The sequence below is a fragment of the Pygocentrus nattereri genome, chromosome 7 (assembly GCF_015220715.1).
Source record: "Pygocentrus nattereri isolate fPygNat1 chromosome 7, fPygNat1.pri, whole genome shotgun sequence".
Lineage (NCBI taxonomy): Eukaryota > Metazoa > Chordata > Actinopteri > Characiformes > Serrasalmidae > Pygocentrus > Pygocentrus nattereri.
Window position 1 is genome coordinate 35,540,323 of NC_051217.1, and position 116,532 is coordinate 35,656,854.

Genomic DNA, 116,532 nt, shown 5'->3' on the forward strand with positions numbered 1-116,532 from the left:
GAATTCGAGACCTACTTTAAAAGAGAGTGGACATCTTTTATGGAAATTAATGATCTACAATAAACCTCTCCCATATTATTATGGGAAACATCAAAAGCAGTGATGAGAGGGAAAATCATATCATATTCAGTACATAAAAAGAAGAATCAGGAAAAGCTAAGCAGCCTAGAACGACATTTAAATGTTCAGAACATCCAGCAGAAAATGTTCTTAAAAATATTAACAAATATTAACTGCTAGATACTCTTATAAATCAAAAAACACAATTTTTACTCTGACAACTCCGACAAAACCACTTTGAACATAACAACAAATCAGGAAAATTCTTAGCAAACCAACTAAAGCAAAACAAAGATAAACACAATAACCACGATAGAAGACTCACTAGGGAACAATACTCAAAACCCAAAAGTAATAAACAAAACTTTAAAAAATTACTACAAGATCTTATACTCAAGAAATACAAAACAATCTGATATTGATGCCTTTCTAGATGATATCACTCTTCCCAGGTTGAATAATGACCAAAGACACTCCTTAGAAGCACCACTGACCGAAGAAGAATTCAAGAAAGCAGTTCAACTAATGCCAAACAATAAATCTCCAGGTATGGATGGATTTCCTGCTGAGTTCTATAAACATTCCTGGACAACCATCTCCCCCCTGTTTGTAAAGATGGTAAATGAAATAAAAAGAACCTCGTCTGTTCCATCCCAAATGAATACGGCACTAATTTCAGTATTACTCAAACCAAATAAAGATCCAACACTATGCTCAAGTTACCGTCCAATATCACTTATAAAATTATAAGTATTAAAAGAGACAGACTTAAAAATTATAAGTAAAGCACTCTCAACAGGACTGGAAAAAGGTATATCTAATCTTATCCACCCAGATCAAACAGGCTTTATAAAATGAAGGCAGTTACCACATAACACACAATGCCTTGTCAACCTTATTGACTTTACACAGAAAATTAATAGGAAAACAAATATCTTATCTTTAGATGCTGAAAAAGCCTTTGATGAAGTAAACTGGGATTTTCTCTTTGGTACATTACATAAATTTGGCTTTGGTACATCATTTATAGTCTGGATCCAAATACTGTATTCATCACCCATGGCTTCCGTTATAACGAATGACATCATCTCACCAAGTTTTACACTTTCTTGTGGTACCCGACAAGGACCCGCTCTCGCCACTGTTATTCATGATCTTCATAGAACCGCTGGCCGCAGAAAATACGTCAGAATGATAAAATAACAGGCATTCCAACCCACAGTATTGCTCATAAAATAAGCCTCTATGCAGATGATGTGCTATTATTTCTCCAAGATCCCACTTCATCAATAAAGGAGACCATTAAACTGATTAATAGTTTCTCACATATACAACCCCAACACATTCCCCTGCAACACATTCCAAAGAAGTTGGGACAGGGGCATGTTTACCACTGTGTTACATCACCTTTCCTTTTAACAACACTCAGTAAGCGTTTGGGAACTGAGGACTTTCCCATTCTTGCTTGATGTACAACTTCAGTTGCTCAACAGTCCGGGGGTCTCCCCAGTCATATTTTGCGCTTCATTATGCACCACACATTTTCAATGGGAGACAGGTCTGGACTGCAGGCAGGCCAGTCTAGTACCCGCACTCTTTTACTATGAAGCCACGCTGTTGTAACGTGCAGAATGTGGCTTGGCATTGTCTTGCTGAAATAAGCAGGGACATCCTTGAAAAAGACGTTGCTTGGATGGCAGCATATGTTGTTCCAGAACCTGTATGTACCTTTCAGCATTAATGGTGCCTTCACAAATGTGCAAGTTACCCATGCCATGGGCACTAACACACCCCCACAATATCAGAGATGCTGGCTTTTGAACTTTGTGCTGATAACAATCCAGACAGACCTTTTCCTCTTTGGCCCAGAGGACACGACGTCCATGATTTCCAAAAACAATTTGAAATGTGGACTCGTCAGACCACAGGACACTTAGATGAGCTCGGTCCCAGAGAAGCCGGCAGTGTTTCTGGGTGTTGTTGATCTATGGCTTTCGCTTTGCATGGCAGAGTTTTAACTTGCACTTGTAGATGGAGCGACGAACTGTGTTCACTGACAGTGGTTTTCTGAAGTGTTCCTGAGCCCATGTGGTAATATCCATTACAGAATGATGTGGGTTTGTAATGCAGTGCTGCCTGAGGGATCAAAGGTCACAGGCATTCAATGTTGGTTTTCTGCCTTGCTGCTTACTTACAGAGATTTCTCCAGATTCTCTGAATCTTTTGATGATATTATGGACTGTAGATGATGAAATCCCTAAATTCCTTGCAATTGCACGTTGAGAAACATTGTTCTTAAACTGTTGGACTATTTGCTCACGCAGTTGTTCACAAAGTGGTGAACCTCGCCGCATCCTTGCTTGTGAACGACTGAGCCTTTCAGGGATGCTCCCTTTATACCCAATCATGACACTCACCTGTTTCCAGTTCACCTGTGGAATGTTCCAAACAGGTGTTTTTTGAGCATTCCTCAACTTTCCCAGTCTTTTCTTGCCCCTGTCCCAACTTCTTTGGAACGTGTTGCAAGCATCAAATTCAAAATGAGTGAATATTTATAAAAAACAATAAAGTTTATCTGTTTGAACATTAAATATCTTGTCTTTGTAGTGTATTCAATTGAATATAGGTTCAAAAGGATTTGCAAATCATCATATTCTGTTTTTATGTTTTACACAACGTCACAACTTCATTGGAATTGGGGTTGTATCAGATTACTCTGCTAATTGGAACAAATCAAAAGTGATACCAATAGGTGACTGGACTGGAATGCTGCTCTTCAAAATTACCCTTTACAAATTACCACAGGAAGTATTACATATCTAGGTATAAAAGTAACCACAAAGCTTTCAGAGTTATCCCATTATTAAACCACTATTAAAAACAATAGAAGATTGCTGGATGAATTTACCAATTTCTCTTATAGGCCGTATTGCAACAATAAAAATGACAGTTTTGCCAAAAGTCAATTATCTATTTGCAATGTTGCCAATAGAACCAACAGAAAAATGGTTCCACAGTTTAGATGTATTAACATCAAAATTATATTGGAGAAATGAGAAACCTACGATAAAACTCACAACTTTACAAAAAGACAAAAATAAGTTTCCAGTTTTATTACTTAGCAAATCACCTTCACTATTTAGTAAAATGGAGACAACCAGATGATGACTGTAACCCCTGGCTTGATCTAGAGCAGTCATACTGCAACGAAATTGATCTTTTCTTAGCAAATCCATAAAATATGAATGTTTTAAAAGCATAACAACCTCAACAACATTAAAAATGAATAAATTAACAAATTTTGAAATGACACCTAACATATACACACCCATATGGCACAATCCAGACTTTATAATGAACAAATGACCTCTTATATACAAGAAGTGGAAAGAAAAAGGCGTAACACATTTACATCTCTTTACGAATAACACAGTTAAAAGCTTCCAAGAACTAACTGAAACATTTGACTTAGAGGAAAATCAATATCTAAAATGCTATCAATCAAAAAGTATACTCATAGGTACTTTAAATTTAACCATATCAATGCCAACTAATCAATGGGAAAAGGATTTAGATATTAGCACTGATACACAATTCTGGACACAAATCTGTAAAAATGTCTTCATTATGAGTAAAAACACAAACATCCTATTAATTCTATATAAAAGTATTCATAGGAAACACATTACATTGTGTATGTATATGTGTATACATATATCTTACTTATATCGCTAAGTATTTACTTAGCATACTGCCTGTCTGTCATTATTATAATTATTAATAATTTTCTCTTTTTGTCTCACTTTATTTGTTTGCCTAATGTACTGTCTGTTCATTTCTTTTCTTGTTATGATTTGAAGATTGATGATTTGATCACATTTTAGGCCACATTTATGTAGAAATGGAAAATGATAAATAGATGAATGAAAATAAACATCTGTTCTTTAATTTTATTTGGTTTGTTTTTATTTATTCATTACTAGTAACTGTGTGGTTCTAAAATATAAAATGGTTCATAGAATAGTTTTTCAATGTTTTACAGTGTTTTCCCAGCACCTTTACTAGCTGTTTCACATTATTAGCTCTTTGTCGAGTCTTTTTCAAGCTTAATCAGGGGTATTAGAGCAGGAAACCCTCAGTACAGGTTAACTACAGTCAGGGGCTTGAGAAAAGGTTGATTACCTGGAGCAGGTGTGACAAACTGTGGTTGGAACCAGGCTCTGCAGGAAGGTAGCTCAACTGGACTAAAGTTGGCGACCACTGGTTTAAGCACTTGAAGGCCAATTTTCTACGTTCCATGTTGTAGCCATACCACTATTAACCACAAGATGTCAGTATATACCAGTGCATGTTTTAATAGAGCCTGGGTTTGAGCATATGGTCTCATACAATACAAAATAATATTTATCATAGCACAACCCAGTACCTACTGTTTACATGCCGCACAGAAACCCTTTAAAAACCTTCTTGACCAGGCAGTGCCACAAATAATTCCTCAAGCCAAACTGAGAGCGCAGTTATGATTCTGATAGAGTCTGTCAAAGCAGTTGTATCTCTGCCAGTCTCATGCATACATACACAAGTAAATATCTAATGAAATATATATATGATTCTATAATGCAATGTTTGGGCACCCCTGGTCTATTTATTTATTTATTTATTTTATTTACTAATTTTTTTTAAACGGTAATAAGTTAACACACCCTATACTGAGAACACGCTTCTGCACATCTTAATACACTATTATTGTTATTGTGTGTTGGCTGAATTAATGTAATGTAAGTTTTAAACTGTATTTTTAATGTTATGTATTTTAAATAATTCATGCAATTGAAATAAATAAATAAATACAATCATATTGTGCAGTACAAATGGCAGAAAAATGCCACATTTAAGTTCATCTGTAGAGGATGTGTTGACATGTTTTCATTTAGAAAATCAACAAAACGTCATGGTCTTGATGTATTTAAACTTTTGTATACAACTCACAGAACACTGTCCATGTTATTAGGTCCACTTACTACAACCCCAATTCCAATGAAGTTGGGATGTTGTGTAAAACATAAATAAAAACAGAAACGATGATTTGCAAATCCTTGTATTCTGTTTTTATTTATGTTTTACACAACGTCCCAACTTCATTGGAATTGGGGTTGTATATAGGTGCGCTTTGTAGTTCTACAGTTACAGACTGTAGTCCATCTGTTTCTCTGATACTTTGTTAGCCCCCTTTACCCTGTTCTTCAGTGTTCAGGACCCCCATGGAGCCTCACAGAGCACACGTTCTTTGGGTGGTGGGTCATTCTCAGCACTGCAGTGACGCTGATGTGGTGGTGGTGCAGAAAGATAAGCCTGTAACCTTAGTGCAATGATGATGTTGGTGTACTCAAAAGTAGTTACCAGTGTCTGAGCCTTGTACAAATGCAGTTGAATGAATATTTTTAAGGCATTTGAAAAGTCCCTTATTCTGCCAATATTTATGTGCAGAAGTTCCGAATGACATTTTATTTTCTAAGAGGAAATAAGTGACACTTCCTCCACAGAGAACACACTTCTGCACATTTCACTGCATAATAACTGCTTATTTGCTGAATATGACAAATATTGAAACATATTGAAGAAAAAAAACACTCAAAATATGGCCTGTGCAAAATTTAAGGCACATTCGGTATTTTGTTTTATTTTTTACAGTATGTTAAACCTCTAAGATTGATGAATAAAATAAAACAGGCAAAAATGTCATATTTAAGTGTGTTAGTGTGTGAGGATGTGTTAAATTAACAAACATTTCAGATGACTGAATGACACTCAAACTCAAGTTTTGTCCAGTCAGTTTAAGTCCATCATTCAACTACAAGCCCAGGACTCAGTTCTACTCTTTATCTTACGTAATGTTTGATTAAAAAAAAAAAGAAAGAAAGAAAAAAGTTGGACTCGTAGAGCAAAATCACATGCAAATGACTGATCTGTCCAGGTCAGATAAGACAGTGGACCTGGCTCCTGGAAGTGGAGAGCATCGGTCCCGTGTCCAGGAAAAGGCCGGTTCAGATGGTCACCCGTTTTTGCCCGAGAGCACAATGCACTTAATGAGGGGAGGGGCAGACATCCTGAGAGCCGCAGCAGGTGCGCAGGGAGGGGGTCCAGCCACAATCTTCTGTGTCTGTACATATGTGTGAGTGTGCCTTTTAGGAGAACTTCCCACGTTTCCTCACGGACGGGTGGTAACGGGAAGGTAACAGTCATTTCCGCCCATTTCCGGCCTGTAAAGGATCAAAGGTCACGTCTGCCATACACACGAGTCTGAGCACTCTCACTCTCAACTGTCCTCGGACTCACGTTCTCCGGCCCTCAGACACGTTTGGGTAGACAGACACAGTGGTACACAAAACAGACCCACTTACTAATGTACCTAATGTAACTGAATGTATATCTTCATGCTGAGTCAGTCGAATAGTGAATGCAGTTCAGATCAGATAGTCATCACATATATGAACCTTCAGAGCGGTGACCGTGTGAGTGACCATGACCCACTAACCCAAGACTGGAGACAATCCTGCAGCTATTTTTTTTAACTCACTGGGATCTGTGCAATTGGAAATGCTTTGTGGAAAACTGTTCCAAATATAGGCCTGCAATTATTAGTGACACAAAACTGAAAACCCAAATATGTCATTCAGACTGTTCCAGTTACCCCCCCCCAAAAAAACACAATTTTTTATAACTCAGGATGTGAGATCATATGTATGATATACATGCAACTATCTATGTGTAATAACAATGTGTTCCATATGTAAATGCCAATATGTCATAATATTTTACCCTATATATGCATCTGTTACCTATAAGTAATTTATGTGACATGGATTTCCTGTAGGAAACGCAGAATGGTTGTGCAGCTTTAATGGTTCTCATTTCCTGCGGAGGTGGTTGCTTTGGTATCCAATGTGGTAACACAGGTGGTTGCTAAGATATTGCTAGGCAGTTGCTATGGTAGCACAGATGGTAGCTATAGTGTTGCAAAGACTTTGGTATTGTATCCCAGTTGGTTGCTAGGTGGTTGCTATGGTGTCCGAGGTCATCGCTATAGTGTTGCTAGGCGGTTGCTGTGGTATTCCAGGTGGTTACCACATGACTGCTAGGTGGTTCTCATGGTATTCCACGTGGCTGCTAAGATGTTGCCACGCAGTTGCTATGATAGCACAGATGGTTGCTCTGGTGCTGCTAGGGGATTGATGTTGCATCCCAGATGGTTGCTAAGGTGCCCCAGGTAGTTGCTGATGTGTTGCAAGGTGGTTGCCATGGTATCCAAGGTGGTTGCTATGGTGTTGCTAGGAGGTTGCTATGGTATCCCATGTGGCTGCTAAACTGCTGCTAGGCAGGTGCTGTGGTGTATGGTGTGTTTAGTTGTTTGTAAATGGTAGCTACACACACACACTCACACACATACATCTTCTAAGCCGCTTATCCTTCTGGGTCACAGGGGGAGCTGGAGCCTATCCCAGCTTAGAGCTTGAGGACCTACATTGAGTGAGTACATGCATTTTGGTGGCTGTCAATCAAAGGAAAGTCTGTCTTATTTGTGGGTGTCCTATATGTTATTATATTTAGCACATGGGACATAAATATGTAAAAATGTTCCATATTTATTATATGTCAGTGTCTACATGTAATAATTATGTGTCTGTAGGTAAATGGCTATATATTGGAGCAGCTCACTACTGGCTGGCGTTGGTCCTAACAAGCTCAGGAAGTGAGCTCCTGAGTTGGTGTTCTGTATTTGGCTTTTCTATGGAAGTCCAGAGAGCCCATGAGGTAGTTGTCATTTTCTAGATTGTTATCTTGCGATAACAAGTTAACTTTCATGTGACTGCAATGTAACAAAGTTGTGGCCACTCCTGTGTCTTACTCTCTGTCACAATATTATTATTAAGATTATGTGACCCTTATTAGTCCCACAATGGAGAAATTCCACCTCTGCATTTAACACCCTCCATGAACTGAGCACACACACACTAGGGGGCAGTGAGCACACTTGCCCGGAGCAGTGGGCAGCCCAATCCGCAGCTCCCGGGGAGCGGTTGGGGGTTAGGTGTCTTGCTCAAGGACACCTCAGTCATGTGCTCTCGGTTCTGGGGATCGAACCGGCAACCTTCCGGTCACGAGGTTGGTTCCCTAACCTCCAGCCCATGACTGCCCAAACACAGCTTCACTAAAGAAGCGCCCGGACCGAGGTTCGAACCGTTGCTGTTATGGGTGATGGTCTGCGGCGCTACCCATGCACAATAACAACAACAATAATGTTTTGTGTCCCACATCTACCACAATATATGCAAGTATCCATATGTAATGATAAAGTGTAAGGTAAGTACCTGAATATAATACTGTTTTCCACATTTAAGTGTCTATGTGTAATCCTTTCCTTATGTATCACGCTGTTGTCGGAATAAAACCTTGTATCTCCAAAATGGTAACTTTACGGAATGGAACCAGAATTTTTTCCAAGTCATTTTGGGTTGTTTCTTTTAGTTCATTCATCATGAAATTTACACACAATGTAAAGAGCAACAGGCATTTTCAAATTATGTTAAAAACTGAAAAACGATACAAGATTTTGTTCCCAAAGCCATGACATGTAAATATCTTTATGAAATAATAATGTGGCCTATATATATATATATATATATATATAATACATATAGGCCACATTATTATTTCATATATATATATATATATATATATATATATATATATAATACATATAGGCCACATTATTATTTCATATATATATATATATATATATATATATATATATAATACATATAGGCCACATTATTATTTCATATATATATATATATATATATATATATATATACTATATAATAATATATACACTATTGCATATATAGTACTTGCATATATATATATATATATATATATATATATATATATATATATATATATATATAAGTACTTGTATGCAATAGTATGACAGACGTGTTACATCTCTGTAAGCAGCAAAGACAGGAGACTTCTGAATATCATACAATGTATGAAAACACACACACACACACACACACACACACACAGATCAGGCTGTAACATTTGGTTGGTAAATGCACCTTTAATTACAATCCCTGCCTCCAAATACCAGCAGAGAGGAAGGAGAGGCGACGCAAAGATGACGAGTGTTAACAGGGTGACGTTCTGAACGAAAACCACCGTACAAAAGAAAGATCCAAATCAATATATACAGCGTATTTACACGGGTGCTATTTACATCCGAGTATAAAAACAAAAAATCATACATCTCTTACAGCTGCAACATGACACAGGCAACGTGAAATACAACAAATATCAGCTCTTGAGAACTCGTGGCGCTTTTTCAGCTGCGCTCCTTCGCTTTTTGCTCGTTTAGTGTTGTGTGTAGTTCCTGCCTAGCATTCTTCAGATGAAGGCAACGTGAAGTCGTTCCAAAGGAGATTTAGAGTTTAAAACTCTACATACACATCCATGCATGTGCACAAACACACACAAACTCACACAAACAGAGGGCACATGTGTAAACACACACCATATACACTTAAATAAAGGATGTCAGGCCTAAAAAAATGTTCGGTCCCTTTTGACGATTCTTTGACTTTTAAAGCAACAGTTTGGTAAAAGATAATTTCATTTCCACAATTTTCCTCACCCTGAATGTAGTCGGTCAGCAAAGAGATGGTCAGCAATGTGCAAACTGGAAGCATACACCAATCAGGCATAACTTTTCTATAATCTGTAACTGTAGAACTGCAGAGTGCATCTGTATAGTAAGTGGAGCTGATAAAATGGACAATGAGCGCAGAAAGGTGGTCATAATGTTATGCCTGATCGGTGTAAATCATCACATACTTGTATCAAATCATGTCCAATTGTTCTGTAATCTCAAGCAGATTTGCTTATGTGGAACCACTCTTTGAAACTTCAGTGTGAGTGTATTTATGTAATATTAATAAATAACAGTATGCTATTGTACTGTGAGAAGGACAATATTTGGGCGAAGGAGAAAACTGTTTCAATCTGATTTTTAGCCAAACTATCGCTTTAAACACATTAACTTGGCCTGAGGTCCACAGCTCACGCCTGGAGTGCTGTCTCTTCTGGTGCCCTCGCAAAGATCCAGCTCTGACCTTCCTGGCAGGAGGCTGCTCGAGAAAGGGTCAGTCAAGGTGAGCCGTTCTTTTCTTAGGGCATCGCAGTCCTTCCTAAAGGTCAGTGCAAGGTCATGCCTCCAGCTCTTGGCTGTCTGCATAATGGAAGCGGTTCAGCTTCTCCCGCTCACGGTTGCAGATGTCCAGTTTGGGCCCTTGGACTGGTTTGAAGGCAGGGGATGGCGCCGGAGAGGGTGGCATGGTCAGTTCGATCTCCTCCGGGTGGAGCACAGATGGGACGGCCTGAGCCTGGCCATGGCAGCCAGGGGCCAGCAGCACCTCACTGTGGTCCAGGTTGCGAATGAGGGTGCAGAAGTGGCGCTGGTTGTTGATGGCTGTGTCTGTGGTCGGCTGCTTGGTGCTGCGGCGCCGGTGCAGGCGGGACAGGAGGAGAGCGCAGATCGAGCAGCCGCCGGCCACTAGCACGGCCAGCACCCCGAGCAGAACCATGTACAGGCTGAACTCTCCACTGCTTGGGTTTGAAACTGAGAGAGGGGGACATGGAGAAAGAGATGCAGAACAGAACTGTAAATATACAGAAGAAATAAATGTCCACCTGTAATGTTTGCGTGGGTGTATAGTTTATAGTATGCAGATTACAGATTAGATTTTATTTTAGAAGGAAAAAGTAAAGGAATAATATTTGCTGCAAATGCTAATGCCTGGTTGATTTACATTTGATCAACTAAAATAGTAACTGTGACATGCAAAAAAGACTGGACAGCCTACTAAGTCAGTACTTTGACAGTTATCACAGCTGGGGAAACACTTCCTAATAGCCAGCTAGGAGTCTTTCTGTGTTTGGTCTGGGAACTGTCAGTCACTCCAGAATGCTTTTAGTTTAATATTTAGTGCAACCCAGTCTTCTGTCAACCCATGCTATATTCCTGTGCCACTGGTCCCCACACAACCCCAAAGGATAATAGATCCACCCCATACTCAACAGTTGGCAAGGTGTTTTTTTCATCAGTTGTTGCTCCTTTTTTTCCCTTCAGACACACCTTTGGTTGCTGTAGCCAAAGAGTTCCCTTTTTACCCCAGTGCACAGCACTTTTCCAAATCTTCATCTGGCTAATCTAGTTGTTGTCTAGATGTTGACCTTTGGGATCAGATTGCAGGTAGGTTTTCCCTCTGATGACTATTCTTTGCAGATCACATTTGTGCAAGTAACACCATTACTCCTGTGTCAGCCAAGCCCCATTGCTGTCATATGGCGGTTTTGCTTTGCCTTTCTTGTGATTCTTGATCTGCCTAACCAAGTTCTGAGACTTTACTACTGGAAAGGTGTCCAAACGTTTAAACAAGCTAATGTTCTATTTTTTTCTATTATCTCTACTTCTATTTTATTATGAACACCTGTACACCTTCTCAGTCCTATATCAGCCAATCATGTGTGGTACAGTGTATGGTGTGAAAAACCAAAAACATTCATTGAGGAGTTGTTCTATGGCCGGAAATGCTTTATTAAAGAAATTGATCAGAGGAAAATGGTCAGTTTTAAGCAGACAGAAAGGTTATAGTAACTCCAATAACCACTCTTTACGACAGTGGTGCTCAGAAAAGCATCTCTGAATAGGCAGAATTTTGAGGTGGATGGGCTACAACAGCAGAGCCCACATCAAGTTCCACTCCAGACAACAAAGACTAGAAATCTGAGGCTACAGCGGCCACAATCTCTCTAGTGAAACTAGACATGCAGGTAGTCGAGTCAGAAATTGGCATAAATAGCTTGAATGCACCCAACCTGTCTTAGGTTGGTGGTGGTCAATTTGTGGTGGCCAGATTGTTGTTAAGCATCCTTTTATGCACACAACTGACTTTTCTTAATTGAATCATCTAATAGCCACTTCCAGCAAGATAATGTGCCTTGTCACAAAAAACAAATTACCTCCAACTGGTTCCATGATCATGTCATTGAGTTCAGAGTACTTCAGCGACCTCCTTCAGTCAACACTGTTTGCAATTTGTTTATTAAATAAAACTGTTTAATTAATTTCCTCATGTCTTCCACTCCATTAAATCTGTTAGAAACTGTCTGCTATAATAGCATCAATTTAGCAAGTGGCAAGCTAAATTGCTGTAGGCAGAGTGAACAGACATACAGTATGTTGATGTAAAATTACAGCTGTAATGATTTCAAAACAGGCTGTTTCTGCAGTTTTCATGGACTGTATGGACTATGGAGGCTTTTATTGTTAGATCAGTGTATTCTTGTTAACCTTTTAAAATCACCACCTCATCCCAGTGTTAGACTCTTACCTTGGCAATGCGGCCCATGGCACAAGTCCTTCAGGCTCATGCACTCTTTTCCAAAATAACCATCAGGGCAGGCACACATGTAGCCACCTTCTGTTCTCTGACACGGCACCCCCTTCTGGCAGGGGTTGGGATTACACATATCTACCACCACCTGTGGAAGAACAGGAGAACATATCAGTCGGCACCATCCTGAGTTATTGTGGTACAATGTCAGTCTGTAATAATTATACATACAGTACTGAGCAAAAGTCAAAGACCACCCCTTTGCTTACTTCATTTTTAATCAAAATATGAGACACATTTAATTTGTCCACTCTTTCCTTCAAACCTATAAATATATATCCCTGCAGATTTCTTTGAAAAACTGAAAGCAAGTCTCCAAAAAAGTGGACAGTAATTTCTTTGTAATTTTCTGTTAAATATTTATTTTCTGCCTTTTTTCTGATGCAGAAAAATGGATAACTGCTATTTAATGACCATGCTGCCTGGAAGTGAAATAAATGAGAAGGTGATCTGCATCTTTTAATATTTGCTCATGCACACATTCTCATATGTGATAAGGATTTTTAAATTATGGTATGGAACCCAAGCTCATCTGAGATGGAAACGTATACTGGGGTCTGATGCGTCAACCATTTAGATCATTTATGAAAAATAATGGATATGGTGTTCTCTGGGCCAAGGCTGAAAAAGACCATCCATTGTTACCAGTATAAAGTTAAAAATCCAGTGTTGATCATATAGATATATTTACATATACTGGAGCAACACATACAGCATCTAGACAACAACACCAAAAAGCTTTCTACAAATCGCTGTTGTTGGAAGAAAACCTTGTACCTCCAAAATGGTAACTTTAAAGGAGAAGGAAAAAAAACTACTTTACTTTTAATGTAAATCAATGGAACCAGAATTTTTTCCAAGTAATTTTGGGTCATTTCCATTTTCAAATTATGTCGAAAACTAAAAAAATGTCAAAAATGGAGATACATGTTTTTTTTCCAACAACAGCAAAGTGTAACAACAGCATGGCTGCAATGCGCGGGGGGTGTCTGGTGCATTATGATGGGCAAAATATGAAAAAGAATGCTCCATACGATTGCACAGCTGAAGACCTGTATAACAGAAGGATGGCAAAAAATACCACTTCCAAAAGTAGTCATCAGTAATCAGTTGGTGCCTTCATTCGCCAACAGACTATTTTGTATTGTATTCATTTAACGCAGGTTAATCAGAATGTACTACTCACTTTTCTGAAAGAACTTTTGTTTCTGTTTTTATTAGCATTTCACATACTGCCCCAAATTTTTCTGTAACTTAAGTTTGCACTACATCAACAAGGCTCAGTAATCACTTGATGAGCTGGATTAGGAGTGCTGGAGGCAGTGGTGGATGAAGTACTTGAGTTTAAGTAGAGATACCCAAGGTAAAATATTACTCCAGTAAAAACCTCCACTTTACCTTTAAATGGACTTAAGTATCAAAAGTAAAAGTACTAAAAGATTAATTATGGCTCTAATGTCCTGTTATCATTTTTGTAACAAGACTCTTGCATCAGTAACATCAGTAATTTTAGGTGAAAATACTCCAGTGTCTCTCTTGGTAAACCAGTCTTTTAATAGAACGTCATTAATTAGTGACGCTGACGTCTATTAAAATGATCATAAGCACAAAACACTGAAGGCAAACAGTTTCCATCAGGGAGAACCGAGTGGCTCTGAAATCACTTTTTACAAACAAGTAAAGTTTCAGTTTTATTTGAAACTTTATTACAAGTTTAATTTTAAGTTTAATAAAAACTTTAAACTCAGGATCCCAAATGAGTTTCCTTTACTGTGTTGATCTGTAGGCCTCTGTTCATAAACATAAACTAGCAAAAACTAATTTACTATAAAATGAAAGTGTTTGTATAAATTCAGAAAAAAGACGCGTCAGTCACGACTGCATATGTGTACATATTTCTGTATTGTGGTCTATTTACACAAAGTTAGGTTAGTTCATCATTTATGTTGAACAGACACTCCCAAAATTTTATGCTGCTGCACTGATGTTGAACCGTGTGCTGCACTGGGTCGATATGACCAACAGGTCAAAACCAGCTAAAAACAAAGTGACCGCTGTGCCCTGATTGGTGCTCTTTCTTCACGCTTCTTTTGTTCTGACATGTTACGTTTTTACACACACATAAACCAAAAGTAATGTAGTAGATAAATATATAGCAAATATATAGTAGATAATGTAGTGGAGTAAAAAGTAAGATATCTGACTGTATATCTGAATGTATTGGAGTGAAAGTAAAAACTCAACCAAAGTGGAAAAACTTCAATAAAGATACACAAAAAAAACTACTAAGTGAATTACACTTGCTTCTTTACTGCTCACCACTGGCTGGAGGAGGGAATAATTAAATAAAAATGTTAGAAGTATCCTATGTACAGCAGGCCTTACCTCACAGTAAGTTCCAGTGTACCCTGTTGGACAGTTACAGAGTAGGCCCTTGCCATCCTTCTGCTCCACACACTCTCCTCCATTCAGACAGGGGGCACTGTCACAGGGTCCCACCACTGTCTGGCAGTGTTCACCAGTAAAACCCGACAAGCACACACACTTTGAGTCCTGCAATTCACAGATTACACCTCATGAGATACACAGAAAGAAAGAGCTCAAGGCAACTTCATGTGTACTTCAAAGACAGTTCTGCCAGATGTTAGCAGTGCTCAGCATTCAGCATTGCTCAAGCGATTTATGATCATTTTAAATAGTGAAAAGTGAATGTCATACCTCGCAGCGTCCTCCGTTGAGACACGAACCCTGGCAGCTACTGTTCCCTGTTGAGTTGGTGATATTTAACACAATCAATAGCCAGGACTGCTTGTCCAGCACAGCAAAGGGCTACAGCTGCACAGTGGATTACAAATGATACAAAGGGGCTAGCTAACAAATGTCTTCATTACAAAGATGTGCAGCTGGCATTTTTAAATAACACAGGATTGTCTAAGCAGGCACAGGTGATCACTCTCAGTCAGGGATAACCAGCAAGAGACACAGCGGCTAAAATGAAAAATGAAATCATCGCTACTTCTGTTGTAAACATTATCACTCAGATCCTGCGGTAGTGTCGATTTATTGATATATTGATGACGGCAGGAACTTTTGAGAAATGACACCAATTTAGAGGTCGATTTCTGGGGGGGTTGGGCTGTTTTGAAGTTATCATTTTTATTTTACACACAGAAGGAAGGGAGGTAAGTTACGGCTAGTATGCCAAATACACTCCCATATACAGACTGAGGACTGTAGAGGTGAGGAGGTTAAGAAGCTAAACGCCAAAGTTAGCCAGGCGGCTATCTGACAGTTTGGTTATGTCCTCTGAATGAAAAGGTAAAAAACTGGTCTCTGGTGTACATTTTGTGCATATATATATATATATATATAGTACTGTGCGGAAGTCTTAGGCACCCAAGACACATTTTCAAATTCTATTTATTAATTAATATTCTATAAATTTTGTTTATTCAAATATTAACACTTTTCTAGGAAATAAACACATACTACACAAATAATGATTATATATATATATATATATAATAAATAGTGATTAACCATTTTCAAAGCTCTCCTCGAGCCCGGTATTATATGTTGTGAAAAAGCAACTCCTGGTTTGACCAATCAGTGCTTCAGTAAATTGAGCTCATTGATGATATTAACAAGTCTCTGCGGCGGCTGTGAGGGGTCAAGGAAACATATATACCAAGAAATTCTTGTTACTTTTTATTGTTTTTCTGTTTATTTGAATTGTGAATGTGACTTTATTCTAATGTATATTGTGATAAACTCACTGCTGAAGTAAATTGTTTAAAAATTTGCTTAGATGCCTAAAACTTTTGCACAGTACTGTATATATGCATATATATATATATATATATATATATATATATATATATATATATATATATATATATATATATATAAATAAATCCAAAGCTTTAGCTTTACACCGTGTTTGTGTTGGATTAGTTTTAGTGTTTGCTGATGAGACTTGCCCTTTTAATTCTGCACAAATCTTCAACGTCCATATTTTTTTTCCAAATCTGTCAAGTGATAATTCCTGAGCTAATTACCTTCTGTAACTAGCTGAACTCCCTCTGTAAGCAGTCCGCTTTAAACTGATCTAGCACTAATGCAATGAGAAAACCTGCTAATAGACACTCTGAGTGCCGTGTAATGTGTGTGGTGTGTAAGGCCGTGATATTTCAGTATGTCTATCAGTCATAATTTAGGGAACACATTTTAGCCTGTATAAATGAACGAGTCAAATGTCTTACAAATTACATTAAAGTTGATGAACAATGATAATAACAATAATGAAAGCTGTACTTTATTTTTATATATATATATATATATATATATATATATATATATATATATATATATATATATATATATATATATATATATGTGTGTGTGTGTGTGTGTGTGTGTATAGTCATAATTGCTGTTGGGACAAAACGTCATATCATGTTTTAGACGGTTTTCATTGTTTGACATCCAAAATCTCTGTGTCAAAATGTTGATTATCCTGCATTGAAATTCCTTCAAATCTTTAGCAACATGCTTTTAACAAAAGTGTGGTTATGAAAGCTGCATGTATCAAAGTGCATCCCTCCCATACTCACTTATATCACAGTCTGGCCCCACCCATCCAGACAGACAGTCACAGAGGTATCCACCAATCAGGTTTCGGCAGGAGTGAGCATTGACACAGACTCCCACCTCGCACTCGTTCATATCTGCAAACAGAGTTTATTACTACTCAGATAATCCAGCACAGTTTGGTGATTTTCCTGCTCGAACACAGAGTGAACTTGATAACTAACACTCAGTCGGGCGTGTCACCCCAAACTAACTACATCATGTCCCTGCATCAGCTGCATCATCTGAGTGACTGTTTTTGCGTCACAGGACTGCATCTGGCCTACAAACGTGCAATTTGTGTTAGCAACTGTGTCTGAACATCTGACTATTTAAACGCTTTGCTTCTTATTTGTCCCCTTTATAAAGAAATGCATACTAATGGAAGTTTAATATGAGAGTTTAATATGTTATTTGTCATTTTGCATTTCATCACTTGGCTTTTTAATATATTTATATACACCAATCAGGCATAACATTATGACCACCTGCTTGTTTCTATGCTCATTGTCCATTTTATCAGCTCCACTTACTGTATAGGTGCACTTTTACCCTGTTCTTCAGTGGTCAGGACCCCCCAGGACCTTCACAGAGCAGGTACTATTTGGGTGGTGTGTCATTCTCAGTACTGCAGTAACACTGGCATGGTGGTGGTATGTTAGTGTGTGTTGCACTGGTATGAGTGGATCAGACACAGCAGTGCTGCTGGAGTTTTTAAACACCTCACTGTCATTGCTGGACTGAGAATAGTCCACCAACCAAAAATATCCAGCCAGCAGTGTCCTGTGGGCAGCAACCTGTGACTGTTGATGAAGGTCTAGACTCTAGAGGATGACCAACAGCAGCAGATGGGCTATTGACACTGACTTTACATCTACAAGGTGGTGTCTAATAGAGTGGACAGTCAGTGGACACAGTGTTTAAAAAACTCCAGCAGCACTGCTGTGTCTAATCCACTCGTACCAGCAAGTCAGTGCTACTGCAGTCCTGAGAATAATCCACCACCCAAATAGTACCTGCTCTGTGAGGGTCCCTGGGGGTCCTGACCACTGAAGAACAGGGTAAAAGGGGGCTAACAAAGTATCAGAAAAACAGATGGACTGCAGTCTGTAACTGTAGAACTACAAAGTGACCCTATATAGTAAGTGGAGCAGAGCAGAGAAACAAGAAGGTGTTCATAATGTTATGCCTGATGGGTGTAGTGTCACAATCACAAATTTCACATATACATCATACATCCACTGGGAATCCCTGTGCTGTCAACCAGTCCTGACTGCTAGGCTACCCACTGATCCACAGGCTAATAAATACAACCAAGCTAGATTTAGAGCAATAAATATGTTATCTTGCTATCCTGCTAATTTTAGCTTCTAGCTTATTGTCCCGCTTATCTGACCAGTCATTTCTGTCAAACAAACCATTCCTATCGTCATCATAACGATTTGACGACAATGTTAAGTGGGGTGTTCCGAATTCGGCTGCAAAGCGAAGCTGAGCAACGCATTGGCCGATAAACTTGAAGACGTTCAGAAAACATTGATTACACTTCAGATAAAATAACAAATGTCACTGTCACCAAGTCTGATCAAAATTTGCTCGCCCTTTCAGAGACAAAGCACTCTCAGAGTGCTGATGCTAGGGGGGGTGTTCTGAGGTGTCAGTTTGACACATGACCCCAACTGAGAGTGCGATATACTCTGGGGAACGAGTGCTGAGGTGGGCCACGAGGGGCAACCAAGTGTGAAAAAGATTCTTCCATTAGTGAACATGCCCTGGCCTGCCTCACAGTCTGCTCTGTCCAAACACTGATTCCTCCCGCTTTAATCATTAAACAAACAGTCAGCGCACCGTCTGATCCGGGTTAATAGATAGCGAAGGCTGGCAAAGAAACACCAGTGTCGTGGGAAAATGATGCTCAATGCATCTTGGGTTGAAATAAAGTCATTAAATCAATGGATAATTAATAGACCCATTTATAAATGTAGGTATCTTGTGGACATTTTATGTATGTTTTGATAGACGATGATGGGGAAAGAGCTGTGAACTGTGATATATCTTTACTTTACTTACGTTTATGTTTACTTATGCACATATGTATTTATCTGTATAGTGTTGCATGTATAGGTTTATGTGTATGTATGAGAGTGCGAAGCCCTCAGGACTTCTAGAGGAAACTTATTTCTGTCAGTTTTACTTCATTTCTATTTAATATAACATGCTTGTATTGAAACTCTCCAAGTATTGTAGTGTTTTTTTTTCTAAATGCTTTGGTTGGAAACCAAAGAGTAAAAATCCTGATGACCACAATGGAAAATTGTTCAATCTAGACTTATTTTTCCCTGTGGTCTCTAGAAAGATACAGCTTAGCTAGTTCTCTCATTGGTTAGGACTTCAGGAGCTGAACAGAAGAACTTACACATTAAATTAACCACCAAAATATTTAGGAAGTGACAACATTTTGTGGGAAATGGGTCACTGTGGGTCTTCTAGAAGTCCTAGTGATGTCACTGACGTGCTACTACTATTCCTTTATTAGGGGGCTTATTCCTTTATTAGTGGGCCTATTCCTTTACTAGTGGGCTTATTCACAGCGCAGGCCTGTCCTTCTATACTGTGAACTGAGAGGCAGAGATGAACAGGTGCGGACAGGTACAGACAGGTAAGGACAGGCTCAGGCAAGCATCAGCAGGTCCAGGAGAGTGCAGACTGGTAGAGACAAGATCAGAGAGGCACGGGCGTGTGCGGGCAGACGGCTAATTACAGAGACTAGGACAGTCGGGGGAGGATACGCACATATATGTATGTGAGTGTGTGTTTGTGTGTGTATACCTATTTGGCAGGTCTTGCCGGTCCAGCCCGGAGGACAGAGACACTGGAAGCCCTGCGGCGTCTCTTGGCACGTGGCCCCACGCCCGCACGGGGCCGAGTCACACTGCAGCACTGCTACACAATATGAGACAGGCAAATACATGTAAGTCAAATAAATGCAAACAATCCATACAATTCACTGCTGTAACCCCTTGAACTTTCAATGCTAAACCAAAAAGTTGCACTATTTCTTTCTTAATTTACTCGTATCCATTAATAACCTGATTTCTCTGTCATCTTGTCTTATTTTACTCATCTAATTATGTTCTGATTCATACTAGCATTATATTAAATCACTCTATTAAAGCACTAGGCAGCCTAAATCTGTGATTGCTTTCTAATTACGTTTAATTTTGTCTCGTGGGCAAGTAATATGCATATGCAAAGTAGGCCCTATGAATATCTTTGTCATCTTTACATGTGTGTCTTTCCTTTTCATATAATTTGGACAGATCTAAGTTTGGTAAAGCTTGTATACAACATGTAGTGCTATGTAAAATGCAGAGGGGTCATTCTCCAGTTGGAGGGGAAACCGTGTCACAAAGGCTGCAGATGCTTAGAATATAAGGCACAGCTCCAGAAGTTGGTAAGTACATTTACAGTTGAGCTAAGATTAAACAACACTTTTCCTTTGAGATTTCTCAGATTTTTCTTTATTTATCCTGTTTCATTTATCCTGTCATTCTGCATCTGTGAAACAGCTTGTCTTAACTTAGGAATTTGTATAAAACAGATTTGTGTTTACCTTTTATATCATTAACATCGCACTACATTAAAAATATGCATTTTATTTAAAAGAATGAATTTGTCACAGAGATTTTGGTCACTGGTGTTATCAGGACTCTCATTTTATACAACCCCAATTCCAATGAAGTTGGGACGTTGTGTAAAACATAAATAAAAACAGAATACGATGATTTGCAAAACCTTTTCAACCTATATTCAATTGAATACACTACAAAGACAAGATATTTAATGTTCAAACGCATAAACTTTATTATTTTTTACAAATATTCACTCATTTTGAATTTGATGCCTGCAACACGTTCCAAAGAAGTTGGGACAGGGGCATGTTTACCACTGTGTTACATCCCCTTTCCTTTTAACAACACTCAGTAAGCGTTTGGGAACTGAGGACACTAATTGTTGAAGCTTTGTAGGTGGAATTCTTTCCCATTCTTGCTTGATGGACAGCTTCAGTTGCTCAACAGTCCGGGGGTCTCTGTTGTCGTATTTTGCGCTTCATAATGCGCCACACATTTTCAATGGGAGACAGGTCTGGACTGCAGGCAGGCCAGTCTAGTACCCGCACTCTTTTACTACGAAGCCACGCTGTTGTAACACGTGCAGAAAGTGGCTTGGCAACAATACCTAGTATTGTTGATGCATTTACTGTGATATGTGATTGTGAATTTCTTTACTCTTGTAACTCCACTGTTAAATAGGAGTTATATACAGTATGTAACTGAATAAGCCTGAGCTTTAAGTGGTTAATCATCTAATCATCATAAGCAAATCAGTATGCATGAGCCGGGTTTATGAACTCTCTAATAGCTGCGTCTTATTCAACCAAAGTTGAATTACAGCCAGTCAGCTGCAGCGTCCTTCTGTGTGATAATGATATTAATGCATGCTTATGATAATGCCCATCTCTGTCTGAACAGACTAAGCACTTGTGGATTGTGTGTGTGTGAGAGAGAGATGTGCATGTGTGTAATAACTGGAGGCAGACTCATTACACGGATCAGTGCTGTGATGGACTGTTACTTTGAATGTGGTAACGAGAGAGAGAGTGTTGTGTGTGGTAAAAGCTGGAGGTGGAGTTATAGAAGAGTGAAACTGGGTGCCCTTGGATGCTGCTCTGTTTTTGCTCTCGGTGGATTCTGAACAAATACAGATAAATCAATCACAGAGAGAGAGAGAGGGAGAGAGAGAGAGAGAGAGAGAGAGAGAGGAAGAGAGAGAGAGAGATAGAGAGAGAGAGAGAAAGACAGAGAGAGACAGAGACAGAGAAAGAAAAAGAAAGCGAGAGGAAAAGAACAGAAGATAGAAGAGAAAAAAGAATGACAGAAAAAGACAAAGAGAAGGAGAAAGCAAATCAGAAAGACAGACAAAATAGCCTTTACTCTAAAGATTGAAAGAGAGAGAGAAGGAGAGACAGAGAGAGAGAGAGAGAGAGAAATAGAGGTGATAGACAGAAAGTATGAGACTGAAAGAGAAAAAACTACAGAAAGAAAGAAGCCTCTTTCTCAGAAGAGTGAGAGAAAAAGAACATTAAAGATAGAAAAGGGGAGAGAGAGAGCAACAGAGAGGGATAGGGAGAAAGTATGAGACTCAGAAGGGCGAGAGGCAAAGAACATAGAAGATAGAAAAGGAAAAAGAAAGGCAGAAAAAGAGAAAGCAAATCAGAGATGGATAGAAAAAAAGGAGCGTGAGAGAGAGAGAGAGAAAGGACCAGGCCTTTTTACCCAAGCACTTCATCACCCATTTAAGATGTTTTTAAACATTTCACAAAATTTCTAGCCTTAAATTGTTCCAGGCAATTTCAAAATGAATGTATATTTACAAAAACAATGAAGCTGATAAAGATGAAACCGTATATATCTGGTCTTTGCACTGTTCAAACACAAATCAATGTATATTCAGAAATCACTGCTTTCTGCTTTAATTTGCATTTTATGAACTGTCTGAGCTCTTTGTGTTTGGACTGGATTAACTGTGGTTACTGATATTATCTGATCATTTTTGTATAGTATGTGATTGTTGGCTGGTTATATTCTGCAAGAAAGATCTAAAGACACACATACACGTACATAATTAACCTTCTTCTCAGGCTGAAACTAGTTCACACACCCACTTTTTCCACTGATGACAGTAACATTACATCAGAGCCCTTGCATATCCTGCCTGTGAGTTTGTGTGATTGTTGATTGTTTGTGTTCCACTTTAATCAGTGTTATTTTGGGGCAGTCTTGATTGGAATCTAGAGTCAGCAGTGGAAATGCTTCAGACTGCTGATTACACTGTACACACCAGAGGCGTGCGTGTGTGTGTGTGTGTACCATCTGCACAGGTGGGTCCGGTCCAGCCATCTGCACACACACAACTGAAGCCAGTCTGGTCTTCTACACACGTCGCTCCGTTCATGCATGGGGACGAGAGACACGCGTGCTCCACTGTAAGAGAGAGAAATAGAGAGAGAGTAATGAAATGAATGTTGGGAATAAGCATTAAGGCATTCAAGCAGTTCATTTTTGTACTGTTATTATACAAGAGTTAGCTCTGGCCACGCAAGCTGATTGGTTGAGAAGCGTTCTAACCGCGCTGTTATCTCACCATAACATCACATTTTTCTCACAAACACTGTATCACTCCACCGAGACGACGTTGCTAAGCGACAACTTTGACAGCTGTAGGAGACGCTCAAGCCATCTTGAGCGTCTTACTTTGCCACGAACAGAAAATGGACACTTTTAAGATCACATTTGACCGATAGCCCATTTGGTCAGACTCTAAAGATGAAACTACACTAAATTCCCAAACTGTCATCATCCCTGAGCAGCTTTTCAGTCAGCAGCTGTGACAGAAGACCAGCTAAACAACCTGGAATCAGCCAGAAATGAACCGAATACCGTTCGCCAAACACAATGGGCTGTTTTACAGACTGGATGCTTTACAGACTGCCTGGAACAAGCAACATTAATACTGATCTGCCAAAAAAATGACAAAATTGAGCTCAACTTGATATTGCTGCAGTTTTATGAGTGCAATTTGGTCAGACTCTGAAGATGAGACCACATGTTTGGCGATTGGTATTCGGGTGAATATCAGGAAATCCCTTTCAGTTCTGCTACTGTAGCTGAACGTCAAACTAGCTGAAACTGGCTGACTTTCTGTTTAGGCTATCAAACAGATGTTTATTCTACCTGATCTGTCAAACGTGTCCAGCCTCGCAGCAGTGGCTATGGAAGAATGCATTGCATGAACAGGTTCTCCGGGTGAATTCAGGCGTTACATTAGTAACAGATCCTGTGGGAGTTGAAGGGGTTCTCAACAATAGTGCTCATCAGGGCACAAATCAAATTTACCACTCCACTCACCAATGTCGCAGTTGCGGCCAAGAAAACCGTCCTGACACATGCAGTTGTACTCGTTGGGTTCTGTGTTGATACAAGTGCCGCCGTTCTTGCATGGCTGATGATTTCCACAGTAATTCAGATCTGAGAGAGGGAGAAAGAGAGAGAGAGAGATAGGGAGGGAGAGAGAGAGAGAGAGAGAGAGAGAGAGAGAGATTCAGCATAGGATGCTGATAAGGAGCTGTCACATAAAAGCTCCAAATAAAGGGAGCTCTAAATGATACAGCAACACAGTTTTTTAATAAATTCTCATTAAACTCCACATGAGTTTCCCATTATGTATCACTTTAATCTTTTTTTAATTAGACAAAATGATTATTGTTTTCATGCTCAATAATTTGCATAATAAGATTTCTGCAAACTGTTTACAACCATTACAACCATTCATTGGTCACTTTCACATAACAGATCTCCAATTCTACTAATATAGGTAATAATGAATAAAGCTTAAAGCATAGTGAATAAACCACGCGGAATATACTGAACAAATAACAAGACAATAAATCCTCAATATGTGTTCCTTACAATTAAGTCAATTGAAGCATTTTCATATTTACTAACACGTCTATAAAAAGCACAGAGAAGCTGTTCTCCATATGTACTCATTATGTAATTAATTCCTCACAAACACAAAGAAATTAATTATGCAATAGTTTGGAATGTTTAGAAGACCTCCATGAAAGAAGCCTTTCTGAGAGAAAGCCACAAAACGCAGTGCCTGAACTTTGCAAAATGTTATTGGGACTACAACTGGAATCGTGTGATGTGGTCAGATTCATAATGAATACCACAAAAAAAAAAAAAAGATTTGAGCCCAAAACGTGGGCCTCTCCCAGAATGCTAAAAATTGCCCATGACTTTTTTTGCAAGATAATGACCCCAAACACACACCAAAATCCACACAGAAAGAGTTGCCAGACGTTTTTAAACAGCTCTCTCTCAGTCTCCAGATTTGAACCCAACTAAAAACCTGTGGTATATACTGACCCGGGCAGTCCACAAGCAAAGACCCAACAATATCAAGGAACTGGATAGCTTCTGTATGGGAGACAGATCCCTGAATTGTTCTCTAATATTGTTAAAGCATTACAGAAAGTGGCTCAGTGCTGTTATTCTCACCAGGGAAGGCTAAATTCGTTGCCAATAGTTTTGAAAACTAGGTTTTGCCTGCAATATTACTAAATGCATGTGAGATTTATTTAACATATTGCTTTTCATTTAGTTTCAGTGCCAATAATTTTGTTGAATTCTGTTGAGTTGACTGTAAAAAACCTACTTTACTTTTAATGTAAATCAATAGAACCAGACTTTTTTTTCCAAGTGTATATTATATATATATATATATATATATATATACATACATACACACACACACACACATACATATATACACATACATGGTATGTCCCTATAGATTTGTTTGCATGCTCAAAATGAAAACACAATGAGCATCTGGAAATCTGGAGAAGAACAGATTTTAAGGCAGAAATCTGTATATTTGTCTCATAGTTATTGGGCTAAACAGAGAGTTGAACGCATTGAAAGTGTATTGAATTGTTTACTATGTAGCAGTGTTGAAAAAGCAATGCAACACTACACAGGATCCTGTTTCAATCCGCATCTCTAAAGCAGCATCTCACATTCTGTTTACCCAAGACTATCAGCTTACAGCCTCTTAAAGCTCTTTCAGGGCCACGCGTGGAATAAAATGCAATGGCCTTCGCTGGAATGTTGTGGAAAAGCCTGTGTTGTTGTTAAGGGCGTTGTAGGTAGCTGTCTGTTGGAGTGAACTTATCTGATCATGACAGGTCAGAGATATAAGGCTAACATTATACACAATAGATACAATTCTTATTTTTTAAGATCAAGCGTTTTTATTCTGCTTTCAGATATACGGACTGGAAAGGCCATCCAGACTGTTAACAATATAAAGTTCAAAAGATCCAGGCCGAGAGTCTGTTATGCCTTGGGGGTCCATGGCATTGGCAAAAGTGGGGCTGTAGGCAAAATACCTGAATGACACCCAATCGATGCACAAATTATCAGTTCACTTATAATATTTATTTGGTTTTATGTAGCAAAAACAGTCATTATTCTACATGGCCATTTTCTAACCTCTCTTTATCACTTTAAATTAAATAGGGTGTTTTTGTTACTGTGGCTAAGCTGTCATATGCCAAATGGGCAGGTACATGTAAATGAGTTGGGCTTTTCATGACATCACAAAAAATAACTTCAAAACAGTTTGTGTTTGCAGTTCAGTTATGTTTTGAAACCTTAACAATTTCTAGATATTAAATAAATCTCTTTCATTAAAAAAAAAAAAAAAAAACATGGAAAATTTGGCTTTACCAATAACGAATGCTCTGAGTTGTTGGAGGTTGACTGCCAGACTAACTCTATGACCCCCTCTTACAATTGGATTGTGATTGGTTCCCCTGCGCCTCACGGTTATAAAAATATGGCACTTTGAAATCGGATGAAGCTTTTTCAATCACCCTGTATTTCAGAATGGGCTGTTTAACATCAGGACATGCAGTATTTATATATTTATATATATATATATATATATATATATCTGTGTTTTCATAGGGGCCCTAAGCAACTGCAAAGACCACCCCTGGGCATTGGTAACTTACACAGCTGTGCAAATTTAATGCTGAAAGATAAATAGACATTTTGGAGCAACATATGCTGTTTTTAGATGTCATCTGTTTCAGGCACTTCCACACTTGTTACATTCACATGTTACAACAGCATGGCTGCATAATTAGAGATTGCAGATGCTAGACTGGCCTGCCTGTAGTGCAAAACTCTCTCAGAAAATTTGGTGCATTTATTGCAAAATAAGACAATGAAGCTTTTGAAAAATGGATCAAATGGTCTTCAATCTCCAAATGATTATTAAGTGCTGTTTAAAGGAAAGGTGACAGGATAACATACTCCTGTCTGATGGTGTTGTAGGCATCAAATTTGGTATGAGCCTATATTTACCACAAAACAATACCACAATTATTGTGTTTTTGCACTCTTTGTAATTTAATACAGGTGAAAAAATGACCAATTTCTGCTGTGCCAAATCTTAGGAAATGAAGACTGTAACATTAATAATAATTAACGATGCACCAAAACTTCCGCCACTCAAATACAGTCAAAAGTGACACTTTTGGACATTTTGCAAATATTAAAACATGAAACAGGGCTACAACAAAGTAGTAACACTTCATTTGAGCGATAATGAAAGTGAGAAACAGTGATTAAACACTGTTACATTGTTTCTGGTCAGCTAATACGTTTAAACACGTTCAAACAGTTTGAGCAGCAGTAGATCAACAGTGGAACTGTTCTCGGGTTTCTTTGAGAGATATTAGACAAGAGATTTTTAATCACTGTTCATCTCAAGTATCTAAAGTTGGAATAACACTTAAGAACTGCTCCTCTACAGGTTTAAAACCACCCAAAAACCACCCACAGAATACTGCAAAAGAGCAGAGGCAGAAACGAAAACTGCTAACATGTCTAAGCCTTTCGTTTTTGAATTGAGGAAAAAAAAAAACACAAAAGAGTAAAAGTGCAAAGTGTACCTGAAAAGTAGTCAGCTCGGGTTTGTCCTACTGAAATCAGAATTTGTCAATAATAATAATGTATTTTATTTATTATTATTTCTTTTTTTTATTATTTATTACCTTTTATTTATTACCTAATTTTTTAGAAATAAAAAATTGTCTAAATTGTCTAATTTGGTGCCTAATTGAAGTTACATGAGAGAGAGACCCAATACAGCATGGCAGCTGACAAACCGTCAAACTGTCCAATATTCATATAACATACAAAGTTGAGACACAACGTCATTTCTGATCCCACCTTTATCACAGAGCAGACCACCCCAGTTGGTGTCACATACACACTTCCATGGTTCGTTGCAGGTGCCGTGAACACAACCTGGAAATGTCTCACACTCATCACACAGACTCCCAGTCCAGCCATAGTGACACCTACAGAGAGAGAGAGAGAGAGAGAGAGAGAGAGAGAGAGAGAGAGAGAGAGAGAGAGAGCGAGAGAGAGCGTGAGAGAGAGAGAGAGAGCCAGAGCGAGTGAGAGAGAGCGAGAGAGTGTGTGAGAGAGAGAGAGAGAGAGAGAGAGAGAGAGAGAGCATGAGAGAGAGAGAGAGAGCCAGAGTGAGTGAGAGAGAGAGAGAGCGAGAGAGAGCGTGAGAGAGAGAGAGAGAGAGAGAGCGAGAGAGCGAGAGAGAGCGTGAGAGCGAGAGAGAGAGAGAAAGAGCCAGAGTGAGTGAGAGAGAGAGAGAGAGCGAGAGAGAGCGTGAGAGAGAGAGCATGAGAGCGAGAGAGAGCGAGAGAGAGAGAGAGAGATCGAGAGAGAGAGAGAGAGAGAGAGATACAGATGAGGGTGTATAAGTTTACTGAGAGAATAGACCATATATGATCTGAGGGCAGTGTGGGATGGTGTTTTTTAGCTGTGACTCACTTGCATTCTCCTGGAAGGCTGCAGGAAGCGTGAGCCAGGTTACATCCCTGCTTACACACCGCTGCAACGACACATACACACCCACACACACACATACACATACAATTTGGTATCAACTCAGATTAGCAATACTGTAAACAGTACAGGCGCCACCTCGCACAAGAGAATCAGACATGCTATAGCAAACACAAACAAGAAAAAACACTTCCGATAGCCTCATGACCTTTAGAAGTTTACTATATCAAAGTTACAGAAGGAATTACATTGTTTGATTTATACTGATTGACTCTGTACATACAACTTTTTCCTGTTTGTTTTGGAGAAAAACTTTAGGGAATCATTTTCTTTCTGCAAAACAATAATTCAAATTCAAATCACAAAAAAATCCCTTTTCTAACTGCAAACACAAATGTGACATTGATTACAACAATTTCAATGAAAGTTTAGACCTTCTGCAGTAATTATACCGGTTGCTTCACTGAGTACATTTACATGCATCCGACAACGGCAGAAAATCAGATTTTGTCAGTAATCTGATCAACACGTTTACATGCACTTGAGTAATGAGATAATAGGAGACTTTTGGTCTGTATGAATCTTTTGGGGTATTTTGGGCTGCTATGCAACCAGCCAATAAACTCACAGAAGAAGTAATTTAGTTTCATCTTTGCTCCAACAGTTTTGTTGCGTCTCACAGATATTTGTCGCATATTTATGGTTGTTTTCATGCATGAGCAGACTGAGAAATCTGAAAGAAATCAGTGTAAGAGTTTGCATGCGCTGAAAAATCTAATTACCGAGATAAAATATAGGTCTCTTTATAAGATTTCTTTATTAGATTTCTAGATCAGAGTATGCTGTTTACATTTGAATAATCAGATAACTGCAAAAATCTGATTATGTACAGGTTACTAAGTGCATGTAAATGCATTTACTGAGCAGTGGAGTAACCAGACCCACCTACTAGTCTACCTCTCCGTAGTTACCATAACTAGAGAGGCAAAATTCTCTAGTTAATTCACTGCAGGCCTGTCTTTTACAGAACTAGGTGCTAGAGGTGAGTACTCCTGGTCCTAAAGGTACAAATCCTACCCATGATTTGGTTCCAACTGCCTAGCCTCTCTATTTTGCTTAAACTACCAGCAAAGGTGCCCGGGACTACTGCCCACCTCTGTGAGATGCCTGCAGCGAAAGATTTTTCCGTTTTTTCACAATAACTTTTTTCTTTACCACAGAGAGAGAGCAAGTTCAACTAAGTTCCTACAGTCTGCAGAAACAACTGAGCATACAGCTGTATAAATGTTGCATTGTGATGGTGGCAGTTGAAAATTATTGATGACTAAAGGAAAGCCCCCCCGGCCCCCCTGTAGCTACGTAAATGAGAACCGATGTAAATTCACAACACACTTTTGATCTCAGCGGCAACTTCTAACGGTTAACATTAGTCAGTGTTTTAGTGTCAATGTTGACTGACCAAACATCCCAACGGAAGTGGACCTGCATACCATCAAAACACGTTTTCAACAAGGAACATGCCAACAAGTTAGATGACCGAGTGTCCGAATATGGGCACCGCAGTGACTCACACAATTTAACCTTTGTCAGCCATCATAATTGTGCCTAAGGTCATGTTCTGTATGACCCATGTGTGACGTTACTGCAGTGGCAATGAAGGACATGGCACTAACGCTGGCTCCTCTCAGGCCTGCTGACTTCAGTCATCACAGACAGGATAAGGGATGAACTGATAAGTGAGGCTGGAGGAGAGATCAGTGAGAGTGAGGGGCAGCTAGAGTGACGTCATGATCCTCAACTTTCCACAATCATTAACCCATAAAGGGGAATTCCATCCATTGTTGTAAACAAAGTCATTCAGAGAGGGTTGATGTGAAACGCTCCATTCCAGAGAAACTTACTGAGTCAGAAACGTTCACAATGGCGGTGATAGGAACCAGATGTTGTAAGATACCCTCTAAAAGCTTCCTCACTGGAAGTTATTACACAAAATGATTACAAATATAGCGGCTGATTGCTGAGACACTGAATGCATTTACATATGCTCAATAATACGATCATAATCGGATTTCTGCAGTTGTCTGATACAAATAGTCATATTAACAGCACACTCTGAGATCAGAGTAAGGCCTAGAAATCTGATTAAGAAATCCGAAAAAGAGGCTGAATTTTAGCTCAGTAATCAGATTTCTCAGTGCATGAAACTCTTACTCTGATTTCTTTTGGATTTCTAAGTCTGAGCATGTGCGAAAAAAGCCATGGTACAAGAAATAAGTGAGCAGCGTCGCCACGACACTCACCAAAAGTTTTGGAGCGATGCTGAAACCGAATACATGCTTAACGAAATGAAAGATTTAAATATTCTTCATCTTCTAGACGATGTATGTTCATATTTTCATGTAAAATGATACGTTTTAAAAAAAACTGCATGAAGTTTGAGTTTTACATTACGTTTATATTACGTCTTCTTCTGTGAGCTTATTGGCTGATTGTAAAGCAGAAATCTGGTTACTGTCTGACTCACATAGACCTGGAGTTTCCCATTATCTGATTACTCAAGTGCATGTAAATGTCTTGATTGGGGCAGTTGTGGGCTGGAGGTTAGGGAGCTGGCCCTGTGACCGGTAGGTTGCTGGTTTGATTCCCAGGGCCGACAGTCCATGACTGAGGTGTCCTTGAGCAAGACACCTAACCCCCAACTGCTCCCCGGGTGCCGTGGATAGGGCTGCCCACCGCTCCGGGCAAGTGTGCTCACTGCCCCCTAGTGTGTGTGTTCACTAGTGTGTATGTGGTCTTTCACTTCACAGATGGGTTAAATGTGGAGGTGGAATTTCCCCGGTTGTGGGATTAAAAAAGTATCTATATTAAAAAAAAAAAAAAAGTATCTATATATATATTTAAAATCTGATTTTATCGGTTATCAGATTATTAAGTGCATGTAAATGCATTAATTGATGTAGATTTTTTTTGGCCCAATATGTATTTCTGGGAAATTCTTTTATGATGGAGAGCTATGTGCAGGCCATTGTTAAGCAAAGTAGTCAGTTCAGTTTTATACTATTTTATCACCATCAACATTATATTTAAAGCTCAGAAGACATGTGTAGGTTCGGTGGTCATTTTGGATAGTAAAAATGGCTATATTTGTGTTGTAGACATCATGATCACTGCAGAGTTAGAGGCTGGTATATATACTTGATGTCCACTAAAAATACCTACTTTATAGTCCACATTTACAGGCTGTAGCCCATCTGTTGTCATGCACTATTTGCCAGCCAACCTTTCCCATTTATCATTGGTCAGATTGACCAGATATTATCTAGGTGGTGGGCCATTCTTAGACCAAACAGAGTTCACTGACATGGCACAGTGGTGTTGCTGGCACACATTAATACCACTGCTATGGCTAGAGTGGTGGAGAGTGGTCCACCATAAAGCCAAGAGCAGTTCTATTGTCAGAAACTGACCACTGATCAAGAGCTAGAGGATGGCTAACAAACTCTATGCAGCTTTAACAAGGGAGTGGTCAATAAAGTGGCCTGTTACAAAACAAACAATACACTGCACAGCTAAGAGCCCCCTGACGTAATTCTGATCAGCATTCAAGAAAACGCCCTGAATCTCAAGCAGTGGTTCAGTGATGTATCAGCTAATGTTCATTATGGACGCTAAAGAAACCCTGCAGTACTCCTTCACAGCTAAGTGCGTTTGCTGTAATGGCCACTTGAGATGGGATTAGTGAAAAGGAGCTACTTCAGGCTGCTGTTGTGTAACTAAACAGTCCCTTCACATTGTATCTCACTATCCACCCTTGAAAATGAAGGTTCCTAAATGTTTTTTTTACCCAAATTTTAGCCAACACGTTCCAAAGAAGTTGGGACAGGGGCATGTTTACCACTGTGTTACATCACCTTTCCTTTTACTCAGTAAGCGTTTGGGAACTAAGGACACTAATTGTTGAAGCTTTGTAGGTGGAAATTTTATCCCATTCTTGCTTGATGTACAGCTTCAGTTGCTCAACAGTCCGGGGGTCTCCGTTGTCGTATTTTGTGCTTCATAATGCGCCACACATTTTCAATGGGAGACAGGTCTGGACTGCAGGCAGGCCAGTCTAGTACCCGCACTCTTTTACTATGAAGCCACGCTGTTGTAACGTGCAGAATGTGGCTTGGCATCGTCTTGCTGAAATAAGCAGGACGTCCCTGAAAAAGACGTTGCTTGGATGGCAGCATATGTTGCTCCAAAACCTGTATATACCTTTCAGCATTAATGGTGCCTTCACAGATGTGCAATTTACCCATGCCATGGGCACTAACACACCCCCAGACCATCAGAGATGCTGGCTTTTGAACAATGCTTTTCTGAAGCGTCCCTGACCCCATGTGGTAATATCCGTTACAGAATGATGCCGGTTTTTAATGCAGTGCCGCCTGAGGGATCGAAGGTCACGGGCATTCAATGTTGGTTTTCTGCCTTGCTGCTTACTTGCAGAGATTTCTCCAGATTCTCTGAATCTTTTGATGATATTATGGACTGTAGCTGATGAAATCCCTAAATTCCTTGCAATGTTGAGAAATGTTGTTCTTAAACTGTTGGACTATTTGCTCAGGCAGTTGTTCACAAAGTGGTGAACCTCGCCCGGTCCTTGCTTGTGAACGACTGAGCCTTTCAGGGATGCTCCCTTTATACCCAATCATGACACTCACCTTTTTACAATTAACATGTTCACCTGTGGAATGTTCCAAACAGGTGTTTTTTAAGCATTCCTCAACTTTCCCAGTCTTTTGTTGCCCCTGTCCCAACTTCTTTGGAACGTGTTGCAGGCATCAAATTCAAAATGAGTGAATTTTTGCAAAAAACAATAAAGTTTATCCGTCTGAACATTAAATATTTTGTCTTTGTAGTGTATTCAATTTAATATAGGTTGAAAAAGATTTGCAAATCATCGCATTTACACAACGTCCCAACTTCATTGGAATTGGGGTTGTAAAGTCAGAGACGGTAGCTCATCTGCTGCTGCACAGTTTGTGTTGGTCATCCTCTAGTCCTTCACCAGTCGTCACAGGACGCTGCCCACAGGATGCTGTTGGCTGGATATTTTTGCTTGGTGGACTGTTCTCAGTCCAGCAGTGACACAGAGGTGTTTAAACACTCCAGCAGCACTGCTGTGTCTGATCAACTCAGACCAGCGCAACACACAAAACACCACCACCACATCAGTGTTACTGCAGTACTGAGAATAATCCACCACCCATACAGTACCTGCTCTGTGAGGGTCAATGGGGGTCCTGACCACTGACCTGACCTGACCACCACCAATAAATTGAACTTACTGTCATTTATTTATTATTACAACAGAGTGAATGAAGTGTTGGAATGACAGAAATGACCTCTCCAACCACCCTTACATGGCTATCTAGATGCCTCAGCTCAGTTTGGCTTCCTTTCTCTGGCATTTCATTTCTATTTTGTGGTAAATAGAAAAACTCCCTGTTTTCTTTATGATTTTGTTTGACAACTAAAGTAAGAGCTTGGTTGTGTTTATTAACCTATAGATCAGTGACTTGCAGTCATGACTGGTTGACACTACAGGGATTCCTAATGGCATACACTACACATCTCCTGAATGCGCCACATTGATGTACAAAAACATGAGCATGATATAAAATCAAACTGACGAGGCTGATGGATGTAATGTTGTGCTGCAGAATTCTGCATAACAAAACAAATAACATATTAAACTCTAGTTTAAGGTCTGCTGGGGAACCAAAAGTGGTTCTCCTAAGGCATCACTTAAAAGAATCCTTGGGTCCACTCTCAGAGTTAGGCTTCCTGACATTACAAGGAGGCCATAAAAAGGCCGGCTCACCCTGCTTGCACTCTGGTCCAGTCCAGCCATCTTTGCAGACCTTGCTGCCCGCAGCATCACAGTCGAAGTGGCCGAAGAAGTCGTCGCGCACGCGGCAGAACTTGTTGCACTGCGGGCCGTAGTAGTTGGTGTCACAGCGGAAGCGCAGGCGGTATTCCAGACTCAGCTGGCGGCCGTGGTGCCGGTACGCCTGCCACTGCTCCCCGGGGTTCAGCATGGACGACAGCAGCACACGCTCGATCAGCTCCTCCTGACCTGCAGGGATGATGGAGAAAATCAGCTTTGTTGTTAGAGATGTGTAGTACATGTATACTCAGTATATGACCACTAGGAAACCTGTAGGTGTTGATTGTGAACAATAGCGATGCACTGATTGTGGGCTGGTGCTGACATCCGATATTGTTCATGTATATATGTATCTGCAAATGTTGATACATAAATATTTATAATATTGTGGCGTCTGCGGTGAAGAAGAACCAGATCTGCATACCAGGCTCCTAAAGCCATTTCTGAAACATGGAGCAAGTGACAAATGGCAAAATACGTAGAAATTAAGACAACATATACATGCAGCTCAAGTACTATGTGTTATGTATATATATATATATATATATATATATATATATATATATATATATATATATATATATCAGAGGTGGATGAAGTACACAAATCATGTACTTGAGTTAAAGTAGAGCTACCCAAGGTAAAATATTACTCCAGTAACATTAGAAGTCCTTACTCTAGACCTCAACTTGAGTAAAAGTACAAAAGTATTTACCTTCAAATGTACTTAAGTATTGAAAGTAAAAGTACTAAAAGAGTCATTCTGGCTCTGATGTCCTGTTATCATTTTTATAACAAGTCTCGCTTCATGAACTAATTTTAGGAGAAAATCCTCCAGTGTCTCTCTCGGTAAACCCGTCTTTTAATAGAACGTCATTAATTAGTGATGCTGACGTCTATTAAAATGATCATAAGCACAAAACACTGAAGGCAAACAGTTTCCATCAGGGAGAACCGAGTGGCTCTGAAATCACTTTTACAAACAAGCAAAGTTTCAGTTTAAGATTACTTTGTAAATTAGTTACAAGTTGAATAAAAACTGGCTTTAAACTCAGGATCACAAAGTTTTCCCTGTATTGATCTTGGTCTCTATTCATAAACATTAATTAAGCGAAACTAATTTACTATAAAATGAAAGTGTTTGTATGAATTCAGAAAAAAGAAACGTGTCAGTCACGACTGCATATGTGGACATATTTCTATATTGTGGTCTATTTACACAAAGTTAGGTTAGTTCATCATTTAGGTGACGCAGATGGTTCAACATCAGTGCAGCAGTGCATAATTTTGGGAGTGTCTATTCAACATAAACGATGAACTAACCTAACTTTGTGTAAATAGAGCACAATATAGAAATATGTCCACACATGCAGTCGTGACTGACGCGGCGTTGTTCTGAATTTATGGACTGAATCCTGCTCCGGAACAGAAACTTATTGACTAACTCAGCACCCGCTGAGAAATGTCCTGCCATTCACACACAAGACAGAGAGCAGAACAGAACAACATGACCACCAAGGAAAGACAGCAGAACCAGTGGAGAGCTCTTTACCTCTTTGTGTCTGAGAGAAAGGACAGATTCTCAGATATCTTCAATATAAAAAGTCTTTTTTTTTTATTTTTCCACACTATTTAAAAATGTCAGCTTGTCTTCATGAAGAATGTCCCAATAGAAATGCTCCAAAATGACACATAGAGGACTTTTGTTATAACAGAGACAAGATTTACTGTCTTACATTTTCATTTCTCTCCCTGCTGCTGTTTATGTTTCCTTTTGATTTTTAGTTTTAATTATCAATTACTTTCCAGCCAAATATACTTTTATTTTGTAAAGCATTTTGTAAATATGCTTTGCTAGCCTACATACCTGAAATATATTAATATATATTTATTATAAACTATGTATTAAAAATCGGTTCTTCAAGGCTATGGACAAAGATGCATACTTTGACCATTTTACAGAATTAGGCCAAACTAATGAATAAACATTAACAAAAATATTTTTAAAAACATTAACATTAAAAAACAATATTAAAAACCATAAAGTAGAAGTAGAAAAAGAAATTCCCAAGGCTTGTATTACAATCTATGTAAAACTAAGGTATTAATAGGGATAGCAATAAGGTAAATATACACATAAGCATAAATTATAGGGCCTTTTCTTTTGGGAGCTTTCTTTTTTGTCACCAGTCCATCACAGGCAAGTGTAAAAATAATGATAATAATAAAAACTTTTTTTACATTTATTTTCTAAAGATATTTTTGATTCCTTTTGAAGTGAAGTTGGAAGATTTTGACTTATCAAGAGGTTAAATCAACAACAACAACAACAACAACAACAACAACAACAACAACAAAAATGCTGATCCACATTTTAATGTCAAAACACAGTGGGCCAGATTCATAAAACTCGGTGTTAACAGCCACACAAAATGAGAGGCATGGTAAATTAATACTAGCACACCGGCATCTTTATAACACTGCAGTATTTTCACCTGTGCTAGGCTAGAGCCAATCAACATGCACTTGTAAATGAGGTCAAACATACTGATGACCCAGGCCAAGTGAAGCTCTGGTTGGCTGGCAAAAGAAACAAATACAAAGAATCAAAGAAAACCAAATTACTCAGAAACATAGCTACAGATTATGCTGGCAAATAATAATAAATTGTTCAATAAAGATAAATTTATTTACTTTGCATTGTAGGTTAGTGTAGTGTAGTGTAGTGTAATGGGCAAAACCTCTGCCTTCTCTGCTGCAGACTGGGGTTCAATGCTCTGAAAAACGTTCAAACTTCATCACAGCGTATCGTCTAGGCCCCACCCGAAAATGTGGGTGGAGCTCAATTTTCAAACATCATGTATGTACAGCTCTAAGTCAGAAACACTTTGACTAATTGTTACGAAACTTCATAGGCGTGTATGACATAGCTATGGTGCAACTGCATCGCTAGGAAGCAATAAAGTGTTACGCAACCAAAGGTTGTGCGATTGACATGAAAATTGGCCTGTTGCTACAATGTGCTGTCTTGGATCAGGATCTATGATGTCCTATTTGAAAAAAACATAGCCGTCGTTGGCCAATCAGATTACCAATGTCGGGCAAACGTGCGAAGCACGCTTGGACCCCGCAAATTGCCGCTCACAGCTATATTTCTGATTATTATTAGTAATATCTCACTGCTGACCCACTATAATATTCTTTTCTTACAAAATACAGTGCATGTGTGTGTGTGTGTGAAAGGGAGACAGAGAGAGAGGGAGAAAGAGAGAGAGTATAACAAAAAGCAGATGAGTGAGAGAATAAACAAAGAAAGAAGCTTGTTGTGGCTGATGAGATCACTGAGGCTGAACACCAAAAAAAATGAAAACAGGGAAAGATCAAGGTGTTCAAACACAGACACGCTATCATATTAAACACGCACTCGCACTCGCACACACACACACACACACACACACACACACACACACACGCACATTAACGCTAATTACGCACACTCAGTGCTCACACCCAGCTAACATGATCCACACAGACTACTGCTAATTCATGGAGTGCAGCTGCTTTATTCTGCATTAGCTCAGCGGTTGTAATTAGAGCTCTGGACCATTTAAGGGCCTCTTTAACACAGCCAGTGAAGTGAGGGTCACCAGGCACTTTTAATGGAATAGAGGGATAATAACTCTCTGCACAGGAACAGCATTTAAAACAGTGCCTGAAATTGAAACACAGCAGCAGTCAGAAGTTTGGACACTTAAAAAAAAAATAAATTATTATTTTCATCATCTTGAGAGCACTCAAGGGTTTGGCAAATAGGGGTGAGTGCCTTGATTTAAAGAGAAGTTTCATTGATTTATTGAATGGTTTTTATGGTCTTTATGGTGTGAACAAAGTAACCAGACATCCAGACAACAACAATGCCTCTAAAAGTTACCTCAACAAAAACTAAACAGTTAGTACACAAAGTGGTTACAAACACGTTGCTTGATGCTGTTTCACGATAGTTCTGAGATAAGATTTTGGCCAAAAGCAAAAAAAGGTCACCAAAGAAAACATGTTTCTCTTGGTTTTACTCATATCTTAACATGATTGACATTGCAGATGAACTCAGACGACACCAGCAGGTTCACCAGTTGCTTTGGAAGGAAATCCAGATTTTCCACTAACCCTGTCAGGGCAGCATTAAGGCTAATATAGGCCTGAGCCTCCATCACTAAAGCATCCTTGTTTGTCGCTACATTATAATCGTTTAATACACTGCACCCAAAACAGAAATTGAAACCAACTAGGCTGCTATTGTCAGCTGCATTTTTTGCAGATTGCAGCCTTGCTAGGGTTGCTGGCTCAGCTCTGTACATTTCCTGGACACTTAATCAGTGGCTTCATTTTTATTAAATTCAGTAGACATTCATGCGCACAATGCAGTTGACTGTAGATAGATGTTAGTTGTGTTGGCGTGCTGCCTGGCCCAAACCAATTGTCCCAACGTTGAGGGTGATCTGAACTCATCAAAGCCTTTCTTTTAGTACAAATGTTTTGGCTGGCTAAAAAGAAATGCCAAAACATGAACATGCTTGGATAGGAATGGATGTCCAGGAATGGAAGTAACTTGTTTTTTTGGACAGGCAACCCAAAAACCTGGACAATCCAAGGAAACTCTGGGCCAGGAGCAATCCTACTAGCCGTACTAGCTAGGTAATGCTAGCTTGCCTACTGTCAGGTGGTAGGTTTATTCTCTCTAGTTAGCTCTCTTGCTAAAGTAAGTCACACAAAACACAAACAATTGTTCACAATCAAAAAACAGAATAAAAAGGATATCCACTGGTCTGGAGTCCAAGAAAGCATTACTGGACTTGCTCTCTCTGTATGGTAGGTGGGTGGCCCTTATCTTTCCCATCAACAGGGTAATGCTAGCTAATGCAGGCATCTGTTAGCTGATGTAACAGAATTGGCGGTTAGCATTCTCCTCCAAGCGTGTTGAGCTGTCCAGTAATGTTACATTAGCAGCAGTTCGAAAAGATGTGGTAGCTTCACATGACTTGGAAGAAGCATGTGGTAACCTTCACTCGCCCAGCTTCGTAGCATAGTGATACTGGGGGAGGTCAAGGCTAGTGGTTGGAATTGGCAAAGACTAATGATGTAAATTAAAGATTCCCAAAGTTAAAATGTTTTGTATTTTGTATTATGCAGGATAAAACATAAATAAAGTACAATTATGGCCTAGCACATTGGAGCAAGTGCCCTAAAACAAGCTTCCTCAGTAGGGTGTAAGAGAGAAGAAAAACACTTTTTAGGAAGCGAGTGAACTTATGAACTTCTCAAGGCCAAACGGCCAAGATGGAAAAATACCAGCGATCATGACGGAATGTGTTAGGATGTGCCTGGTACAAATTCTTTTTAAAAAAATGATTCAGGCCAGGCTTGGAGATAATCCACATGATCCCATAGGATAGACTTATGGATGTCAATTTGGATATAATGGTGGTGTCATGAGATCAGGAGATAACAAAAAGAGGTGGGGCGATATCACCCCACCCTTACTGAGGGTATAAAATATGTGTACAAACCCAGTATATGTGTGAGTGTTGTCCGTTGGCCCTTTGGGAAAACATTCTCCATGCTCAAAAGGAATAAAGGACCTGCACTTCTGAATTCTGAAGAGTCTTCTCGTATTTTTCAGTTTGTTCGATTCCTTTATTTTCTTACAACAAACTATTGAATCGGTTTTATTTTACCACCCATGAATAATATCTAGGCTTGGTAGTCAAATAAGTGGCGACCCACGACACTACATTGGGTAGAAAATTTTGTATAAACAATTTTAAAGGATTTATTTCCCATATATAACAAAAAGAGGCACCACTTTATTTTGATGGTCCACTGTAGATTCTTTGTAAATGTTCAGTATATCGCTGTTGTTGGAAGAAAACCTTGTATCTCCATTTTTCACGTTTTTTGAGAATGCCTGTTGTCCTTTACATTCTTTGTAAATTTCATAATGAATGGCCCAAAAGAAACGACACAAAATAAAAGAAAAGAAAAAAGGCTGGTTCCACTGACTTACCATACAAGGTTTTCTTCTGACAACAGCCAGATATTTAAGTAACATTCAACTGAACAGTCATTAAATGCCACTGAATTTGAACTTGAATGTCACTTGTCACTCAAGGCTCCGTCTGCCTTTCAATAACATTCAACTAAATATCCATTAAATTCATCTGTACTTGAAGTTCAGTGTGGAAGAGCTGGAAAGCCCAGAAAAGGCTGATAATGACCCTTTGTGGGCTTAATCAGGTCATGCAATGGTCATCGTTTGATCTGAAAAAGCCTATGAGTGAAACACTGTCAACGTTTTGTGAGCTAAACAGATGTTTTTGTTATCTTTGGGAAATTAATCATAGAAGTTTGTGATCCATTAGTGCGTAGTTCCCTTTATTGATTGAAGTCTAGACATTTCTTGCTGTCTTGCTCCAGCCACAGTAGAATCCTGTTAACCTCATGCATTAAAACAGCCCTGGGCACTGCATTACACTCACTTATACAAGGATATATATACTCACCAGCCACTTTATTAGGTTTGCTTGCTAACACAAATAGCTAATCAGCCAATCACATGGCTGCAACTCAATGCATTTAGACAGGTAGAGGTGGTCAAGACAACTTGCTGAAGTGCAGACCGAGCATCAGAACGGGGAAGAAAGGGGATTTAAGTGACTTTGAACGTGGCGTGGTTGTTGGTGCCAGACAGGCTGATCTGAGTATTTCAGAAACTGCTGATCTACTGGGATTTTCACACACAACCATCTCTAGGGTTTACAGAGAACGGTCCGAAAAAGAGAAAATATCCAGTAAGCGGCAGTCGTGTGGACGAAAATGCCTTGTTGATGTGAGAGGTCAGAGGAGAATGGGCAGACTGGTTTGAGATGATAGAAAGGCAACAGTAACTCAAATAAGCAACCAGAATCTCTGAGGAATGTTTTCAACACCTTGTTGAAAGTATGACACGAAGAATTAAGGCAGTTCTGAAGGTAAAAGGGGTCCAACCTTTTACTACCTAATAAAGTGGCCGGTGAGTGTACATGAAAATTACAGCAAAGTTTGCACACACACACACACACACACACACACACACACACACATACGATTTATTGCTGAATCCATCTATCCAAGGAGAAAAGAGGTTAACTATCATTGCCCTCACTCCAAAGCTAATCTTCTTTCACACTGGACGATGAGACATGGCCCACGGTGACTTGCTGTTAAGGCTATCCAAATCATTTACACACCAAGCGAATGATGACATATTCATAAGAATTCTGGCGCAGTGGCTGAGCACGGGCAGGAGATAATGGAAAGGGTCGAGAGAGTAACATTGTGTCCCCGAGCCTTGCTACTGTCATGGTTTGCTTGTCCTTGAGAACGTGCAAAAGAATGCGAAGGGTTTGTTTTTGCACCTCCATGAGCTTCTGGAGAAGCTAAGAGACAGATGTCGATGGATCAATGAGACAGCAGGTTAGAAAGTGGTGGTGTTATGTAGCTGGAAGCATGTGTTAAATGAAAACACAGCAGGAGCGACACAGCTATGTGTTAACCCAGTTAGACACATAGCAATAGCTAACTCTTAAAGGAACAGCTACACACACACACACACACATATACATACATATATATATATATATATATATATATATATATATATATATATATATATATATACAGATCAGGCATAACATTATGAGCATCTCCTTGTTTCTACGCTCATTGTCCATTTTATCAGCTCCACTTACTATATAGGAGCCCTTTGTAGTTCTACAGTTACAGACTGTAGTCCATCTGATTCTCTGATACTTTATTAGCCCCCTTTTACCCTGTTCTTCAGTGGTCAGGACCCCAATGGACCCTCACAGAGCAGGTATTATTTGGGTGGTGGATCATTCTCAGCAATGCAGTAACACTGATGTGGCGGTGGTGTGTTAGTGTGTGTTGTGCTTATCCGAGTGGATCAGACACAGCAGAGCTGCTGGAGATTTTAAACGCTATGTCCACTCACTGTTAGACACTCCTACCTTGTCAGTCCACCTTGTAGATGTAGAGTCAGAGACGATAGCTCATCTGCTGCTGCACAGTTTGTGTTGGTCATCCTCTAGTCCTTCGTCAGTGGTCACAGGACGCTGTCCACAGGATACTGTTGGCTGGATGTTGGTTGGTGGACTATTCTTAGTCCAGCAGTGACACTGAGGTGTTTAAAAACTCCAGCAACACTGCTTTGCCTGATCCACTCGTACCAGCGCAACACACACTAACACAGTGTTACCGTAGCACTGAGAATGATCCACCACCCAAATAAATTTACACACAACGTGAAGAACAACAGGCAAAATGACAAAAATATGAGATACGGAAGGTCGCCGGTTCGATCCCCAGAGCTGAAAGTACATAACTGAGGTGCTCTTGAGCAAGTGCTCAACCCCCAGTGCTCCCCAGGCGCTGTGGATAGGGCTGCCCACCGCTCCGGGCAAGTTTTTGAGCAGGTAAAACACCAAACTGTGCCCTCCAGGATCAACCCCTGGGTTGGAGCGTGCATACAGGCTGTACAAGCTGCACTGCAGTGCGTTACAAAGTGTTCTTTGTGTCCAAAGAACAGCTGTAGAGTCACTAACCCTATAAAATCATCATAAAAGCATGGGACGTTTTGAAGGTATGAGTAAATCTAACAGAACTTTCAGCAACACTTTACTATGAGTCGAGTTCTTAAAGGTACACAACAAATACATGAGCCATTTATTACAGCTGATATAAACCTACATAAACATTTCTAAAGGCTTATTCCAGTAAATGGCAGTTGCCATAAAGGCTGCTTTGTGACAACTTCAATGTCAACCTGTCATAACACCTATGTCAAGTGACAGGTTTTGTTGACATTAGGTTGTCATAACACTTTCTGGGGTGAGATGACAGCATGTTATGACAGCTGACTTTGTAGTTCAGTGTATTTTTTGTATGTCAAACACACAATAGTGATTAAGTTACACAGCTTGTCATGTGAGACTGGTTACGAAATCAAACAATAGTGAGTAAATCTAAAAAGATGCTTTGACACTGATACTCTGTTATGACAGTTATGCATATTTTCTCTGCCCCTTGAGTATCATATGCACTACATTTCCAAAAGTATTCACTCACTCATCCAAATAATTGAATTCAGGTGTTCCAATCTCTTCCATGGCCACAAGTGTATAAAGCCAAGCATCTAAGCATGCAGACTGCTTCTACAAACATTTGTGAAAGAATGAGTCGCTCTCAGGAGCTCAATGAATTCCAGCGTGGTACCATGATAGGATGCCACCAGTCATGAAATTTTCTTGCTACTGTTGAGTGAATTTGGTGTGGAAGAACTTGACTGGCCTGACCTCAACCCAATAGAACACCTTTGGGATGAATCAGAACGAAAACTGCCATGGCCAGCCAGGCCTTGTCATCTGACATCAGTGTCTGACCTCACACTTCTGGAATAATGGTCAAAAATTCCCATAAACACACTCCTAAACCTTGAGGAAAGCCTTCCTAGAAGAGTTGAAGCTGTTATAGCTGCAAAGGGTGGGCAGACATCATATTAAACCCTATAAATTAAGAATGGGATGTCACTCATGTGCGTGTGAAGGCAGATAACCAAATATTTTTGGCAATATAGTGTGTATATGCTTATAATGCCTTATGAACCATTACGGCAATGCCATGACAATTGCCTCTTATGAAAAGTCAGCATTGTGTGCACTCGTTTTGCCTTGCTGAATGTTCTGGCACTCAAACGCTGCTTCATGATTTCATGTCCTTCCTTTCCTTCTGTGTCTCAGGCCTCATTGAAAAAGTACCTTGATGAAGGACAGTTTCAGGCCATTTTGTGCCATCAAGAACGACTTGAGCTCGAAATTTTGTTGGGATTAAAATGTCCAATATAGTATTTTTATTACGATTACAAACAGAAGATGAACTCCAAAAAGAACACAAAGCCACTAACGGAAATGGACACGTCAGTTAGGTCATAATGTGCTGTCATTTCACCCCATGAAGTGTTATGACAACCTAATGTCAACAAAACCTGTAGGTGTTATGACAGATTGACTTTGAACTTATTGGAATAAGCCTTTAGAAATGTTGGTAATGACACATGACACATTCATAATACCTTACATAAAGACTTCATAACACATTCATGAATATTTAAATCAACATTCATAAAGCATACATATTTTACATGACATTAATATGGACCACCATATACTACCAAATAAAGTAAAATCCTGTCACTTAACATACGTGTTATGCCAACTTGACTTTGACGTTTGCTGCTTACTGGAATGAGCCTTTATAAATGTTTTTGCAGGTTTATGTCAGTTGTTATGAAAGCTTTATGTAACTGTCATGTAGCCTTAAGAACTTGACCTGCAGTTAAGTGTTACCAGACTTTCACTAAGAGATGTGAGATGTGCGTAAACACACTTTGACAGACAAGACAATAGACAAAAGAATCTATGCTGATTAGGTTTTCTTTCTCTTCACTCTCTCTCTCTCTCTCTCTCTCTCTCTCTCTCTCTCTCCCTCTCTTTGACTCCCTCTCTCTCTCTTACTCTTTTTCACTCCCCCTCTCACCTTAAGCAAACACACACACACACACACACACACACACATTCTGAAGGGTATAATGGGTCATGGCAGTGTGAGTTAAAGATTCCATGGTATGCAATCAGACCTGCAGCTGTGCTATAATCTCTATATGACTGTGAGGATGGGGCTTTAATTCTGAAATCACTTCATTAAACTCTCCATCCACCTTGAATGCGACAGGAGAGAGGAATAGAAACCAGGAGGAAAGAATGAAGGTGGAGGACTGACGAATAGAGGGATTAAGAAAGAAGGGAACTGTGCAGAGAAAGTAATAGACAGAGAGAACATGGTAGGAAATTAGGGAAGAGAGCAGGGAATGGTGTATATATACACAACCCCATTTCCAAAAAGTTGGGACACTGTGTAAAATGTAACTAAAAACAAAATGCAATGATGTGCAAATCATTTAAACCCTAAATGTAATTGAAAATAGTACAAAGACAACATATGTTGAAACTGTGTAATTGTATTGTTTTTTGAAAAATATATGCCTATTTTGAATTTGATGCCGGCGACACGTTCCAAAAAAGTCTTTCAGAAGAAAAGAAGAAGAGGGGTTCACCACTTTGTGAATGACTGCATGATCAAATGGTCAAGAATAACGTTTCTCAACATAAAATAGAACTTTTGCTTTTCATCATCTACAGCACATAACTGAATCTGGAGAAATCTGGAGGGACAAGGCCAAAAGCCAGTATTTGCTGGCCATGATCTTTGGACTCTCAGGCAGCACTACAATAAAAACAGACATGATTCTGTAGTGGAAATCACTACATGGGCTCAGAAACACTTCGGAAAACCACTGTCTGTGAAAACGGTTCAACACTGCATCCAGAAACGCAAGTCAAAACTCTAGAATGCAACAAAGAAACCGGATATAAACAGGATAGAGAAACACTGCCACCTTCTCTGGGCCTGAGCTCATTTAAAAGGGACTGAGGGGAAGTGGAAAAGTGCCCTGTGAATGTTGATATGAATCAACATGTGAAATTGTTTTTGGACATCATGGACGCTGTGTCATCCTGTCTGCAGTCCTGACCTGTCACCACTGTGAACATTCGGCACATTATGAAATGAAAAATATGACAAATGAGCCTCTGAACTGATGAGCACCTGAAATCCTGTATCAAACAAGGACAGGAAAACATTTAATTTTCAAAACTACAGCAGTGTCTCCTCAGTTCCCAAATGCTTACAGAGTGCTGTTAAAAGAAGAGGTGATGAAATACAGGGGCAAACATGCCCCCATCACAACGTTTTTGGACCATGTTGTTGGCACCAAATACCAAAATATTTCAACATTCGATTCGTTGTCTTTGTAGTATTTTCCTTTAAAAATATGGTTTACATGATTTGCACATCATTGCATTATGTTTTTGTTAACATTCTGCACAGCGTCCCAAATTATATGGAAATAAAACCTTCTATCTCCTATAATTATAACAGAGGAGAAAACTGTCTTTACTTTTAATGTAAATCAATGGAATGAGACGCTGTGTGTGTGTGACCAGCAGTTTGGTTCCCATCCCCTCATTATCTCCCTTCTCATCTTCAGCCATTACATACAGGGGCAGCGAGGGCATGGAGTGAGGGAGCGAGCAAATGAGGGGAAGACAGACCGAGTGAATGAGAAGAATGCTGTGGCAGTGCGTGTCTGCATATTTGTGTAATGGTTTCTTGTCTTATTTGTTTGCTGTTCTGAGTGATAACAGCTGAACATGGACAGCTCAGGGTTCTGCGGCCTGAGTGTGCGTATGATTTATACACTCATTACTATTCACATCTGTTTTCACATCAAACATCAGCGTGAGAGAATGTGTGTGCGTCTGCATGTGTGTGTGTGTGTGTGTGTGTGTGATGTGAACGCAGCAGAGCATTTTCTGTCACAGAGCTTTGCCCTAATTATAAAGGAAAACAATCAGAACGGAGCAGGAAATGAAAGAGTCTCAAAGAATGACCTCAAGATCTGTGGCATCTCTCTCTCTCTCTCTCTCTCTCTCTCTCCCTATCTCTCTCTCTCTCTCTCTCTGTCTCTCTCTCTCTGTCCCTATCTCTCTCTCTCTCTCTCTCTCTCTCTCTCTGTGTCTCTCTCTCTCTGTCCCTATCTCTTTCTCTCTCTCTCTTTCCCTATCTCTCTCTCTCTCTCTCTGTCCCTATCTCTCTCTGTGTCTCTCTCTCTCTCTCTCTTTGTGTCCCTATCTCTCTCTGCCTCTCTCTCTCTGTCCCTATCTCTCTCTCTCTCTCTCTCTCTCTCTCAGTGTCTCTCTCTCTGTCCCTATCTCTCTCTCTGTGTCCCTATCTCTCTCTGTCACCCTCTGTTTCCCTATCTCTCTCTCTCTCTGTACCTATCTCTCTCTTGCTCTCTCTCTCTCTCTGTGCCCCCTCTCTCTTTCTCTCTCTGTCTCTTTCTCCATCTTTCTCTGTCACCCTCTGTTTCCCTATCTCTCTCTCTCTCTCTCTCTATCACTGTTCCTACCTCTCTCTCTCTCTCTCTGTGTCTCTCTCTCTCTCTCTCTCTCTCTCTCTCTCTCTCTCTGTGTCCCTATCTCTCTCTCTCTCTGTTCCTATCTTTTTCTCTGTGTGTCCCTATATCTCTGTCTGTCACTTTATCTTTCTATTCCTTTCTTTGTCACTATCCTTCTCTCCTTTACTTGAGGAGCAAAGATCATCTTTTCTCTTTCTTTTTCTATATTGACTAGTTCCTTCGTTTTCTCTCTTCGTTTCCCTCTTATTTTCTATTTCTTCCCCATCTCTCTTCTTCCATCTTCCACTCTCTCACACTATTCTCTCTGTCCTTCTCTTCCCCTTTCTCCCTTTCTCTCCCTCTCTTTTTCCATGTCTTTCTCCCTCTTTCTGTTATTCTCATCTGCATTTCCCTTCCTCCCATTCATCCCCCCCTCTCTTTTCCTCCCTTTCTGTTTCATGACCTTTCACCCTCTCTCTCTCTGTTTTCATCCCTTTTTGATTCATGTTCTCTCACTTCTTTTACTCATTCTTTATATCTCCCTTCTCTCTCTCTCTTTCTGTCTTCAGTTCTCTCTTCATCTTTAACTTCTCACTCTCTTCTGTCTTTCTATCTCCTCCTCTTTCATCTTTCCTTTGTCATCTCTCTCTCTTATTCTCATCTGTCTTTACCTTCCTCTCCTTCACTGTTTCTCTCTCTCTCTCTTTCTGTCATCAGTTCTCTTCTCATCTTTACTTTCTCACTCTCTCTTCTGTCTTTCTCTTCCTATCTCCTCCTCTTTCATCTTTCCTTTGTCTTCTCTCTCTCTCTCTCTCTCTCTCTCTCATCACAGAAGGCACTGATGGTGTAAATAAGCTCAGTCTTTCTGTTTGATTTAACTCTGCGTCTGCCTTTACGTTCACTAATCCGTATCTGTGCTGATATGAGGGTGTGATGCTGCACGAGCCTCACAGATTTCTGTCTCTTATCTCTTTCACACACAGGTGTACAAATCGTATCATACCGAGCTCCGACGTTTCATTGTCATAGTCCAGCACCTCGATCACCAGGGAAAAGGATTTCTAGAAAGAAGAACAAAAAGAAACAGAGATAAAGACGCACTGTGGGTAATTATGAACACTTAGGCTTGAAGGGGAAATTCACAGAATTTTCAAATGATGTCAACCCAACACAGCCATTTTATTAACTATCCACAACCATTACTGAGCCTAAACATATCTCAACCATAAACTGTGCCAAAACTGATAAACCTGAAAAAATAGGTTTTCTTTTGGGACAGTTTTGCTCTAGAACACATTGCCTGTATCTCTCCACCATGAATGCATTTTGAAAAATACATATTAGTCCTAAAACTTACTTTAAATGTATTGTACAACAGCATCTCAGGCATCAGGCAGCGCATTCACAACCATTTCATGTAGTAACTTTCTGTGAGGTGGTTTCTGGAGGCATTAAATCCAGGTGTCTGTTTCCTATCTGGTTCCTATCACCACCACTTATGAACTGTGAAACTTGGTAAGTATCTCTAAAATGGTGGATTTCAAATGAAACCACTATGAATGACTTTGTTTACATCTTAATTATTTATTTAATTATACAGAAATTTTCATAAGCACCATATTTGAAAAGAAAGAAAGTGGCATACAGAGTCAATATAACAGTGGCAATATAATGTCCTGTAGTTTTGGTGGCAAATGCAACTTCCTGCTGAAGATAAGATTGTTGAGGCTGGCATACATCAGCAACAGATAGGAATCAAGTGCTCAGTAAGCAGTTTAGTAATAACAACACTAAGGATATATATATATATATAATTTACACTGGATATTTTCTCTTTTTCAGACCATTCTCTGTAAACCCTAGAGATGACAACCATGCCACATTCAAAGTCACTTAAATCACCTTTCTTCCCCATTCTGATGCTCAGTCTGCACCAAATATAACAAATATAACTCCAAGTAGATCAAACTTCTGTGAAATCAAACTGTCCACTTAGGAAGCAACACTGATTGACAATCAATTTCACAGCTGTTGTGCAAATGAAACAGACAACAGGTGGACATTATTGGCAATTAGCAAGACACACTCAATAAAGGAGTGGTTCTGCAGGTGGGGACCACAGACCACCATTTTGGAAATACAAGGTTTTCAATAAACAAGGCCAGTTAATTAGGCTAATAAATTAAATAAACACATTTTTTCTCTGACCCACAGGTTTGATAAGATTCATTAATATGGCCCTTTTACTGGCTGACTTTGACACCCCGGGTTTACATGTTCAAATTTTCTTTTTTCTCTTTTCTCAATGAGGCTTCTTGACATCCTTTCAGTCCCATTGCACTGAGACGTCTTCTCACAGTGGAAGGATGGACAGAAACACCTGTGGATGTTTTTTCAGATCTGAAGCAGCTTGATTTCCTCCTCTCTCTCACAGATGAAAGCTTTAAGTGCTGTTTATCTGATGGGGCAGTTTTGGTGTCTACCAGGTCTTGCATGGTCGTTAGGGGTCCCATCTGTTAATCATTTTCCAACTTTGGAAACTCCTATGTTTTACACTCACTGTCCTTTGACTTTCTCCTTTACACAAGTAGGTTATCTTATATATAATCTCTCCACAGAGAACCTCCTGAAGAATGAATAACATATTAAATGGCTGTTTTGAGTGGAAATTAGATTTTGGTAGATAGCAGATTTTTCGCCAAACTAGGCCCATTACTTTACAGTGTGACAGTCCGATGACTGTGACCAGTTAAGACAGCACCATTTATAAAGCTTATTTCCATGAAGGCGAGCAGTGGAATTTTCCATAAGGACACTACAAGAGACTTTTTCACAAACACGCTTCCGGCCTCCGAAGCATTTCAGATGGAAAATCACCAGCATGTAGAACAAGTAGCAGGCCATGTCGAAAAAAAATAGCTTTGATTTAATGACAGACACAGAGAGAGCGGGAGAGAGAGGGAGAGAGAGCATCCAAGATGAATAATTCAGGCCCATGTCCTCCTTCACCAGTGAGAGAAAGCCTGTCATGCAAATGACCCAGCAGAGCCACTTTAGGCAGGGAAGCGCTAACTGGCAGCATGGATGTGCAGTCACGGATGGGCAGGAGAGCCTGCTGTGGATGAGAAGATGGAGGGATGATGGGGGGGAAGAGAACAGACTGCAGAGTAAGTCATAGAAAGCAAATGACTGATTCAGGAATGGATGAAGAAGGTGAACAATAATCCATCCGTAGTAATTCCATTAGCAGCAATGACAATAAGTTCATTTGACACCTGTTGAAATCCAAACATGTGAAGAAATGCAGTCGGTCACTGTGTGATTAGTTTAAACCATAGGAAAACATCACACTGACTGACTGAGACACACTATATGGACAAAAGTATTGGGACACCCCTCCTAATCAGTTGAGTTCAGGTGTTTCAGCCACACTCATTGCTAACAGGTGGATCAAATTAAGCTCATAGCCTTGCAGTCTCGATTGACAAATACTGGGTTGTACTAGAGCTCAGTGCCTTTAAACATGGCACTGTCATAGGACGCCACCTCTGAGACATGTTAGTTTCTGAAGTTTCTGTCCTGCTAGATCTGCCCCAGACAACTGTAAGTGCTATTACTGTGAAATGGAAGCATATAGGAACAACAACAGCTCAGCCACGGAGTGGTAGACCATGCACACTCACAGAGTGGGACCTCTAAATGCTGAGGCACACAGTGTCTACCCTCTGTTGAATCTCTCACTGAAGAGTTCCAAACTGTCTCTGGAAGCAACATCAGCAAAAGAACTACAAGATAAGAGCTTCATGAAATGGGTTTCCATGGCTGAGCAGCTTCACACAACACGCCTAAGATCAAAATGCACAATGCTAAGCATCGGACGGAGTGGTGTAAAGCGCAGACACTGGACTCTGAAGCAATGGAAACTGAATCACCCTTCACTATCTGGCAGCCTGATGGAAAAATCTGGCTTTGATGGATGCCAGGGGAACACTACCTTCTGGAATGCATAGTAAAGTTTGGTGGGGGAGGGATAATGGGCTGGGGCTGTTATTTACCCTTGCAATCTTTTGGCAAGCCTTCCCAGAAGAGTGGAGGCTCTTACAGCTACAATATGGGGCCAATTGCATATTAATCCCCTTAATTTTAGAAAGGTATGTCCAACAAACTCACATAAGAGTGAGGGTTAGGTAACCACATACGTTTGGTTAATTAGTACGTACATAAAAACAATCCATCCCCCAAAACACACACACTTACTTATACATCTAAATGCCATAAAAAAAACTCTTTACTATTCACCTACACAGCACTGAGGTACCCTCACCCACAGTCACAGCATGGCCTCACTACCCCATTACCCCATCAAAATATTCACAGTATCCACACCCTTAAATAAACAACTCAAAAGAACAAAGATGAATATCTCACTTTGTCCCTCGCACGCACATACACACACACACACACACACACACACACACACAAACATGTATGGCCACCTGTGGAGCCCTTCTCCAGCCCCAACACTCACCACGCATATTAAAAACTGTACCAGACCACTTCTAGTTATTATTTAAGTGAAGCAGGTACAAGTATACAGTTATAGGATAAACTGCTGTTTAGCTTCCTGTTGCATTTTAAATGTGTTAAATTTCAAACTTTAAAAGTAGAATATCTATAAAATGCATGTAAAGTAGTAGAAGCAAAATAAACTTGTTTTATCTACATTTTATTACGCATGAGTTTTCTAAATTATTAAAATCCTACCTTGTACTTCCTCTAACTGGCCACTTTATTAGAAACCCCAACCTGTACTTCCTCTAACTGGCCACTGTATTAGAAACTTCATTAGAAACATTTGTGCTTGTACTTTTCAATCATTTGCCACTTTAAGTGCCCAGTCTACTTCACAGGTCCACTATAAAGGTGTATAATTGCAGACAGTAGCCCATGTGTTACTACAGTCTTAGAGGGGAGGAGATATAAGGTAGGAGATTCCAATAAAGTGGTAAATTAGTAAGCACATTTAGTCTAGACATTCTTCAAGTACTTTCTATTAACACTAATAGGAATGTTTCGAATTAGATGCCGCATTTGAAGCTTTGCCTCAGGTACTTGAACAGCCCAGCTAATGAGTGCAAAGCATAACGAAGCTAGCTTTGCATGTCCATACTTGCATGCTTCTTACTCTCATAACTACTTTAAATATAAGTTTCATGATACTGTTCATATTACTGAATAAAAGGCAGACATGGGGACTCAAGTCAGTAAACTGACCTTCACTGACTCACGACATTACTTGGACTATAATTGATCATTTCAGCCTGAAGAAAAAAGGGCAAGTTAAATGGATTAAATTAGAACTGCCAACCTTAATGTTATTAAGCAATGTTTCATTTACAATTTTACAAGTTTGCCTGTCAGTTTTGTTATCTACTGCAATGTCCCTCTCCCAGAGCTCACAGTGGCCTCAGCTTCAATGCAGCTTCAAATAGCAGGACTTTCATTATAGAAAAACCTTTAGTCTGATGAACAGAGCAAAGTGCTACATGCAGAAAATGAAGTATTTACAAGAAAGAGGCAAAACAACTGGAATTGGTTGACTAACATGTACTTTATCAGGTGTAACAAGCATACTAGCTAGCACAGTAGCTAATTTAGCTGGTTATTAGCTGATATAACTGAAGTTTTAATAAGCTATAGATCACATTCTTTTATTGTCCCTTTCCTTTAAACACTGTATTTGCTGCGTGTAGCATTTCAGTTCTTGAAGGTTTACTCTATAATGAAAGGCTTGTTATTTGAAGCCACATCACACTTGACAGGATTTTAGTAAGAATTTACTTTTGGACGATGCAATACCTGCATCTAAGGGCTCCCAGTGAATCAAGACTCGACTTGGATTCACACCATAGAGACTCGAGACCCCACTCACACTCCAGAGACTCAACTCAGACCCTCAGTCCAGGAACTCCATTCATACTCACCCCACAGATACTTGTCTTGACTTGACTTGGTCACACCCCAGAGATTGGAGAGTTCACTCACAACCCATGGGCTCAAGACTCAACACAAAACTGCACCCCGGATACTCGCACCCCAAAGAACTCCTACTCAGAAACAGAGACTCACATTCAGAAACTTGACTTGGCCTTGCACCTCAGAGACTTGAGACTTGATTTGGACTAGCAGTTCTGAGGCTCAAGACTTGATTCAAGTTTCAACTTGAACTTAGATGCCAGATACTCAAAACTTGACTCGCACCTCAGAGAACTGATTTCCACTGACACCCCAAAGACTCCACACTCAACTTGCACTCCCAGGGACTCCAGATTTGATTCAGACACTTATACCCCAGAGATTTACACGTCGACTCAAACCTCTGCGACTTGAGGTTCGACTTGCACTCATACTCCAGAGACTCAAGGTTCAATCCAGAATCTTGAGACTTAATTCGCATCTAAGACTAAACTCAGTCTTGCACCCGAAAGTCTTAGTTCGACTTACTTGAACCTCAAAGATTTGACTCACACTTAAGGGACTTAACAGTCAGCCTCTCGTTCAAATGACTCAAGGCTCAACTCAGAATTGCACCCAAGAGACTGGACTCACACTGTGAGTCTAGAGAATTTAAATTCGTCTCAGACCCCAGAGACTTGACTCACACTTGCATCCAGAGACTCAACTCAGACTCACACCAGGAACTTGATTCACACTCACAGTCCATATACTTAGCTTGACTTGACTTGGACTCACACCCCAGAGATTGGAGAGCTGACACAGACTCGCATTCAAAAACCTTGCCCCTCAGAGACTTCAGACTTGATTTGGACTCGCAGCTCTGAGGCTCAAGACTTGACTCAGTCTCACAAACCATGGACTCAAGATTCAACTCGAACTTGCATGCCAGATACTCAAAACTTGATGCGCACCCCAGAGAACTGATTTCCACTCTCACCCCAAAGACTTCACACTAAACTTGCACCCCAGGGACTCCAGATTTGACTCAGACACTTACACACCAGAGACTAAAGTGTCGACTCAAACCTCTGAGACTCAAGATTCAACTTGCACTCACACTCCAGAGACTCAAGGTTCAATCCAGAGTCTTGACACTTAATTCGCAATTAAGACTCAACTTAATTGCACCTCAGAGACTTGTGACTCAACTTGCACCCCAGTGATTTGACTCACACTTCAGGGACTTGACAGTCAAATGACTCAAGACTCGACTCAGAATTGCACCCAAGAGACATAACTCACAATCTGAGCCTGGAGAATTGAGACTCGTCTCGGACCCCAGAGACTTAACTTGGACTGATACCCAAAAACCTCAAGACTACTTGGACACCAGCTACTAGACTCACACTTCCACTTGGACTATGCAATAAAAAATGTGATTTATGAAAATTCATTAAAATGGAGATATGTTTTTGCAAATGAACTCTGGACTAGAGCAGATCAATTCATTCAAATTCATAAAAGACCAGAGTAGCTTAAGCTTTTAGGTGCACATTTAATTAAGTGTGTGCATATTTTAGCCTCCAGGATTGTGAGGAGTAAGCAGGTCAGTCCTGTCAGAATAAGCCCTGAGCCCTTCTGCCTGTATTTTGGCTCAGGGACATCCCGGCAGAAGCGATGAGGAAGTGAGTCTCTCTAAAGCACAGACACCCACCCACCCCCCCACCCACCCACCCCCCCCCCCCCCCCCCCCCCACACACACACACACACACTTACGATTACATCAGTGATGGCCTATCTCCAGACCCTCATCTTCCACCTTTCCGTTCCTCTATTTTCTCTCACTCGCTAACGCCAGGTCAGCATGCATAAGCAGATGAACCGTGAGTGCTAAAAAGGGTGTGTGTAGGACACTCATACACACACACACACAGACACACACACAGGATGGGTGTATTGTTGGATACTCTCACGTCATGGGTCAAATGTATAAACCTGCACAATCACTGTAACCCTTAACAACCACAGGAGGACTGTAGATAGACTACTTTTCTTCATATTTAAAAGATAAATGGCCTTTTTTGCTGAAGTAAAAAGTTCCAACTGGTCCTGTGTGACAAAGTAACTGCCCTCTTTGTCACTTATTCAATCAATTAACCAAATTTAGTTGATAATTGGGATCAATTAAACTAGACATACCTAAGCTTACCTAGGATTACCGCCAGCCCTGCTTAACCTAAATATCACTTACACTGAATCTTTCCAAGGATGTGAATGAGGTTAAAGGGTTTCAACAAGCAGCACACTATGCTGCATTCAAATGAAATTCCAGATAAGATGAGAAAGAAAGTTAAATAAGTCAAATATATGAGTCTGGAAAGAGTTACAAAGTCATTTCTAAGGCTCTGGGACTCCAGCAAACCACAGTGTGAGCTTTTATCTTGAAATGGAGAAAACTTGAAACGGTTGTGAATCTTCAGAGAAGTGTCTGGCCTAGCAAAATTCCTCCAAGAGCACAGTGACAACTCATCTAGGAAGTCATGAAACAAGTCAGGCCTCACACACCTCAAGGTTAGACACTGAGTGATACATGAGGGAATTGCTAGGCACAAATCCCTGCTAACTGGTAAAAGAACATAAATGCTCATCTCACATGTGTAGTTACATCTGCTGTAAAGCTAACACAGCATTCCATAATCACAGCATCAAACCAAAAGCGAAACATGGCGGTGGTAGTATGATGCTGTGAGGATGCTTTGCTGCTTCAGGCCTTGGGTGACTTGCCATAATTAGACATTTTCTCCAGCAGAAAATCCTCTCTAACTTACAGGCACATCACTCAAATTATAAATCAACCTCCAACCAATATGTTCCCAATCACTGGGCCGTTGACCAGGATCGGGCGGGCTGTGGATTGTTTGATACCAGGTCACAACAATGCAGCAGTGAGTGGGGGTGAGTAGTGCAGCTGCTGAAATCCACTGTTACATCGTTAAAATTATTAATGTACTTAATATTATTGCAGTATTTTTTATTTAAGGCCTAATGTTTGCAAGTAAAATATTCATAAAGCATTTTTATGTGATTTTAAACACACCGTGTCTCTCTATTGCCTTGTGCATGCAGGTTGCTACACTGACTGCTTTAAGTTGATGGCTAGCTTATGTAAAGAAGCCAAAAAGTAAGAAACAGAAAACATTAATAAACTTTATATTGAGGCTGCAAACCCAGTATAAAGTATATTAGACAAAAACTAAACCAAATAAAATATGATGACAGCTATATAAAATATGATGACAGCTATATGAAATATGGATTCACAGCCACTGGGGATGCTAATGGTCCAAATGTACTGTGCGTGGTATCCAGAGAGAAGCTAGTGAATGAGGCTATGAAGCCATCTGATTCAGAGACAAAGCATTCGTCAGCAATGGCAAAACAGGCTAAACATGTGCATTGCAGCACCACCCCTACCCCCCAGCTCCCCTACCAATCTATTAAAACTGTTGTGGGCTGCGGTTTAGTCAGCACTGTTAAAGATGTTACTCTACCTCATCCACACTGGTCAGTGTTTGACCACAGTACCCCCAGATCTGGGCAGTGAGCCCAGAGTGGTTATAGTCTCTAACTGTACATCAGCAAAGTATAGCTACAAGCTAACCCCTTCTAATAAAATGTCCAGCGGTTGTGCTTTATCATGGTAGATCAAATAAACAAGTAAGCCCGGATTCTCATTTATTTTAATGTGACCCCGGCTAAAACGGCTACACACCAGAGTGAAACAGATTCCGGGCAAACACAGATGGGACAGATAAAGCAGTGCATGTGTATGTCTGGCAAGCCTAGCAAGTGACCTAGCACAGGCTGACCTTCCAGACTCTAAAAACACTGTACACTCAGTCCATCGCTCTGATAACACCAGTAGCTTCTTTGTTCGATTTGCAGATGTTCCTCTTTTTTTTTGTCTATTGTCATTTCACACCAAGCGCTTCTTGAACAGCTACCTATCCTTGTATCCTCTTGCTATCTGGCAAAGACATGTACATTGACCAGGGTGCCCAAACTTTTGCATGTTACTGCATCTTTGAATCTTTTTTTTTTTTTTTTTTTTTGGGAACAAGAACTTTTTTCCTTTGACTTTTCCCTCATAGAACTTCCACACCATGCTTAATGGCTGTTTTGACTGGATATTCAATAAATGAGGGGTATGCGTGTGTGTGTTTGTGTGTATGTGTATGTCTGATCCAGTCCTGTCTGGAGTTCTTTCCCACAGGGATCAGGAAGGGTTCTGTGACTGACCGTCCCAGACACACATATGCCAGAACATACCCAAATTAATGAGAAGGACACACATTCTCAGATGCAGGAAGATCAGACTGTAAACATCAGAAACACTAAAAACACCGCAGCACTGATAAGATCACAGAGTCAAAGCTGCGATGTTTTTTACCATTCAGGACAATGATATCAGCGGTGATGATAAAGCACCAGCCTATGTCATGCGTTAACGTCTCCAAAACGTATGTGCATAAAGATGCTTCTGTTGCGCTAGAGATGATAAACGTGTCATCGTTTGAAAAATGGTGATGAGTTCCCTGGATGGCTGAAAACAGCAACACACCGTGTCGGAGAGCGCATTAGCAAGTCTATTTGAGATCACCTAACAAGTAAATGCTGTAAGAGGCAAGTGCGTGATAAGACATGCAGTTAGCGTAATGCTAATTAGTGCTCCTAAGCTTTCATAGGTTTTGTGACTGAGATTTCCTTTCTTTTAGCTCTGCAATGGAGCTACGAGGCGAATGTGGCTAACAAACAATGAAAGCTCATACACCTCAAGCATCGTTCAGACTACAAACTTGCCTTAAACCATGTCGAGCTGTCAAGTCAACTCAAGTCAAAGAAAGACTTGCTGTATGACCGTTATCTATAAAAAGGGACACAAGTGTGGACAAACTTCACACTTCAGGGTGGCTAATTAGTGTTTCTATGCATGCAAGTGTGACGTGCAGTTAGCACAATGATAATTAGTGGTGATAGCCTTCCACTGCGTGTTAGCTACCCCTTATAGACAAAACAGCATAGACCAGTATGGCTAGTCGCCAGCTAAACCAGCATGTGTTGTGTTTTGGATGCTGATAATCAACAACAGACCAGCACAAGACCAGTACTAGACCAGAATAAACTAGCATACACCAGACTCACCACAGTTTAAGGCATGTGTGATGATCTAGGCATGCAGTTAGCACAATGCAAACTAGAGGTCATAAGCTTCCATTACTTTTTATCTACCCGGCCAGACAAAACAGCAATGACCAGCATGGCTAGTCGCCAGCAAAACCAGCATATCGTCAGAACTAAAACCTTGTAACTCCATTTTTGTTTCAGTTTTTGGCATAATTTGAAAACGCCCGTTGTCCTTTACATTACGAGTGAAGTTCATGATGAAAGGACCAAAAGAAATGGCCCAAAATTTCTGAGAAAAGAATCTGGTTCCATTGACGTACATTAAAAAGTAAAATCGATTTTTCCCTTCTCCTGTAAAGTTACCAGTTTGGAGATATTAGGTTTGTTTCCGACAACAGTGATATGTTGTTTTAGATGCTGGTAACCAACAACAGACCAGCACAAGACCAGTACTAGACGTGCATGCACCATCTCAGATCAGCATGGAATACATACTGGTCTGAGCTATTTATTCTTATTTTACCAAAGGCTTAGGCATCATAGCTCCAGCGACACCTAACATGTCTACATTTGGGCTAAAAGGAAATCTGATTTTCCACTGAACACATCGCTGTTCAGTGAGAAGGAGAAGTAGTACTGCAGTGTTTCTTTAGCATCCAAGATAAACACTCGCTACATCAAGCATTACTGAGGCAGCCTGTGATCTCCCTGCTTGAGATTCAGAGCCTTCTCTTGAAAACTGATTACAACTGCATGCTTTAAAAAGCACCACATGGACTCTTAATAGTGAAATGCATGTTCTAAACATCAAATATGAATGTATTCCTCAATCTTCAGTGGATTCTGTTATTGATGACATATCTCAGGATGAGGTTTTGTAGAAGCATGCCTTAAACCTTTAATTGCATGTCTTAAGCCCTTAATGCCTACTTTAGTTTTGGTAGCACTTAACTTGAACCCAGATGTATAACATACACATTACCAGGCCAAAACATGTCATGGCTGTCACACGCTGTCATAAATTGTTGTTATATCCAGTAACATCCATTGCTCGCCATGTAGTTTCCATAGACAAACACTGTCAGTGTAATGCATGGATGTCTAATGTCCAGCGCCAGGGCCAAATGCAGCCCACAGATAGATTTTATATGGCCCTTGGCTTGTTTTATAAGTATGTTATAAGTGACTGTTTTGGTGAGATTAAAAAAACTTCTTATAGAGCAAATTCAACAATTTAATTATTTATTATAAGCACTTATCGATCCAAACTGCTCTGAATGAACAATCCAGATACAGAAGACACAGAAACAGTGATAGGAAACACAGAAGCTCACAGAAAGCTCAGATTATATGTGCTGACATTTTGAAAATATGTAATATTTTGCATCATTTGTGAATAATATGTCATCTCTCGGGTATTTTAACATAGTACAATCTGGCCCTCTTTGAAAACCTTTTGGGCACCCCTGGTGTATTGGGTCATATTGAAGCCCTCTGTGACTTTAAATATGTCATTGTAACAGGATTCCACCTCTGCCAGAAGTCAGTTGGTGAAAATTTCTGCCCTGCTAGATCTGCCCCAGTCAACTGTAAGTGTTATTATTGTGAAATGGAAGCGTCTAGGAGCAACAACAGCTCAGCCGGGAAATGGTAGACGACGCGAACATATAGCCAGGGCCCGCTAAGCGCTGAAGCACATAGCACGCAAATGTGTTGTTACATCGCGAACTACAGAGTTTAAAACGGCCTCTAGAAGCAACATCAGTACATGAACTGAGCATCAGGAGTTTCATGAAGTGAGTTTCCATGGCAGAGCAGCTACACACAAGCCTAAGATCACCATGTGCAATACCAAGCGTCAGCTGGAATGGTATAAAAAAATGCTGGATGTTGGAGCAGTGGAAACATGATTTCTAGGGTGATGAATGCCACCTCACTATCTGGCAGTCTGATGAATCTGGATCTGGGTTTGGTGAATAAAAGAACACTACCTACCGGGAGTTTGGTGGGGCTATTTATCAGGGTTTGGGCTCGACCTCATAGTTCCAGTGAAGGGTAATGCTAATGCTACAGAATACAAAGATATTTTAGATAATTATATGCTTCCAACTTTGTAGCAACATGACTGTGCCCCTGGGCACAAAGTGAGGTCCACAAAGACCAGTGGCCTGCACAGAGCCCTGGCCTCAACCACTGAAGACCTGTGGGGTGAATCTGACTCCACAAATGCTCTTTTGAATGAATTTCTCACCATATTCAAGCTTCAGTACAGTTATATCTACAGTGGTCTCAGCTTTACCACAGAGAAGGCCAAAGCTTATTTTTCTGCAATGTTTTTTACCAAATTACAGAACAAACTCTCCAAAATCTTGTGGAAAGCCTTCCCAGAAGAGTGGGTGCTGTTACAGCCATAAAGGGCACACAACGGGGGGGATGTCCAACAACATACAGATGTTCACATATTTTTGTCTATATAGTGTGACAGTGCTATGCTATTATTACTTAATTGTCATACATTTTATGTTCTACTGGCTAAAGAGAGTACATACAGCAAAGATTTACAAAAATAACATTAAACTACATTACATGTAGTGGTATCATGACACTGTTATTGTAGTGAACAAAATCTGCCAGGACAGCTCTTGACAGCATATCAGCATCTGCCACGACATATTATGACATGGCTATGTCGATGTTATACAGCAGCAAACGTCGACAGTTAGTTTTATAGCATGCATTTACATGCCACTTTATTACAAACGGCAGCCTTGTAGCTTCACCTTGCCAAATGATATCTGGTCAGCAGAGGTCCTGTGGTCAAAATTAGACCCATAATGCATGAGGCAGGGGTGGCTGACACAATAAATGAGCCACAGTCTGTAATTGTCTCCCTATATAGCGGACCTGTAAAGTAAGTGAACCTCATAATGTGGCCAATGTGTGGAAGCAAAAGGTAGGTGTGTTTGTTAATGAGGATGCTAACAGTAGGCATGCCTATCAGAGCACACTACATTCATTAAGTAGTAGATGGTGTCGGTGGGTAGTGGTTCCTTGCTGTAAGCTGGATTGAATGCGGGCTGAAGATCAGAGGGCCCCCCCCCACCCCGCTTCCTTTGTGGGAAGTTGTTTGCCTGGAAAAAACGAGCGGCTGAAAACCAAAGGAATATTAAAACAGCCATGAATCATACAAACGAGTTTCCCATTCTGCCCCCTCCCTCCACCCGCCATGCTTTCATTACATGAACAAAACCTCTATTTACATCACAGCTTTGGTTGAGGGAACTCTTCCTTTGTTTCCTACACTTTTTCTCTCTTCCTCTAGAGAAGGGTTGCCAAACTCAAACAGTGAAAGGGCTGCATAAAAAAAATCTCTTCAAATTTTTATTTCATATTTAATTAATGTCGTGCTGTAACCCAAACTGGCCATTGTTTATTCAAAATATGCAAAATGTCAACAGTAAAACACAGACACTTGTAGTAGATCTTGAAATATTACAGTAATTATGGCTCTAATGTCCTATTATCATTTTTGTAATAAGACTCTCGCTTCATGAACTCATTTTAGGTGAAAGTCCTCCAGCGTCTCTCTTGGTAAACCAGTCTTTTAATAGGACGTCATTAATTAGTGACGCTGACGTCTATTAAAATGATCATAAGCACCAAACACTGAAGGTAAACAGTTTCCATCAGGGAGAACCGAGTGGCTCTGAAATCACTTTTTACAAACAAGCAAAGTTTCAGTTTAAGATTTATTTACAACTTAGTTCCAAGTTTAATAAGAACCTGCTTTAAACTCAGATTCACAAATCAGTTTCCTTTACTATATTGATCTGTAGGTCTCTGTTCATAAACATAAACCAGCCCAAACTAATTTACTATAAAATGAAAGTGTTTGTATGAATTCAGAAAAAGACGCGTCAGTCACGACTGCATATGTGGACATATTTCTATATTGTGGTCTATTTACACAAAATTAGGTTAGTTCATTATTTATGTTGAATAGATACTCCCAAAATTTTACGCCGCTGCACTGACGTTGAACCGTGTGCTTGCACTGGGTTGGTATGACCAACAGGTCAAAACAAAGTGTGTGGTGTGCCCTGATTGGTGTTCTTGCTTTGCGCTTCTTTCTTTTTGACATGTTACGTTTTTACACACACACAAACCAAAAGGAACGTCAGATTTCGCAAAGTAGTGGAGCAAAAAGTAAGATATTTGACTTTGAAATGTAGTGGAATGAAAGGAAAAAGTCACCCAAAATGGAAATACGTCGGTAAAGTACAGATACACAAAAAACTACTTAAGTACAGTAACGAATTACATTTACTTAGCTACTGTCCACCACTTGTTATTTGGGGAAATTTTGGAGTGTTGAACTGTCATAGAAAAGTCATGAAATTACCACAAGCATTGAAAGAGCTGATAAAGTCATAAACAGTAGTAGTAAACTTGGGCAAACTCGGCTCCACAAGCACAACATGATTATACGTCTTCATATACACGAGTGTTAATAAATCAACTCTTGCTATCCAAGCCACTCATGTAAGTCATGGCCACGCCTATGGATCTCATTCCTAAGTCATGGCCCCACTTAATTATCTTCTCCTCACCAAGTCATGACCATGCATCATTATTATTTATACAGGATGTCACCAGCTGAGCTCCGTGATCTAGATATCTAGATCCTGGAGGGCAGTCGCGGGCTGGAGGTTAGGGAACTAGCCCTGTGACCAGAAGGTCGCTGGTTTGATCCCCTGAGCCGACAGTATGTGACTAAAGTGCCCTTGAGCAAGAAACCTAACCCCAACTGCTCCCTGGGTGACATGGATAGGGCTACCCAATGCTCTGGGTAAGTGTGCTCACTGCCCCCTAGTGTGTATGTGGTGCACAAATGGGTGAAAATGCAAAACTGTGTGACTAATAAGGGTCTCTTAATCTAATCTAGGGAGATATTTCTGCTGTTTGAATAACAATAACTTTCTATTGAAATGATGAATTGGATACGATTACTATTTTTATATGGCTGCAACTTCAACTTTTGGCCAATGAAAAAAAACATTCAAAACAGCCCCCAAAAATTCTTAAAGCAGCTGCAATTTTTCACTAGTTCCTCCCAACTTCAAGATACATCATCAGATGAGAGGGTTTCCAAGTCTTTAGACTAGAAAATGGCACTTTATAGACTTCAGCATCACCATAGGAAGACAGTTTGCATGTTAACAACAGATGTAGTGATGTTATGATTTGGTCACGTAAACACATACATTACAGAATTTCAGGTAAAATTTATGTATGGGATAAAGTTTCCACAAAATTCCACAGGGAGACTTCATGTTCATAACAGCATTATTAAGGAGCAGGTACTCAATGACAATAACAATACGGAGCGAAACTGTGCATTAGCATTAACTGAAAGCAGATTGAACAGGACTACTATTACTGAGGGAGCTCCAGGTTTAGCCAATTACAGGATTCCACAACTTTTTACAGTTGATCATTGAAGACTCCTACTTTATTCCAATCACAGGTCTTGTCAGTAATCCTTTAAATGATAGCTGGCTTCAATGGGTCTTCAACAGTGTTTAGATCCATTTTGACCAGTTAGTCAAAACAGTCATGCGAACAATGACTATTTAGGGTAAATGCTGCATCTTTTGATATGTGCTTGTTCAGTTTTTGACTCATTTCTCTGTGTGGTGTGTCTGGTGGGGGTACTGGGTGGAGGATATCCCGACTCAGCCAGGCTGTACAAACAGCTCATTCCAACAGGAAGGACTCCCTGCCCACAAAGAGGAATTTCCCTCTGTCTCTTTCTCTCTCTCTCTTACACACACACACACACACACACACACACACACACACACACACACATTCTCCGACACCCACTAGCTCACACTGTCTCATACATACACACGGTCTCTGTCTCTGACACTCAGTGTCGCTCTCATAACCACCCACACACACATTTACACTCACATAGGATTAGTTAATTATCTCCTCTCACACACTACAGATAAAAGAGATTCTCAGCTTTGTTCAACAGGAGAAAATTCAATGCATTATAAAAACCTCCAACAAGAGATTTCATACAATGTCGGTGTCTATTCTATAAGCCTTCAAGGTAGACACCGTTCTGTAGGCCCCTCGGTTGAACTATAGACTTTTTTCTTGAAAAAAGTTGATAAGTGAATAGATTTTCATCTTTGATGGTGAGTGAGCAAGTCAGCATTTATAGATTATCATGCTTAAATGTTAATTTTTTACTGTGGCAGGTACACATACATTTTTATAAGGATATATGTGGAGAGATGTGAACTGTTTTTACCCCACTTTCACCCCTCACTGCTCCCTAGTAGCTCTACACAGAGTCACAGCATTCCACACACTGAGAGATTAAAGTGTGCTAGTTAATCTAGTAATAGAATTACGGGGAAGGGACCACAACTAGGCCTGCAGAAAGAGGCTACTCCTTAGGAGTTACAGATATCGGCTGTGATAGCAAAAAGCATGTAGTAATTAATACTTAGCCAAAGCTCATTGAAGCAAGCAACGTTTTTCGCAGAAAGAAAGACCACCTTGGCACTGTTGGCATCTTTTTCTAACACATAATTTTTAACACTGAAATAAGCAGAATAAAGAAAGAGCAGACTGTCAATACAGAATGTAAATGTAATTCTTTGCATAAATAACTATGATATTAAATATATATAAGTAGTATAATGACAGGAAAATAATAACTCTCAACTTCTAAGGGTTATATTTATTAATCTACATTGACAAGACTGTTTTGCCAACAACTCTTAAGTGATAATGACATACAAACATATTACTTGATTGAGTGTCTTGATCACACAAAAGGCTGAATGATCTCACATAACCCTTTAGGTAACCATGTGGGAAAAGTACTGTGGTAAATTGTTAAATCGGGGTGGGATGAAGGGGTGGAGGGGTTTGGTGTCCGTCTTTGTTGTGCCTTCCATGTGTTGTCACCTTCAATTTGACCACAAAACTGTACTTAAGCTTCAAATCCAATTCCAAACTGAAACCAAATTCAAAACACCCAAATTAAATACAAATATACAATATTTGCTGTTTTCTCTTCATATATTTTGTTAATATGCACTTCAAATTTCATGAAGGCAACACATTTCTAAAAGGCTGGGACAGGAGTATGTTTACCACTGTGTTACATCACCTTACCTTTTAACTACATTTAGTAACTGAAGAACTACTTGTTCCACTTGGAAAGGCAATTTTTTTGCCATTCTTCACTTAAGTTTTCAGCTACATAGGGCCTTTGTTGTTGTATTTGCATAAGGTCAGTCTGGTACCTATTCTTTGATGAAACAGCTGTGCTGCAGCATGTGCAGAACATATCCTAGTGCTGTCCTGTTAACATATGCATGGATGTCTCTGGAAAAGATGGTGTCTAAAAGGCAACACATAAGGCTCCAAAATGTGTCTAATGTTTATGGAGCTTTCAAAGATGTGCATGTTACCCTCTAACACCCCCCACACCATGGCAGTCACAGGCTTTGGAACTTTATGCTGGTAACAGTCTGGATGTTCCTTTTCTTGCCCCTGTCCCAACTTTATTTTTGAACGTGTTGCAGGCGTCATTTTCAGAATAAGTACTATTTACAAAAAGCAATGAAGTTGATAAAGTAAAACATTAATTATCTTGTCTTTGTTTTCATTCAAGTACCGGTCATGATAAATTTACAAATCGCCAATGTTACACAAACTTTACCCTCTGAGGGTGTTTTGTTGAAGGCCATGATGTCTGGAACAGCTTAGCCTAATGAGCTTTTATCATAGGCTTTTTTGCTTGACGTACTGTTGTACGAGAGCTGAGACACAATGGTGTTTTCCTGACCCAAGCCATCTTGTCCGATGTCTAAAGCTGGACACAGCAGTAAATTAGTTTTCACCATTACTGGGGGCTGCTGGCTGCCATGCACAGTCCTACTATTGTTATACATGCGTCGTTGTTTTGTTTTAGTGATCTGTATGTTTTGCCTTCTACACTCTGCCTTTCCTCTCACTTTGGTTGTGTCACAGCAGCACCGCCACCAACATTCACAGTTTCATCTGTGCAACAGCGATTTCCACTTTCAAGGTGCAACAAAATATTACTTCATGTAGTCTATATCGATCTGAATTAATAAATATTTAAATGTTTTCTGAGTTGAGCATTCGCCATAACCAGGAGATTGTGAGTCTGAACTCCAGTGATGCCACAGCCATCCGTAAGTGTGAGCTCAAAAGGAAAGAATGTGTGGTGGGATTGTGAAATATAGTTTACCTAACTGAGATGCAAAACTAAAAAATGTGAGTAAGGATAACATTTGATTAAGCTTTGGGTGAACCCTAGGTGTTATCTCAATAATAGCAGTGGAATCAGTTCTCTTATCATTTTAATTTGAGCTTACTTACTTTAACAGGTTGCACCATGAACATTACTACAGAGCCCCTAAGGTGACATGGTGATTATTTCTGGTATGGCCACAGTATGTTGATTAATTACACCAGTTGTAGCCTCAAGTATATTACTTCATGGCTATGCCTTATTAAAAAACAATCACCATGAGACCTCAGGAGCCCCCATACATTACAGAGCATTACAGACGTTGTTGACTGACTGCTGCAGTTGTGATTATTACTTTAATTGAAAGCTCCAATAAACAGATCTTGCCATGTGTCTAAGCCCTATATTTAAAGCTGCTGACTGTTAAATAAAAGCACAGCATGCCAAACTCCATTCACACTCAATACATGACCATCCCTTCATCATTCCCTCAGCAAACATACTGGCAGGAGGAAGATACTCACTCCAGGCACGTAGCTGCCATTACAGCAACAGATGTGCGATTAACACTGGCCTAACTCGCGTCTGTCCAGGTGTACTGAGTAAGCCTCTGTCCACCGGAACATCAATATGGTCATTACATGTGCGAGCGCACACAATTTAATCAGAAGCGTAATAATTACAGTTCCCCATTCGGTCTCACACACACAAACATACACTGTCTGAGAGTAGTTGTTGCCATAGCAGCAGCAGCATTCCACCTAATCCTAACGGACTGATTACAAAAAAAACCTGCCGTTAAGACTGAAGTTTCCACACTAAGCCCTGCTATATACATACAGTTTACAATTATATGATGAAACAATTGTAAAGCGTATGAAGAGCCTGGAATAGCGTGTGTTTGGATCTAATTGGAGGTTTTAGTGTGTTTCCTTGCAGTGCGGTCTGATTGAAAATGAACAGTGTGTTACAATTAAAACAAAATGAATCAAATAAAAAATGTAATGGAACAGACCTACAGCTTAGTCCAGGGGCTGCAACACAAATGTTAAGACGAGCCATTTTGTCCTTCAACAAAAATCAAACCACATTGGGAGCCACAACATTTTATGTCAATTTTACCATCTTGGCTGTAAATATGTCTAAGTATGTACTAGTATAGGATAAAAACTATAATATAAATAAATATAAATTTCTCGCATCTCCAGCAGGAAACTTTCCCACAAAAGTAGAACAGTTTCTCGGAAAAAATGTCTCTCAACGTTCGATTTTTATGAGGCGTAACTCAGCTTTTCATTCACCAACGTTCCACCTTTAGTGGTGCCTGAGGCGCCAGAATTATGACTGCTGCACTATTTAAGGTGGAACGGGAGAATTTGACCAAGAAGCTGGTGACTTCAGGTTTGCAACTGTTACAACTGTCAACTGTTTAGCGTCTCATTGCAGATTAAACATTTTAAAATCTTCGTTAGCTACTAGCCAGGTGAGATTGTTGTCTGCAGCCACCGTGCCAATCTTCAGGGTTAAAACTGTGTTAGAACTAACTATCAGCAAAGCTTTATTTTCCTGCAAAGGAAAGGATTATTTTATGTTTATCTACAAATCTATTTCTTCTTTGGAGCAGCAACAGGCTTGACATCATAACAGCAGAACCTCTTTTTAAAAAACGGTTCTACATCAAACCGTTTACAACACAGAAGAACAATTTACCCAGGCAAAGAGCCATTTAACCATGAAACGGTTCTACTTGGAACTTGCCTTTACTAAATATGCATGATCACCAACAACCGCTGACCTGTCCTCCAGCCCTGAGTCATTAACATATCTTTTCATTCTTTTATTCCCTGTATTCTCTGCTTCCATGATTACAGACAGTACCCCCCTCCCCCCCATCCTTTTATCTCATCCCCCTCACTCCCACCAGCCCTTTCTCAAAGTCAAATTCTTCCTGGGTTAATTGGCTTGACAAAGGTATGTGATTCCAGGGCACTAAAAACAACAGGCCCCCTCGCGCAGCTCCGTGACGGGCCCACAGCAGGGGAGGGGGGACCGGCCCCGGCCGCCTTCCGCAGGAAATTACCCCCGTCTGGCACGTTCAGACACCGAAAAGCCCGGCTTATGTGTTTAGTGTGCTGGAGATGTGTCTGTGTTGGTGTTATAGCTGAATAAATGCCTCAGCTGGAATGCACTCTGTGTGTTTTTGAGGCCAGGGTCAAATATTCATGTAACGCAAAGTGTTTCCAGGCACAAACTTTGCAATTTTGTGATACGTTTACATTCAAAAGTGCTTGTCTCATCACCACATGCTGCCCACAGCTTGACATCCGCCAGAAAAGTGCAGGAAAAGAAGACCTTTGGACAGACATTGGGCTGATGTTTGGTGGCCAACATATACAGTGCGCTGCTTTGACTGATAAAAGTCTAAAGCTGTTGTTTTGCCATTTAAGGGTCACTGACACAACCTGCAACTTCTGTGTCCAAATATATTATTTTCCCAAAATATAATTTCATAAATACAGGGTTATTCAGCACTATCTCTTTTATGTGAAACAATTTTCAGTGCATATAAAACTCATATTATTTTATCTTTGCCTCAAAAAGCCAGAAATATATGATGGTTAGGTAAGTTATCAAAAACGAATTTATTTATAGAAAATTCTAAATAAAATTATTTAGCATGATTTTATGTTTGAAATCTTTAAGCCGTGAAATGGTATAAAAACCATGGCACAAATAAAAACATGTTCTATTTTGACATGCTTTTATGAAAAAAGAGAACTTTGTGGTCAGAAAGGTCAGAAGGCCTTTCAAAATTTTGGGAAAATGCCATTTTTGAGTATGATTAGAACGGTTTCGCCGTCAGGTGGGGTGACCTCAGGACAGCCATGAAAACGTGTAATTATTGTAATAATGATTTTTTTATTTGAAAAATGGAATTACAAACTCCAGTTTAAGGACAAAAAAGTGTCTAAGTAGATGCCTGTTTAATAAGACTACTTTTAAAGGTCATAATAATAAGTAATAGGTAATAAGTTACTTTAAAAGGTCAGGTGGCAGAACTAGTTAGTCAAATGGTGTAAAGCTTTGATAAAACTAACTATATTGAAGATATAAAATGCACATTAAAATTGTCATTTTGAAAACTGGATGGATGGATGGATGGATGGATGGATGGATGGATGGATGTTTTAAACACCTCAGTGTCACTGCTGGACTGAGAATAATCCACCAACCAAAAATATCCAGCCAACAGCGTCCTGTGGGCAGCGTCCTGTGACCACTGATGAAGGACTAGAGGATGACCAACACAAACTGAGCAGCAGCAAATGAGCTATCGTGTCTGACTTTACATCTACAAAGTGGACTGACAAGGTAGGAGTGTCAAATAGAGTGGACAGTGAGTGGACACAGTGTTTAAAAACTCTAGCAGCACTGCTGTATCTGATCCATTCGTACCAGCACAGCAGACACTAACACACCACCACCACGTCAGCGCTACTACAGTGCTGAGAATGATCCACCACCCAAATAGTACCTGCCCTGTGAGGATCCATGGGGGTCCTGACCACTAAAGAACAGGGTAAAAGGGGGCTAACAAAGTATCAGAGAAACAGATGGTCTGTAACTGTAGAACTACAAAGTGCTCCTATATAGTAAGTGGAGCTGATAAAATAGACAATGAGTGTAGAAACAAGGAGGTGCTCATAAGGTCGTGCCTAATCGGTGTATGTGTATATATTTAGTCGGTGTTTTGATTTGATTTGAAAATTACAATATCTCAGTGCTAACTACATGTCCATCAACCCATCTTTCCCAAATCCTCCACGTCCCTGAGCTGCCCATTAGCCGTTGCAGTCCGTAACCATCACCAATCAACCTGAGAGGACCTTAGAGAAACCCAGGCAATTCCCACTTCAGTAATAACAGCTTCACGGCCACAGTTAAATAGCAGCTACTGACCGCTGGGCTCCGTAAAAACCCCTAAAGCCTGTATTTAACCGAGAGACACACCAGTGTGGAGGGAAAGAGGAATAGAGAGGAGGGATTAGGTGGAAAGAGAGGGAACGCGGTTGGAAAGGAATAAAGAAGGTAATAGAATGGTTTAACATGAAAGAGTGTGGAATTGGATCGAGCACAAACACAACTGTCAGACCAGAAAGACAAGACAATTCACCTGCTTCCTGATCCCACCATTACTGCCACAATGCAGACAGGAAAAACAAAGGACAAAGAAAGAAGGGGGTGAACACAAGACAAGATAAGAGAACACTCAAGAGGAGAAGACAATTACTGAAGCTTTTACTGCACCACGTGACCCCCAAAGACACACAGACACACATATACACACTCATATTACTATCTTTATGGGGGCTTTACATTTAATATTGCTACCTTTTACCTTAACCTCAGCAACTTAAAGGAAATTTCCTTTTCCTAAATAAACATGTAAAAAAGGCAAATGCAGTTAAGTGTGGTTGACATGAGTAAAAATGTTTTCATGACACAAGATACAAGATATTTTGTGTGACATTTAATAAAGGTTATGAAAACTAGGGAACAATGATTTTTTTATTCAACATCTGCAAATAAAAATATTTTAAGGGCCCATAACATTATCCTACAACTGTCTCGTATTTTGTATTTTTTATTATGATCTTTGTGTCTTTTTTTGACAAAAACAGTCATATTTCATTTTTGCACAACCATTTTCCAACCCATCTTTATCCCTTGTTACTATGCCTTTAAGACTAATACATGCAAATAACTACAGATGTTCTGATTGGCTGGCATGTGTCATGCCTCATTCAAAAAGTTATCCAGGCTGAAACACTCCTTATAACTTCAGCATGAGCAAGCAGGGCTAAAGTGCCACAAGAGAATGGCACGTAATGTGTTCATTTTTCCAGAATCCCAGAGCTGCCCACTAGCCATTGCGTTCCATAACAATCAACCCATGATGACCTTAGAGAAATTCAGGCTAATCCCAGCTCAGTAATAACAGCTTCACGGCCACAATTAACTAGCAGTTACTGACCACTAGGCTCTGTAGGCATGTCTTGATTTTAAGTCCCAAGAAAGATAGTAAAACACATTTAAACACAGCTAACCCAAGCACACACACCCACACAAGGCAATATTCTGAGTCTCCGCTGCTGTCACCTTTTTGCAAATAGTAATCCGGGCTGAAACACTCCTCCTTATAACATCAGCATGAGTGAGTGGGCTTAAACAGCTGGAAGCTAAGAACAAACCTGCAGTGAGAATGACGGTGGCAGTAAATCAGTCGGAAATATTAGGCTAAGAAAGAACGGGAAGATGTTGCTGAGGATAATTTCATGTTTTACACATGCTAATCAAGATGTGCAGTCCCCAGAAAGACAGTAAAACACAGCTCTCACACATGACAGCATTCCAAATCTCCATCACGGTCACCTTTTCACAAAAAGCAATCCGGGCTGAAACACTCCTTACAACTTCAGCATGAGTGGGTGGGACTAGACTGTCAGAGGGTAACAACAAACCTGTAGTGAGAACGGCGGTGGTAGTAAATCAGTCAGAATTATTAGGCTAAGAAATGGTGGGAAGGTGTTACTGAGGAACATGTAATGTTTTACACATCCTAATCAAGACGTAAGAGACGTTAAGTCCCCACAAAGACAGTAAAACATAGCTAAAACATGCATACACACCCACACACGGCAGTATTCAGAGTCTCCATCGTCGTCATCTTTTTACAAGAAACACTTATAACTTCAGCGTGAATGAGCAAGGCTAATCTGCAGGAGGCTAACAACAAACCTGCGGTGAGAATGACGGTGGCAGTAAATCAGTCAGAATTATTAGGCTAAGAAATAACGGGAAGATGTTGCTAAGGAACATGTGATGTTTTACACATCCTAATCAAGACATGCAAGACTTTAAGTCTGCAGAAGGACAGGAAAACAGCTAACCGACACACACACCCACACCCGGCAGCATTCTGAGTCTCTGTCGCCGTCACCCTTTTGAAAAACAATCCAGGCTGAAACACTCCTTACAACCTCGGCATGAGCGAGTGGGACTAGACTGCCGGGGGCTAATAACAAACCTAAAGTGAGAACGCTGGTGGCATTAAATCAGTCAGAATTATTAGGTTGAGAACTGGAGAGAAGGTGTTACTGAGGAACACGTAATGCTTTACACATCCTAATCAATACGTGCAAGAGGTTAAGTCCCCACAAAGACAGTAAAACACAGCTAACCCCCACCCCAGCAGTATTCCGAGCCTCAGTTGTCATCACCTTTTTACATCAAGGTGATGAAAGCAGTCTCGCCCTCCTCTCCCCTTTTCTCCCTTATTATAGAAACTCTTATTTCAATCCAATTTGCACACAAATGAAATCATTAAAGTGCGACTGTCCCTGAACACGGACCGTCCCCGGGTTATTAACTTATCTCCACTAAACACGAGACAGAACCTTAATGGAATTAACTTCATCTGCCTGCTGTCTGGTGTGACAAGCACAATCAGCGTAAATGATATGCATGTGTACAGAAGAAGGTCCTTCTAGAGATGTGAGATACAGTACGTCTGGGCACAACAAGAGCAATAAAAGCGAGAGAAAGACGAAGAGACGCATATTAATGGGTTAATATTAATAATAATGATTGATTACTTCAGGGAGCTGAAGATACATGTCTGACTGTGACTGAAATCCAAAGTGACGAGCCACATATTTGCGTGACATATAGCTGCAGGTGATTTTCACAACAGTACAAGGAAAAAACAAGGAACAAAGTGCTGGACCTGCTGCCTGTTGGGACAATAAAGTGCTCCAAACAGCCAATTAGACTAGGTTTGATCTTCAAGCTTAACAATTAACAAACTCTACGCTGTAATGTGGCTTCAGTTGTCGCTCCAATAAAGCTCCCGGAGAGAGTCCTGCTCCTGCGTGATTGCACAGGTATGCAGTTCATGTGAAAGTATGAGGGAGATTTTTAGCCTTACGACCCCCCCCAACCCCCCACCCCCCGCCCCCCCCCACCTCTCTTTCACTCTGCTTCCCGTTCTCAAATCAAATATGCCTTATTTAAATATGCTTTCTCTGTCTCTCTATATGTCTCTCTCTCTCCCTTCTGCACTCTCTCCCACTCTCTCTCTCTCCCTCCTTCTCTCTTTCACTCTATTTCCCTTTCTCCCTCTTTTTCCTGGCCCTGTCTCTTTACCTTTCTATCTCTTTCTCACACCCTCTCTTGTTCTCCCTCTCTCACACATCTCCCATTGTCTCTCTTGTTCTCTCTCTGTGTCCCTTTCTCTCTCACCGTCTCCCATCCTCTGTCTCCTTCACTTTCACTTTCTTTCCCTTTCTCTCTCTTTTCTCTCTCTCATACCATCTTCCAAACCCTCTGTTTCTCTACCCCCCCGTCTCTCTCTTTCACACCTTCTCCCATTCTCTTACTCTTGTTCTCTCCTAGTCTCTATCTCTCTCTGTCTTTCTGCCACCACCCCCATTCTCTCTCTCTCTTTCTTGAACCCTCTCTCCTCTGCACTCTCTGCTGCTCTGACTCATTCTCTCACCCCTCTCTCACTATTCCCCTTTTGTCTCTTTCTCTCTCTCACACTTTTACCTGTTCTCTCCCCCAGTTTCTCTCTCTCTCTCTCTCTCACTCTCTCTCTTTCTCTTTCTCTCTCTCTCTCTTTCTCTTTCTCTCTCTCTCTCTCTCTGTGTGTGCGTGTGTAAAGTGAGAGTGTCTCTGGTTCCCAGGCAGCAGGAATGTTCAGGTAACTGAGCAGCAGAACTTTCCAGAATCCAACACAATAGATTTGAGCGGCATCAACTTACAGTCTGTCCACACACACACACACACACACACACACACACACACACACACACACACATGCACACACAACCACACAAGTTCACACTTGCACACACACACACACACACACACACACACACACATATACGAACACACATACAAACTCACACGCACACACACTTTGTCACTTTATGTGATTTAACAAACTGCCAGATGACCTACAGAAAGAAAACACACAGCTTACAGGCTAAAAATGTGGCAGCTTTATTTCAGCGTTTAGCTGAACATGAGACTGAATATGACGCAATCTTTACTGCCAGATTCCGAGGGAATATGAGTTGCGTCACAGCACTTTTTTACAAGTTCACAAAATATGACATACCTGAAACACCTTACACCATCTCTAATAGGCCGTAACATTACACTCCACCCAGCATTCAACATATACACTGTACGACTGTAATTATATACTTGTGACTATATGATATACCTGTCCAAAAAGCCTGAGCCTCAGGAAAAGATCAAGTTTACAGTTTTCCACTTACCCAGATATAGTCGATCAGCCAAGACATGTTCGGTGTCCATATCTCACTTCTTTAGTTTAGTGCTAGAGCTACGAGACTAACGTCGCTAACACTAGGACTCAATAGTCACCCAAATCTATAAATACTGTAAGTACATCCGCTTAACGCCTCTCAACCTGTCCAAACTGCATCCACCTCATTATTTAGGCTGCACAGACTGGTGGATGTGGTTTAGCACACTGGCTAGCTTACTGTGAACTAAAACACGTCACTGTGTAGCTGAATGTGGCGCGTAGCCACTTTAGACAACAGGTGCCGTGCCATGTTCTGACTCCCCTGTGCATGCAGGCGCATCACACTGACATATGGATGTTTAAATAGATTCACAATTTCTGTTTCTGTTTACAAACATATCTTATCATTCAGTCATGAATTCATATGTCCGCTTGATGCACGTGCCTGTGAAAGGAAGGCGGGTTTCGGCTTTATCTAAAGGGACTGCGGGCAACGTTCAGCTATACGGTAAGTCATACCACATTGACCAGGCTGCGCAACCTTAATGAAGGCCTGCGTGCAGTTTGAACAGGAAGTTTTGAGGATGTACTTACTGAAAAAGATTTGGGTGACTATTGACTTGTATTGTTTATCAGTCTCATAGCTCAAGCTAAACAAGGCTTGGCTGAGTGACTGTATCTGGGGTAAAGGGAAGACTGTGTAAAACAGATTTTTTTGCCAAACCAATCATATAAACTACAACATTGTTTTAGGACCAGCCACTGTTATTAAAAATAAAAATAGTAGATTTAATAAGTAAAGTTGTAATATTTCGAGAAAAAAGTTCCACTCACTCCTGTCTCTTTGTGGATCATTTTGATCATCATTCTCTCTGTCTGGGAAACTCCACGCCCTCTTTGAATGGTGTGGAGATGTAGCTCCGATAGCCACGTAAACGACCCTGCCTGAGATTCTCCTTCAACAACACAGACAGACAGTTTCCTCCGAGTCGGTCTGGCTCTTTGTTCCCTGCTCAGCCGTTTCTTATACTAATAACAGGCTGGTGCTGATGAGCAGGAGAGACCGGGAGACTGAGTGTTTCTTTATGGGTGAATCGATATGAACGTATAACTCAACCATCTCAGTGCCCCTCATTTAACACGAGGAGGTGCTGCCTTCACTTTGCAAAGCCTTTGGCGACAATATTGCAGCCTTTTCTGTTATTACTGCCACTTTAATATCGGAATTCTACAACTTTTTTAACATTATGACTTTATTCTCGAAGTCTACTATTTTTATTTTTATTAACAGTGGCCCTAAAATCCCGTCATATATAAACAGCAAAACCGACTGAGGCTGTTTGAAGGTATAATGTTCTGTTCACCACGTAGTTTTTTGGTGTTGCTGTTTCCACAATGTGTCTGCTCCAGTCATTTTGAGTCAGAGCTCTGACCCTGAGGTGGATAAAACAATATAATAATTGCCAGGGGTGGATTAAGTGATTCTTGGGCTCTAGGCAAGAGACAGGAATGGGCCCCCTGGATGCATATTTTAAATTAACTCTGAGCTCCCGACTGGCGCAATTACCTGCACAGCAAAAAATGACAAGTGAAGTGATCTTAAGTCTAGTCCATATGTCTAGTATTTCTTGAGATTTTGACTATTACAAGATTATTATATAAGTCTGTGCAAAGGAAATTCTGAGATTCAGAGATTTCTTTTTCATTTCGGCACATACGGGCAGTCGTGGGCTGTAGGTTAGGGAACCAGCCTTGTGACATGAAGGTTTCTGGTTCGATCCCATGAGATGACATGTATGTGACCGAAGTGCCCTTGAGCAAGACACATAACCCCCAACTCCTCCCTCGGTGCTGTGGATAGGGCTGCCCACCACTCTAGGTAAGTGTGCTCACTGCCCTCTAGTGTGTGTCTTCACTATTGTGTATGTGGTGTTTCACTGCATGGATGAGTTAGATTGCGGAGGTGAAGTTTCCCCATTGTGGGGCTAATAAAGGTCATTTAATCTATTCTGCATGTCACCTGTAGAAAGTAATCCATTGCATTTCACTGTTATGGTTGCATTTAATGAGGATCAGTTTAAAGTACTGAACAGTGGAAATCAGTAGAGTCAGGCCTTCATTTTCTGACAAAGTGGATTGTAATTCAATTCTAACATAAATTCAGTAGGTTGTTTTTCTAATGTAAATCCTCATGCATTGTTTTCAGTCAAGAGGTCATGTGAAGTGAAAACAATGTAACAGAGGGTTTGTTTTTCATTTTGGCACATGCTCTGCATGTCACTATGGAAAAGTAGTGTCATGTGTGCGTTGCACTTCACGTTTTTCCACTTTTCAATTTAGCACGAATTCTTCTCCATAGTTAATCACACTAAGGAACCGCATCTCCATAATGTAGATTATTGCTTAATTGCCTTGTTCAAACCAGTCTGTCCTTACACTGTCGTACCATCACACCACAGCATGCACAGTGACAAAAATATTAAACCTGGTCATTAATTATTGAGAAAAATTATTTGTGAGTGGAAAGGGTAAGTTAACCATTATGGTAAGAAGCTAATTTGAAACTGAAAATAGAGTCAGGGATCTTTAATACCAAAATAGATCTTTTTGATTTAAATGAGAAGGGAAAACACTGCATTCCAGCATAATAAACCGTATCCCATCTGTGGAACATGGTGGTGGTAGTATCATGGTTTGCTACATCTGGGCCAGAACGGCTTACCATCATTGATGGAACAATGAACTCTGAATACTACCAGCAAATTCTAAAGGAAAATATCAGGACATCTGTCTGTGAGCTGAAATTCAAGAGAACATGCGTCATGCAACAAGACAACAACCCTACCGACCAGAATGGTTAAAGAAGAGTAAAGTTAGTGTTTTGGAGTCAAAGGCCGAGTCAAAGTCCTGACCTTAACCCTATAGAAATGTTGTGGAAGGACCTGAAGCAGCAGTTCATGGGAAGAAATCCACCAACATAAGAGCTAAAGCTGTTTTGTAAGGAGGAATGAGCTCAACAGTTACTGGAAATGTTTAGTTGCTGTTGCTGCACAAGAGAGTTGCATTAGATACTGAAAGCAAACTTTCACATACACTATAATGCCAAATATATTCACTCACCCATTCAAATCATTGAATTCAGGTGTTCCAATCACTTCCATGGCCACAGGTGTATAAAACCAAGCACTTAGGCATGCAGACTGCTTCTCTAAACATTTGTGAAAGAATGGGTTGCTTTCAGGAGCTCCGTGAATTCCAGCGTAGTACCGTGATAGGATGCCAACTGTGTAATTTACTCACTACTAAATATTCCACAGTCAACTGTCAGTGGTATTATAACAAAGTGGAAGCGAGTGGGAACGACAGCAACTCAGCCACGAAGTGGTAGGCCACATAAAATGACAGAGTAGGGTCAACGAATGCTGAGGCGCGTAGTGCACAGAGGTTGCCAACATCTGCAGAGTCAATCGCTACAGACCTCCAAACTTCATGTGGCCTTCAGATGAGCTCAAGAGCAGTATAAAGAGCTTCATGGAATGGGTTTCCATGGCCGAGCAGCTGCATCCAAGCCTTACATCACCAAGCGTAATGCAAAGAACGCTTCTCCAACTGGCAGTCTGGGTTTGGCGTTTGCGCCAAGTGTAAAGTTTGGTGGAGGGGGGATTATGGTGTGGGGCTGTTTTTTCAGGAGTTAGGCTCGGCCCCTTAGTTCCAGTGAAAGGAACTCTTAGTGCTTTAGCAGACCAAGAGATTTTGGACAATTTCATGTTCTGACCTCACAAATACGCTGCTGGAAATATGGTCAGAAACTCCCATGAACACACTCCTAAACCTTGTGGAAACCCTTCCCTGAAGAGTCGAAGCTGTTATAGCTGCAAAGGGTGGGCCGACATCATATTAAACCCTAAGAATTAAGAATGGAATGTCACTCAAGTTCATATGTGTGTGAAGGCAGATAAGCGAATACTTTGGCAATAATATGTAATTTTGCTGCTCACAGATCTGTAATCTTTAATCATTTTCCTTAATAAATACACGACCAAGTCTAATATTTCTATCTCAGTTGTTTAACTTGCTTCTCTTTATCTACTTTTAGGCAAGCAAATGCAGGGCTGTACAATGCAACTGCATTGTTAGACGTGCTAGGAGAAATTAATCCTATGCAAATATAAGTCCCAGTACTCGCAGAAGTTGTGGTCAGTAATTTATAGAATTATTCGTGAGATATTATAACTATGTGCTTTGTGCAATATAGAACATTTCCAGACTGCTCAAACATAGTTAAGCAAGTTTTTATAATATTTTTTTTTTCCAAGGTTTTTCTTTTAGATTCTTACTTTTGAAGAGAGAATCATTTCACAATGATTTACAATGAGTTAAATATGTAAATAAAAAGCTTCATTCATCTTATCATGTCATGACACAAAGATTTATTCCATAGGCAGAGCCTTTTTAACCATGCCTCTGCATTTTAGAGCAGGAAGTGAGACTGCATCCCTGTCCCTCGTGGCCCCATAGGGTTAGATCCCATTGATTGTAAGTAAATGCACCCCAAAGTCTGAAGGTCAGTGTGAAACATTAAGAATTGTCACTGTCGAAACATAATTGTTTTAATAAAAATATTATATATTTTATGTGTGTGCAACTGTTCACAGCTGTGTTTTCTAGTCGTGTACTGGCTACCGGTTTGAGTTCTGCTCAAAATGAGGTAAAACTGTCCCAACCGAAACATTCGGTAAAGCTTCGGTAGTGTCAAAATAGACTGTTTTATCATTTCTCTTAATAAAATAAACATAATTAAGATATAGAGTCACTCAAAGCAAAAGGATTTTAGTCTAAAGCCTAAGACAGCTAAAGCCTGAAATGTGTTTTGACTTTGAACCAATTCAGTAGAATGATCTTTAGCCTGATATGAAGAATGAATTGATTAAATGAACAATCATATTCTCTTTATCTATCTTCTGCTCTCTCTCAGGGCTTTTACTCCGGTAACATGGTTTACCGTCACTGAGCACAGCCCTCAGTTAGTCTTTCCATGCTCGTTCTATAAGCTGTTATAGAACCACTTTCCATAAAGATTACTCTAATTAGTCTAACAATTCTTAGAAAGATCAGACGTGTTAGCGTACTAGCGTAGTACTGCACCACGAGGTGAACGTCGGAGATGAATCAGCATGAATATTACTTGATAATGCTGCATCTAAAAGTACATCAAGATATCTGTAGGTCACAGGTTGCTTGATTTCCTCATTGTGAATTGTTAATGGAGGTGGATATGAATAAATACCCTGAACCTGAGAGGACAGCAGGTCAGAGAAGCCTGATCTGTGACCTCTGAGGCTGATGAGCCAAAATTAGCATCAGAGCACAAGAGCAGAGAGTGAGAAAGTGTGAGGAAGGAAGAGAAAAAGTGGGAGGCAAAGGTGAATTTGCATAAAACTGATAATTCTAATCCACATTTCAGGACGTGCTTGGTGACACACTTATACTGATATGTTTGCACATTACTTCAGGCTCCTTTATTTAAAAAATCTGGAGTTTTTCATGATTCGGGCCCTTTAAAATAGCTGCCACTGTTTTAGCCAAGCTTCAGACACAATCTGGCGGTAATTGGAATCAGATTTGTCAACAAACACACTTTAATGAACTCTATGTCTATTGAACTCTACATATTTTGAAAGAGAGCCAATTCTAACCCAGCGCTAAAAGTGTTTATGTATTTATTTGAGGCAACCTTTTGTGGTTTTTCTCAGCGGCCTCGGATCAAGTCTGAACATGCCCATTCTTAGCAGCATCCACAACCCACCAACCCCCCCCCACTCCCTGGAGAAAGGCAGGATTACAGAAGTGTAATATACCTAGGGAGTGTTATAAAAAGCTTGGAGAAGAGGACGAGTGACAAGGCCAAATGCACAAAAGGGTGCTAGTGTTGAGAACCCAAGGGCCAATATCATTCTAGGACAGAAATGGACTCCATTAAACATTATACATGGGAAGTCCCTGACGCTAAGCGCCATCAACAGACTGAACTGCCCTTTAAAGGAATTATCCAGCATTTTTCTAACCTCTCTTTGCAGCACCTATACCATGGAATTGAATATTATAGACAGTAATCTTGAGGCATTTTTTCGATGTGAAAGAAAAGGAAACCTGATGGCCCAAAACAAACTCACACTCACTGAGACCTTAATTAGAAATCCATCTACTCGTTCATGCAATTATCTAATCAGCCAATCAGTCAGTATGGGAAAAAGTCTTTTTTGACCGTGGCATGACTGTTGGTCCCAGGTGGGCTGGTTTAAGTATTTCTGTAACTGCTGATCTTCAGGGATGTTCATACATAACAGTCTCTAGGGTTTACTCTGCTGCAAAAGAGGAAAAAACATCCAGTGAGCTGCAGTTCTATGGATGGAAACGCCTTGTTGATGAAAGACGTCAGGGGAGAATGGCCAGACTAGTTCATAAGTCAGATAACCACTTTGTACAATTGTGGTGAGCAGAACAGCATCTCAGAACACACAACAACGTCGAACCTTGAGGTGGATGGGCTACAACAGCAGAAGACCATGTCGGGTTCCACTTCTGTCAGTCAAGAAAGCTAAGGCTGCAGTGGGCACAGGTTTACCAACTAGATAGCTGAAGACTGGAAAAATGGGGCCCCTCTGGATGAATCTCTGTTGGTAGGGTCAGAATGTGGTGGCAACAGCATGAATAAATGGACCCAACCTGACTTGAGTGGTGTAATGGTATGGGGAATGCTTTCTTGCCATGCTTTGGGCCCTTAACACCAATTAGTCATCGCTTGAAAGGCAGAGCTTATTTGAGTATTGTTGCTGACCATGTCCGTACCTTCATGGCCACAATTTAGCAATTTAGCCATCTTCTAATGGCTACTTCCAGCCTGAAAATTCACAAAGCAAACGTCATTGTCTCAAATCTCTCAAGAATTTGATAATAAGGTCAGTATTCTAATGGCCTTCCCAGTCACTGTATCTGAATCCAGTAGAACACCTTTGGGATGTGGTAGATGGGAGATTTGCAGCATGAAAGTGCTCCTGAAAAATCTGCGTGAACTGCACGATGCAATCATGTCAACATGGACCAGAATCTCAAAGGAATGTTTCCACCATGCCACGAAGAATAGAGGAGAGAGTATTATAAAGTGCTGGGTGAGAGTATAATCAGTGAACGCCCATAGACGTCTATTAAAAGTGAAGGGATGTCCCCAACGTTGAGTCCCATCAACAGACTAAACTGCCTTTTAGAAGAATGCTGACATTTTTCAGTCTAATCTCTACTTACACCATCTGTGACATACTGTTAATTACTGTGGACAGTAGTTATGACACATTTCCTGTCCTTGGTGAAAGAACAGACAACTCCTAGGCCTGAAACTCAGTAATTACTCATGGGCTTCTTTTGACAGTAAAGGGATCTGCCCAGTCCTGAGCACCATCTATTGACCTTCCTTTTAAGAGAATAATCTGGCATTTTTCAACCTAACCTCTGTTTGCAGCACCAGTAACACAAAGTCAAGCACCATGTATCATGATTTTGAGAATGAAAAATGAATGAAAAGAAGCCATGTTGGCCCAAAACACACTTATAATCAACTGCCCATAGGCATCTATTAAAAGTGAAAGGAAGTCCCCAAAGCTGAGCACCATCAACAGACCAACTATCCTTTAAACGAATACTCCGCATTTTTCAAGCTAATCTGTATTCATAGCATGTGCACAGTCAATTATTATGTACAATAATTTTGGGACATTTTCATGTGCTTAGTGAAAAAACAGAAAACATGTTGGCCTGAAACTCAGCGATCTCTATTTAATCTCTATTTGAAGCATCTGTATCATCTCCTAGATTACCACAGTAATTCTGAAACATTTTCCTGTGCTCAGTGAAAGAACAGAAAACATTTTGGCCCGACAAAAACTTATCATCTCTTCCCGAAAGGCTTTTATTAAAAGTGAAGGAAAGTTCCCAATGGACTGAAATGCCTTTTAAATCAATAATCCGGGATAATCCAATCTAATCTCAATTTGCAACACCTCTAGTGTACAGTCGATTATGTACAAACATTTTGAGATATTTTCCTGTGAAAAGACACCTTGCTGGCCCAAAACACACTTACCATCAGCACCTGTCCTTAGGTTCCTATCATAAGTAACTGGGAGTCTCCATTGCCGAGCGGGGCTCCAAGGAGTCAGCAACTCAGCATAATAATCTGGCATTTTTCAACCTGCTCATAACAGCATTTGCAGCACACAGTTGATTACCACAGACAATAATTTGGAGCCATTTTCCTGTGATTAGCAAAAGACCAGAAAACTTGCTGGCCCAAAATGTATCAACAGCCCACAGACTTCGATCATAAGTGTATTTGGAATCAACAGGTTTACAGATTTTTTCGTAGTGCTGAAAAACACTGAAGTTTTCCCTTAAAATTCCCACTATAAAACAGAAGCCGGACTAAATAAGCCAAAGCAAAGGAATGATGGACACCTCCACTGCCGTTCACAGCCATTCAGAGAGAAAATGGAACTTGATCTGTTTTGGGCTTGACTCACTGCTATACTGGTGCAGGAAGGTAATTGAGAATAATGTCCCAAGGTAATTGAGAATAATGATCCAAGAGAAAGAAAGAGAGAAAGAGAGTGAGTGAGTGAGTGAGTGAGTGAGTGGTGAGTTTGTGTGAGTATTAGTCTCACCCTTGTGCCCAGGTCACCCATTGACCTTTGTTTTCCCCTCCAGGCTAAAAGCAACCTGACCCTTATTCATCTTAATGGCTGAAAGCCTACAGCCTGAGAGACTTTAAACAAACACACTAAGTCCAACCACACTAGACCACACCAAACGGGAAGCAACGTCTCTCTCTCTCACACATTTGCTGTCCCCAAGGCATTTATCGGCCGCATTTATCAGTTTTCATCCTTTCTCTTTTTCTCTTCTGTCATCCAAACAGTAGAAAGAAAGAGGGATGACTTCATTGGGGATGGCTGTTTAGGTCTAGTCTGTCATCACGGAATGGCCCTGGGCTGCTCTCAGGGCCTGCTATCTATCCTCAGCGAAAACTTTAATGAATGAACATAGAGAGAGAGGGATCAGGAGGAAGGTGAGCAGATTGCGGAAATAGGGAAAAAAGTTTTCCATGTCATAAGGGTATTTTTTTTGGTGACTTTTTTGCATAATTAATGTTGTGTTAAAATTTCATGGGGCAATAAAAAAATTCCTTAAAGAAAAATAGTTACATTAACTTCCATTACAGCTTAATCCCGTTCCTTATTTTCACCCCTGCCCCTTGTGTTCGAGTGGTACCTTGCCCCTTTGGAACTGAGTTGCAGGATAGTGGATGAAATCTCTATGAAATGGGCCCCTCAAATAAAAAGAGCATTCCTTCATTAACAGCTCCTAGCTCTGTTCTGTAGGCGACCTGGCCCGTCTGCAGTGATAGCAGAGGAGGGTAAAGTTCCGCTCCCACCACTAATTCTTCAATGATATGAGGCTGAAGTCAGCAACTAGGCAGCTCTTCACTCGAATGTTCCCATTCCACCTTAAAATGGTGCAGCAGACACTACTTTCGCTTCATTCTGGTGCTTCAAGTACTGTTGGTCTATTTAAGGTGGAACGGGAAATTTAGCTAGCTAGCTACCGAGATGTTAGCATACTATTAGCGTACTATAGTAACATACTATTACTATTAACATACGATATGCTTGTTATGAAGAAAACAACCATAATACATTGAAACAGTATTAAATACAATGATTATCATATTATGTAATGGAGAATCGGGACACCCTACCCCTAGACATGTTAAGAGGAAAACTGTGTACATTTGAGCTTTTGCCAAACTGTGATGTGGTCATTTTTGGTCATTTTATGTCATTTTATGCTCTGTTGTGTCTTCAGGTTTTCCTTATTGCTTTTCCTTTCTTACTTTAGCATTTCCCTCTCCCTCAAATAGCTTCTACTACTTGCCACTGTGAAGTCATAAAACAGAGGGCTAAGGGCTAAGTGGTAGGGGCAAGGGGTGAAATGGGGCTGGGTCTACAAGTTAAGAATGTTTTTATTTTCTTGTTACCATATTTGGTGATTTTGGTTCTGTTGGTTTTGTTCCCACAGTAATCTAATTCTTATTTACAGTGCTGGTCTGGCAAGTTTCACTTCTTTTCTCCGGCTGAAAGGGTTAAAAACCAAACAGTAAAACCGTAGAACGTTCATGTTTAGTGAGAGGACGGCTACAGTTCACTGGTAAAAGCTTTGTGATGCACTAACTAATGCGCTCAGTCACAGCTCATGTTCTACACTAACCGCAATTGAATAAATTTCCATACTTGCAATATTTTTTTGTGCCTGTAGCTCTAGTGCAAAACGAAAAAAAGCAATCTTCAGACAGAAAATGTCGGCGGTAATGAGGAAACTGTACATTTGATTATTTGCCAAACTATAACTTTAACACTCTCTCATTTTCTTGGTAGTTTTTCTACTAATCTCTTTAGTGTATTGGGGTGTGTGTGATTGAAATAGAGAGAGAGACAGAAAGAGAGAGAGAGAGAGAGAGACAGAGAGAGAGAGAGAGAGAGAGAGAGAGAGAGAGAGAGGGTCTCAGCTTTCCTCATAATAACTGGGTTCGTCTGTTCGTGGCCCACCTGGGACTATGGGACACTCCCCCCAAAAACCACCACACAAAGATGGGCAGATAATGTGGCTCTTTCAGTTCACCGGCTCATAGAAATCTCTCTCTCTCTCTCGCTCTCTCTCTCTCTCTCGGGCCAGCCCGCCCCTCGGCCCTGCCCTGAAACTGAACCGGATTGGTTTTCTCCAGCTGAATTTTCTCACACTCGCCGACCCCCCCACCCTTTATACACACCGACATGCAGTAAGGTGCAGGCTTTCACAAAGGTGTGTCTGAAAGAATCCCAATCCAAACGTAACCACACAATATGTACACATGCCATCAAAGAGCAAGCAGGGTTTAATGTAAATTTCAAGAGAAGGATAAAGAAACTCTGATGTTGAAGTGCCTGCGCTTTTGTGAATGAGTGATGGAGTCACATGGCCTGTTGACCACTGTGTGTGTCAGATGTGAATATGCGAGCTGTGTATACTGAAATCAGAAAGGCTACAGCTATCATTGTCATATCATTGATATATCATTCAAATGCAATTACATAGTACAGTAGTACAGTGTTAAGCCAGCAGTATAATTTCAATGCTGATACAGTGATGTGACATGGACCAATCACAGTCAGGAGGAGGGATAAGAACAAATGGTGCAATGGTTAGTATCAACTGTAGTCTGGTGGAGGGATCACAACAAACAGCATTGCGATTAGAACCAACTGCAGTGGGATGGATCAGAATGAATGGGACTGTGATTGGAACCAATCACAGTCAGGGAAAGGTCTTAGAACAAGTGACAAGGTAATTAGGAACAACTATAGTCAAGGGGAGGTCTCAGAATAACCAAGGCAGTGATTAGGACCAATTACAGTCAGATGGAGGGATCAGAAGAAACAACATTGTGGGGCAGTCATGGGCTGGAGGTTAGGGAACTGGCCTTGTGACCAGAAGGTCGCCGGTTTGATCCCAGAGCCGACAGTACATGACTGAGGTGTTCTTTGGGCAAGGCACCTAACCCTGAACTGCTCCCCAGGTGCTGCGGATAGGGCTGCTCAATGACCCCTAGTGTGTGCTCACTAGTATGTATGTGGTGTTTCACTTCACGGATGGGTTAAATGCGGAGGTGAAATTTCCCCGTTGTGGGACTAAAAAGAACCGACTGCATTCAGTGGGAGTAATCAGAATGAATAAGACTGTGATTGGAACCAAGGGGAAGGTCTCAGAGAAAGTGACAAGGTGATTAGAAACAACTATAGTCAAGGGGAGGTCTCAGAATAAGCAAGGCAGTGATTAGGACCGATTATAGCCAGGTAGAGTTTAGACAAACAACAGAGTGATTCAAACCAATCACAGTCAGGGGGAGGGATACATCTTGATACATCTACAAATACAAAGACACAAAAAGTACAAATCTGTACTTTTCCCAACTTTTTCCAAGCCATTTTGATCACATATAATGTCAAATTCCTGGTAAATAGGTTAGGATGGGATTTTTACTTTTTGGAAAGGTACTTTCACATAAGTAATTATTTCACCGTGGTAACAATACCTGTAGTTAAGTATGGGTTTAAGCAACTTTATCCACCTCTGTGCATATGTGTGTGTTTATGTGTACAAACACACACGCACACACACACACACACACACACACACACACACACACACACACACACACACACACACAACACTGAGCCCTCTTAGAGACACACACAGCCCTGCACAGGAAAGCTGGCCTACATCACATAATTTCCCTCTTCCCCACCAAAGCCCCAGCCGGCTTTGGACTTTATTGAAAACGTTATTACGACTCAATGCGACCATAATTATAAACATAATATCAGCTTTCTCGCCCTTATTGTGATCCTCTGCTTATGAATAGACATCCAGCCTCGCTGCAGAGGTCATAAAACGCTCCCAGACAGCAGTAATAAAAGCAAGACTGAGCGACTCTGCGTTCAGGACGCTAACAAAGAAACAATTGGAACTGTGAAGAGCAGATCACAGTAACCCATTAGTGTCCCGCCAGGCGCCGAGCCATTTTTAAAGGATTCCTCTGCCCGAGGGCTGCACGGCTGCATGATTCCTCTCAAACAGACAGTAGGAATGGAGAGAGCGGCCCCCTGTTTCAGCGCTGTTTTTACCATGACCTTGCTAGCTTCACCTCACAACTTGGAAGCATGGAGCACCTACCTGGCCCTGGGGGACGGGATAATGAGGCGATTTTTTAGCAGAAATGTGCCCTTGACTAGGCCAGCCTCAGTGAGGTAATAAGTCCAACTGTAAGATTAATGAACTTGAACTGAAGTTTTGCATTGAGAGAACTGTGGTGGACGTCCTTTTGTTGCTAGTTGTGTCGTTGTTGATTAGGTCACTAACTAGCTTGCTAGGCTAGAGTGAAGGAACCAAGTTACACTATGAGGCCAAAAGTATGTGGACACCTGGGATCACACCTGTATGAGCTTGCTGGACATCTCATTCCAAAATGTGTCTGCGGGAATTCATGACGTTTATGATATTGGGCACTGATGTTGCACGAGCAGGCCTGGCTTGCAATCCATATTCCAATTCATTGTAAAGGTGTTTGCTGGGGATGAGGTCAGGGCTCTCCAGGCCAGCGAAGTTCCTCCACACCAAACTCGTTTAACCACGTCTATATGGAGCTGCTTTGTGCACTAGGGCTCAGTCATGCTGGACCTGGAAAGGGTCCTCAACACACTGTTGCCACAAAGTTGGAAGCATATAATTGTCTAAAATGTCTTTGTGTGCTGTAACATTAACTTCACCCTTCACTGGAATTGCTGGAGCTGCTCAGCCATGGAAAGCCATTTCATGAAGCTCCTGACACACAGTTTCTGTGCTGTTGATGCTTTCAGAGGCAATTGGGAACTCAGTAGTAAGTAATTTCTATTGGTCCATTCAGCACGACATTTAACAGAATTCAAAGGGTAACACGTTTTTCATTTATGACCAAAACTGAGGTGAAAGGTTTTTTTGTGACAGTGATGATATGTAATTACATAAGTACATCTGAACAGCCGAGGTAAAGGAATGTAATAACTACATTTTTAAGGGTTAGGTCTAGGGCTGAAAGATTAATCATTTTTATTTCGAAATTGCAATTTAAAAAGTGCAATTTTCAAATCGCAAGAGCTACAATTTTAATTACAGCCTACATTATTAACAGTATTGCCTTACTTAGGGAACTTTAGCCTAATAGCAGAGATTTTAAGCTGTATGTAAATGAGTTAGACAAGTGGTCGCAACCCAAATGTTCAGAAGAACCATTTTGTCATTTCATCAAAAATCTTGAAAGCCACAATATTTTATGTCTGTTTTACCATCTTGGCTGTAAATATGTGCTGATGTAGTAGCACAGGATAAAAAAATAGGATATGATCAAAAATGCAGACTAACTTTGCTCTGCTTTAAGCTTCAGCTCAGCTATAGCTGCTTTCCTTGCATCTCCAGCAGGAAACGTTTTTCCGTAAAAATGGAATAGTTTGTAGTAGTTGTAAAATGTCTCTCAAAGTTGGATGTTTCACGAGGCTGAAGTCACTTCTCATTCCGTCATTTTTCGTCATCATTTGGGGCAGTCATGGGCTGGAGGTTAGGGATCCAGCCTCGTGACCGGATGGTCGCCGGTTCGATCCCCAGAGCCAACAGCACATGACTGAGGTGTCCTTGAGCAAGACACCTAACCCCCAACTGCTCCCCGGGCGCTGCGTATTGGGCTGCCCACCGCTCCGGGCAAGTGTGCTCACTGCCCCCTAGTGTGTGTGTGTGCTCACTAGTGTGTATGTGGTGTTTCACTTCACGGATGGGTTAAATGCGGAGGTGAAATTTCCCTGCTGTGGGATTAATAAGGGTCACTTAATCTTCACCAGCTTCTAGTTTGAATTTTCCCGTTCCACCTTAAATGGTGACTGAGCTGCCAGAATGTAAGTGCTGCTCCAGTTAAGGTGGAACAGGGCAATTTGAAAGAGAATCTGCCTTCAGCTTTGCAACTTTTCAGTGTTTGAGTTTCTGGTTGCAGATTAAGCATATCACAAATCAGCTGGATTGATTATAAATACAAATACTCCATTCGTCTCTCAATTATAGATGCACATTTTCGTGAGCTCCTAGCTAGGTGTGACTGTTGTCTGCGTTGTTATGGTGCGCCAACCTTCAGGGTTAAAAGCTGTTGAATATTATACATATTATACATTATACATTCTAGCATTTATGACCATTTACCATTAAAACGGTGTTATAAAAATCATCAGAGCTTTATTTTACTGTAAAGAAGGATTTTTTTTTTTTTACCTACAAATCTAGTTCTTCTGTGGAGCCGCAACAGGGCAGCAAAAGAGCAGAAGCAACCAAAAACATATGCTGTGGCATCACAACAACGGGTAGCCTGGCATGTTCAAGTCTAAACTAGAAAAAGTGGATGTGGGCTTCAGTTCACAGACAGCCTTTGCAATTTAAATCACAGACACAATACTGATAAGAAAAATCACTATTAAGATATTTTCCCAAATCATTCAGCCCTAGTTAGCTTCTGAGATCTCTGGGAAAATACAGACAGCGGTGGTGTGGAATTGACCCCTTCAAACCCAGACCCCGAAACCTCCCCAACCCCCCACCAACCCCCAAACCCCTCCCCTCCACCACTACACCACAACACAGCACCAACCACACTGCTGAGGAAACTCAGCCTTTAAAATCAATGATTGAAACCACAAGACAAACAAGCAGACCCGGCCCAGCTCGGGCTGTTGTTCTGGCTTATTTTTATGGACTGAACTTGTGGTCTTGCATTAAACTCTCTCTCTTCTCTTCCGCTTGCCTCTGTCTCTCTCTCTATCTCTCTCTGTTTATGTGTTCCTTCTTCATGCCAGCTATGCTAAGCGATACATAACTGGCAGACGAAAAACTGGTACTGAACAAGTCCGCTGAGCTGTAATTGAACAGAAATAGCCCGTGTAAGTAACGTTAGAAGGGAATTAGCCTGATCCATTATGGATGATAGGACAGGAAAGGTCGAGCGTCTGAGAGAAGAAAGAGAGAAAGAGAAAGTCAAAGTAGCCAAAGACACTAGACTTACAGGTAGAGGGTAACAAGGACATGAGAAAAGGGAGTGGAGTTATTTAAATAGGCTTTAAATAAGACCAGTGGAGGGATTCGTTCATTTCATATGTAAAGGGTTTTAGAATGTCAGCAATCTGACTGTATAAGTGAAGTCTAGTACTAGTAATGAACGCATGCTAATCATCACACATCACACTGGGTCGAGCTGTTAAGGCTATCTATAAAACATCTATAAAAGTAAACAAAGGTAACTTACAGAATTCAAACCTTCTTCTGTAGAGTGTCAGAAAACCACATACGCAAGTCTAGTTGGGCAGGAATGTATGAATGACTGAGGCAGGTATTTTGCATGCCAGCCTCGTATATCCAGTAAAACTACAACAGCATATGTCTTAGCTGATTGATTAGGTAGATCACATTCTGAATAATTCGGTTTTCCGATAATTCGGTCATATTACCACTAATAAACATCTAATGAATGTTCTCTCTCCTCTACTCTTGATGTAAATCACATATTACATTGTGTTTTTCGTTTTTAAAAACAGCGACTAAAGAAAAAAGTCATTAAAAGGCATGAAAATATAAGAACTGATAAGAAAAAATGAGAAGAAAAGAGAAAGGAAATTAAGAGGAAAAAAAGAGAAGTTAAAACAGAAGAGAACAAAAGAGGAGAAGAGAAGAACAAGTAGAGAACAGAAGAAAACAGATAAGGCAACAGATAGGAGAAATGGGAAAAACAGAAGAGAAGAGAAGGGTAGACGAGAAGAGAAGAAAAAGAGAAGAGAAAAGAAGAAAACAAGAGAAGTGAAAAGAAGAGAAGAAAACAAGAGAAGAGAAGAAAACAGAAGAGAAAAAGAAAACAACAGAAGAGAAGTGAAAAGAAGAGAAGAAAACAAGAGAAGTGAAAAGAAGAGAAGAAAACAGAAGAGAAAAAGAAAACAACAGAAGAGAAGTGAAAAGAAGAGAAGAAAACAAGAGAAGAGAAGAGAACAAGAGAAGTGAAGAGTAGAAAACAGAAGCGAAAAAGAAAACAACAGAAGTGAAGTGAAAAGAAGAGAAGAAAACAACAGAAGAGAAGAGAAGAAAACTAGAGAAGTGAAGAGAAGATGAGAAGAGAAGAGAAGAAAAAGAAAACAGAAGAGAAGAAAAGAAAAAAAAGGGAAGAGAAGTGAAAAGAAGAGAAGAAAACAAGAGAAAAGGAAAACAACAGAAGAGAAGAGAACAACAGAAGAGAAGAGAAGAAAACAGGAGAAGAGAAGAGAAGAAGTGAAGAGAAGTGAAGACAAGAAGAGAAGAGAAGACAAGTAAAGAGAAGATAAGTGAAGAGAAAGGAAGACGAGAAGAGAAGAAAACAAGAGAAGAGAAGTGAACAGAAGAGAAGTGAAGAGGAGAGAAGTGTAGAGAAGTGAAGAGAAGTGAAGGGAAGAGAAGTGAAGAGGAAAGAAGAGAAGTGAAGAGAAGAGGAGTGAAGAGAAGAGAAGTGAAGAGAAGTAAAGAGAAGAGAAGCGAAGAGAAGAGAAGAGGAAAGAAGAGAAGAGAAGTGAAGAGAAGCGAAGAGAAGAGAAAAGAAGAGAAGAGAAGTGAAGAGAAGTAAAGAGAAGAGGAGAGAAGAGAAGAGGAGAGAAGAGAAAAGGAGAGAAGTGAAAAGTAAAGAGAAGAGAAGTAAAGAGAAGAGAAGAGGAAAGAAGAGAAGACAAGTGAAGAGAAGATAAGTGAAGAGAAGAGAAGTGAAGAGGAGAGAAGAGAAGAGAAGTGAAGAGAAGGGGAGAGAAGTGAAGAGGAGAGAAGAGAAGTGAAGAGAAGTAAAGAGAAGAGAAGTAAAGAGAAGAGAAGAGAAGAGAAGAGGAAAGAAAAGAAGAGAAGAGGAAAGAAGAGGAGAGAAGTGAAGAGAAGAGAAGTGAAGAGGAAAGAAGAGAAGTGAAGAGAAGAGGAGTGAAGAGAAGAGAAGTGAAGAGAAGTAAAGAGAAGAGAAGCGAAGAGAAGAGAAGAGGAAAGAAGAGAAGAGAAGTGAAGAGAAGCGAAGAGAAGAGAAAAGAAGAGAAGAGAAGTGAAGAGAAGTAAAGAGAAGAGGAGAGAAGAGAAGAGGAGAGAAGAGAAAAGGAGAGAAGTGAAAAGTAAAGAGAAGAGAAGTAAAGAGAAGAGAAGAGGAAAGAAGAGAAGACAAGTGAAGAGAAGATAAGTGAAGAGAAGAGGAGAGAAGAGAAGTGAAGAGAAGTAAAGAGAAGAGAAGCAAAGAGAAGAGAAGAGGAAAGAAGAGAAGAGAAATGAAGAGAAGAGAAGAGGAGAGAAGAGAAGTGAAGAGAAGAGGAGAGAAGAGAAGTGGAGAGAAGAGAAGTGAAGTGAAGAGAAGAGGAGAGAAGAGGAGAAAAGAGAAGTGAAGAGAAGTAATGAGAAGAGAAGTAATGAGAAGAGAAGTGAAGAGAAGAGAAGTGAAGAGGAGAGAAGTGAAGAGAAGTGAAGAGAAGAAGAGAGAAGAGGAGAAAAGAGAAGTGAACAGAAGTAATGAGAAGAGAAGAGAAGAGAAGTGAAGAGGAGAGAAGTGAAGAGAAGTGAAGAGAAGAGAAGTGAAGAAAAGAGAAGAACAGCCTAGAGGAGAAGAAAAGTGACGAGTACAGAACAGAGGAAAAGTACTGCAGTGAGGACTGATCATTCTTATTGTAAAGAAAGCCAATTTAGTCAGTAAGGTCAAAGGTGAGACGTTAGGGGAAGCCATTAATGCACTGTCCGGCCGGCGGCTCACCCAGAGGACAGAGTCAGAGAGAATGCGCGGATGGGAGTAGGAGGTAGAGGCGAGGAAGGAAGAAGAACATACAACACTGACTAATACAAGTCCAGCCTCAGTGCTGCAAAGGAAGCCCACTTGGTGACTCGCGCTGTTCAGCCAACTCTCCACTGCACTTCATCCACCCTTATCAATGAGCGCCGGGTGAAAGAGTGTAATCAGCTTAAAGACTTGAGCAGTTATGAGCCAAACGCTGACCGCACCACTCCTTCTGTCACAACAGCAGCTCAGACCAAGGCCACTGCTGGGGCAGTGCAAGGCCACGCCGAGTTGGTGTCTTGCCAAATGAAGGCCAGTTCAAGGTCAAGCGAATGCTAATGAATTAGCAAGTCAGCAGCAGCCACAGGCAGACTTTAATAGCAGCTTTATAAGATGCCAATTCAAATACAGCGATTCTGAGAAAGTCTGACACTGTCAGAGGAGGACAAGTACAAAATCAAGATGCAGCTCAAATGACAATGAAATTTTATATACATACATATAAACTCGAAAAGCATGTGTATGTCTACTGGTCATTTTGGATAGTAAATAAACTGACTATATTTGCATTGTAGACATCAGGACGTCTGGTTCCTATCACCACCACTGTAAAGTCATTAAATCTAAGTCATTAAGCCCACCCTCTAAAATCCACCAGAAACCAGTTGTAGTTTATTCTCCCACCTTCAAGACACATCATCAGAGGGGGTTTTCCTTGTCTTTAAACCATAAAACCTCACGAACAGATGTAACAGTGGACACACAATGGTCAGAGTGTCAAAAGATAAGGAAAACTATAAATATTTTGCCAACCAGTTCCCTTAAAAATCCTCAACAGTAATATTTAAGTTACGTGCAATTAAAAGCAACCAAAAAGAAGTTGAACTGACCGGCCATGCGTATTTGAACGGGAAGATGATGCGGCCTCCCTCGGCCCCCTCGTGTCCATGGTGCCGTACTGTGTGTGAGTTTCCACCCAGGATGGGTGTGCTGCCCGAGCCGAATATGCAGGAGCCCGTGGGGGCCACACGAGCCTGGTACTCCTTCAGACACACCCTGAAGAATGTGTCACACTGATCATTGGGAGGACACCGCTGAGCCTCGCCGGCCTGGAGGTCACAGCACTGACCACTCTGTAGAATGCCCAGAGTGTTTTGCCACTGGTGGATCTGCAGCTCAAATGTGCCCACTGCACACACAACCTGGACAGAGTGATGAAAGAGAGGAAATGAATGAGATCAGATACAGGCAGTGAACTGATGAGTGCATGAAGACTATATCTGAGAATGAGAGAAAATCACTTGAGGAAACAATCTGAGAGCATTTCATATTTCATCCCATATCACTAATATATGATTAAAGTCTGGCCTCCTTCTAATGCTATGCATAAAAATAAATGATGGTACCAGAATCACATCAGTATGGGATGATGGTAGAGCTGGGCAATATGGGCAAAATCGTTATCACGATTAACAAAATTCACATCGTTCGATATCGATATATAGCGTGATAAATCGTTATTTCTTTCAGGATTGAAGGCTGAATTTTGCTCCTGCGTGGTTAATTGCTGTGTTCCTTTATGGTCAGAACAAAACAAACACTCAAAAACAGTGGAACATTTCAGACATTTGTCATGGGACAGTGGGAGAAAGTGTCTAGTGAGCTGTTTTTATCAGCTTACTGACGTCACTCCCGCCACATCCATGGCAGAGCATATCACAGCATTCAAACACAAGCTAGCAGACATCTGGATTTCTCTATTCTATCATAGTAGTTTAAGGGGTGAACCGCAATACATCAACTCCAGACAAACAAAGTCCTCCTTTTAGCTAGGTTTCAACTCAAAGCGGTGCTTTTGTGTCTCGTTTGATCTACAGTATCTTCAATTTGCTGTGCTGTGTGAGTAATGGAGCGCTGCTTCAAACAGCTGGCCTGGAAAGATAGTGCTCTCCCGCTTTCCAGTGCCTCACAGCTTCCTCAGTTTAGTTTAAATCAGGGCTGTAAGTTGCATGAGCCCACTTATTTCTTTTGCTTTCGTTGCTTGTGAATGCACTAATAATACAATATGACTGAGCTCTGTAACAGTGCTGTAGTTGTGAGGTGCAGATGTGATTTAACACTGCTAAAGCTGGTTAGGATGTATGGAAAGAGGTGAGTTCACTGCAAAAGAGTATAGTAACACCACTGATCTTGTCGCTCACACTCGGTCAAGGGAGAACAGATCGCCGGTCGCTCCACTCAAACAGGGAATGTATAACTCCAAGTTTCAGACAGTGCTAAAGACTCATTTTACTCGTCGCCCCCTCCTTCTCTAATCATGTCGAAAAACTCAGAACTGCGTCCTCTCCTGGCGACAGCAGACTAGTTTCCTTGCGGTAGAAAATGGCACCAGGGCTGTCGCTAGAACGTGGAAGTGTGAGAATGATCTGTTGAAAATTTTTCGAATATTTCTCATAGCTCTATCGAGGAAAGTTATATCGAGACACTTATCGTTATTGGTTTTTGGCCCAGCCCTAGCAGATGGTCATTTAAATTTAAAGAAATTTATCCAAGGCTTAGATTTGATGGCTAATTTAAACCCACTGAATCATTCAGTTACTCAGATTGTGAGAATCAAAAAATGCAACCATCTTCTAAGACTGAACTTCAAAGGTATAGGAAAGAATCCCAGCAGATTTCCTCGAATAGCTGAAAGCAAAAAGGATGGAAGCAGAAATAAACGCAAAGGCTAGACACTACATAATAGTACTAAATGATGAAACACTTGAAATTACATCTATTTCTGTCATTTTTTGTTACATATATATTTTCTGCTTTTTTTCTGACGTTGAAAAATGAAGAACTTGTACTTAATGGCCTTTTTGACTAGAAATTAAATAAACAAAGCGGTGGTCTCTGACAGCACTGCATGTTCCTGTAAAACAATATCATTGTTGACCTAGAATACCAAAATCGGTGCATCCCTATGTGCTCTTTAATATCATATCATGTTACACTGTATACGTCATAAGTTCAGTATAACCACACTTGGTGGCCACTTTATTAGAAACCTAGAGACCGTAGGCCATTTGTTCATGCAAAGTTTGTTAGCCATCCTCTAGCCCTTCATTGGTGGTCAGTTACTGGCCATTGAGTTGTTCTTGGTTGGATATTTTGGTGGGTTGGCCACTGACAACCTAGTAATGACAGTGTTGTGTTTAAAAACAGTCAAGGCTGTGCTGAGAATGGTCCACCACCTAAATAATATTTGGTCAACAGCAGGTCCTGTGGCCAGAAATTAACCAATGATGAACTGGGTAAGGGGGTGGATGACAAATTGCCCATGACAACAAATGGGCTACATATACTGTAATTGTACACCTATGCAGTGGATCTATAAGATAAGATAAAACATTATTGATCCCAGGCAGGAAATTAAGGAAAGTGGCCAGTGAGTGGAAGAACAAGGTAGGTGCTTCTTGGACTTGGACAAAGCCTAAAAGAGCAGATGTTCAATGGTGACTCACCACTGGAAATTCAAGTCGCCTCCTTGTTTCTACGCTCATTGTCCATTTTATCAGCTCCACTTACTATATAGGAGCACTTTGTAGTTCTACAGACTGTAGTCCATCTGATTCTCTGATATTTGTTACCCCCTTTTACCACGTTCTTCAGTATCACTGACGTGGTTATGGTGTGTTAGTGTGTGTTGTGCTGGTATGAGTGGATCAGACACAGCAGTGCTGCTGGAAGTTTCAAACACCTCACTATCACTGCTGGATTGAGAATAGTCCACCAACCAAAACTATCCAGTCAACAGTGTCTTGTGGGCAGCGCCCCGTGACCACTGATGAAGGATTAGAGGATGACCAACACAAACTATGCTGATCCACACAAGCTGCTGTCTCTGACTTTACATCTACAAAGTGGACCAAAAAGGTAATAGAGTGGACAGTGAGCAGACACTGTTTAAAAACTCTAGCAGCACTGCTGTGTCTGACCCATTTGAGTTTACTCAAAACAATGAGGGTTGCCAGCTCTCACGATTTGGCGCAGGTCTTTTCTCAGGCTCTCACGCTGCACAAAAAAAATCTCAAGCCAGTCAACGGCTGACTAACACTGAACAAACTTGTAAGCAACTATTTTGAACTTTCTGTATGACGGCATTGGCTGGATCTCCCACAGAAATGCCTTTTTCATGCCACGAGTGCGGGAAAGTATATGAGCAGTGAAGAGTGGAGGCAGAGTGGCATGGCTTTTCCCAGAGTTGAGGGGCTTTTTTAGAAAGCTAATGTCCTCTCTAACTTCTCTTCTCACTCAAGGTCTTGAAGTTCCACAGCTAAGCTAATAATATACTAATGTTCAATTTTTACTCCTCGTCACACGCTGCTAACAGCGGCCCACATTGATCAAGCACTTCAGAGTAAGAGCACTGATCTAAGATCGGGTCTCATCAGGTAATGGAACATCATTAAGTGTTATATAAGAAGCATAAGCTGATCATACATCAGCATTACTAGTCTAAGAGGTTTGATAAATACAGGCCAGTGCTGAAGTGATTACTCAAAAAAGCAAACTTTTTAAAAGTTATTTCCAAGTTCCTCTTTAAAATACATATATATCTGAGCCAGCTGGAAGGGAACATGGAAAAATCCATTTCAATACTTTATCTATCAAAGAAAAAGCCTGTCATAGTAAGCATACTTTAAAAGCTTCACTTTGATGCACAATCAAATAAAACATTTTTGTCAAGCATGAAGTGTAGAAATACAAGAAAAACATCAGTGGAGGCTAGAATCAATGCTAAAAGCGTTAACTAACCTAACTAACTTACCTCAGCCGACACTTCACATACACTTCACATCAACATACCATTCTGGTTTACATTCTACTGCACTTATTGGTCTGATAGCAGCAGATAGCGGCAGTGGTCCACTATTCGCCCGCTAATGGCAAAGCTGGTGGTCCACTGGTGTTTTGGTCAGCCTTTTCCAGTCGGTCTGTTGGTGGCTAAGCAGAGTATTAAACAAAAGCCCACTTCTCATCGCTCATTTCCCGCTCACGGTCCAATTCACTGACTTTTCTTTCCTTCTTTTCTTCCGTTACACTTTGTAAATTAGACTAGTAAAAATTTTATCCAGCACAGAGTCAGCAAAACATTTTCTATAGAATTATTTTATATCAGGCCTAATCTTTTTTTTTTCTTCTCCCAGTTGTTGTAAAATGTGTGTAAGTTTATTTTCTAAAATAAAAGTGTGGGTACATTTAAAATCTGTTGGGGTAGATTAAAAACTAGCTAGGGTTTGTATGCAGGACAATAATCTGGGCAGTCTGGGCAAACAGTCAGTGAGGGGCTGACCTATTCAAACCATCTGACCGATACATGCTTGCTGTCTGGATAGTAGTGCCTGGTGATTTTATCTTCACCTAGAAGAGTGAAATTCCCTAAGGCTTTAGCTGCAAGTGTTCCCTGATCAGGAACCAAAAAACATAAAACTAGAACCTTTGGTATGGACCAAAGGCCAATGGAAGTATGCACTGGTACTTTGCGCAATGCTAAAACAGCTTATGCATAGGTCAACAGGTTTTATGATCTTCTACGTTTAAGTACAGCCAAAAGTGTCTTACTGCCCATGTGACTGGTGATTCTTCTTTAGCAAAGGGAATACGTAGTTCCACATAGAACCATTTCATGCTTAAATGATTCACTGCTGGGTGAAATGGTTGCTCAGATTGATGGAGAATGTAACAGTCTAACAACAAACATGGCTCTTCTATTGTTTCAATAGACATCATAACAATAGAAGAACCCACTTTGGTGGTATACAGAACCATTTTCAAAAAGGCTCTATAAAGAACCATATACAACGCATTCTCAATCAGTCTGAAAAATCATTTCACCATGCAAAGAGCCATGAAATGTTTCTATATTGGACTCATGGTTCAAAACAGAACCACATCCTTGACTAAAGATCCCTTGAAGAACCCACATGACTGGTGGTTCTTCAAGGGTTCTTAAAAGGAAAAGGAATACATAGTTCTACATATAACCATTTCATGCTTAAATGGTTCATTGCTGCTCAGTTTGGATGGAGAATGTGCAAATGGTTCTATATAGGACTCAAAACAGAACCATAGCCTTGACAAAAGAACCCTTGAAGAGCATTGTTTTTTTAAGAGTGTATGATACAGATGTGCTACAGGTATGCAGGGAAATGCTGGAGTAATCCTTTAAATAACCGTCCGTTGAAAGGTTCTTTAGGGAACCTAAGTTGGTTCTTCTATGGAGAGTGAAGTCTTTGTGCATGTCCTTGATGAACAGTGTTTCTATGCTCTGACTGAGAGAAGCCTACCGAGTCAAGCCTGATCAAGTCGCCTAAACCACTGCCTTTGTTTTAAAGGTAGATAAGGAGGCAGGCTGAGGTCCAGAGAGGGGATGATAACACTGACCCCATGTCCACTCTCGTCGGAGAGCGGAGGGAAAAAATCGAGTTGCTTCGTCCAAATATACGCTTCCTCTCCTCATCCCTGCTACAAGCTCAACCTCTATCTGCTCAATCATCTCACCTTATCCGGCTCAATCTTTCTCCCCTCAGGTTATTTACCCCCCTTTCCCCTCCACTCCCTCTCTCACGCTCTTTTTTCTCCTCTCTCTTTTCTCTACCTCCTCCCATGTGGCGGCTACTTCCTACCCTTCTACACCACACTCTCTTTAGATTCCATTCTTTCTCTGTATCAATACCACTCCTTTCTTTTTCTCTCTACTTCTCCCCAGGGACGGCAGACACTGGGAACATGGCTCTTTCCTTTCTTTCTCTCTTTCATTTGCTCTTTTCTTTCCCTCTCTATCTCTCTCTCCTTTGCTCCTTTCTTCTCATTTTTCCACTGGAGCTGGGAACTCTCTCCATCTCTGTTCATTGTGCCTCATGTTCTCTCTTCACTGCTGCTATTCTTCTTTTCATCTCTCATTTTCGGAGATGGGGAGGTGAGGACACACACACACACACACACACATACACACATACTTTGGGCTAATAAGCTCCGCAGAGAGGCGAGGGGTCAGAGCAGGTCCACTCAGATGCTGGCGCACACACTGTCAACAGCTCATTTGTGGAAAACAAAACAAGCACAAACAGACAATATAGACTCGCTGGCCACTTTATTAGAAACACTGCCCTTATAGGAAAACAACTAGGTGGACAACACTGTAGCCAGCCTGTTGTCTCGCACAATTTGTCGGACATCCACTGCTTTATTCATCATTGGTCAGTTTCTAATGATTTCATTCAACCTTTTATATATTGTACTGCATTAAATCTAATGAAACAGGAATGGTTGTGATTGTTTTTAGTCAAACATGCAGCTGGCCAGCATTCATGAAATACTGTGTCTACAATATGGCTAGAAAAGTATATCTTAATGTAATTTTTCATGATAATGATAAATATCATCGTATCGCTCACCCTTTCTGAAAGTACCTATTATTATTGTGTTGGACTTATTTGCAAAATACAAGTCCTGACACACCTCTCAGCCAATCGCAATCATCTCTACAGGCTACTTCTTCCGTCAAGTAAAGGAAAAACTCCTCACAACAAACCTGCAGTGAGAACGGCGGTGGCAGTAAAAGAGTCACAATTCTAAAACTATGGGAGTGATTGAGACACACTGTTTTGATCATCTGGAGGGGTTTTGGATTAATCTATGTGGAGGACCACACTCAACATCAAAACTACTAGCAGGCCAATGAAGTAAGCTAAACTTTATCTAGGTTACTTAGGGTTGCCATCTCAGCCCTGTCCAGTAAAACTCCTGGACACTCAAGCAGTGGCTTGATTATTTAATGAATTCAATGGACAGGTAGTTACGCTCATGATGCAGTCTAATGTAGCTAGATGTCAGTTCAGCTACAGAACCATATATTCTTGTTGAAGTGTTGTCTTAGGGGTGGGCGATATGGCACAAATATTAGATCACGATACATCAAACATTTTCACGATACATGATATGCATCATGATATTTAGCTTTTCTGAGATTTCAGAAAGTTAGAACAGACAAAATATAAGCTTCACGACTAAAACTACTATATTAAATCTACATTCACTATCTACATTCTTATTAAGAAATTTCATCTTGAAAACCATTTACACAGTTTTGACAAGGATTCTGGCATTCACCAATGACATTCACCAGTTTTCTTACTTGGGTTTTGTTCTAAGGTAAGAACAGAATCTACAGTGTATGTTTATTTCAAAAACTGCACTGCAATAAATCCAAATAAACAGTACTATTTATACTCTCTTTGTAATGAAACATGTTCTTGAAGTACTGACGATACCCACAATATACTCAGAAAGGTGTATTCTGACACAATTTATCACAATATCATCATATTGCCCACCCGAGTGCCTAAGCATGTCAGCGGGGGTGCACCTCCCCCACTCAACTGTCCCTACATTGAGGATTATCTGAACTAATCAACCTATTCTTTATATTCATAAAACACACCAGTTTCAACTTCATAAGAAATGCTAACACATGAAAATGCTTGGATTCGTGGTCACACTGTATAACATTTTAAAGTATATTTCAATGTAAACAGTCGTTTATACCCATGAGGATAAGAACTGGTGATGTGATTAGATCAGGGCCAAGGAATAAGTCAGGGGTGCCCAACTCTGGTCCTGGAGGGCCAGTGTCCAGCACAGTTTAGTATTTTCCCTACTCAAACACACCCACTAAACCTGGCAATTAACAGATGAGTTGAATCAGGTGTGTCGGAGCAGGTAAATCACCAAACTGTGGTGGCTTACGGCCCTTCAGGACCAGAGTTTTGCACCCCTGGAATATGTGATGAGAAAGGAATGAGGTGTGACAAACCTTAAAAGAAATTCCAAAGAGAAAACAATACTTACACATACACACAATTCCGAGCATTGTCGGACAGTAAGACTCAGGGGTGCCTGTCCACTCTTTGTGACCCCTCCTCCCCCACCACCCCCCCAAAATCCCGGCAAAGCGGCTCAATGCCCGCACTGTCCTCTCACTGTTGCGCTGTGCCATACTGTCCCATTCCTGCTCCTAAAACCCACCACACATCAAACGCTCGGCACAGATAAAGAAGCGGTCATCACTCCCCATCCTTTCTTCCTCTCCTGCCATCCCCTGCCAGGCTCATTCCCTACATACCTGTGTTTCAGCACTCCCTCTCTCCTTTTCTCTCTTTCTCTATCTCTCCATCTCAATCTATCTCCGTCTCACGGTGCTGCATCACAGGGCTTTTTCCAGGAACGTTAAAGGACAATTTTCAAAATTTCTGCATCATCACTGGGATATAAACAAAGGTTTGATGTGAAACGGTGTGGAGAAATTTGCTCAGATTTCCTTACAGTGGTGCTGATAGGAACCAGGGGTCACAAAGTCTACAGCACAACTATAGCCATTTTATTTACTATCCAAACTGGCGAATCCTGCATGTGTCTTCGGAATTTTTACATGTAATGTTGATAACGGTAAATCCAAAAATAAACATTTTCTAATGACCATTTTGCCTAACATCGCTAAAATGCATTTTAGATCAAAATCTCAGCTCAAAACCATCATAAAACAACGTCTCAGGCATCAGGCAGCACGTTCGCAACCATTTCATGTAGCAGCTTTCTGTGAGGGAGTTTTCAGAGGCCTTCAGTTCTTCAGACGCCTGGTTCCTATCATCACCACTGTGAGCAACTCTGTCTTGTTTTCTCTAGAGCGGCCCGTTTCACAGCAAACCACTTTGTATAATTTTGTGGGTGGAATTCCACTTTGAGCTCACCAGAACTGAAGACACTACAACACTACTGTTTGCTATGTGACAGTAGACAGAGCATGTCTTCAGCACAATGGTTAGGCTATTAGGCTTGAAAAACTGACCATATTATGTTTTTGTGCACTATCCAGTAACTACCATTAGCGCAGCTGTCTCAATAGAGAAATAAATTCAATTCCAGCAATAATGATCATTTCCTTTCAGAGGAAAAATGTCAAAAAAATGTTTTTCAAAAAATGTTCAATTAGAATGTCTGCTATCCAACTCTTAATGGACGATTACTCTCCAAAGCCTGAAGAGAGAACAAGAACTGTTTCAACGCTCCACTAAAACTGGTCTATTATATATGAGGACCATTTACTATTCATCATGTTTGCAGACCAAATACTATGTGTTTACTGCCTAACCTCTGCCTATAGCCCTATTTGAGCTGGATTAGTCATACCAGAGGAGGTTCAGTGATGTAATGCTCATGACTTGACTGGCAGATTCATACAGGATGGAAGGATTTGTGTAATTTCCTCAAATTACACCGAATTGCGTGGATCAAAACCACACTTCCGAACAATAAAAACATGTTGGCCGAAAAATGGGGCTGAAAAACAAAACAAAACAAAAGGGAATGCTGGACGACGGAGGACACTTGAATTGTGAGAGGCACGTCTGAGATGTTTCATTTTCCCTCTCCTTTTAATTTGGCCTTCACTCAGTTTTTGTGGATTTCAGTAGTCTTCTCAGGAATTTAAGGATTAAGGAACCGAGTCAAATCAAGATCCATTATAGCTGCTAATTTGGCATTACCCAGATTTGTTAGCCATGCAGCCAATTCAGATTTGACTACTATTACTAAGGGAACTCTGAGTTCTGTGAATTATCAAAGGGAATTAAATCCGGAATTATTACTTAGCAGACTTGTCAAAACCACAGATACTGCAGATTCAAACTGGATTAATATCACTCAAATTACAGCACCTCCCAAGGTACCACTAATCCAACTGGAATAGGGCTTAAGGGTAGGTTGGCATTGTAGTGCTAAATTACATTACAGTACAACTTTCTGATTTATCTAGAACTTCTAGAAGTCCTGGTGATGCATTTTTTCTCACATTACTTCCACCCATTGTAAATCAACATGTGCTTGGTTGATTCTGTCAGTTCCTAATGATGCTAGTTTTTAATCATGTTAGGCCTTCATTTCAGCTCCTGAAGGCCTAGCCAATGGTCACAGGACACTGAACGCAGGACAATGTTGGCTGGATATTTTTGGTTGGTGGACTATTCTCAGTCCAGCATTGACAGTGAGGTGTTTAAAAACTCCAGCAGCTCTGCTGGGTCTGATCCACTCAGACCAGCGCAACACACACTAACACACCACCATCACGTCAATGTTACTGCCGTGCTGAGAATGATCCACCACCCAAATAGTACCTGCTCCTGACCACTGAAGAACAGGGTAAAAGGGGGCTAACAAAGTATCAGAGAAACAGATGGACTACAGTCTGTAACTGTAGAACTACAAAGTGCACCTATACAGTAAGTGGAGCTGATAAAATGGACAATGAGTGTAGAAACAAGGAGGTGGGATGTGTTTAAGGGAATTTTTTGACTCCTGATGTTAACACATGTGTGGTTGGTTAGTGTAGTGGGTAACACCTCTGCCTTCTACGCTGTAGACTGGGGTTCAATCCCCACCTGGGTCAGTACCCTACACTATACCAATAAGGGTCCTTGGGCAAGACTCCTAACACCACCTTTGCCTACCTGTGTAAAAAATGATCAAACTGTAAGTCGCTCTGGATAAGAGCATCAGCCAAATGCCGTAAATGTAATACTTTGTACAACCCCCTTTTGCCAACAAGACAGCACTTGATCTTCTCCTATAACATTTCACAAGATGGGAGAATACAGAGAGGGATCCTGGGTCCTTTACTATGCACTCTCCTCTTCAGCTCACCCCACAGGTTTTCAATTGGGCTGAGGTCTGGGGACTGAGATAGCCATGGGAGAAGCTTGATTTTGTGTCTGGTGAACCATTTTTGTGTAGATTTGGCCACATGTTTAGGGTCATTATCTTGCTGAAAGACCCAGTGACGACCCATCTTTCGTGCAGAGGCCACCAGATTTTGATTTAAAATGTCCTGGTATTTCAAAAAGTTCATGATGCCATGCACCCTAACAAGGTTCCCGGGGCCTTTGGAAGAGAAACAGGCCCACAGCATCACCGATCCTCCCCCATATTTCACAGTGGGCATGAGGTGCTTTTCTGCATACTCATCTTTTGTGTTACGCCAGACCCACTTAGAGTGTTTCTTGCCAAAAAGCTCTATCTTGGTCTCATCTGACCAAAGCACATGGTCCCAATTGAAGTCCCAATACAGCTTAGCGTACTCCAGACGTTTATGTTTATGCTTGTAAGTGAGAAAAGACTTTTTCCGTCTTTTGCCTCCCAACAGCTTGTTGGCATGTAGATAGCACCTGATGGTTGTTATGGAGACTTTGTAACCCCAAGCGCTACTCTTTGATGCAATTTTTTTTTAACAGTGACTTTGGAGAACTTTTTACTTCTCTTACCATCCTCCTCACTGTGCGTGGTGGCAATGTCTTCATCCAGGCTTGTTTGCCGCTGTTCCAGTTGTTTTAAACTTCTTCATGATTTCTCTGACTATAAATATGGGCAGGTGAGGCGAGTGGCTATTATCTTGTAGCCATTGCCTGACTTCTGAAGGTCAACACACATCTGCCTTACTTGAATGGTGTGTTCTCATGTGTTTCCCATGTTGACGAGTGGATAAGAGAAATAGTCCTCTGTCTTACATCATATTTATACCCCAGGGAAACAGGAAGTGATGAATTACTAATTAAAGGCTCCTGGATACTCTGATCAACTTTATAAACTACAGCAGAAATGACAGAAATTCTTCAATTGCATTTATTTTCTAGGAACTGTTAGGGGTGCCAATAATTGTGGAACAGGTGACTTTATGAGAAATAATGATTTCTTAGTCAGGGATTATGTTTTTAAAATTCACTTGAGTTAAAGGTTACATTTTCCTATATATATATATATATATATATATATATATATATATATATATATATACACACACATCCCTGCAGGTCTCGTAAACATGTAGACATGCATCAGCAGTCATATTTCTTCCACTCTTCAGTGTAAAAGTGCTGACCAGAGATCATATTTTTTCTTTCACACCTTAACGAATATCACTATACGGACCCAGAAGCCACTTCTTTGTGTACTGATACAGCAGCTCAGTAATTTTGTGGGCTTTGCTGTGAACCAAAGCTCAGCGCTTGGAGCAACAAACTGCAGACCAGCACAAAGAAGACCGCAGTGTTTCTCACGCCCTCAGTGCCGGGCCAGGCATGTCCACCCGCAGCAGAAACCTCCAGTACACACACACAGTTTCTCAGCTCAAAGGTTTGTCCCAGTGAGGGTCTGGTCTTCATACTGTGGGCCGCAGACCCGAACCCAAACACCTGAACCCGGGGCAGCGGGGGAATGACTGGAGAATACAACCAGAGTTCTGTGGAATGCTTTAGGGGACCAAGCACTTTACGCTGCTACTCACAATACAGTAAATATGGCTCATGGAGATATTTACCATGGTTACGCTGATTACGGGGGTCAGAAAATTAATCAATGCCTGAAGTGATTTTGGAATGCTGGAATTGATTATAATTGATGCAAAATGTTATCTGTTAAACATTGATCAGAAATGGATGATTGCATATCCTCATAGTGGTAATTCTAGTGAATTTCCTCTCAATTTCAGAATTTAATAAATGTTTATGTATCAGCCTTGACAGACAAACTATGCAACGGTTAAAGATGACCATTTATTTAATTTCATTTCCAGACAAAATGGCAATTAAGTGCAAGTTATTCATTTTTCAGCATTATTTACGTTTCATTTAATGCGTCCACTCTTCGCGTTCAAGTTTTTCAGAGCACTTGCTTTTAATTTTTCAAAGAAATCAGTAGGGATATTTATCCACACCTCCAAAGTTCAGTCTTAGAGGTTGGTTGCATTTCCTGCTTCTCACAATCCAAATAATCCCAAATATGTTCAATGATATTGAGGCCTGGACTCTGGGGTGGACAGTCTATTGTTCTGAGAACACCAGCATCTTCTTAGGATTCTTCTTTTTTGTCAGTTTCCTTTTCTCAGTAAGGCCTTTTTGGCAACTACGCGTCCTTTCAGATCCAGTTGTCTTCTCACAGTGGAAGGATGGACACAAACACCTGTGCATATTATCAGATCTGAAGCAGCTTGATTTTCTCCTCTCTCACACAGATGAAAGCTATAGGTGCTTTTTATCTGATGGAACAGTTTTGGGGTCTACCAGGCCTGATATTTTGTAAAGAGTCATAAGTCTCATCTCACAAAAGGCAGGAGAGACCCTGGACAGGCCGCCAGTCCATCGCAGGGCAGACAGACACTCACACTCACACCTAGGGGCAATGTAGCATGTCCAAATGGCCTGACTGCACGTCTTTGGACTGTGGGGGGAAACCGGAGGAAACGCACACAGACACGTGGAGAACATGCAAACTCCACACAGAAAGGACCCTGGTGGCCCAGCCGGGCACTCGAACCCAGGCCCTCCTTGCTGTGAAGCAACAGCGCTACTTGCACTTCATGGTTGTCAGGACTGGATATGGGAAAATGCACAAATGTACTTTTACACAGTAGTGAGTACTATACATGAGCACTTTATAGTTCTACAGTTACAGACTGTCGTCCATCTGTTTCTCTGATACTTTGTTAGCCCCCTTTTACCCTGTTCTTCAGTGGTCAGGACACCCCCATGGACCCTCACAGAGCAGGTACTATTTGCTTTTGGAGTTTTTAAACACCTCAGTGTCACTGCTGGACTGAGAATAGTCCACCAACCAAAAATATCCAGCCAACAGCGTCCTGAGGGCAGCGTCCTCTGACCGCTGATAAAGGAGGAAGGACTAGAGGATGACCAATACAAACTGTGCAGCAGCAGGAAAGCAATCATCTCTGACTTTACATCTGCAAGGTGGACTGACAAGGTAAGAGTGTCTAATAGAGTGGACAGTGAGAGAACACAGTGTTTAAAAACTTCAGCAGCACTGCTGTGTCTGATCCACTCGCACCAGCACAACACACACTAACACACCACCACCACATCAGTGTTACTGCAGTGCTGAGAATGATCCACCACCCAAATAGTGCCTGCTCTGTAAGGGTCCATGGGGTCCTGACCACTGAAGAACAGGGTAACAGAGAAACAGATGGTCTACAGTCTGTAACTGTAGAACTACAAAGTGACGCTATACAGTAAGTGGAGCTGATAAAATGGACAATGAGCACAGAAACAAGGAGGTGCTCATAATGTTATGCCTGATTGGTGTACTTCACTCCAGTTGCTGACCAAATGATGACTGAAGAAAACAGAGGATGGTCCTCCTACTGCCTCCTCTCAATGTCTTTAAAATGGCCTAAACTACTCAGGCAGCTAAGTTTGGCTATTTTAATACATGATCTAATAAACTGTTAGCATTCATTTACTAAAGTGCAACTACTTACTCCAGTCTCATTTGAAAGTTTTTGAGTATTTCTACGGAATAATTGTGAATCGTACCAATAGAGGAAAAAAAGGGAAAAAATAGATAACGCTTTAGGGGACTGTTCATAAGGCTACATGACACCTACATAAACCTGTCATAACAACTAATATAACCCTACATTGAGTACGGATATATGCTTATTCCAATAGGCGTCATCTCTCATAAAGGCTACTTTAGCTAACCTTTTTTAAAATTTCCAAATAGGCAAATGTAATATTTTTTGGAATAAGCATTTCTAAACATTTATGTAGGGTTATGTCAGTTGTCAGGTCATGACAGGAATATCGCTGTTGTCGGAAAGGAAATCTCCAAAATGAAAACAGGAGGAGGAAAAAACCTACTTTACTTTTAATGTAAGTCAATGGAACCAGACGTTTTTCCAATTCGTTCCGGGCTGTTTCTTTTGCTCCATTCATCATGAAATTTCCACAGAATCTAAGGAGCAACAGGTCTTTTCGAATTTTGTCAAAAACTGAAAAACGACAAAAACGGAGATGCGATGTTATCTTCCAACAACAGCGATATGTGTCTGTCATTTTGCCTAATGAACAGGACCCAACAGTAAAGTGTTACCAAAAACTGTTAGTATTCAAGATCTCATTAAACAGAGACACATACACTGACAACAGGACGGGGCTGCACCCTTATGGTATAGTAATGCTTTTTTACATGCATGCTTCGGACACAGAACCAACCAGCGTCAGAGTCCAAACCCAAAGACCCCAGGTCACCTCGCACACCTTCGGCCACCTCCTAACCGCTTACTGTCGCGAAATAACCCAGACGGCCTCCAACAGACCTGATAATGACTGCAGCAGCTCCAGTAACCCGCAGCATACGGCTCATACAGACGCATCTTTGTCTGAAAGCAGAAGCTGCACTACACGCCCATGCAGGAGCAACAAGTGTAACAAAGAAAGAAGCACCAACAGGTGGTTCTAGACTGCAGCTCACGCAAAAAACAGCTCTGACAGTGGACTAACACACCTCTGCTTCATAAAATAAGAGAGAACCCTGGAGTGTTTTGAAGGCTGCACTCTTAAAAAAGGACGGTTCCTCAGGGGTTCTACATAGAACCATGAGCTCTGAATGCTTAAACGGCTCTTTGCATGACACAGTGTTTATTCAGATTGATGGAGAATGTGTTGCATATGGCTCTATATTGAACCTTTCCAAAAATGGTTCTATCTAGCACCAAATAGGGTTCTTCTATTGCCATTGTGTCAAGCTAGTAACAACAGAAGAACCTTTTTTGGTGCTATATAGAACCATATACGACACATTCTCCCTATTTCGCCATGCAAAGAACCATTTCAGCTCTTAAACTGAATTCTTTAAAGAGGATGGCTCTGTATAGAACATTTGCATGCTTAAATGGCTCTTTGCATGACTGAATGGATTAATGGAGAATGTTATATATGGTTCTACACAGAACCTTTTGTAAAAAATGAGGCTCTCTATAGCACCAAAAATGGTTCTGCTATTGTTATGATGTCAAGCATGTAACAATAGAAACCCCTTTTTGCTGCTGCATAGAACTACTGCTTTTGCTAAGGAGCCCCAGGAGAACCATGGTTCTAGATAGAACCATTGCCTTTGCTAAAGAAGCCGATGAGACTGCAGGATTCGCATTTGGGTATCAGTAAAAACAGGCGACCGCAGTCATATTAGCGCAGGACGGAGCCGAAAAGTGGACTTGGTGGCACTTTTTGACTGGACCGAGCGTCTTTTATGCGCCCAGCGCGAGCGAAGAAAGTCACGGCGCGGCTGAAAATAGCGCGTCAATCCGCTGCTTACCTGCGCGTGCGCGGCGAGCGCGAGCAGCAGAAGCGCGCTGCCGGCTTCCCCGTGCCAAACCTTCCTCATCCTCACCCTCGATCACCCTAAAGCCGGTGCCATCGGGCGCTGCTGGTCGCTCGCTGCTCGTGGTAACGGTGGCGAGAGCGCGCAGGTGGGTGACGGGAGCGCGCGCTCCTGGAGGGTTTCTCTCTTTCTCCTCCTCCTCTTCGTTTTCCTCCTCCTCCTCCACCTGCTGCCGTTAAGAAGCTTTGGGTGTCCGGCTTGATGCCTCACTGACCTGATCTCTCATTCTCATTCTCTCTCATCCTGTTCTGCTCTCCCTCTGTGGGTGCAGTGTGAGAGTGTGAGCGTGGGAGAGCGCTGCGAGTGCGGAGGGAGTGTCCAAGACCCGGCCGGACCAAGTTATAGTTCATTTTCTGTTATTTAGATTATTCTTTTGCTATTATATTTCATGTTTATTGCCGCTAGCTCCATTCAGCTCCCTGTACGCGAAGGGGAACTCCGCCGAAAGGTGTACGTTAGCGGTTAAGATGTAAACAGAGTCGTTCAAAGTGGTTTGGTGTGAATCAAAGTCATAATTGTGGTGATAGTAACCAGACGTCCACCTCTAAAAGCCCCCTCACAGCGAGTTCTTACTTCAAAAGGCTTGAATGCGTTGCCCGAGACAATGTTTGACTACGGAAAGAAAGCCTAAAACGTCTTGTTCATCCATGAATGGTGGAGGGACACATGGATTGTGTTCTAAGGCAAAGTAGTTCCCAAAAGAAAGATGTTCCCGCTTTTTCCATCTTCAACATTCCATATAAAACTCTTCAGACACCCGCAGGTTCACGGATGGCTTCAGTAGTACATTAAATGGCTGTATTAGTGTTGTAGACGTTGTGCCACCACCACTACTGTCAAGAAAGGCCTCCACAGCCAACCGTTTCGCGCCAAAACCACTCTGAATGACTCTGTTTACCTCTCGGATTTACGCAAAAATATTTTCTGAAAAATTGCTGGAATTCTCCTTATGATATTTAGCACCATGGCCGAGAAACGTGCTTATCTAAAGAGGTGAAAATGAAAAATTTACCCTGAATCTGCTGTAAACATGTCAACTCACCTGTCAGCTACAGCAATGCTGAGGTAGCTAGCTAGCTAGCTAGTCTCTAAAGCAAGATTTCCTCGTTTAAAGGTGAATAAAACTACCTTCTGGCGATGTATCTTGAATGTGGATGTGAATTTTGAATTATTAAGTGTTTTGGGGTGGATATCTAAAGTTTTGACGACCAGTTGAGCTTAGTATCGCTAATGTTAGCTAACTAGATAGCTAGCACAACATACATATTTATCAGCGTCTAGATTTTGGTTTTCCAACAAGGTATGCAGTCTGGGCAGTGAGGAAAACACTAAAATGATACAAAATCATACATTTTGTCAAGGAGGGATGCAGTTCTGCACTAATAATAATATTACAAAAAGCATTAAATGCTAGCTTTAGGCCCTAAATTGTGTTTTATGGCAGTAATAAGTAGCAGCAGTGCGTCCCCTGGGTCTCCAGTAATTACACAAAATAATTATGAATAAACGATAACAATAATGCTGAGTTTGCTGTAAAGTGACTACTTTTGGTTATTTCTCAACCAGCAAATGATTCATAATTTGTTGATGAAGATGTCACTTTTGCTCAAGCATATTTTTAAAGAATCAGTTTTAGTTCTCACTTTTAGTTCCTGTTTTTGGGAGGTTTGTTTTCATCTTCTTCATCTGTTTCAGCACCTGGACCACGTTAGCTCTGCACACACTCTTCAATATGCTTTTCAGCCTTAGCATTTTGTTAGCATGCAGGTCAAAGGATCCCCAAAAGGCAACATCTCCCAACAAACCTCAGATCTGATGGGTGGATGCTGGATGTACTAAGCAGTTCCATTCCAGTTCTATGGAGACCTCAATGTTTTTTGGCTTGATACTTTTATTTTACAGACGTTTTTGTTAGCTGCGCTCACATCCACTTGAGTCATGATTTTGCTGAAGTAACTTCACTTTTTACTTGAGGTTTTGGGCTCTTCAGCGTCCCCCTTCCCTCCTTTCCAGAAAAATGAGCAAGACTTCAAACCAATTTTCTGCTACATGTCATGTTCAATAGAGCCCTGCCCTGTCCTGTAATCTATTGTATGGGTGGCCAAATTCTTAAAGGGGTCACTGCTGTCCCCCTTCCCTTAATCTGGGAGGGGGGGGCAAGATCAGAGGACAAGCAGAATGCTTTCGTCATTAGGTGGTTGGGTGAAGACAAAGCAATGAAGTCCAAGCTGATCAGTCCACTGCTTGGGCCCCTTGCTGTGATTGAGGGGGACCCCCTTTTTTTCCAGTGGATAAGCATGGTTAGGCATGCAAGTGATGGCTGAGCGCCAGGCAATTTATTTATTGCTTTGTTTATTCAATTGCTGACATGTGCTTGGCTGTTCAATGTACGTAATGGCCAAAGGAGTTACCTCACGTTGTGGATTCCATTGACAACACACACAAAAAAACACAATTACAGAATACACACCCACGTTTCAGTCACTGTGGTCAGTCACTGCAAAGTAACTGCTTCATGCTTACAATCAAATGAGACAGTTTTATTGAAACCCCCCACCCTCCTTTCTCATGGCAACCGGGTGTTTCCCCAAAGCATAGTAACCAAGGGCCAGAACAGAAGGCTGTTCAGCGCAAGGCCAGGATTAGCATATAGTGGTCCTGACCCGGGCCATGGACGGAATTTCAATCGCTACTAATGCTGACTTCCAGACTGAGAGGCGATTCTCCGGCTGGGTGAAAGTGTGAGAAACGGGGCAGTCGTCCATCCAGCCTCCCAAGACAGGCCTGGGGAGCGGACACCTGTGATACTTTCGACGTGTGCCCTGGATGAGGGACTGGCGCCATCTGGCTGAGACAGCTGGAACGGTACTCTACATGTATGTTTGAGGTATTTGGATTGTTGACTTGTTGGAATGTAGTGCATTACATGAAACCCACTGATAACAAATCAGGATGGGAAAACTGTAGTATTTACCTTTAAACCAGTTTATAATTTCATACTCACGACAACAAGAAAAATAATAATTATAGTCACAGAGTGAAACCAGCAATATGAACCATTTTCTCCTCTTGTAGCCCTAAACAGGCTAAGGTTTAAGGCCCAATCCCATTTCGCACCCTACCACTTAGCCTATAGCCCCCTGTTTTGCATCATTCTCAGCACTGCAGTAACACAGACATGGTTGTGGTGTGTTGTGCTGGTATGAGTGAATCAGACACTGCAGTGCTGCTGGAGTTTTTAAACACTGTGTCCTCTCACTATCCAGTCTAAGACGCACCTGCATTGTTGGTCCACCCTGTAGATGTAAAGTCAGAGGTGACAGCTCATCTCTTGCTTTACGATATGAGCTAATCATCCTCTAGTCCTTCATCATTGGTCACAGGACACTGCTCACAGGACGCTGTTGGCTGGATATTTTTGGTTGGTGGACTATTCTAAAACTCCAGCAGCATTGCTGTGTCTGATCCACTCAGACCAGCGCAACACACACTAACACACCACCACCACCACGTCAGTGTTAATACAATGTTGAGAATGATCCACCACCCAAATAGTACCTGCTCTGTGAGGTTGCATGGGGGTCCTGACCACTGAAGAACCGGGTAAAAGGGGGCTAACAAAGTATCAGAGAAACAGATGGACTACAGTCTGTAACTGTAGAACTACAAAGGGCACCTATACAGTAAGTGGAGCTGATAAAATGGACAGTGAGCGTAGAAACAAAGAGGTGCTCATAATGTTATGCCTCATCAGTGTATTATGATTTAGAAAGAGAACAAAGAACAAGAACACTTTATTCTAAACTTTGTAAACATAATCATTTACTATTTCCCAGACCAAACCTGCACATGAAGGGCATGAGATAAAAGTTTTGATTCAGTGAATCAAAGAGTGCAGTGTTGGTGAAAAAGGGGGCGCCAGGCCCGTCGCCAGCAGCATGGAACAGACATATACATATCTCGTGGTGGCCCAGCAGTTAAGGTCAGCACTTTCTCAGGGCAAAAACAGAGGGGTGTGGGTAGGCCTGGGGAAACTGCAGAAGAATGCACATTTTGTGCGCACTTTTAATTTGAATCGATGAGAACGACTCAGGACACTGTAACGCAACACAAGACAGTGCTTACTTGTCCGTGCAACAATACAGGCCCATTTAAAACCTACTTAGGTTAAATTGAAACCCAAATTACCTGCATCTCCTGGTGCGGCACATGTTCATCTTCCTCTGAATGGCAATCACTCAGTGCTTGGTTATTATGAAGAAAGAAAGAGAGCAAGAGTGAGCAACCGCGTCTACTAATTTCCTAAGCTGCTGAAAAACAGGCATTACACACAAACTTGACCAAAAAACACGCCTAACTGCTTCCATCTGGCTTGAGTTGGTTCACATTTGTTGACTTGGGGGGGATTTAAATAAATCTCAGCATTAGCTGAGGCTGTGCGGCTCAAACGGAAAGAAAAATGGAAAGCGCACAGGCAGGATCACGAACTGAGGCCGCCTGAGGAGAAAAGGCTGCAAATATCAAACAACAGTGCAGCATGCAAAACACTGGAAAACGGAAAACCTAGCACAAAGGGATTCTTTCAAAAGTCCCACATTTTATTATTTTTCTTTTCCCTTACGTAAACTTAATTTGTGGTTTAGTTTCGTGAACCAAAAACGACTTCAGACTTCCCATTATGCCTCAGAATTCCTAGATTGTATGTCAGAAAAAGAAAAAAACTCTCTAAAACAAAGTCAGGGTGTCATGTAGGTTTTTCATGGGAGTTTTTTGCCGTGCACTTTTACGTATTATAGTTACAATTACAATTACAACAGTTAGTTCCGGCCACGCAAGCTGATTGGCTGAGAACCGTTCTAGCCAAACACGATCACTCCGCTGAGCACGTTTCACTTCTTACTTTGCCACAGACAGAAAACGGACACTGTTAAGATCACATTTGACCGACAGTCGATTTGGTCGCTCTGAAGATGAGACCACGCTAAATTCCCAAACTGTCAGTCGGTCTGTGTGGAGCTGGAGAACGACCTGCCGGCTGTGCCGCGAGTGGGCGGAGCTCCTTACTGTGACGTAGCAACACGCTGCTTGTTAAGGAACTATAAATTGGCGGAAGGATCTGAACATTAAATCATATTAAACGCCACGCTCACAGCCCAGTTTATTAATGTCTCACTTTATTTATTTATCTGTATTAAAGCTATAGAACACTGTACTGCTATATGCTTACAATTTACTGCTGAAAT

The 116,532-nt window shown here is 40.8% G+C and overlaps 1 protein-coding gene across 3 annotated transcripts; it reads right to left on the minus strand.

The window, feature by feature from the left end:
* Positions 1-9,166: 9,166 nt before the first annotated feature.
* LOC108429874 (protein jagged-1b) lies at positions 9,167-111,524 on the minus strand. Of its 3 annotated transcripts, none has more exons than XM_037539786.1 (14): positions 111,224-111,524; positions 94,909-95,220; positions 48,770-48,827; positions 34,575-34,829; positions 28,691-28,751; positions 28,070-28,200; positions 24,170-24,289; positions 23,132-23,245; positions 20,031-20,141; positions 17,186-17,299; positions 15,291-15,337; positions 14,958-15,125; positions 12,510-12,660; positions 9,167-10,735 (listed from the first exon to the last, which is right to left on the minus strand). In XM_037539786.1, the coding sequence occupies exons 1-14, from the start codon at positions 111,290-111,292 to the stop codon at positions 10,323-10,325; spliced, it is 2,124 nt and encodes a 707-aa protein (XP_037395683.1). In that variant the 5' UTR covers positions 111,293-111,524; the 3' UTR covers positions 9,167-10,322. The 3 variants fall into 3 exon arrangements, with proteins under 3 accessions (XP_037395683.1, XP_037395682.1, XP_037395684.1); XM_037539785.1 differs by having other exon boundaries at positions 20,031-20,144; positions 111,224-111,523; XM_037539787.1 differs by lacking the exon at positions 94,909-95,220 and having other exon boundaries at positions 20,031-20,144; positions 111,224-111,523.
* Positions 111,525-116,532: the final 5,008 nt, after the last annotated feature.

Coding starts and splice junctions, on each gene's coding strand:
- LOC108429874 (XM_037539785.1), bottom strand. CDS start 111,292: ATGAGGAAGGTTTGGCACGGGGAAGCCGGCAGCGCGCTTCTGCTGCTC. Junction 20,145..23,131: donor CGGACCCACCTGTGCAGATG/GTACACACACAC, acceptor CATATTGTGTAG/CAGTGCTGCAGTGTGACTCG. Junction 17,300..20,030: donor CGGCAAGACCTGCCAAATAG/GTATACACACAC, acceptor CTCTGTTTGCAG/ATATGAACGAGTGCGAGGTG.